The sequence below is a fragment of the Bombina bombina genome, chromosome 8, assembly GCF_027579735.1.
Source record: "Bombina bombina isolate aBomBom1 chromosome 8, aBomBom1.pri, whole genome shotgun sequence".
NCBI classification, from domain to species: Eukaryota; Metazoa; Chordata; class Amphibia; order Anura; family Bombinatoridae; genus Bombina; species Bombina bombina.
Window position 1 is genome coordinate 133,952,781 of NC_069506.1, and position 144,179 is coordinate 134,096,959.

The 144,179-nt window shown below is 39.2% G+C and overlaps 1 protein-coding gene across 1 annotated transcript; it reads left to right on the forward strand.

Annotated features, from left to right (window-relative positions):
• Nucleotides 1-33,490: 33,490 nt before the first annotated feature.
• Nucleotides 33,491-98,477, forward strand: THAP7 (THAP domain containing 7). The gene is made up of 7 exons (XM_053690581.1): nt 33,491-33,606; nt 38,426-38,532; nt 39,009-39,213; nt 39,554-39,633; nt 39,741-39,896; nt 82,787-82,921; nt 97,443-98,477. The coding sequence occupies exons 2-7, from the start codon at nt 38,453-38,455 to the stop codon at nt 98,116-98,118; spliced, it is 1,332 nt and encodes a 443-aa protein (XP_053546556.1). The 5' UTR covers nt 33,491-33,606; nt 38,426-38,452; the 3' UTR covers nt 98,119-98,477.
• The last annotated feature ends 45,702 nt before the right edge of the window (nt 98,478-144,179 follow it).

Sequence of the window (144,179 nt, forward strand, 5' to 3'; positions counted from 1 at the left end):
CACCCTATGTCAGTATGAAGGGATTGTGGATACCTATAAAGAGCAGGTACAGAAAACTCGTAAAGAAGCTGATGAGATTTTGAAGGACTGTTTAGCCCTAGTCTGGGCACTGAGGAAGTTGAACCCTTATTTGTATGGACAGGAATTCTCTCTCATAACGGGAATACAAACGGATTGTCCCAGCAAACTGACATGCCTACCACCCCTTAGTCCGGTCATCCCCAGGTTGACCCGCAAAAGGGTCAAGCCGGGTCTGCCGGAGTGTTCCACAAGGGGGGAGCTATGTGACAGACCCTTCTGTCAGGACTGAAAGAGTTAACTGTGTTTAGCTTTAAGAATCTAATTTCTAAAGACAGGTTTTCTGGCCTCAGCTATTGTGTGCTATAATTACATTTAAGTAATAAACAGGCCATTGTTTAATCACCCTCAGAGAGCAGACGCTAGGTGATAAGACAAGCCAAATGTGTTTAAGTTGTTATCTGCCTAAGTAAAGTATTTAAGTAATGTAATTCTACTGTTTCATAAAAGGGCGTCTTCCCCTTTTTATCTAAATGTACAAGAGTCTTCCAACCCCCCCATCTGGGGTCAAACCTGTATAAATACTAGGCATCTAGCCTTTAATAAATGTCATTCTGTTTAAACCTGAAAACTGGCTGGTTTGTGAATTGCTGATTTCCTATGCAGGACATTGTTCATCTGGGGTTAACCCTTGGTACACTGTTGGTACCGTAACAATCTGCCTTACTTGATCTGCCCCAGTCACATGTAAGTGCTATTATTATGAGGTGGTAGCATCTATGAGCAACAACAGCCCAGCCACAAAGTGGTAGACAATGCAAACTCACAGAGTGGGGATGGCAAGTACTGAAGCGAGTTGTGCATGAAATCCACTTATCATCTGTTGCATCACTCACTACAGAATTCCAAACTGCCTCTGGATTCAACATCAGCACAAGAAATGTACGTCAGGAGCATCATGAGATGGGTTTCCATAGTTGAGGAGCTGTGCACAAGCCTCACATCAATATATGTAATACCAAGTAAAGGCTGGAGTGATGTAAAGCATACCGCAACTGTAATCTGTAGCAGTGGAAGTGTGTTCTCTGGAGTGATTGATTATGCTTCACTATCTGGCAATCTGATGGAAGAATCTGGGTGTGGCAGGTGCCAGAACAACACTATCTACAAGAATGCAATGCATAGTGCCTACTAGGGTTGCCACCTGTCCGGGAATGACCCTGATAGCTCATTTTCATCTGTGTGTCCTGGTTTGATGCTGAGTCAGGTCCTAAAATGCAAATGTCTGGGTTTAGTAGGAAACAGCCACAGCCAGAAAGTTGACATTGTGCAACATACTACACATGCCTACAGTTATTTCTGTCCTGCGTGTGTGTCTTAGTGTGGGAGTGTGTCTGTGTGGGTCTCTGTGTGTCTTAGTGTTTTTGTATATGAGGGCAGTGGCGTAACTATAGGGTTGCTGGGGTCGCACTTGGGACTGAGGCCAGCCTTCTGGGGGCCTTCAATACAGGTTGTCAGAAGGAGGATGTGTAAGGAATTGTGTTGTGAAGATGTTGCTTTGTATATTATTATTATTATTCCAACAGATTCCACAGCACTGCCCATGGGTACAAGTATAACAGTACAATGGAGAAACAATACGACAACATTTTACAGAAAAAAAAAACAAAAAAAAAACAGAGGGAATTGAGGGCCCTATTCCCGTGGAAACTTACAATCTAGATGGGTAGGATGGGAAACAGGAGGTGGGGACTGCAAAGGTGAGAATGATATTAGCGAAGAGATAGAGGGCAGCTGTTAGTTAAGTGAAGTTAGTATGTTAATAAGTCGGGTGATAAGCTTCCCTGAACAGAAAGGTCTTTAGGGAACGTTTAAAGGAGGAGAGGTTAGGGGCAAGTCTGACAGCATGAGGAAGTGCGTTCCAGAGGGTTGGTGCCGCCCGAGAGAAGTCCTGTAGTCTAGCATGAGAGGAGGTGATGGTAGAGGACGCAAGAAGCAGGTCATTGTTGGATCTTAGGGGGCGGGCAGGAGTGTATTTGTTGACAAGTGAGGACAGGTAGGGTGGGGCAGCATTGGTGAGGGCTTTGTAGGTCAGGGTGAGAATTTTGAATTTAACTCTGTTGTGAATGGGGTGCCAGTGAAGGGACTCACAGAGAGGTGCAGCAGAAACAGAGCGTCGAGAGAGGTGGATTAGTCTGGCAGATGCATTAAGGATGGATTGGAGGGGAGAGAGGCAGGAGAGAGGGAGGCCAGTTAGTAAGTTGTTACAGTAGTCAAGTCGGGAAATTACCAGGGAGTGGATTAGCTGTTTAGTAGTTTCAGCACTTAGAACCGGACGAATTTTGGAGATATTGCATAGGTGGTTGCGGCAGGATGAAGAGAGCAATTGGATGTGGGAAATGAAGGACAGATTTGAGTCAAGCGTGACTCCAAGGCAGCGGACTTGGGGTGATGGGGAGATAGTGGTGCCGCCAACAGTGATGGAAAAATTAGAAACTGGAGTAGAGTTAGAGGGGAGAATTAGAAGTAGTTCGGTCTTGGACATGTTTATACTTAGGTGGTGAGAGGCCATCCAGGAGGAAATGCCAGATAAGCAGTCGCTGATGTGAGAATTGACAGAAGGAGAGAGTGCAGGGGTGGAAAGGTAGATCTGGGTATCGTCAGCATAGAGATGATAGCTGAAGCCATAGCTGTTGATAAGTTTACCCAGGGAAGAAGTGTAAATAGAGAAGAGTAGAGGACCCAGGACAGAGCCTTGAGGTACTCCAACAGACAGAGGCAAAAGAGAGGACGAGTCACCAGCAGAAGAGACAGAGAAGGATCTGTTAGAGAGATAAGAGTGAATCCAGGAGAGGGCAGTGTCACAAACCCCAAGAGAGCTGAGAGTCTGTAGGAGAAGGGGATGGTCAACAGTGTCAAAAGCAGCAGAGAGGTCCAGTAAGATGAGTATAGAGTAGTAGCCTTTGTTTTTAGCAGAAAGGAGATCGTTAATAACCTTGATGAAGGCAGTCACAGTTGAGTGTTGGGAACGGAAGCCAGATTGCAGGGGGTCGAGCAATGAGTTGGAGGACAGGAATTGGGTTAGGTGATTGAAAACTAGTTTTTCAAGTAATTTTGAAGCTAGCGGGAGAAGTGATATGGGGTAGTTTGCAGGGAAGTTAGGGCTAAGGGAGGGTTTTTTGAGGATGGGGGTGACCCTTGCATGTTTGAAGGAGGCAGGGAATGAGCTGGTAGAAAGGGATAGGTTGAATATGTGAGTAAGAGCCGGAGTGAGGGTGGAAGACAGAGGGGGAATTAGATGTGAAGGAATAGGGTCAATTGGGCAGGTAGTGAGGTGAGAGGAAGACAAAAGGGAAGCCACTTCTCTCTCAGTGGTTGGGAAAAGTGCAGAGGGGGTGACTGGGAGTGAAGTTAGGAGATTGCAGGTTTGTGTTGGGATGTTTCTTCGGATGGCAAGTGTTTTATTAAAAAAAAAGTCAGCAAGGTCTTGAGCACTGAATGCAGATGAGGGGGGTGGTGCAGGTGGTTAGAGGAGAGAGTTGAAGATGGAGAAGAGTCTTTTAGGGTTTGAAGATTGAGTGGATATAAGAGAAGAGAAGTATGTTTGCTTAGCTAAGCGAAGGGCAGAGGTGTAAGAGTAAAGAGTGAACTTATAGTGCAGGAAATCAGGTTCAGAGCGGGATTTCCTCCAGGCACGTTCAGCAGTGCGTGAGCATTTTTTGTAGGTAGCATGTTTGTTGGGAGTGCCAGGGCTGGAGTTGACGATGTGGGGCTTTGCGAAGTTGAGGCGGAGTGAGAGTGTCAAGTGCAGCGGAGAGAGTATTGTTATAGTGGGTTATAGCAAGGTCAGGGCAGGATATCGTGGAAGTGTGGGAGAGGGGTATATGAATAAGATTGGAGAGTTGGGGAGGGTCCACAGTGTGCTGATTTCTACTGGTGCGGGGGCGAGAGGGGGAAGTAGGTTTAGTATCTATATTGGGATTAAAGGTGAGCAGATGGTGGTCAGAGATGGGAAATGGTCGACAGGCAACAGAGAGAGAGCAGAGATAGGAGAATACCAGATCAATAGAGTGTCCATCACAGTGGGTATTTAATAGGGTGGATTGTGAGAGGACGAAGGAGTTAGTGAGTGAGATAAGTTTAGAGGCAGTAGGGGCAGATGGGTTGTCAATAGGGATGTTGAAGTCCCCCAGAATTAGGGTAGGTGTATTTGTAGAGAGAAAGTGAGGAAGCCAGGCAGCAAAGTTGTCAAGGAATTGGGAGGTTGGTCCAGGGGGGCGATAGATAACTGCCACTCTGAGAGAGAGAGGGGAGAACAGGCGGATGCAGTGGACTTCAAAGGAAGAAAAGGAGAGAGATGGAAATGGAGATAGGTACTGATAGGAGCAGGAGGGGGAGAGTAAGATGCCAACACTGCCACCATGTCTCTCACCTGGCCTAGGTGTATGGCTAAAGTGAAGACCACCATGAGTGAGAGCAGCAATCGAAGCAGTGTCAGAAGAAGATAGCCAGGTTTCAGTAATTGCTAAAAGGTTAAAAGCGTTGGAAACAAACAGGTCGTGAACAGTTGTAAGTTTGTTGCAGACAGACCGAGCATTCTAGAGGGCACAAGAAAAGAGAGGGGAAAGGTGCTGTGGGTTAATGGAGATGAGATTGTTGGTATTGCGTGACCTTTAATTTTTGCTGTGGGAGACAGAGCGAGAGTATAAAAGTGTGGTGATTGCTGCAAGGCCAGGGTTAGGAGAGACATCACCAGCAGCAAGCAGTAGTAGCAGTGAGAGTGACAGAAGGTGAGAGTGAGATTTGTAGGAGCGCGTATGACTAGACACAGGAGAGTTAGAGGGGGAAGTGTTTCTAAGGAAGCAGAGTAGTTCATGAGAGGACAGCATAGGGGATGAGAGAAGGGAGGGTGAGATATGGATAGTGTGGGGGTTGTTGTTATAGGGACATGCAGTGATTTTTAGGAGAAGGGCAGACAGAAAGAGCAGAAAAGACATGGAGAGCATTGTGTATATGTATAGGTATTAAGTTTACCTGTTAGTTGTTCTGCAGTTTCTAACTCCAGTGATTAACTCCGCCACTTTTAATCAAAAAGCCACTTTAGACTCAGAGAACCAAGGCTCAAAAATGAGCTTGTGGCTTGCAATATAAAGAAATGAGTGTGATGGAATAATTATGTGCAGCTGATTAAAAGTAGTTGGGTTAGCCAGGAATTACACACTTGCAAATTAGAGGGGGGGGAAGGGTGGCAGGATTCATTACAATTATACAAAGTATATGATAAAATGATTACAGGTAGACAAGATGGAGACAGAGCAAATGATTACCAGAGATTCAAACAGGAATTAAAGGGACATTTAACAGCAGCCAGGTAAACAGAGGCAGAAGACTTTACCAGAGATTCAAACAGGAATTAAAGGGACATTTAACAGCAGCCAGGTAAACAGAGGCAGAAGACATTACCAGAGATTCAAACAGGAATTAAAGGGACATTTAACAGCAGTCAGGTATGCAGAGGCAGAAGACTTTACCAGAGATTCAAACAGGAATTAAAGGGACATTTAACAGCAGCCATGCAAACAGAGGCAGAAGACATTACAAGAGATTCAGTGATATCCAAAAATTTGTGGAAACAGCACACCTGTTTTTTTCTTTTTCCAGTGAGTCTCCTCAATATCCAGAAAATTCAAAAGACTCCAGCCTCCACAATCAATTAAAGACCTTTATTTCTTTACATATAGGGTCCCAGCAACATATACAACGTTTCAAGCCTGCAATAGGCTCTTAGCCATGTACACTTTCATTATACAGGTTCCTGCCTTTTATACCTGCACCTGTTGTCCATTAACCCATTCCATGAAAACACAACTATTGCTACAGCAGCACCTTGTGGATGCAAATCATATTGCATTAGAATTTATTTCTTTATTTTTTGTATTTTCCAAATGGAATAGGTAAGTGACATCTATATGGAATAAATGTTATCAAAACAAAAAACCCCCAAAAAAAAAAAAAAAAAAAAAAAAAAAAAGGAGTGAATAAATATACGTGGTGCCACTCACGTATAATCAACCTAAATAAATAAAGTTCATATAAGGATATGTGTACTTTTCCCGGCACTCTTCAATCTTCTGTGTGGTCTCTCTTGATCCTCATAAAAAAGAAGAAATATGCCACATAGCGTAATTCTGTAATATTGTTGCAATAAGAAACTTGTGTCTGTGCAAATGGTTACTCACATGCGGTAGAGCTATAGCCTAGCTCAGGTAGAAGCGCACACCCTCTTTTATACTGTTGGGTAAAACAGATTCTTGTTCTTGTCGTTCAGATAAATGAATTTATTAAAACATCATAAAATATATATATAAAATAGCGTCACCAGACCTGCTAACAACACCTTCTATAATAAGTATAGGCAATACAGTGTAGTAATTGCTCAATATGAGCTTAACAGAGTACTAGAAACCGTGGTAAGGAGTGTAGAAACTGAACCACACAACCTCCCCCAGAAAAACCAGTAACTGTTGCTCTCCTTATTGGTGTGCAGGTATTTAGGAAGGCGCCAAGGAATAAACAGTCCAACGTACGTTTCGCATTAAGCTTTATCAAGGATGGTCATGCGCACACCATCCTTGATAAAGCTTAATGCGAAACGTACGTTGGACTGTTTATTCCTTGGCGCCTTCCTAAATACCTGCACACCAATAAGGAGAGCAACAGTTACTGGTTTTTCTGGGGGAGGTTGTGTGGTTCAGTTTCTACACTCCTTACCACGGTTTCTAGTACTCTGTTAAGCTCATATTGAGCAATTACTACACTGTATTGCCTATACTTATTATAGAAGGTGTTGTTAGCAGGTCTGGTGACGCTATTTTATATATATATTTTATGATGTTTTAATAAATTCATTTATCTGAACGACAAGAACAAGAATCTGTTTTACCCAACAGTATAAAAGAGGGTGTGCGCTTCTACCTGAGCTAGGCTATAGCTCTACCGCATGTGAGTAACCATTTGCACAGACACAAGTTTCTTATTGCAACAATATTACAGAATTACGCTATGTGGCATATTTCTTCTTTTTTATGAGGATCAAGAGAGACCACACAGAAGATTGAAGAGTGCCGGGAAAAGTACACATATCCTTATATGAACTTTATTTATTTAGGTTGATTATACGTGAGTGGCACCACGTATATTTATTCACTCCTTTTTTTTTTTTTTTTTTTTTTTGGGGCTTTTTTCTTTTGATCACATTTATTCCATTCATTTTCCTTTTGTGATACTTTGGTATTTGTTATCAAGTGACATCTATATAAAAATTTAAAAACAACATAAAAACCTGTATATACAATTAAAAGAGGAGCAAGAGAAATGACCAACTGAAATAATCCACAATATTAGGGGATAGTATGCAGAATACATATTAAACATGACACATACTTTAAAGTCTAATTAAGTCCTTGTTAAGGCTTTTGGGGATTAGAAAGTCTAATTTATGTATCCAAAACATCTCTCTAATCTTTAGGAGATGTTCTCTATCCCCACCCCTCCTTGGTTTGACTACCTGATCTATAACTTGGAATCTAAGTTGACTAATGTTATGACCTGCAGAGAGGACACTGGAGCTTCTTTGTTCCTAAATCTTATGTTTGATTTATGTTCTGTTATCCTCTCCCTTACCTCCCTGCAGGTCTCGCCAATGTAAACAAGTCCACACGGACACTTAATCATATAAACAGCAAAAGTTGTTCTACATGTCAAGTATCTATTTATTTCAAACTTTCTTCCACTGATTGGATGATAAAAGCTTTTTCCTTTTATCATAGAGCTGCAGTTACTGCAGCTCAAACATGGATAACATCCATTGCTACTGCTGCCTATTGTTAACTGTACATTTTTCTTATCACTACCTATATCAGTGTAGACAAGTCAGTCCTTAATACTCTTATTTCTTTTGTATGCAACCATAGGATTTTTTGCAAATTCTTTAACTTGTGGATTACATTCCCTCATTATATGCCAGTGCTTTTTTAAGACACCTGTAATTTTTTTACTTAATCTGTTATATTGTGTTACAAATATTACACTATTTTTTCCTTTTTTTACATCTTGGTTTTTGAATTTGTCTAGACTCATCAGGTGCAGTTGTAAGTTGTTCTGCTATCAATTTTGGAGGGTATTTTCTGGCAATGAATTTGTTAGCCATCTCTTTTAATCTTTGTTTACATTTTATAAGTGAGGCATTAGCAATAGAATTATACAAGAATTGAACAAGGATTGGGCAAGGGGCAAGAAAAAGGCAGGTACTTTTGTAATATTATGTTTGATATACCTTACTGTTTTCTTATGTAATTGCTACTGTAATACTGTGCCTTATGTGTTTAACTGGTTTCCTCTTTTGTAAAAATGCCTAATATCTTCTTATTCCTTTTTGCTGCCTTCTGTCTCTATAACAAACTACATTATTCAATTACTCCTTCTCCCTCTCCACCTGCACCGTTCATTAGCCCATCTCTCTTAAACTCACCTTACTTTTGTACTCATGGACTTTACCTATTCCTAAACACTCTCTCTCCCCCCTGCACCTTGTCTCAAAAGCAGTCTCACTACTGCAAATCTGTATCTCATCTATCATGTCACTCTCCCTCTTGCTTTTACTAACTGCTGGTGACATCTCCCCTAATCCTGGTCCCCAACAACTGCCTAGCCGTGCACATCCATGTATACCGTCCCACAGACTCAAAAAAACAAAACTCTGACAACCTTACTCACATTCCTCTTGCATCAAAAGCCACTTCCCCTTTCACTTGTGCACTTTGGATCTCTCGCTCTGTTTGCAACAAACTCACTTCTATACATGACCTCTTTATCTCCCACTCCCTCAACCTTCTGGCCCTAACAGAAACCTGGCTCTCTCCCCTAGACACAGCATCCACTGCTGCTCTGTCACATGGGGGTCTCCACTTCAGCCACACTCCCAGGTCTTGTAATAGACAAGGAATTAGTGTAGGTATTTTAATTTCCTCTCATTGCACCTTTCAACAAATACATCCCATCTCTTCCCTCACATTTTCCTCATTTGAAAACCCACATGATTTGCTTATTCTCTCCTCTTTCTATACGTGTTGCAGTCATATACCGTCCTCCTGGCTCCTCAACTCAATTTCTAGATCACTTGGCTGCCTGGCTACCTTATTTCCTTTCCTCAGACACCCCTTCCCTCATTCTTGGTGACTTCAACATCCCTCTTGACAATCCCACTGCCTCCTCTGCAAAACAACTTCTGCAACTCACTTCCTCTTTCAGTTTGTCACAATGGACTGATTCTACCACTCACAAAGACGGTCACTCCGTTGACCTGATCTTTAGCTATCGATGCACCCTCTCAAACTTCACAAACTCCCCCTTTCCTCTTTCTGACCACCATCTCCTTACTTGCAACATATCATCCCTCCCTACAACTCTCCCTCCTTCTGCTCCTCACACCAAACTTCACAGAAGCATTATGTCATTAGATAAACAACAGCTTTCTAATTCCCTCAAACCTCTCCTCTCATCCTTCTCCTCCTTTTCATGCCCCGACCAATCTATCTGCCACTATAATTCCACCCTTACTTCCGTCCTTGACAATCTCGCCCCTCTTACCATAGCTCGGAAATCAAACACTCATCCTCAGCCCTGGCATACTCCTCTCACACGATACCTACGCAGATGTTCCCGTACTGCTGAGCGGCACTGGAGAAAATCTAGGAGTTCAGCTGATTTTCAACATTACAAATTTATCTTGAACACATACTACTCTGCCCTTAATTTCCATAAGCAACACTATTTCTCTACTCTTATCTCTAATCTTTCTTCAAACCCAAAAAGTTTGTTCTCCACTTTCAATACTCTTCTCCGCCTTCCCCACCTCCTAATACAACTTCTCTCTCAGCTCAAGACTTTGCCAACCACTTCAATAACAAAATCGACTCCATCAGAAGTGAAATCAGCTCTCAACATAATTCCATTCTCTCACCCCCTCAAATGCTCTCAATCAACCACAACCCACATAACCTTAAACTTAGCTCATTCTCCCCTGTTACTGAGGAAGAAGTTTTGGCACTTATACTCCAATATCACCTCACTACCTGTCCCCTTGACCCTATCCCCTCACAGCTACTCCCCTCCCTCTCTGCCACCCTTACACCTATACTCACACACACTTTCAACCTCTCCCTCAGCACCGGTATATTTCCCTCATCGCTGAAACATGCACTGGTCACACCTATCCTCAAAAAACCTTCCCTTGATCCTACCTCCCCATCCAACTTCCGCCCTATTTCCCTCCTCCCTCTTGCATCAAAGCTTCTCGAAAAACTAGCTTATGCAAGCCTATCCCATTTCCTTACAATAAACTCCTTCCTTGACCCATTGCAATCTGGATTTCGTCCCCATCACTCCACAGAGACAGCAATTGTTAAGGTTACCAACGACCTACTTACAGCAAAATCAAAAGGACACTTCTCTCTGCTTATCCTCCTCGATCAGTCCACAGTCTTTGACACTGTTGACCACCCTCTCTTGCTCCAAACCCTCCAATCCTTCAGCATATGTGACATAGCCCGCTCGTGGCTCTCTTCCTACCTGTCAAACCGTACCTTTAGTGTAGCCTTCTCTGGGGCCTCCTCTGCCCCGTCACCACTTTCTGTTGGAGTACCTCAAGGCTTTGTCCTCGGTCCCCTTCTCTTCTCAATCTACACGTCATTACTAGGTTCCCTAATAAAGTCCCACGGTTTACAATATCATTTGTATGCCGATGACACCCAAATATACTTCTCTGCACCAGACCTTTCTCCTTCCTTGCTAACCCATGTCACTAATTGTCTTTCTCACATCTCCAACTGGATGTCCTCAAGCTAAATCTCTCCAAAACTGAGCTCCTTATTTTCCCCCGTTCTTCTAAACTCTCCACCCCCAATCTCTCTATAACTGTCGACAACTCCATCATTACCCCTACCCCGCATGCCCGATGTCTCGGGGTCACATTTGACTCTGATTTTTCTTTCACTCCTCACATTCAGTCATTGGCTAAAGCCTGCCGCTTCCACCTTAAAAACATCTCTAAAATTAGACACTTCCTTACACAAGACACAACTAAGATTTTAATCCACTCTCTCATTCTCTCCCGCCTCGATTACTGCAACTCTGTCCTCTCTGGTCTCCCCACCTACCGCCTAGCTCCTTTACAATCCATAATGAATGCCTCTGCGAGACTCATCTTCCTTGCACGTCGCTCTTCATCTGCTGCACCTCTCTGCCATTCTCTTCACTGGCTTCCTCTTGCCTCTAGGATCAAACACAAAATTCTCACTCTGACATACAAAGCCCTCAACTGCACTGCTCCCCCTTATATCTCAGACCTTGTCTCCAGATACTCTCCCTCCCGTCCCCTTCGCTCTGATCACGACCTCCTACTCTCCTCCTCTCTTGTCACCTCATCAAACTCCCGTTTACAGGACTTCTCCAGACTGGCTCCCATCTTGTGGAACTCTCTGCCTCACTCCACAAGACTCTCTTCTAGTTTTAAAAGCTTCAAGTGCTCCCTAAAGACTCTACTGTTCAGGGATGCATACAACCTACGCTAACCTTTCTTTATACCAGTTCCTCTCCTCCATTGCTATCCCCTGAACCCCCTTAGCATGTAAGCCTAAAAGTCCAGCTGTTTGTTGATCACCTTCTTAAGAGCTGACTACAACAGTGCAACTCTTAGCAGGGCCCTCTACCCATTTGATCCCTATAATTGTTTTGTTGTACTTCGCCTTTGTTAATAGCGCTGCGGAATCTGTTGGTGCTCTACAAATAACTGATAATTATAATAATAATAAATAGCCATCTCTTCTAATCTTTGTTTACATTTGTCACTGTCTGAAACAATCCTTTTTACTCTTGTAAATTGGCTCTTTGGTATTGCCTTGAAAATATTATTTGGATGACAGCTACCATATTGCAATAGATTGTTTTTTCATTTTTTTTGTGTATAAATCTGTTTCCAAGAAACCGCATTTGTTGTAAACATATGTATCTAAGTATTCTATCCTTACTTCACTCATATTTAGACTGAACTTAAGCCCCCTTACAGAGCAGTTCAAATCCTGTACAAATAATAAAAGGCTCCCAATGTCACCCTCCCACACGCCAAACACATCGTCTATGTACCTCCACCAGGAGGCGCCATAGAGTTTGAACAAAGCATTGGGGTACACAAAGTGTTCCTCAAAACTGTTCATAAAAATGTTGGCGTATGTGAGGGCGACGTTGGAGCCCATCGCCGTCCCCTGTTTCTGAAGATAATAAGAATCCCTAAACAGAAAATAATTTTGATGTAATATTATAGTAAGCAAGTCTATCAGAAACCTAACTTCTTTATCAGTATAGTTGCTGTCAGTTCTCAAGATGTTTTCTACTGCTGCAATCCCACTTGTGTGCCTTATAGAGGTGTACAGACTAGAGACATCTAAAGTGAAGAGTATGCATTTGTTGCCAACATGTCCCAGGTCTTTAAGTTTAGATAAAAAATCATTGGTATCTTTTACATAAGAAGTTGTTTTTTGTATTAAGGGCTGCAATACTTTGTCTAAAAAAACAGAAATGTTTGAAAATACAGAACCTAGTCCAGCCACAATTGGACGCCCAGGTGGTTTATTTGTGGCTTTGTGGATTTTTGGTAGAACAGACTATATAGAAGAAATTGAGCGTCAATTAGCAGACAATCAGGTATATGAAAAATTACCTAGGGATCATACTTGTCAGATCAATAAAGAAATAGAGAACATACTTCAATTAGCAGTTAAGAGGGACATCATTACAGAAAAAATTAGGGATGCTTTAATTGAAAAAAATCCTGTTAGACCAGTAATTTATGTTTTACCAAAAATCCACAAAGCCACAAATAAACCACCTGGGCGTCCAATTTTGGCAGGAATAGGTTCTGTATTTTCAAACATTTCTGTTTTTTTAGACTTGTATGTGCCCTTTTTAATATTTATTCTGCATACTATCCCCTAATGCTGTGGATTATTTCAGTTGGTCATTTGTCTTGCTCCTCTTTTAATTGTATATACAGGTTTTTATGTTGTTTTTAAATTTTTATATAGATGTCACTTACCTATTCCATTTGGAAAATACAAAAAAATAAAGAAATAAATTCTGATGCAATATGATTTGCATCCACAAGGTGCTGCTGTTGCAATAGTTGTGTTTTCATGGAATGGGTTAATGGACAACAGGTGCAGGTATAAAAGGCAGGAACCTGTATAATTAAAGTGTACATGACTAAGAGCCTATCACAGGCTTGAAACTTTGTATATATTACCAGAGATTCAAACAGGAATTAAAGGGACATTTAACAGCAGCCAGGTAAACAGAGGCAGAAGACTTTACCAGAGATTCAAACAGGAATTAAAGGGACATTTAACAGCAGCCAGGTAAACAGAGGCAGAAGACATTACCAGAGATTCAAACAGGAATTAAAGGGACATTTAACAGCAGCCAGGTAAACAGAGGCAGAAGACATTACCAGAGATTCAAACAGGAATTAAAGGGGCATTTAACAGCAGCCAGGTAAACAGAGGCAGAAGACATTACCTGTAGAGAGATGAGATGAAATAGTATTCGAAGCAGTGTGGATGTAGATGAACTCCAGTGATTAACTCCGCCACTTTTAATCAAAGAGCCACTTTAGACTCAGAGAGCCAAGGCTCAAAAATGAGCTTGTGACTTGCAATATAAAGAAATGACACCGGAGGAGAGGACTCACAGAGAGGGCAGATGAGCTGTCAGAACCTGTCCCCAGTACAACGGTAGACTTCTTTTTTTCCCCTGGTCTTGGGCATATGCAGCATATTTATGGAATGGGGGGAAATATCCTGTGTGGTGGCTCAAAGAGGTGCAAGAGTTATTGCAGCACTTCTCCCAGTTTAGCCCTGTTAGCTTGTAATTAAAATCTCCCCAACCTGTCATTGAAGGGTAGCGGGGGCTGGGCTTCCAATTCCAGTTCAGCTACACAAGGAGAGGTCTGCTTTGCATCAGACTGCTGGTTTATTCCTCCTTTTCTCTTGCATATATGTTAGTTTATTTTCTTTGACCTCTGTGTCTTTGTATGTGACAGGCACCCAGTATATTGTCTACCCCTTCTGTATAAGATGTTATTAGACTGTTGGCCACAGTAGTACAGCATATATATCTCAAATTTATTTTCTTTCAAGCATGCCGAGTCATATTCATTAAATGTTTTAATGTTATGTACGTTTTCTTTCTTGTCAAATTCTCACAGTGCTAAAAAAGTATATTAAAATATAGGGCCAGATTACAAGTGGAGGGCTAATTAACGCTCCCACTTGAGCTTTAATTTGAGTGCTGAAACCCCTGTCTTTTTTAAGAGGATACATAAGTGTATTCTCTTCTTTCTCTTTCTTCTCTATAATAAAAAATGTGTTTTTCAGGGTCTGTACCACATAAAATTTACTACATTTACTTTTTGTTCCTCTTCCCATCCCATAGTTTATTTATATATATTCATATATATACATCATTATATATAGATATATATACAGATATATATATGTGTGTGTGTAAAAAAGACCACATTTTTAAGTGCCCATCTATTTATTTGTGTGACTTTTCAGAGAGAATATCCCCTGGAGCATTCATTAAATAGTCTGGCACTTAAAAATTCCATTGAATGTGGTCTTCTTTACTTTTATGCATTACTATAACCAGCACACTGGTGGCCGATAATTATAGGTGAGAGTGTAGGACCACAGCTACATTTATTTTTTATGTGTATATATATATATATATATATATATATATATACTGTATATATATATATATATATATATATATATATATATATATATATATATATATATATATACAGTATATATATATGTAGTAATGATTGGTAACTAACGCCAGCCTAACACCGTACCTGTGCCCTTCATGGTTTCTTGCAACGGGGCCCAGGGGTTTCTAATAACACCTCTGTGTGAGAATGTGTATGTCTTTGTGTTTGTCAGTGTATTTCTGTGTGTTTGAGAGAGAGAGAGTGTGTGTTAGAGTGTGATAGAGTGTGTTAGTGTCTGAGAGTGTGCGTCAGAGAGAAAGAGCGTGTGTGAGAGTGTAAGCATGTATGAGGGGGGTGTGTGAGATAGAGAGTGTGTGAGAGTGTGACGTGTTCGGGTTTGGCCTGAACTAAAGGAGGCACACTAGTGCCTACTGTAAAGTTGGTGGTGAGATCCTAAACTCTATTTTTTCTCTTGAATTTCCTAGGTTGCTGATTGGAAAAATGTATATGTGTAATATATGTGCATGCATAGTGTGTGTACGTGATTTTGTATGTGTGTGTGTGAGACTTCCACTTATAAACTGCTCCAAGTACTCATTGCCCTACATGATACAACTCCATGCAGAACACAATATGGGTCTACAACTACAAATCCCAGAAAGCTGCTGCCAAATCGTTCAGCATGTCTTGATTTTTTTTTTTTTCAGTTGTTTGTTTCTATAATATAAGGTCATTTTAAACCTTTGTAGTCCAATTAATGAATTCATAAATAGAAACCTTGAAGGCAATAAATCTATCTGCCCGCCACAATTCACAAACATTAGTGCAGTGATTTTGGCTGTAGGGTAGCTTAATCTTTCCCCTATATTTTTACATATTTTAAACCCAATAACTCCAGGACTGTTCAACCAGTTAACTTCAGTAATTTCCACATTTTGAGGTCAGGGTGGATGCTTACATTTTTAAAGAAATGTGTTCAAACTTTTGAAAGTCACACCTGAAACACTACATTTAATGTTGAATGTTCCTGTGAACATAAACTCTCTCCTCTCTCTCAATTTAAAGTTAAAGTGATGGTAAACTCTCCCCTTTATAAAAACAGATCTGGAATGTTAGTGATATTGTAGATATAGTTTAATTCATCAATTGTAATGAAGATGTGCTATAACTTATTTTTTAATATATGAAATTAAAATTCACTGTGCTCCGCCACCCACTTCAAAACTAAATTTTTCTGTGAGCTAAAGGTTTGAACTGTTCTCCAATCAGCGCTCTCCCATTTGGGTGCCTTTTATTGTACCTAGAGTGCTGATTGGACAACAATTATGTTAAAGGGACAGTCCTAGTCTACTTTTTCAAGATGCAGTTGCAATGCAAAATATGTTGGGGGAAAAAAGGATGATTTAGCTGGGTTTTTTTTTTTGTTTTTTCAATGCTGTGATAAGCCCAATATGAACACACAGGTTACCAATATCTGAGTTTACCCAGGCATTCATTGGCAGGTATACCATAATTAATAGAATTACCCAGGGTGCAACATGCTAAACAAGCCTATTATTGGCCCCCTAAGGGATACGTTATATTTGCATTCTTCTGTCGGCTTTAGGGAAGCTACCACACATACATGGCAGTACTTGGGAACAAGCGATATTGAAAAACTGTTGGTACAGGTGGTTGTTTTGTGGTTGACTGAACTACCCACTGATGATTCAGATTAAAAAAGGTTAAAAAAAAGCTGGGGCATTTATACATTTCAAGAAAAACTCTTATTATACATGGGAATGTCTTATTTAATTTTACAGTTTTACTGCCCCTTTATTATAAATATTTAAATATATTATTTACTTTTTAAACATAGCAGTACAGCCCTCTTCTGCTTTTTTAAGTGTCCTGAATCATTTATACAACCTTTGGATGCATCCCTTAGAATTTGATCCTGAGGAATGAGCCTCCTTAGGAATATGTTTATCTTGTTTATGGTCGCAGGTTTTAATGCTTATGTCTGACAGAATATTTTTTCCCAAAATGTTGTTTAAAATTAGTTGCTCTATCTGAATTATGACAGAAAATGTTGGGTTTAATGTCTCTTTATCCCCTTAAGCCATCTGAATGTAGCTACGTCACAGGGTACTTTGAAAACCGTAGCTTTATCCAACCTTCTCCCTCATGTTGTGGTCCCGGCTGTCAGCACTGACAGCTAAGACCGCAGCCAGAGAGAGAAGGCATCTGCCTTCATATGGTAAGGGAACACTGATCGTGTGTCACTATTTGCATCTGATTGTGGTGGTGTCCTGGGTGGTGTGGGAGTGTCAGGAGGGAGTTGGACGTCCCATCGCTGGAGGGGGAGGGAGTTGCGGGATTGCTACATTGCAGAAAATGTTTTACAGGTAGGGAGGAAGGGATCTGCTACACCAGGTGTGGGCAGACTTTTGTCTACCTCTAATTTTATTCCAAGTGACGTGGTCACCTAACTGAAAAAAAAAACAGTCTTGATAATAATAATTACAATAATGTATTTTTGCTACAAATAGGACCTGCTAGGTGCAAAAATATTTTTGCTACAAATATGACCTGTTAGCTGCAAATTGCATTTTTGCTACAAATAGGACCTGCTGGCTGCAAATTGTATTTTTAACACAAATAGGACCTGCAAGCTGAAAATTGTATTTTTGACACAAATAGGACCTGCTGGCTGAAAATTTTATTTTTGCCACAAATAGGACCTGCTGGCTGAAAATTGTATTTTTGACACAAATAGGACCTGCTGGCTAAAAATTGTATTTTTGACACAATTAGGACCTGCTGGCTGAAAATAGTATTTTTGCCACAAATAGGACCTGCTGGCTGAAAATTGTATTTTTGACACAAATAGGACCTGCTGGCTGAAAAATTTATTTTTTACACAAATAGAACCTGCTGGCTGAAAATTGTATTTTTGACACAAATAGGACCTGCTGGCTGAAAATTGTATTTTTGACACAATTAGGACCTGCTGGCTGAAAATTGTATTTTTGACACAATTAGGACCTGCTGGCTGAAAATTGTATTTTTGACACAAATAACACTGCTTTAAAAATCAGCTGTGCTCTTTAAAAATACAGCTGCACCCTGTCTTACTGCAAGAGCTCTCTCTTTACATCATGCTGGGACCGTCAAGCAACCCTATCTGTGTACCACGCCTGCGTATGATAAGTAGTCTCACAATCAAGACAGCTCGAGACTCATTGTACAAAGTAATTTTATTGGCTGGACACCATGTCAGGTTGATTAGGGGGCAGGTCCTGTAACCAAAGTTGGGGCAGCGAGCTCAGTTACAGCCGCATCACGCATGCTGAAGTACAGTGCCCATACCACCGTCATGGACTCAGAGTCATAGTCGATTTCAAAAGTCTGCATAAGAGAAAGATTTCTCACACATCTACAGTGGTGAGGCTCTTCACTCAGAATCTAGATTCTATTTAGAATTCTTGAATCTGAGTGAGGAGCCTCGCCGCCGTAGATGTGTGAGAAATCTTTCTCTTATTATGCAGACTTTTGAACTCTTACAGGCGGTCACCTCAAAATTCACTTGCAGTCCATTGGTAGACTGTGATCTATGTCTTGCCCACTCCTGTGCTACACTATAGAAAATGGGTCATGAGAAGGAAGAGGGATGCCCTACAATATGATTGCTTGGAGTGGGGAGGTGGGAAGGGTGATGGGGGCTGCTAAACTACAGAAAGCTTTAATTAATAAATTAACAAAGAATAAATTAAAGATATGTATAAACTGGGTACAAGGCAGATAGCTGCCAGTACCTAAGAAGGCTGAAACCATTAGAAGGGTAGAAGGTTAGAGAGCTGTTTGGGAGAGATTAGGGAGGTGGGAGGGTAAGGAGGGATCCTACACTGCAGAAAATGATAAAAAAAATATATTATTATTTTAAAAAAAGAATTGCCCCAAACCTTCATACTGGCAGTCTGTCTGCCAGTACTGGTGGTGAGGAGAGTTGGTGGGGAGTGCTGTTTAGGAGCGATCACATACAGTGCGGCAAAAAAGTATTTAGTAAGCCACCAATTGAGCAAGTTCTCCCACTTAAGAAGATGAGAGAGGCCTGTAATTGTCATCATAGGTATACCTCAACTATGAGAGACAAAATGTGGAAACAAATCCAGACAATCACATTGTCTGATTTGGAAAGAATGTATTTGCAAATTATGGTTGAAAATAAGTATTTGGTCAATATCAAAAGTTCATCTCAATACTTTGTTATATATCCTTTGTTGGCAATGACAGAGGTCAAACGTTTTCTGTAAGTCTTCACAAGGTTGTCACACGCTGTTGTTGGTATGTTGGCCCATTCCTGCATGCAGATCTCCTCGAGAGCAGTGATGTTTTGGGGCTTCCGCTGGGCAACACAGACTTTCAACTCCCTCCAAAGGTTTTCTATGGGGTTGAGATCTGGAGACTGGCTAGGCCACTCCAGGACATTGAAATGCTTCTTACGAAGCCACTCCTTCGTTGCCTGGGCGGTGTGTTTGGGATCATTGTCATGCTGAAAGACCCAGACACGTTTCATCTTCAATGCCCTTGCTGATGGAAGGAGGTTTGCACTCAAAATCTCACGATACATGGTCCTATTCATTCTTTTATGTACATGGATCAGTCGTCATGTTCCCTTTGCAGAGAAACAGCCCAAAAGCATGATGTTGCCACCCCCATGCTTCACAGTAGGTATGGTGTTCTTTGGCTGCAACTCAGCATTCTCTCTCCTCCAAACACGACGAGTTGTGTTTCTACCAAACAGTTCTACTTTGGTTTCATCTGACCATATGACATTCTCCCAATCCGCTTCTGGATCATCCAAATGCTCTCTAGCATACTTAAGACGGGCCCGGACATGTACTGGCTTAAGCAGGGGGACACGTCTGGCACTGCAGGATCTGAGTCACTGGCGGCGTAGTGTGTTACTGATGGTAGCCTTTGTTACGTTGACCCCAGTTCTCTGCAGGTCATTCACTAGGTCCCCCCGTGTGGTTCTGGGATGTTTGCTCACCGTTCTTGTGATCATTTTGACCCCACAGGGTGAGATCTTGCGTGGAGCCCCAGATCAAGGGAGATTATCAGTGGTCTTGTATGTCTTCCATTTTCTAATTATTGCTCCCACAGTTGATTTCTTCACACCAAGCTGCTTGCCTATTGCAGATTCAGTCTTCCCAGCCTGGTGCAGGTCTACAATTTTGTTTCTGGTGTCCTTCAACAGCTCTTTGGTCTTCACCATAGTGGAGTTTGGAGTGTGACTGTTTGAGGTTGTGGACAGGTGTCTTTTATACTGATAAGTTCAAACAGGTGCCATTAATACAGGTAATGAGTGGAGGACAGAGAAGCCTCTTCAAGAAGAAGATACAGGTCTGTGAGAGCCAGAAATCTTGCTTGTTTGTAGGTGACCAAATACTTATTTTCCACCATAATATGCAAATAAATTATTTCCAAACCAGACAATGTGATTGTCTGGATTTGCTTCCACATTTTGTCTCTCATAGTTGAGGTATACCTATGATGAAAATTACAGGCCTCTCTCATCTTCTTAAGTGGCAGAACTTGCACAATTGGTGGCTGACTAAATACTTTTTTGCCCCACTGTAGGTATCATGGAGGTGGAAGGTGGGAGTGTAATCTCTACACTACATCTAAACTTAAAGGGACACGAAACCCTATTTTTTTCTTTTATGATTTAGAAAGAGCATGCAATTTTAAACATCTTTGCAATTTACTTCTGTTATCCAATTTGCTTCATTCTCTTGATTTCCTTTGCTGAAAAGCATATCAAAATAGGCTCAGTAGCTGCTGATTGGTGGCTTCATATAGATGGCTTGTGTGATTGGCTCACCCGTGTACATTGCTATTTCTTCAACAAATAATATCTAAAGAATGCAGCAAATTAGCTAATAGAGGTAAATTGGAATGTTGTTTAAAATTGTATTCTCTATCTGAATCATGAAAGATAAATTTTGTGCTTGATGTACCTTTAACAAGCTACCTGATTAACCCCTTCACTGCCTGGAATTTCAGAATTGTGGTGCACAGCTGCAATTAGTGGCCTTATGATTACCAAAAAGCAATGGCAAAGCCATGCATATTTGCTATTTCTGAACAAAGAGGATCCCAGAGAACATTTTACAACCATTTGTGTTATAACTGCATACATAGGCCTCGCTTCCATTGAGTCGTTAAAAATGGAGCCGTAAACTACCGAAGCGGCCGACAGCTAAAAGTAATTTACGGCTGCATTTTAGTACCAGGTTTCCATTGAAAAGATAAGCGTGTTGCGCGCAGTCGCTCTTTTCGTGTAGCTGTAAATTAACGTTGTGTTAACGCTTCCATCTGACGTCGGATTTCTTGAAAATCAATTAGTTGCTAAGGTAACCCGACCTTACGCTATAGAATTTACGTTTAACGTCCGTGCTTCTTACCTGTGATCGCCTCTCAAGAAAAATAAAAAAACACTTATCCATATTTTTAATAAACAAATACTATTTTCTAATATAATTATATTTAACACTTCATAAATATAAGTAATATTTATTGCTGCCCTAGGCATAGGTCTAGTTTGCATTCTGTAGATATGTTCTTGCATATATTATTATATTTAAATATATACTGATATTTCTATTAGAATATAAGTTCAACTATTTCTATACATGAGACAACAATAAATATTACTTATAACAATTTATTTCTACATTAAAACACTTGCATTATTTGCAAGTTTTATAATTTCAATAGAAAATAGGTCTCAAAAAGCACAATATTCCTCTTTTACACCTAGTTGAGCTGGGGGTAATATTTCTCAATGTATCGACAGCCTCCGACAATGTATTAACGGTTAGCGCTTTCATTGGAAACCTGGTATAATTTATCGATTAACGGCTTCTATTACTTTCTATGGGACGCGAAAATCTTTTCGGCAGCCGAAGTCCGGAAGCCGATATAGAGGTATAACGCGCCATTGGAAACAGTCGTTAAACGCTATTGCTTTCGACAGCATATTTAACGGTTTGCGAGTGCACGCAAACTGAATTACGACTCAATGGAAGCGAGGCCATAGTATGTAAATATTTTTCGTGAGAATCCCAAAGATTGTGAAAAAGTTAACAATATTTTTAATATCATTGCATTTGGAGATGAAACAGTGGCATGAAATAAACCAAAATGGGCCTAGATCAATACCTTGTCTTGTCTACTGAAAAAAAAATATAGTTTTGATAGGTAAATCAGAAATAAACAAGGCTCTATTTCTGTTTAAAGGGACACTGAACCCAAAGATTTTCTTTCGTGATTCAGATAGAGCATGCAATTTTAAGCAACTTTCTAATTTACTCCTATTATCAATTTTTCTTCATTCTCTTGCTATCTTTATATAAAAAAACCTAGGTTGTTCACCAAAAATGGGCCAGCATCTAAAGTTACATTCTTGCATTTCAAATAAAGATTCAAACAGAATGAAGAAAATTTGATAATAGGAGTAAATTAGAAAGTTGCTTAAAATGTCATGCTCTATCTGAATCACAAAATAAATAAATTTGAGGAGGGAATGATTTTTTATCTAAGGAATCTGGGAGGGGGGTTGGTTATTGAGGGGGGGCAGCTACACTACATAAAAATATGTAAAAATAATGAAAACTTTTTTTATGGCAAACTGGCACACAAAAGATGGTACACAATAAGGTAGAGGGGGGGTTAGAGAGCTGCTTTGGGGGGATCAGGGAGATTGGGGGCTAAGGGGGGATCCTACACAGCAGAATATGTTTGTTTTGTTTTTTTTTAAATACTTTTTATTTTAGTACTGGCAGGCTTTCTGCCAGTACTTAAAGTGAAGGTAAACTCTGATGAAGGAAAGCCAGTTTTTTTTAAAATACTATTAAAAACAGGGGCACTTTCATTCATTAAAGTTTAGAAAGCAGCCGTTTTGATTAAAAACTTACCTTTGTTTTTTTCACAGCCAGAGCAACTTCCCCCACCCGGAGATCCTCTCTTCACACGTCATCAATGACTAATCCAGCTCCCTCCAATCATGGCTTTCTCCCCAGGGGAGTCATTGCCTGAGGCCATGCCGTGATTGGAAGAAGCCGGATTAGTTCTATCAGTCAATCGGAATTAAGGTAGAAAAAATCCTACTGGCTGATGCAATCAGCCAATAGGATTGAAGTTCAATCCTATTGGCTGATCCAATCAGCCAATAAGATTGAGCTGGCATTCTATTGGCTGATTGGATCAGCCAATAGAATGCAAGCTCAATCCTATTGGCTGATTGCATCAGCCAATAGGATTTTTTCTACCTTAATTCCGATTGGCTGATAGAATTCTATCAGCCAATCATAATTGAAGGGACACCATCTTGGATGACATCATTTAAAGGAACCTTCATTCTTCAGTCGGTCGTCGTTTGAAGAGGATGCTCCGCGTCGGATGTCTTGAAGATGGACCCGCTACGCGCAGGATGGATGAAGATAGAAGATGCCGCCTGGATGAAGACTTCTGCCAGTCTGGAGGACCACTTCTGCTGGCTTCATGGAGGACTTCGGCCCGGTTGGGTGAAGACTTCTCAAGGTAGGGTGATCTTCAAGGGGTTAGTGTTAGGTTTTTTAAGGGGGGATTGGGTGGGTTTTAGAGTAGGGTTGGTTGTGTCGGTGGTGGGTTTTAATGTTGTAGGGGTATTTGTACTTTTTTTTTTACAGAGCTGATTACTTTGGGGCAATGCCCCGCAAAAGGTCCTTTTAAGGGCTATTTGTAATTTAGTGTAGGGTAGGGCTTTTTTTTTATTTTAGGGGGCTTTTTTTATTTTGTTAGGGGGATTAGAGTAGGTGTAATTAGTTTAAAATTCTTGTAATTATTTTATTATTTTCTGTAATTTAGTGGGGGGTTTTCGTACTTTAGATAATTTATTTAAATTGTAATTAATTGTATTTAGTTTAGGTAATTAATTTCATTATAGTGTAGTGTTAGGTGTAATTGTAACATAGGTTAGGTTTTATTTTACAGGTAAATTTGTCTTTATTTTAACTAGGTAGTTATTAAATAGTTAATAACTATTTAATAACTATTGTACTTAGTTAAAATAAATACAGTTGCCTGTAAAATAAAAATAAACCCTAAGATAGATACAATGTAACTATTAGAAAAAAGTGGAAGAACCAGGCGCCAACTAACGAAGGCTTGGTGAAAAAATGAGAGTAAAATAACAGAAGTTTTAATGCTAAATTAATAACATATATAAATACAATGAATATAATAAAATTTCAATAAAATTCCTAGTCTGTGGATCCAAGACTTCTTACAGTATAAAAATGCAATAATCAATATAATTGAACATATAAGTAAAATTCAACGTTAAAAGAATCCTGGTAGAAGAGATAGAAGAGTTTTCTCAAAAGATATATATGTGTGTATTCTACTGTACTTTTAAATACAACCTTGCTGCAATCAAAGGTTATACAAAATAGTCCATAAGTTGATGTTCAGTATAATGGGTATTGGTGTTGGTTTCTAAAAATAAACGATATTCAAATGTTAAGTGTTCAATTTCAGTTCCTGAATTGTGTCCTAATGTGATAATCCAAAAAATACAATCCAAAAGATAACTTGAAAGCCAAAAAATTGCTAGTGAAATCCAATAGAAATTCAATAAAAATAATAAAGTCAAATGTCAAATTCCAGAAAAATAATTAGTGCCAAAAAATCCAATGTTACAAAAGAAAAATTATGCCTAAGTACTTGGCAAAGTGAAGAAATTCTGTAAACCTAGGTGTGAAAAAAAGTCTTGCTGTTTCAACACCAGAAACAAAACAAATAAACCTCAAAAAAAGTTGTGATTCCAATGCAAAATAAATGTGCGTGAAGTTTATGCAAAACAATACAAAAAATAATGATGTGGCGCAATGTGCTAATTTACAACACCAAAAAATAATGTGCTATTTCAACACCGAAAAACAATAAGTCATAAGTTGTAGATCCTGGGGTAAAAGATGGGTATTGTCTTGATAAAGGCCTGATGAGAGGCCGAAACGCATAGACCTTGTACTGGTAAGTTTAATTCTACTGGAGCACCTTGTGAAAAACCTGCTACACATTGTACCCATTTCTTTTCTCCACAGGTATTTTTCACCAGCATTTTTATTTTTATTTTACTTTTTTCATGTGTTTGCCATTTTTGCTTTAACACTTCTACCATCTACTATGGATTACTCTCCCTTTGTATGAATTGACCCTCTGTGTTTAAAGGTTTGGAACAATACCCATCTTTTACCCCAGGATCTACAACTTATGACTTATTGTTTTTCGGTGTTGAAATAGCACATTATTTTTTGGTGTTGTAAATTAGCACATTGCGCCACATCATTATTTTTTGTATTGTTTTGCATAAACTTCACGCACATTTATTTTGCATTGGAATCACAACTTTTTTTGAGGTTTATTTGTTTTGTTTCTGGTGTTGAAACAGCAAGAATTTTTTTCACACCTAGGTTTACAGAATTTCTTCACTTTGCCAAGTACTTAGGCATAATTTTTCTTTTGTAACATTGGATTTTTTGGCACTAATTATTTTTCTGGAATTTGACATTTGACTCTATTATTTTTATTGAATTTCTATTGGATTTCACTAGCAATTTTTTGGCTTTCAGGTTATCTTTTGGATTGTATTTTTTGGATTATCACATTAGGACACAATTCAGGAACTGAAATTGAACACTTAACATTTGAATATCGTTTATTTTTAGAAACCAACACCAATACCCATTATACTGAACATCAACTTATGGACTATTTTGTATAACCTTTGATTGCAGCAAGGTTGTATTTAAAAGTACAGTAGAATACACACATATATATCTTTTGAGAAAACTCTTCTATCTCTTCTACCAGGATTCTTTTAACGTTGAATTTTACTTATATGTTCAATTATATTGATTATTGCATTTTTATACTGTAAGAAGTCTTGGATCCACAGACTAGGAATTTTATTGAAATTTTATTATATTCATTGTATTTATATATGTTATTAATTTAGCATTAAAACTTCTGTTATTTTACTCTCATTTTTTCACCAAGCCTTCGTTAGTTGGCGCCTGGTTCTTCCACTTTTTTCTGATTCATTTATCACTGGTGACAGCTAGGGATTCACCATTTTCCGGGCAGAGTGGTGTCAGTTGGCGCTTATGTAGAGATTCTTTCTATACAATGTAACTATTAGTTATATTGTAGCTATCTTACGGTTTATTTTACAGGTAAGTATTTCGTTTTTAAATAGGAATAAATTAGTTAATGGTAGTAATTTTATTTAGATTTATTAAAATTATATTTCAGTTGGGGGGGGTTAGGTTTAGGGTTAGACTTAGGTTTAGGGGTTAATACATTTAATATAGTGGCGGCGACGTTGGGGGCGGCATATTAAGGGTTAATAAATGTAGTTAGGTTGCAGTGACATTGGGGGTGGCAGATTAGGGGTTAATAAATATAATGTAGGGTTCGGCGATGTTGGGGGCATCAGACTAGGGGTTCATAAGTATAATGTAGGTGGTGGCGGTGTCCGGAGCGGCAGATTAGGGGTTAATATTATAATGTAGGTGTCGGCGATGTCAGGGGCGGCAGATTAGGGGTTAATGAGTGTAAGATTAGGGGTGTTTAGACTGGGGGTTCATGTTAGGGTGTTAGGTGTAGACATAAAATGTATTTCACCATAGGAATCAATGGGGCTGCGTTAGAAGCTTTACGCTGCTTTTTTGCAGGTGTTAGGTTTTTTTTTCAGCCGGCTCTCCCCCATTGATTCCTATGGGGAAATCGTGCATGAGCACGTTTTACCTGCTCACCGCTACCGTAAGCAGCGTTGGTATTGAGGTGAGATGTGGAGCTAAATTTTGCTCTTCGCTCACTTTTTTGCAGTTAACGCCAGGTTTGTAAAAATCCGTAATACCAGCGTTGTCTGCAAGTGAGCAGTGAGGGAAAACTGTTTGTTAGCACCGCACCCCTCCTAACGCAAAACTCGTAATCTAGGTGTCTATATTTTCGTTTGATAAAAAAGTATATAAGCAGGTTCGAGGAACAGCAATGAGAGCATTTTGTGCTCCAACTTATGCATGTCTCCACTTAGGAGCATGGGAAAATCAGATAGTTCTAGAACAATTGAGCTACTATACAGATAATTTTGTACAAATTTGGTTGCGGTATGTGGATGATATACTCCTATTGTGGAATGGCACTGAAGAAACTTTATTAGAATTTATAGATAAATTAAACCACAATGGGAGTAATATCATCCTGACATACCAATATGATTTAAAAGAAATAATTTTTTTGGACATCAAAATTAAAAAAGAAAGATGCATTTTGGTAACTGAAAATTATAGAAAACTGACAGCTACAAACAGCTTGCTACAAGCTAAATGTCCCCATCCCGAAAGCTTCAAGAGAGGAATTCTAGTAGGACAGTTCCTCCGTATTAGGAGGAACTGTTCTACTCAATCAATTTTTGAAAATCATGCAGATGAAATGAAAAATAGATTTACTGAAAGAGGATATTTAGCAAATTGTATACAAAAAGCATACATTAAAGGGACATTAAACACTAAATACATGCTAGATAGAATGATGCATTCAAAGAAAAGATCAGTCCATTAGTAACATGTAGATGTATTTTTTAAAGTTTCATTAGTTGTTTAAAAAGTGACAAAATAAGTGCAAAGGTTTAGTGTCTATAAAACACTGGGAGCTGCCATGTTGTAACTTGTGTTACCTTCTCTGCTGTGGCCAATTAGGGACCATTATAAATAGGTCACTAGAGTGTGCAGCCAATGGTTGTGCTGGATTTAACAGTGTTCTGCACTTCCATTTCTAACAGGAACTGAAAAGCTCACAATTTCAGAATGGAATTACAGGCAAAGAGGACAAAATAAATAATGAAAGTATATAGCAGAGCTGTTTTATATATACAATTTATCATTTTATATTACCATCTCAAAGTGTTTAATGTCCCTTTAAAGGGACACTCAAGTTAAATTAAATTTTCATGATTCAGATACAGCATGTAATTTTAAACAACTTTCCAATTTACTTCCATTAAAAAAAATGTGCACACTTTTTTATATTTACAATTTTTGAGTCACCAGATCCTACTGAGCATGTGCAAGAATTCACAGACTATACGTATATGCATTTGTGATTGGCTGATTGCTATCACATGGTACAAGGGGAGTGGAAATATACATAACTTTGAAATTTGTTATAAAAAAATCTACTTCTCATTTGAAGTTCAGACTAAGTGCTATTGCATTGTCTTGTTATCTTGCATTTGTTGATTATGCAAATCTAATGTGTTGACTGGTCCTTTAAGGCTAGAAAACACAATAGAGAGGATTTACTGTATAACAGAAAAGTAAAGAAAAGAGACAATAGCCCTAGACTTGCAACTAGATACAACTGTCTTTGGAATACCCTGAAAGATATTGTAAATGAAAATTAGAGATTCCTCCTAGCAGATGAAAATTTAGCAGAAGATTTAGGAGATAGACCACTACTAACTGCAAGAAGAGCCCCAAATCTCAAGGATAAACTAATACACAGTAACTTGTGGCATCACCAACTAATTGACTTTCAAGTGTAAAAGTGAGAGGAAATTTTCCTTGTGGAAAATGTGTCACTTGTGACTACATGGATAAAACTAGACGATTTTCTACAAATCAGAGGAATTCATTTGATATAAGATATTTTTTCAACTGTAATAGTGAAGGTCTAATACATCTCCTATCTTGTTCTTGTCCAAAATTCTATGTAGGGAAAACAAAAAGAAAGTTCAAAGATCGAATTAGAGAACATAGAGATGATGTTAAAAATAAAGAACTTGATAGTATTATAGTATTTTATGGAATTCCATCAGAGTGACCCAGAGTCATTGAAGTTTATAGGTATAGACAAAGGTATTGTAAATGGAAGAGGAGGAGATCAGGATAGATGCTTATTAAGAAAGAATCTAGATGGATCCATAGACTCCAAACCCTAGCTCCAAATAGGCTTAATGAAAAGATAGACTATTCTTGCTTTCTAGGTTAAATCTTTTACTTATAAGATGTAAATTAAAACTAAGATAACTGTTCGTAGGTGATAAGACTAAGTATCCATATTTCTTTAACTTTTGAAAATTAATCACCATGTATTAATTGCAAACTCTGTTTTCTAGTAAATCCATTAAATTATAGACACTAGATACTAAGGTTACCTATAGTTTTGATTGATAACCATAAAACTAATATGGACATTATAAACTAATACTGTCCAAATATAATTTTTGGTTCTAACTATTGATGTTTGTTAAAGATACTAAACAGACTATAAAATTACTAATAGTATAAGGTACATTTCATTATATATATGTATTTTTTGTAAGCCTGTGAACGCCGTGGGCTCTCCACACACATTTTTGACGTATTTACTAGTAATGCTGGTGTTTTTATGTAATCCAATTATATTTCACCATTTGTCAAGAGGCCGGTCCAAAAGAAGTGAATAAATTAAGAGTCTTCAAATGACGTAATAACGCCCTGACGAAGCCCTGCTGTTTAGCCAATGGGAGTGAAACGTACGTAGGTGTTGGCTAGGCACTCTGGTAACCGGTGTTTGGCTTGTAAATACTCCATGTGCTTATATGAAACGGAGACTCTGCAGCTCGCCACAGCAAATAGGCATATTAAGAAATGGTTTGCAGCACTGACCTTCTACTATGGAAACAAACACGCAAAGGAGAGGTATCATTTGGTTGTAACAGACACGGAACCGCTTATGTGGAGCTGGCTTGATTTTGCTTGCTGTCCGGATTGCTTATTCTAATATTCTGCTGACAACTGACCTCCTGCTATTTTATACCAACTTTTCTGCATGCCATGACTTACATCTTAGCTGCCTACTTGCTTACATATCTATATGCATTATGCTTGCTTGACTGTCTACTTTAAACACCAAATTATGGAAATGTTGGTGTTTTATTGAATATGAGTCTGCAGTAAAGACACTTTGTGAAGAGCAAATCTGTCTATTTTTTAACTATTTTTTATACCAAGCACAATTGGGCCATTACTTCATTATTCTATATTTTCTATACATGCATAGATCCCCATGACAACCTGCCCAGACCCAGCCTGTCAGTATACAGGGTTTGGTGCAGCAGGGTGTTGCATGTAACAAGTCAATATGTCTGGGATGCCAGATCTGCCTTTTATAAATTATTTATGATGTTATATATATTTGCACTTTAGATGTCACTCATTTGCACTTTATTTTAGATATATATGTGTGTGTCTTTTATGCCATGATAGCGGAGAATGCCTATCAATGGATGTATATGAAAAAATAAAAAAAAATTGTGATTACTAAAAGAGTGATGAATTCCCATTCTTTATATGCAAGGTATATTATATCCTTGATATCTATCTCTTTAGCCTAAATAAAAATAACCCTACAAGCTCCCTACATGCTCCCTAATTAACTCCACTGCTGGGCATAATACACGTGTGGTGCACAGCGGCATTTAGCGGCCTTCTAATTACCAAAAAGCAACGCCAAAGCCATATAAGTCTGCTATTTCTGAGCAAAGGGGATCCCAGAGAAGCATTTACAACCATCTGTGCCATAATTGCACAAGCTGTTTGTAAATAATTTCAGTGAGAAACCTAAAGTTCGTGAAAAAGTGAACGATTTTTTATATTTGATCGCATTTGGCGGTGAAATGGTGGCATGAAATATACCAAAATGGGCCTACATCAATACTTTGGGTTGTCCACTAAAAAGAAATATATACATGTGAAGGGTTATTCAGGGATTCCTGACAGATATCAGTGTTCCAATGTAACTAGCGCTAATTTTGCTACTTGTACTTATTGCCCTATAACTTGCAAAAAAAAAGCAAAAATCATGTAAAGATTGGGTATTTCTAAACTCAGGACAAAATTTAGAAACTATTTAGCATGGGGGTTTTTGGTGGTTGTAGATGTGTAACAGATTTTGGGGGTCAAAGTTAGAAAAAGTGTGTTTTTTCATTTTTTCCTCATGTTTTATACAAAAAATTCTAGTAAATTATAAGATATGATGAAAATAATGGTATCTTTAGAAAGTCCATTTAATGGCAAGAAAATGGTATATAATATGTGTGGGTACAGTAAATAAGAGGAAAATTACAGCTAAACACAAACACCGCAGAAATGTAAAAATAGCCCTGGTCCCAAACGGTCAGAAAATGGAAAAGTGCTGTGGTCCTTAGGGGTTTCTAATAGGATTTGAAAAGCTCACAATTTCCAGAATTAATTAACCCCTTAATGACCAAGGACGTACGCCACACGTCCTCAAAAAAAATACAGTTAATGACCGAGGACGTGTGGCGTACGTCCTTGGTCTGGAAAGCAGCTGGAAGCGATCCTGCTCGCTTCCAGTTGCTTTCCGGTTATTGCAGTGATGCCTCGATATTGAGGCATCCTGCAATAACCTTTTTTAGCAATCTGGTGCAGAGAGAGCCACTCTGTGGCCCTCTCTGCACCGGACATCACCGGCTAAATTCGTTGGTGGGTGGGAGCCGGTTCGGGAGGCGGGTGGCGGCCATCGATGGCCTTGATGATGTGTAGGGGGGCGGGATCGTGGGCGGGAGTGATCGGAGGCGCCCACGGGCGCGCGCGTGCACGGGAGGGCGGGGGCGGGCGCGTGCACTGGGAGGGAGTGGGTGGGAACCGCTACACTACAGAAAAAAAGGTTGCATTAAAAGTTAAAAAGTTAATAAAAAAATAGTATTTATATATATAAAATACATTAATCAGGGGGTGGGGGATTGGTCTGTGGGGGGGGGAAGCTACACTACAGAAAAATAACATAATAATTAAAAAAAAAAACATTTTTCTTGCAAACTGGGTACTGGCAGACAGCTGCCAGTACTCAAGATGGCCCCCAATAAGGCAGAGGGGGGGGGTTAGAGAGCTGTTTTGGGGGGATCAGGGAGGTTGGGGGCTAAGGGGGGATCCTACAAAGTAGCATATGTAAATATGCTAAAAATGTATTTTTTTTTTTAAAAAAAAACACTTTTATTTTAGTACTGGCAGACTTTCTGCCAGTACTTAAGATGGCGGGGACAATTGTGGGGTGGGGGAGGGAAGGGAGCTGTTTGGGAGGGATCAGGGGGTCTGATGTGTCAGGTGTCAGTCTGATCTCTACACTAAAGCTAAAATTAACCCTGCAAGCTCCCTACAAACTACCTAATTAACCCCTTCACTGCTAGCCATAATACGTGTGTGATGCGCAGCAGCACTTAGCGGCCTTCTAATTACCAAAAAGCAATGCCAAAGTCATATATGTCTGTTATTTCTGAACAAAGGGGATCCCAGAGAACCATTTACAACCATTTGTGCCATAATTGCACAAGCTGTTTGTAAATAATTTCAGTGAGAAACCTAAAATTGTGAAAAATTTAGCGTTTTTTTTAATTTGATTGCATTTGGCGGTGAAATGGTGGCATGAAATATACCAAAATGGGCCTAGATCAATACTTTGGGATGTCTTCTAAAAAAAAATATATACATGTCAAGGGATATTCAGGGATTCCTGAAAGATATCAGTGTTCCAATGTAACTAGCGCTAATTCTGAAAAAAAGGGGTTTGGAAATAGCAAAGTGCTACTTGTATTTATTGCCCTATAACTTGCAAAAAAAGCAAAGAACATGTAAACATTGGGTATTTCTAAACTCAGGACAAAATTTAGAAACTATTTAGCATGGGAGTTTTTTTTGGTGGTTGTAGATGTGTAACAGATTTTGGGGGTCAAAGTTAGAAAAAGTGTGTTTTTTTCCTTTTTTTCCTCATATTTTATAATTTTTTTATAGTAAATTATAAGATATGATGAAAATAATGGTATCTTTAGAAAGTCCATTTAATGGCGAGAAAAACGGTATATAATATGTGTGGGTACAGTAAATGAGTAAGGGGAAAATTACAGCTAAACACAAACACCTCAAAAATGTAAAAATAGCCTTGGTCCCAAACGGACAGAAAATGGAAAAGTGCTGTGGTCATTAAGGGGTTAAAGGAAAAGGAGCACAATAAATGCTGAAAGTATATAGCAAAGTTTGTATACTTCATATAAGCATACATTTTATTACAGTATAAACTTAAATGGACAGTACATTTATAAATAAATGTTACATAGTTTAATTGCAAGACAGGATGCTCTTATTTTGCTTTACTGAATTCTCTCCAGCAGTATAAATGTACAAAGTAAAAGAAACAAAGAAACAATCTCTAACCAATTCATACTCTCTTGGCACTGTAGTTTTTTTGTTTGTTTTGGGTTTTTTAATCACACCTTGGGCTGGTAAAGTAAGTCAACTTTTGGGGGCTATCCTTATGATACATAATTATACACACAGTGTAGAATTGTGTAATTCCTACGTTTACTCTCCCTTTATATAATGTCCCTTTTTCTGCCACCTTGCAGTAGTTATCTTTGCAAGATTATTGCGCTTTTATCACTGACATGGAGTATAAACGCTTTATAATGAGCAATGCACGTTTTCCTTTTACTCCTCCTTTCCCATAGGTGGCAGTGCAGCTCGGTGTGTGTGTGAATATTGGCACGGGTATCCTCTATTGCTGAAGAGAAGTTTGCAGAGTGAGGAAGTGATGATGGGGATTGTTGACGAGAGGTGAAGCTGGTCCTGTGGTTTAGGGCGCTTTGCCTGTGATAATCCCTGGTCCAGGTAGGCTGCGCGTGTGTCACCTTCCGCTAAGTCATTTTAAGAGCTTCGTATGCTTCTAGTAATGGCGGACGTTATTAAGTTTTTTTTCTGGGTATAATAAAGCGTTTACAGTTACACATTTGGTTGCCAAACAAGTCTGCTGGGAGCCAAGCAATTTTCATTATGAATGTTATGAAAGAACGATCACAGGCGGACAGGATATCATAGCAATAATAAGGCTGCATCTGTATATGTATATAGCTGTGTCTTACATGTATGGTGTTGGTGTATCCAAAATAACCAATCTACATATGCATGTAATAATTATCTTGCTAGACGTGGTGACATAACATTAAAGATTGCTATAAACATATTTCTGCATTACTAAAGAGATTCATTATAATGATTACTAATTCTGATGGCAATTAAAACTTAAAATGTTCTTTTCATTCACTTTGCACCAAAACTTCAAATCCCCTGCTCAGTACTATTATCTATCTATCCAGTAAATAATTGTAATATTTTTATGATACATCTAAACACATATGACTTATTAGTGTACAGTATTCTTTGTTGCTGGAGACTGGAGTTAAAGGGACAGATGAAGTCTGTTTCAGAATATTCTTTGTTGTTATGTGTTTAGTTAATGTTGCTTCTAAAAGAACACACACCACATAGTGTTGGTACTTATGAATCTGGAGTCCGTTATTCAGTATTGCCTTTTACTATTGCAAATATCAACAGCAAAGCCTTTTTTTTTTTGCTAGAAACTCCTGTTTATTAAAACAGGTTGTTTTAACCAAGTCTAAAAACACTTTTACTAGTCTACACAATAGGTGATTTGTTTCTGATCTAAATAGACCTCCCTAAATAAAAGGACATTTTTGGGTATCCAGTATGCACATTGTGTTTTTTTAGTACAAGCAAATAAATACATAAAAATCTAGGTGCTAAGTTAGACTAGCCGACAAAAACAAACATGATATATTTTGATACACAATGTTCCAATATGTCAAGATATATATATATATGTGTGAAAAAAGAGAACAAAAGCTAGAAATAACTTCCATGCCTGTTCATTTATGTTGCAACTCAGGGTGCGCGTTCTTTTTGCACACTATGTCCCTTCACAGAGAAAAAATATCCTGTAGCATATCAGTCTGATCCTGCCCAATGACAGTCCAGCACCGAAATACCAGGCGATTCTTCTCTGAACAAGAGAAACAACAACCCCAGACGATCGTTTCGGCCTTCTGTGGCTCCACGTCTGGATTACCCATTACTCTTAGGGAGACCCAAGAGCAATTTACATAAATGTGAAAAAAGAGAACAAAAGCTACAATAACTTCCATGCCTGTTCATTTAAATTGCAACTCGGGGTGCGAGTGGGCAGGATCAGACTGATATGCTACATGATATTTTTTCTTTGTGGAAAGGCATCGTGTGCTAAAAGAATGTGCACCCCGAGTTGCAATTGAAATGAACAGGCTTGGAAGTTCTTCTAGCTTTTGTTCTCTCTCTTTTCTGATACTTATGCAAATTACTCTTGGGTCTCCCTAAGAGTAATGGGGGAAACCAGACGTGGAGCCCGTGCACACATGCCCTTAAAGAGATACAACTGCACCTCACTGATGAGCCCACAGAAGGCCGAAACGATTGTCTGGGGTTGTTGTTTCTCTTGTTCAGAGAAGAATTGCCTGGTATTTCGGCGCTGGACTGTCATTGGGCAGGGTCAGACTGATATGCTACAGGATATTTTTTCTCTGTGGAAAGGCATCAACGTGTGCTAAAAGAACGCGCACCCTGAGTTGCAATTTTTAATGAACAGGCATGGAAGTTATTCTAGCTTTTGTTGTATCTCAGGAGTGTTGTTCTTTCTCTTTTCTGATATATATATATATATATATATATATATATATATATATATATATATATATATATATAATGTGTGTGTGTGTGCGCCTTTCAGCATTTGTTCACTAAACAAAAGCTGACAGTGGCTGCAGTTTGTGGCATTTGTGTGCAAATTCATAATTTTTGTAGCCAATGGTAGAATTATAGGAACCAGAGTAACCCAAATCAATTTTTTTATCCTCTATCAATAGATCAACTTAATTTTTTAAAAACATTTAATTAAAAGCCATTAAATCTTAAAATTAAGATTAGCAGTAAATATATGTCCATGCTCAATTGGTGGTGCTATATTAATAGGATCAGTTCCTTCTACTGTATTGACTGAGACTCCATAGACGTGGCTAAGAAGTTGGTTATTCTGCCCAGGATCATACTTTCTCCCCCCCCCCCCCCCAAACCCCCCAAAAAAAAACAAGCCCTAGTATATTTTGACATTTTTTCTTTTAGTCTAAACAAATAAAAAACGGAGTACAGTATCCAATTAAGCTTTTTTGTTAAGTTTAATTTTCAAAGTATATCTAATCAGTAATATAGTTATCACAAGATATTAGTTTCATTTTCTAAACTACATTTTTATGTTATCTGCCTACCGGCTATTTCTCATTATAGTTTAGTCAAATAGATTACAGCATTTGTCAAGGAGTAAAAATAAGCAAAGTCATTTTGTTGTAGTAGTTGATACATTTTGGAAAATTATTTGAATTGATACCTCCGTTAGAAACAGCAGTGATAAAATGTTCAGAAGTTTTTATAAACAGTATCAAAATGTTTGCATCACACTAATTTTACTATTATTTTCTGTTATTGAATCACATTAAATTGCATATTTTATATTATGCAATGCTATGTCAAGCCATTAGTTGCAATATTGACAGTTTTTTATATTGTGGGAAATCATGGGACAGGAGCAAAAGTGTTTAGAGTAACTTAAAGCGATGGTAAAGTTTTCAATTGCTTTAATCAGAATAGAAACTGTATTTTAGATCAACTTAAATTCATCCATTCTAATTAAAGGGATATTAAACCCCATTTTTTTTTTCATGATTCAGATGGAGCATGTGATTGTAAACAACTTTCTAATTTACTCCTATTATACATTTTTCTTTGTTTTCTTAATATTTTTATTTGAAAATTTGGGAATGTAAGCTAAGGAGCCGGTCAATTTTTGGTTCAGAACGCTGGCTTGCACTTGCCAATTGGTGGCTACATTTAGCCACCAATCAGCAAGTACAACCCAGATTCTGAACCAAAAATGAGCTGGCTTACATTCCTACTTTTTCAAATAAAGATACCAAGAGAACGAAGAAAAATTGATAATAGGAGTAAATTAGAAAGTTGCTTAAAATTGCATACTATATCTAAATCATGAAAGTTTAAAGGGACATTGAACCCAAATTTTTTTCTTTCATGATTCAGAGAGAGCATGCAATTTTAAGCAACTTTCTAATTTACTCCTAGTATCAATTTTTCTTGCTATCTTTATTTGAAAAAGAAGGCATCTAAGCTTCTTTGGTTTAGACCTCTGGACAGAACTTTTTATTGGTGGAAGAATTTATCCACCAATCAGCAAGGACAACCTAGGTTGTTCACCAAAAATGGGCCAGCATCTAAAGTTACATTCTTGCATTTCAAATAAAGATTCAAACAATCCTTTTAAGGATTCAGATAGAGCACTGGTTTTCAAACCAGGCCTCCCTAACAGGTCACATTTTGAGGATATCTGAACTGGAGCACAGGTTAAATAAAAAGCTGATTAGTAACCATGATTATTTTACCTTCTCTCATCCAAAGTAATCCTGAAAACCTGACCTGTTGGGGAGGCCTGAGGACAGGTTTGAAAACCAGTGAGAGAGAGCATTTGGTATCAGCAAGCGCTACCCAGGGTTCTGAACCAAAAATGGGCCAGCTCCTAAGCTTACATTCCTGCTTTTTCAAATAAAGATACAAAGAGAATGTTATAATAGGAGTAAATTATTAAGTTTCTTAAAATTGCATGCTCTATCTGAATCATTAAAGAAAAAAAATATGCATTTCATATCCCTTTTTAAGAAGAGCTATAACTTACTTTTTAATATAGTGATGAAATTCTAATACCGCACGCTCCAGCCGCCCACTTCAAAAGTATTTTTTTTGTGAGCTAACAGTTTAAACTGTTTTCTAATCGTCGCTCTAGCCATACGGCACTCACAAGACTTTTTGTTTGTTTTGTATCTACAGCGCTAATTGGAGAACAGTTCAAACTGTTAGTTCACAAAAAAAAAAAAATACTTTTGAAGTGGGAGCGTGGAGTATTATAATTTCATTGCTATATTAAAAAGTTATAGTGTATCTTTATTAGAATGGATGTTTTAAAGTCCATCTAAAATATTGTTTCTATTCCGGATCTGATTATACCAATTAGAAAATTTACTTTAACTTTAATAAACTGGTTTTCACACATGTCCTCGGGCATCCCCAACAGGCCAGGTTTTCAGGATTACCTTGGATGAGAGCATGTAAAATAACCATGGTTACTAATCAGCTGATTACTTCACCTGTGCTCTAGTTCAGATATCCTCAAAATGTGACCTGTTCGGAAAGCCTGAGAACAGGTTTGAAAATCATTGCTTTAATATATAGAGAAATAAAAAAAAATCTCACACTGAATTCAGTAAGCAAACCAGATTTTGAGATGCAGTACTTTTTTCTTTTTAAATTCTTCAATAGCAGGGATGCTTTCTTATGCTATAGGTACTCCTTACTAGATACCAATCCATCATATTTTAGGGCATGCTTTTATAGTAATCTAGTTTGTTTAAAAAGTATTGTGGGTCCTATGTGTAGATACCAGTTCATGTCTGCCATGAAAACCAATCATTTAACAGAGATAAAAATGTGAATTCCCTTCTTATGCATTACAAACTTCCTCTCAATTTTGTCACCTCAGGTGGGCTTCACATGTGAAAAGAACGAAATGGTGCGATCATGTTCAGCTGCTAATTGTGTTAATCGTCAGACAGCACTGAGCAAAAACAGAGGGATTACTTTCCATAGGTATGTATGGTTCATCGATTTGCACTGCTAGTAAAATATACTTCTTCCTAAAGAGACATGTAACTCTAAATAAATGCCTAATGTGATGTATTCAAATCCAAAATTAGCCTTAGAACAAGGGTCGACAAATCTGTGTAAAATTTAGGAGCCAGAAAAGCTTTTGGAGCCAGGCAGTGGTATTTCTATACAGATATATGATTTTTTTTTTTTTTTTTTTACATATTTAAGAAATAAGTGTAAGATTTTGGTCTCCGTTAAGTAATGTGTTGTAGGGATTGCCTTAACTTATCACCTCTGCTGGGACCAGTTAGGGACAATTACTAGAGTGAACAAACAATGGTTTAGTATAATATAGTAATTGTGAAGTTTGGAGTCTGCATTTTTAATTCTCGAGGAAACTAGGGAAACCCCCCCCCCACAGTTTTCCTATTTGAACTTGTGGCTTTCCCATTGTCTGATTTTTATTTATTTGTTAGGTTTCCAAAGGAAGAAGCTCGGAGGCAGCTGTGGGTGACTGCGGTTTCTTGCTCCCATGCAGCGGCAGGGAGTGAATGGACTCCATCCATTCACAGCTCCCTTTGCTCTCAGCACTTCACTAATCAACAGTTTGACCGGACTGGACAAACAGTTCGTCTGAGGGACAGTGCTGTGCCTGACATATTTTCTGTAGGCCGTACAAAGGTAGGCTATTTATTTTATATAGTGTACGTATTTTGATATTAGTGGTTGAATTGGTAATCACTACAAAATATAACATTTTTAAATAAGTTGGTTCAGACATTTTTATTTTTAATCTCTACATTTTAGGCGAAAAAAGCCTTTTTCACTCCATATGGCACTATGATGATTTAGTAAAAGCCTACAGAAAACACTAAATAAATTTGTCTGAAATTTGTTTTGGATATAGTTATTGTTACTAATGTTTTCCTGTTGCCCTAGTGTGTTAAACAATGATTTCATGTTTTTCTCTGCGGTAGTTTATACTTTAATAATTGTTGCCTTCTGCTTTCTCTGACTGTAGATGCCTCGACACTGCTCAGCACTTGGCTGCACTACACGAGATTCCAGACAAACTCGTTGCAACAATATCTCATTCCACAGGTTTAGTTAATAACATTTTATTAAATGTTCTCTCACTCTCTCACACTCTCACTCTCTCATCCTTGCAAAATATGTTAAAATAAGGAAATATTTTTCTTTCCTTAAAGACTTCCAAAGAAAGATGACCCCCGGAGAATTATCTGGATAGCCAATTGTCGACGTACTGATCCCAGTGGTTTAGGGTTGTGGGATCCTTCCTCAGACTATGTGTACTTCTGTTCGAAACACTTTGAAAAAAATTGCTTTGAAGTCGTTGGTGTAAGGTAGGTGATTATCTAGTTATTCTGACATCTAGCACAAAATTCTTGAATAATTTGTCGAGATTGGAAACATCCTCTGTGCAATGACATTAGCAACTGTGAGGGCCCCAGAGCACTGTTTTTTGTTGTTTGTTATATTTTAGGTGAACATTTAACCCCTTTTCTACTAGAATTTAAGAGAAAAGGATTCTCAAAGTATCAGAGAATTCTTAGCATATATAATTTAAATGGATAACAATTTCAAAGTATCTATTTATTCACAGAATTAGACATTATTGTAAAATTACCAGAAAAAGGTAAAAATAAAAAATATGTAAGGATTATCACATTCCAAAAAATGCTGTAGCTTTCTAACTGTAGGAAAAAAAATCACAAAATGTGTTCATTGGCATCCTCTGATTCTACTAAGACCAATTCTTATAATTGGCCCTCAAAACAACATACTGTATCATATATTTTTTTTTAACGCAAACATTTTTTTATTGAGAAAAAGATAACAAATTCCATGACATATTTAGCATATATAGAAGTGTGACATGACAATTCTTGTTTTACAGAGAATGCGGTACAATCATGATGAACCATTTCACTCATACAGGTCCACCATTACGCACATAGTAGATCATATTATTGCCATAGTATTATTCGTCATGGTTGGGGGAAGACCCCGTATATTTCTATTTAAGAAAACAAAAATTGCAAAACATTTTCTCTTATTTGTGTTCCCTTATAGTAAGATTTTAAGAGTGAAACAGAAAAAGGATAACAAAGAGTAGAAAAAAGAAGGGGAAAAGAATCTCCCATTCAATAGGGAGAGGAGTGAAAGGTCAAGAACATGTGTCGCTAGTGGGCATCAACCCGTCTCGCCACTCTCTCTGTCTGTGTAGCCTCCGTTACCTGTATGCTGCGTCTATTCTTCACTCGTTGTGTATCTATCCAAATTATCCAATCTTCCCAAATCTGGAGGAACTCTATTCTAGTATCAAGTAAGGTGGAGGAAATGTCTGCCATTTGATAATAATACTTAATTTTATTTATTATGAGGTTGAAGCTAGGTACTGAAGACTTCCAGAACCTTGCAATTGTGGTCTTGACAGCTGTGCAGATCATTCCCACCAACTTTGAATTAGCTTTGGTAAGGCCCTCAATCGGGAAGTGCAGCAGAGCCTGTTCCCTATTTAGAGTAATTTGTCTATTTAGTATCTCAGTCAGGAGATTGTTGGTTTGTGACCAAATCCTCTGCACCTCCGTACAAGACCACCACATATGTGTGTAGGAGCCGACATCTCCACAGCCTCTATAGCAATGCTTGGGGGTTTTATCTGTCCATTGTGTTCTGCTGGGATGTAGGTACCACCTATATGCCACTTTAATATAGCTTTCTTTCAAATTGGCGCTGATAGAACATGCCTGACCTTTTTTAGAATTTCAGACCATTCTAGAGGCTCTTTTACAAACTGTCCCTCCTCTTCCCATTTTTCTATAAAATTTAATTTGTCTCCTGTGCTATTAGTATTTAGTAAGCTGTATAGAATCGATATAGCTCCCTTAGTTCTGTTTGCTGATAGGCATAGCTTTTCGAAGGGGGTAAGTTCAGTGTGTGAAGGTGGTCTACCTATCTCCCTGATCCTAGATTTCAGCTGCATATAGTGTAGCCAGGAGCCCGGTATTATCGGTTGGATAGAATTATATTTCTCAAAAGAAATGGTATTAGAATTTATCAAAATATCAGCTATTCGGTAAAGTCCCTTGTTAGCCCAAATACTGCTTATTGCTTTTGGAATCTGAACAGACGGCAAGGTTAGCGGCGTAGCTATAGATCTAGCTGTATGTAGTTTGAATCGTCCCTGCAGAGTATCCCATATCTTAATAGTATGTGCTATGGAAAGGTAAGTGGACCAATTCAATGGTCTATCTCGTTTGGGTGTCCACAGAATCTGATAAATTGGATATAGTCGTACCATATAGCTCTCTAATTTTACCCACATTATGTCATCCTCTCTAATATTCCAGAGCGAGGTTTGTGCTAACCTAGCTGCCCAAAAATACTTTTGTAGGTCGGGCACTCCCAATCCTCCTCGTTCCCTACTTTGTAACAATGTTTTTCTGTTAATACTAGCCTTTTTATTGGCCCAAACAAACCTTGTCACACACCTTTGCATATCATTTATATCCTCTTGAGAGACGTTAATAGGTAATGCTCTAAACAGATAGAGTAGCTTAGGCAATATTATCATTTTTGTAATTACTATTTTGCCATAAAAAGATACTTTATAAGTGGACCAAGTTGCCATTTCCCTTTTAAGATGTGCAAACATTTCTCCAACATTGGTGTGTCCGGTCCACGGCGTCATCCTTACTTGTGGGATATTCTCTTCCCCAACAGGAAATGGCAAAGAGTCCCAGCAAAGCTGGTCACATGATCCCTCCTAGGCTCCGGCCACCCCAGTCATTCTCTTTGCCGTTGCACAGGCAACATCTCCACGGAGATGGTTAAGAGTTTTTTGGTTTAAATGTAGTTTTTATTCTTCTATCAAGTGTTTGTTATTTTAAAATAGTGCTGGTATGTACTATTTACTCTGAAACAGAAAAAGGATGAAGATTTCTGTTTGTAAGAGGAAGATGATTTTAGCAGAAGTTACTAAAATCGATTGCTGTTTCCACACAGGACTGTTGAGATGAAGTAACTTCAGTTGGGGGAAACAGTTAGCAGACTTTTCTGCTTAAGGTATGACTAGCCATATTTCTAACAAGACCATGTAATGCTGGAAGGCTGTCATTTCCCCTCATGGGGACCGGTAAGCCATTTTCTTAGTTAAACATAAAAGAATAAAGGGCTTCAAAAGGGCTTAAAAAACTGGTAGACATTTTTCTGGGCTAAAACGATTGCTTTACTAGACATATTATGCAGATTCTAACTATTAATGGTTATTATAATCTTGGGGATTGTTTAGAAAAACGGCAGGCACTGTGTTGGACACCTTTTTCAGATGGGGGCCTTTTCTAGTTATAGACAGAGCCTCATTTTCGCGCCACTAATGCGCAGTTGTTTTTGGAGAGCAAGGCATGCAGATGCATGTGTGAGGAGCTAAGAATCACTGAAAAAGCTTATAGAAGGCATCATTTGGTATCGTATTCCCCTCTGGGCTTGGTTGGGTCTCAGCAAAGCATATAGCTGGGACTGTATAGGGGTTAAATGTAAAAACGGCTCCGGTTCCGTTATTTTAAGGATTAAAGCTCTGAAATTTGGTGTGCAATACTTTTAATGCTTTAAGACACTGTGGTGAAATTTTGGTGAATTTTGAACAATTCCTTCATACTTTTTCACATATTCAGTAATAAAGTGTTTTCAGTTTGAAATTTAAAGTGACAGTAACGGTTTTATTTTAAAACGTTTTTTGTGCTTTGTTGACAAGTTTAAGCCTGTTTAACATGTCTGTACCATCAAATAAGCTATGTTCTATGTGTATGAAAGCCAATGTGTCTCCCCATTTAAATTTATGTGATAATTGTGCCATAGCGTCCAAACAAAGTAAGGACAGTAATGCCACAGATAATGATTTTGCCCAAGATGATTCCTCAAATGAGGGGAGTAAACATGATACTACATCATCCCCTTCTGTGTCTACACCAGTTTTGCCCACACAGGAGGCCCCTAGTACATCTAGTGCGCCAATACTTATTACCATGCAACAATTAACGGCTGTAATGGATAACTCTATAGCAAATATTTTATCCAAAATGCCTACTTATCAGAGAAAGCGCGATTGCTCTGTTTTAAACACTGAAGAGCAAGAGGACTCTGATGATAATTGTTCTGTCATACCCTCACACCAATCTGAAGGGGCCATGAGGGAGGTTTTGTCTGAGGGAGAAATTTCAGATTCAGGAAAGATTTCTCATCAAGCTGAACCTGATGTTGTGACATTTAAATTTAAATTAGAACATCTCCGCGCACTGCTTAAGGAGGTATTATCTACTCTGGATGATTGTGACAATTTGGTCATTCCAGAGAAGTTAAGTAAGATGGACAAGTTCCTAGAGGTTCCGGTGCCCCCCGACGCTTTTCCTATACCCAAGCGGGTGGCGGACATAGTAAATAAAGAGTGGGAAAGGCCCGGCATACCTTTCCCCCCCCCCCCCTATATTTAAGAAATTATTTCCTATAGTCGACCCCAGTAAGGACTTATGGCAGACAGTCCCCAAGGTCGAGGGGGCGGTTTCTACTCTAAACAAACGCACTACTATTCCTATCGAAGATAGTTGTGCTTTCAAAGATCCTATGGATAAAAAATTAGAGGGTTTGCTTAAAAAGATTTTTGTTCAGCAAGGTTACCTTCTACAACCAATTTCATGCATTGTTCCTGTCACTACGGCAGCGTGTTTCTGGTTCGAGGAACTAGAAAAGTCGCTCAATAAAGAATCTTCGTATGAGGAGGTTATGGACAGAGTTCAAGCACTTAAATTGGCTAACTCTTTTATTTTAGATGCCGCTTTGCAATTAGCTAGATTAGCGGCGTAAAATTCAGGGTTTGCTATCGTGGCGCGCAGAGCGCTTTGGCTAAAGTCTTGGTCAGCGGATGTGTCTTCCAAGACAAAATTGCTTAACATTCCTTTCAAGGGTAAAACATTATTTGGACCTGATTTGAAAGAGATTATTTCAGACATCACTGGGGGAAAGGGCCACGCCCTCCCACAGGATAGGTCTTTTAAGGCTAAAAATAAGCCTAATTTTCGTCACTTTCGCAGAAACGGACCAGCCTCTAATTCTACATCCTCTAAGCAAGAGGGTAATACTGCACAACCCAAACCAGCCTGGAGACCAATGCAAGGCTGGAACAAGGGTAAGCAGGCCAAGAAGCCTACCACTGCTACCAAAACAGCATGAAGGGATGGCCCCCGATCCGGGACCGGATCTGGTGGGGGGCAGACTTTCTCTCTTTGCTCAGGCTTGGGCAAGAGATGTTCAGGATCCTTGGGCGCTAGAAATAGTTTCTCAAGGTTATCTCCTGGAATTCAAGGAACTACCCCCAAGGGGAAGGTTCCACAGGTCTCAATTATCTTCAAACCAAATAAAAAGACAGGCATTCTTACATTGTGTAGAAGACCTGTTAAAGATGGGAGTGATTCATCCAGTTCCAATAAGAGAACAAGGGATGGGTTTTTATTCCAACCTGTTCATAGTTCCCAAAAAAGAGGGAACATTCAGACCAATTTTGGATCTCAAGATCCTAAACAAATTTCTCAAGGTTCCATCGTTCAAAATGGAAACTATTCGAACGATCCTACCCACTATCCAGGAAAATCAATTTATGACTACCGTGGATTTAAAGGATGCGTACCTACATATTCCTATCCACAAGGAACATCATCAGTTCCTAAGGTTCACTTTTCTGGACAAGCATTACCAGTTTGTGGCACTTCCATTCGGATTAGCCACTGCTCCAAGGATTTTCACAATGGTACTAGGGTCCCTTCTAGCGGTTCTAAGACCAAGGGGCATTGCAGTAGTACCTTACTTAGACGACATCCTGATTCAAGCGTCGTCTCTGTCAAAAGCAAAGGCTCATACGGACATCGTCCTAGCCTTTCTCAGATCTCACGGATGGAAGGTGAACAAAGAAAAAAGTTCTCTGTCCCCGTCAACAAGAGTTCCCTTCTTGGGAACAATAATAGATTCCTTAGAAATGAGGATTTTTCTGACAGAGGTCAGAAAATCAAAAATTCTAAGCTCTTGTCAAGTACTTCATTCTGTTCTTCGTCCTTCCATAGCGCAGTGCATGGAAGTAATAGGATTGATGGTTGCAGCAATGGACATAGTTCCTTTTGCACGAATTCATCTAAGACCATTACAACTGTGCATGCTCAGACAGTGGAATGGGGATTATACAGACTTGTCTCCGACGATTCAAGTAGATCAAAAGACCAGAGATTCACTCCGTTGGTGGCTGACCCTGGACAATCTGTCACAGGGAATGAGCTTCCGCAGACCAGAGTGGGTCATTGTCACGACCGACGCCAGCCTGGTGGGCTGGGGCGCGGTCTGGGAACCCTTGAAAGCTCAGGGTCTATGGTCTCGGGAAGAATCTCTTCTCCCGATAAACATTCTGGAACTGAGAGCGATATTCAATGCTCTCAAAGCTTGGCCTCAACTAGCAAGGGCCAAATTCATAAGGTTTCAATCAGACAACATGACGACTGTTGCATATATCAATCATCAGGGGGGGAACAAGGAGTTCCCTGGCGATGAAAGAAGTGACCAAAATAATTCAATGGGCGGAGGATCACTCCTGCCACTTGTCTGCGATCCACATCCCAGGAGTGGAAAATTGGGAAGCGGATTTTCTGAGTCGTCAGACATTCCATCCAGGGGAGTGGGAACTCCATCCGGAAATCTTTGCCCAAATAATTCAATTATGGGGCATTCCAGACATGGATCTGATGGCGTCTCGTCAGAACTTCAAGGTTCCTTGCTACGGGTCCAGATCCAGGGATCCCAAGGCGACTCTAGTAGATGCACTAGTAGCACCTTGGACCTTCAACCTAGCTTATGTATTCCCACCGTTTCCTCTCATTCCCAGGCTGGTAGCCAGGATCAATCAGGAGAGGGCTTCGGTGATCTTGATAGCTCCTGCGTGGCCACGCAGGACTTGGTATGCAGACCTGGTGAATAAGTCATCGGCTCCACCATGGAAGCTACCTTTGAGACAGGACCTTCTTGTTCAAGGTCCATTCGAACATCCGAATCTGGTTTCCCTCCAGCTGACGGCTTGGAGATTGAACGCTTGATTTTATCAAAGCGTGGGTTTTCAGATTCTGTAATAGATACTCTGATTCAGGCTAGAAAGCCTGTAACTAGAAAAATTTACCATAAAATATGGAAAAAATATATCTGTTGGTGTGAATCCAAAGGATTGCCATGGAACAAGATAAAGATTCCTAAGATTCTATCCTTTCTACAAGAAGGTTTGGAGAAAGGATTATCTGCAAGTTCTCTAAAGGGACAGATTTCTGCTTTATCTGTCTTACTACACAAATGACTGGCAGCTATGCCAGATGTTCAAGCATTTGTTCAGGCTCTGGTTAGGATCAAGGCTGTTTACAGACCTTTGACTCCTCCCTGGAGTTTAAATCTAGTTCTTTCAGTTCTTCAAGGGGTTCCGTTTGAACCCTTACATTCCGTAGATATTAAGTTACTATCTTGGAAAGTTTTGTTTTTGGTTGCAATCTCTTCTGCTAGAAGAGTTTCAGAGTTATCTGCTCTGCAGTGTTCTCCTCCTTATCTGGTGTTCCATGCAGATAAGGTGGTTTTGCGTACTAAACCTGGTTTTCTTCCTAAAGTTGTTTTTAACAAAAATATTAACCAGGAGATAGTTGTACCTTCTTTGTGTCCGAATCCAGTTTCAAAGAAGGAGCGTTTATTACACAATGTGGACGTTGTCCGTGCTCTAAAATTCTATTTAGAGGCTACTAAAGATTTCAGACAAACATCATCCTTGTTTGTTGTTTATTCTGGTAAAAGGAGAGGTCAAAAAGCGACTTCTACCTCTCTTTCCTTTTGGCTTAAAAGCATTATCCGTTTGGCTTATGAGACTGCCGGACGGCAGCCTCCTGAACGAATCACAGCTCACTCCACTAGGGCTGTGGCTTCCACATGGGCCTTCAAGAACGAGGCTTCTGTTGACCAGATATGTAAGGCAGCGACTTGGTCTTCACTGCACACTTTTGCCAAATTTTACAAATTTGATACTTTTGCTTCTTCGGAGGCTATTTTTGGGAGAAAGGTTTTGCAAGCTGTGGTGCCTTCCGTTTAGGTGACCTGATTTGCTCCCTCCCTTCATCCGTGTCCTAAAGCTTTGGTATTGGTTCCCACAAGTAAGGATGACGCCGTGGACCGGACACACCTATGTTGGAGAAAACAGAATTTATGCTTACCTGATAAATTACTTTCTCCAACGGTGTGTCCGGTCCACGGCCCGCCCTGGTTTTTTTAATCAGGTCTGATGAATTATTTTCTCTAACTACAGTCACCATGGTATCATATGATTTCTCCTATATATATTTCCTCCTGTCCGTCGGTCGAATGACTGGGGTGGGCGGAGCCTAGGAGGGATCATGTGACCAGCTTTGCTGGGACTCTTTGCCATTTCCTGTTGGGGAAGAGAATATCCCACAAGTAAGGATGACGCCGTGGACCGGACACAACGTTGGAGAAAGTAATTTATCAGGTAAGCATAAATTCTGTTTTTTTTTATAATTTAGTTTATATAAGTGGTCTAGGTTATTTGGTATGGCAATGCCTAGGTATGTAATGCTAGAGGAAGCCCATTTAAAATCAAAATTTATCGCAAGTAGTTTTTTTGTTACATCTGGAAGATGAGTCTCTAGTGCCTCGCATTTGTCATTGTTTATCCTATATCCAGATAGTCTCCCAAAGTCTGACAGTAATTTATAAAGTGGGGGAAGGGACAACATAGGTTTAGTGATAGTCAATATTACATCATCAGCGAATAATGCAAGATTGTGTACCGTGTCGCCAATTTGAATTCCTGTGATGTCTTTTTTATTTCTAATGGTCGCTGCTAACGGCTCTATACAAAGGGCAAAAAGTAATGGGGAGAGGGGACACCCCTGTTGTGTTCCATTTCGAATCTTGATTGATTTGGATTGGTAACCCGATAGTCTGATAAAAGCTGACGGGGTCGTATATAATGCTTGAATTGCCTTTAAGAAGTTTCCATTTATCCCAAACTGCTGCAATATTAAAAACATGTAGTCCCAAAGGATCCTATCGAACGCCTTCTCTGCGTCCAACGACAGGAACAGAGAAGGCGTTCTCTCTTTATTTGCATAGTCAAATAAGTCAATTATCTTCCTAACATTATCGGGGGCCTCCCTCCCTCTTATGAAGCCGACTTGATTGGGGTTAACCAGACTGGTCAGCAACGGGTTTAACCTATTGGCCAGTATTTTAGTGAAAAGCTTGAGGTCTAGGTTTATTAAAGAGATAGGCCTATAGTTTTTTGAATGAAATTTGTCTTTACCCGGTTTAGGCACCACACAGATTCTTGCCGATAAAAGGTCTGGCGGGACAAAACCTCCCTGTAGTATATAGTTAAAGGATTCAACTAAATGTGGGACTAAGTCTATGGAAAACTTCTTATAGAATCCCCCCGAATACCCATCTGGACCTGGAGCTTTGTTACTTTTAATTTGTTTGATTGCAATCATAACTTCCCTAGGCGAAATTGGGGCGTCTAATTGGCTTGCGTGGTCCTCGTCTAGCTGAGGAATATTACTTTCCGCTAAAAAGGTTTTAATTTGTGTGACTCTAGTTTTAGACTCATCTGTCTGAAGATTATATAAGTATTGGTAAAAATCAGCAAAGGCGTTGGCTATTTGTGGAGGATCGTTAAGGAGATGCCCCTCTTGAGTTTGCAGTTGGGGAACAGAGGAGGTACGAGTTATATTTCTAATTTTCCTAACTAACATTCGATCAGGCTTGTTTGCGTATATGAAGTATTGCGCATCTATTATTCTCAAAGAAGATAAAGCCTCCTCATTTAATATAGCGTCTATTTCAGCTTTTTTTAGCTATGATTGCTTTAGCACCTGCTTCTGTTCTATTATGTATGTGGGTCTTCTGAAGTTTATCTATTTCTATTTTTTTCTGTCGGAGGATATCTTTTTTCTTATTGGTTAAAAGGGCCTTTTCTCTAATAAGTATACCCCTGAGGTACGATTTGAAAGCCCCCCAAGCATATAATGGATTTTCTGTGGAACTCTTATTTATTTGCCAGTATTCTTTTATAGATCTGATCAATTTTTGGGAGATAACTTCGTCCTTTTAATAAATGCATATCTAGCGTCCAATTTCTTTGTCTTGAGGGGTCAAAGAACCCCCTCAAAGAGACCTCAACAATAGAGTGGTCCGACCAGGATGTTTGTGATATATTTGTGTCTATCAATAAAGGGCATAGAATTTGGCTAATAAAGATATAATCAATCCTAGAGTATGATTGGTGTGCAGCTGAATAATAGGTAAAACCTCTCATTGATCCATTACATATACGCCATACATCTATTAAGTTATGGTCTAAAATTAAGTCGCTTAAAGTTTTTGAGGAGGTTTTGTGCGGTGCTGGGGACCTATCTACTTGATCGTTTATTGTGAGGTTAAAATCCCCTCTGAGGACTATCTTGTATTTCTTCCATGAGGTTAGTATTTTGCTAATCTTGGCTATAAACCTTCCCTGATCCTCATTGGGAGCATAAATGTTACCTAAGATTATAGGGCTACCTTGAATCCTACCTTTCAAGATGAGAAATCTCCCCCCCCCCCCCCGGGTCCCTGATCACTTCCTCCTCCTGAAATCCCAGGGTGGCTCGTATTAAGATAGAAACCCCTCCTTTCTTTTTAGCTCCTACTGCATGGTATTGAGTTGGGAAAGCTGCATCCCAATATTTTGGGGTAGTAACACTAGTAAAGTGTGTTTCTTGAAGCATAATCACCTGCGCGTTTAACGCCTTGTACTCTGCTATAGCTTTTTTCCTTTTTATATGTGAGTGGAGACCCCTCACATTGTGTGATATTATTTTAAAAGACATTGTTTAATTTGTATGTAGACTAATGTTATATAGCGTACTTAACTGTGTTCCTCTGCTGGTGTCGACCATATTCTTACCCGTTTTAGCGTGGATGCTAACCTTTGTGTCTCTGTCAGTAATCTCAAGCCAGGATAACCCACCAGTGACGATGGGAGAAGAGAGACGGAAAGAGAAAAGAAGAGAAGTAAAAGTAAAGAAAGAGAAAAAAACAATCAATTGTATCTGTAAGTGATACATAACCAACATTAATTTAGAACAGCTCTCCCGTATCGGGGGTGCACTTCCTTATACAATACATTCACATGAGTAATTAAACAAGTAAATCTTATCCTAACCATACAGTACATCTAATCTGTCTCATAGCCTTTTGATATTCTAACATTCAAATGACAGTAGTAATATTGTCGAGCTCCGCTCCGTATTAGATGTTAAACACCTTTTTTGTAATTGAAGTCATTGTTATTTTATCCACTATAATGTCCATAACTTTTCTAAATAATTTTGTGGAGCTGCAGCTAGCCAACGGGTAATGATTTCTTACTTTTTTTCTTAATAACATTAAACACAACCTTAACTTTTCATTTCACTGTAATATTTCTTTAGGTCTCTGATATCCCAAAAGGTTCAGTTTGGGTGTATCAACATAGAACTTCCCTTAATCAGGCATACCCTGTCGGGGGGAGCTCTGCAAGTATTGATCAGCTGAGTTCTTTAATCATATTTAACCAGGATCAACATTTTCAGCTAGCTGAGATCGCTTTCTTGGAGTTTGTGGTCTTGTTTCCCTCTCCCAGATCTGCTGAGTTCTTTTCTTGGGAGCTCTTTGAGGTAATGGTAGGGCTGTTTCTTCCATTGGTATTTTCATTTGCTTCACCATTTTTATACCTTCCTCTAGGTTAATACAGGAGTATGAGGTATTATGATGTGTACAGCTAAGTCGGAAGGGAAATGACCATCTATATTTCACCTTGGCTTTCTGCAGGGCCTCAACCACTGGCTTTAGATCTCTGCGCTTCTTTAAAGTAGTTGGTGATAGATCCGAATAGAACTAGCTTGTGACCTTCAAATTCAAATAGTGGAAGCTTTCTTGAGGCTTGTACTATTTTCTCTTTAGTCGAGAAGTAGTGAAACTTGATTATGACGTCTCTGGATGCATTAGGGTTTTGGGGCCTATTTAAGGCTCTGTGAGCTCTGTCCATCAATAAGAGATTCTCCTCTATGTCAGGTAGCATTTTCCTGAAAATAGTAGGTAACACTTCTTGAAGGTTATCAAATGTTTCTGGTAGATTACGGATCCTAATATTAGATCTTCGAGACCTATTCTCCAGGTCTTCAATTTGGGACTCTAACGTTGAGATCTGTTTTTCCTGTTCTGCCATAGTGGAGTGAACTTCCGTCAGGTCTTCTATCAGTTTATCTACTTTGTCCTCTATTACTGAGGTTCTGTTGCCAATACTCAGAATGTCTGATTTTAATTCTGCTATTGCTGATCTCAATTCCTTCTGGAATACCTCTCTTATTTGCCCTACCAGGGTAGTAGAGGGAATACCCATTTGATCTACTGAGGAGTCGTCTGACATGTTATCCTGATCCACAGCTGAGGACATGGCCACCTGGTTTGTAGCTTTACAATTCTTCTTGGCTTGGGCCCTTGATAAGCAGTCTTTGACTGTTTGATGTTTTCCTTCCATAGTATTTCGGATTCTGGCTCAGGAACAAGTCGTAACAAACTCTACAGTATGCTTGTTTTATATGGTTTCTTATTGATATCCTAACTATCATATGAGCATATTTTAGTATGCCAGCTCTATTTTAGTTGCTCTTTTTTGTTCTTGGTATTTACTTGTTAGCAAACATTTTGCACCTCCCCTGACAGGAGTAGCTATTCAAAAATCATTTTTCTTAAATTATTGGTTAAGAAAAGCAACAGGGTTCTCTCTTTCCAGAACACTTTTCCACTTTTATGCCTCAATCCCTAAGCTACTGTTGCTATGTGAGATTAAGAAAGGGCTCATGTTCCAGACAAATATTTATGTGAGAGTACTGTTGCTAGAAAAAAATGAAACATTCACATCATATCATAGCAAATATGTAATTCAATCCAATAAATGCCCTAAAAAGGAGAGAAGTATTTGCATCCTGTCACCTCCACTCTCAACAATCTGCCTCTTAGCTCGGGGAAAGGGGATACGACACTGAGGAAGGGAAAAAGGGAAGTGGGAGTGACCAACCCAGATTGACTGGGCCGGAAAGGGAGAGCCCTGAGGTGTTGTCACTATACTAAGCACTTATATAGGTTACTACTGAGATACTGTTTATGACAATGACCTGTGAGAAGTGAATAGTTAGAAAAGCAACTAAAGCATTAAATCAGATCAGCACTTCACTTATAAACAAATACTTCAATGCACATATGTTGTGACAGCAGCACAAATATAGAAAGGGGGGTAAAGAGCCTGAGAGGGGAAAAATGCAAGTTAACCCACAAAGAAGAAAAAAAAAAGAACAAGAAAAAAGAAACACTACACCCTGAGTGCAGAGTCAGGGACAATCTGAGCTGTCGCAGCAGCCTTGTTTAGATATAGTGAACTCCTGGGGATTCAGTTAGGAGATTTAAAAATGAAGGGTATATGATTTTTAGCTATCAGCAGGATATTGCAGACTGTTAATCTCCACTATGGATTTACAGTTCTGGACAGTCTAGCATTTTTCCCAAGAAAATGAAGTTAGAGTGGATTTTGGTTTATGTAAGTTCCTGGGATAAAGGTCTCAGAGGGAAACAAAGCCCCCCAAAAAATAAGCACAGCAAGCTCCTGCAGGTCCCTCCGTGACACAGAGGGAATGGGCTTTATAGAGTCCTTAATTTGGCTAGGACCCACTTTTTCCTCTTCCTTCTCCCCCACCCTGTATTTATCTTGTTTTGCTTTTCCCCTGTTTCCTTTGTGCAACTTTAGCAAGCAGAGTTCCTTTTTGTGCTTTTATTCCCCTCAGTCTTAATATGTTTGTCTGCGTCTGAATAAAATGGCCGTTTTTCGCGCCAAATCAGTTCTCTGTTAATAATAGAGTTTTTACAGCTCCTTTTTTTGTGCCCCTGGCCCCTTTTTATGATGGCCTGTTAGGTAATGTCTTATGTTAAGGGCAAAGCACACTCTCCGTCAGCCTTTGCTCTCTTTATGTGTCCTTGTGAAATAGGCCGCAGCCCTTACCTCCAGCGCCGCGCTCCGATGGTAACTCAAGCTGCGCCTCTCACGATCACCCACTTCAGATGCTGCCTCCACGTCCGGAGCGGAGCCCCGACCCTCCGGACCTGAACACAGGAGCGCTGTCGGCAAGGCGGGTGTAGGTGGTGATGATCGCTGCTCCGTAAGTCAAAGATGGCTACTGCCGCTCCTATCACCGGCAGCAGGTTGCAACATCCCCTGATATTCTCTCCGGGTACTTATGAATGACCCTAAGAGTCTCTCCAGAGGCTGCCCTTCTCCACTACCACGGTCAGTGGAAAGTTTGCTCCTTAGAAACAAGGTTAATTATTGGGTATATTAAGACCAGTCTCAGAGCTCAGGAAAGATGCGTCCGTTCAGCTCTGGAGTTAGCTCCGCCTCCCATACTGTATCATTTTTAAAGTAAACAATCCAAGTTATTGATATAGGCCAATTTTGGTATATTTTAGGCCACTATATTTGGCTGCCAAATATGATTTTATGAAAAAAATGGTTAACTTTCTTTTTTATGTTTAATTGGTGTGTGGTGATATAAGTGCAGGACTCAACTGGACTACCCCTAATTCTGATATGCTCCCAGTATCAGAAAATATAGAAATCAAAAGCAAATGGGGGAGGGGTGCGCTCAAAGAACAGAGCAGTGAGTAGGACTACCTATAAATGCTAAAAAGGCTGGGAAAAGTAAAATCCAATCTGTGAGGGAATACTATCACACTGTGTGTGTATATGGGTAAAAATAATATAATAAAATTATTATCTAGTGTCCGTGGAGTGTACTAAAAGCTCTTTAAAAAATGACAGACCTATGTTTAACCTATATTCGGTATGACACTATCAAGTGAGTTGTTTTCCGTGATTATGTGGTGGTTTATATATTGTGACGGTTATTATACTTGTGGGTCCTCAATAGGTAAAGTACAATATAGATGCAATGTGTTATCCAATATAGATGTGATACAAATGGTATATAAATACAATATAAATGTGATCCAAGAAAGCAATATTCAAAGTGTGGAAAAAAAGCTGGTGCAAATAATGAGTAAAATATTTTACTATGAAAGATTAGTAAATCTGTTATACAGATATATGTATATAGGTAAATACATCCAGGTTATTTAAAACAAATACGCAATTATTATGAAAGTAGACACATAGCAATACATATGCAAATAAAATGATACACTGTGTCGATAAAAATAGCTCTGTGAGCAAAGACAGTAAAAGCGCTAAGAATAGCTGGAATATTTAAAAGGACACTCTTGTCCGTATGAATAAGTCCTTGATCAAAAATATCACAATTGCAGTTCAGCGTGAAGTGTAAGAGGTTAATAGTTGTGGCCACAACTATTTGTATGGGATCCAAGGAGCTAACTTCCAATATATGTAGCTTGTTATATCCCGCAATTAAAATTGAGTAATACAAAGTTATTTTGGTTGCTCACCCCTACCGGACTACCGATATCCCTTACCTCCTATTCAAATTTTGTGGGTTATGGGAAGGTTGTAACTGTCCCGGGATGGTGTCTCTGTTCGGCGTGTCAACTGTGGTGGTTTGTTATAGTCGGCGTCTCACCTTTGAATTTCCCGGTCAGTCCTTCCTACCCTGACGTGTACACAGAGTAATCACGTGGTCCTCGGAGGTCCAATCGGATAGCCGGGTCGTTGGGGGAGTGGTGCAATAGCGGTTCTGTGAGGTTTTCTTGCTGGAGCCAAATTCGGTCACACTAGATTGTCAAAATCTACGCGTTTCAGCGCTGGATATGCGCCTTTATCAAGACCCACGAAATTTGAAGAGGAGGTAAGGGATATCGGTAGACCGGTAGGGGTGAGCAACCAAAATAACTTTGTATTACTCAATTTTAATTGCAGGATATAACAAGCTACATATATTGGAAGTTAGCTCCTTGGATCCCATACAAATAGTTGTGGCCACAACTTTTAACCTCTTACACTTCACGCTGAACTGCAATTGTGATATTTTTGATCAAGGACTTATTCATACGGACAAGAGTGTCCTTTTAAATATTCCAGCTATTCTTAGCGCTTTTACTGTCTATGCTCACAGAGCTATTTTTATCGACACAGTGTATCATTTTATTTGCATATGTATTGCTATGTGTCTACTTTCATAATAATTGCGTATTTGTTTTAAATAACCTGGCTGTATTTACCTATATACATATATCTGTATAACAGATTTACTAATCTTTCATAGTAAAATATTTTACTCATTATTTGCACCAGCTTTTTTTCCACACTTTGAATATTGCTTTCTTGGATCACATTTATATTGTATTTATATACCATTTGTATCACATCTATATTGGATAACACATTGCATCTATATTGTACTTTACCTATTGAGGACCCACAAGTATAATAACAGTCACAATATATAAACCACCACATAATCACGGCAAACAACTCACTTGATAGTGTCATACCGAATATAGGTTAAACATAGGTCTGTCATTTTTTAAAGAGCTTTTTGTACACTCCACGGACACTAGATAATAATTTTATTATATTATTTTTACCCATATACACACACAGTGTGATAGTATTCCCTCACAAATTGGATTTTACTTTTTCCAGCCTTTTTAGCATTTATAGGTAGTCCTACTCACTGCTCTGTTCTTTGAGCGCACCCCTCCCCCATTAACTTTCTTTTTTATGACACGATGAGTCCACGGATCATCTTAATTACTAATGGGATATTTACCTTCTGGTCAGCAGGAGGTGGCAAAGAGCACCACAGCAAAGCTGTTAAATAGCTCCTCCCTTCCCTCCCACCCCAGTCATTCTCTTTGCCTACGTTAGTGATAGGAAGTGGTAAAGTGAGGTGTTAGAATAGATTCTTCTTGAAGAGTTTATTTTTTTTAAAGTAGTACAAGATTATGCTGCTTTGTCTTAGGGTGTAGCCTGTAGTCCATATCAGTCTCTTCAGTAGAGCAGTGGTGGCTTTAGAGCAATGGGATCTTGTGGGACATAATTCTCACTGTGCCTCCCATACATTTATGCTGCCCTAATCCTGATAGCCTAAGCAAGATTACTCAGGCTTTATCCTTTTTCCACAGGGCTATGTGAGGGAGAGGACCTCTCAAACCTGCTGAGCTTCCCTGCTGTCGGGCAGATTTTAAAGGTAAAGTGCTGACTTTTTATTCCGGGTCTGGGAAAGGATCTCGGAGGAAGTGGAGCACTTATTTTCCAAAGGGGACATAACTCCTATTTCTATAGTGAGGGGACCCTGTGACAGCAAGTTGTAAGCGGCACTGGGCTAAGGGCTTAATCTCTATAGCTGAGTATAGAAGGACTCAATAGGAGGGGATTGTGTTTTGTGACATTTTCAGTTAGTTTTACATATTTAGGCTAAGATGCTACCTATCAAGCGGTAGCACTATTTTCACTCAGGTTTGAGCTAGATCCTCAGTTACTCCCGGTGGCTATTTTTAAACCGTAATGATAATGGCTACCGGGAGATCGATAGTGGTGACGCCCACAATGGGCAGAGTTTGTTTAGCGCTGATTTGAGAGCGCACACTACTGTTTTATGTAGTACTGTTATACTGTTAGTGGCGACTGGCAGAGTAATTGTTATCATGCCGACGGGGGACGGAGCTATGTTTGGAGCCGTTTTGGACTGCGCACTTCCTATTTTACTTCCAATTTCGGAAAGGAAAGTCTTTGTAGCACAGTCGTTAGTGTTGTGACTTATGTGGGACCGGACAGCGCCACTGCTGCGTTCCGGATCCTTTTATTAATAAAGATAAAAACCAGTATCTTTTCCCTATTACTAGTAACGTTTTTAAATAAAGTTTGGGATTTTCTGGGTTCCCCAAAGACAGATGGGCACCTCAGCAAGAATAAGCTGAGGTGTAGATAGGTTCTACTATATTTATGTATTAATTTATCTTTCTGCTGCTCACAAAAATATAAAGTTTCATTTTAAGTTTTAAAGAGACAGTAACGTTTTTTTATGTGTTAACTTTCATTCAAAAATTAACATGTTTATTTGTTTAACTCAACCCTGGTGACTCAGGAGGGACCAAGAGGTCCTGTTGGGTGTCTCTTGGTTTTATAATGCATGCTGTTTAGGAGTTATTGACAAAAATCAAGATATGCCATAAATTTTCTCCTAATGTGTCCCAAGGAATTTATAGCCCACATGCAGTGCCCTGCGCTTCTACTCCACCTGGAGTTTCCTTGCATTTCATGCATTGTCTGATTTTTCCACACTGTAGGGAAAAATACAAAAAGAACATGTATCTTGGAAGAGGAGGATACTTGGGTAGTATCTGAGAGGCAATTCTCAGACTCAGGGTAATACCTCATCTGATACTGAGGTTGTTTTCCTTCAGTTTTTGCTTGAATACCTCCAATTATAACTTGTAGAGGTTTTAGCTTCCTTGGACGATCCTAGAGATTACAATAAATTATACTAAAGGGGCCCTTCATGGTAAAAGTATTTCCTGTACCAAATAGGGTTATACAGATATTTGCTCAGGAATAGGAGACCGGGTATCCCTTTTTCTCTCCTTCCCTATATTTCAGAGGATGTTTTCTATAGCAAACTCTATCAAGAAGCCTTTACTGAAGGGAGATACTACTCCCATAGAGGATAGTAGTTCCTTTTGGATGCTATGCAGGATAAGGACCCTATGATTGGAAGTTAGAGGGTTTACATTGCCATCCTGCGGTTGGTATGGCTTCTATCGCCAGTGCGGTGTTGTATTGCTTTGATGCGTTGTCTGTTTCTGTTGGACAGACATCCCTCTCGTAGGAATAGAATAGTTGCCCTTAAGTTAGTAAACTCCTTTAACTCCGAGTTTCCTTAAGCTGGGAGCTTTTATTCAGGCTTTGCCATATTGGCCGCAGAGCAGTATGGTTAAAATCTTGGTCTGCGGATGTTTCATCTACAGGATAAGAGATATAAGCGAAAGGACGTCGGAGAGAATTTTAGGTTCTTTCGAGATTTTAGGGAAATCCTTTCCCTCCTTCTACCAAGCAGGAGCAGTCTAAGCCTTCATAGAGAACCCAATAAGGCTTAGAATAGGGGAAGTCAGTCCAAGAAGCCTGCCATTGAATCAATGAGATCTCGTAGGGGGTTGACTTTCCTTCTTCACTCAGGCTTGGGTTCGAGATGTTCGGGATCCATGGGCAGTAGACATAGTGCCCCAGGTATACAAACTGGAGTTCAAAGGTTTTTCTCACAGAGGCAGGTTCTACTTTCAAGATTATCTGCAGACCCGACAAAAAGAGAGGCGTTTTCACACTGTGTAAAAGACCTCTCAGACCTGGTTGTGATTGTTCCAGTACAGGAACATGGTCAGGGGTTTTTATTCCAATCTCTTTGTGGTTCCCAAAAAAGAGGGAATTTTCAGACCAATTTTAGACCTCAAGAGTCTAAACAAACAGTGTATTTAAAGAATGCGTACCTGCACGTTCCTATTCACAAGAATCATCACAAGTTCCTATGGTTTGCCTTTCTGGACAAACACTTCTAGTTTGTGGCTCTCCCTTTTGGTCTAGCCACTGCTCCCAGAATTTTCACAAAGGTTCTGGGATCGCTGTTGGCGGTGCTTTGGTTACGGGGCATTACAATGGCGCCCTATCTGGACGATATTCTATTCCAGGCCCCACCATTTCAACAAGCAAGATCTCACGTGGACATGGTACTATCCTTCCTGCGATCTCACAGGTGGAAGGTAAATTAGGAGTCCCAAATACAAGGGTAACTTTCTTGGGAACCATAATAGATTCCCAATTAATGAAGATTTTTCTGACAGAGGTCAGGAAATCAAAGATTATCGATAATTCTTTAGTACTTCAGTCCACACCTCGACCATCAGTGGCTCAGTGCATGGAGGTAATCGGGTTGATGGTAGCGGAAATGGATATGATCCCGTTTGCTCGGTTCCATCTCAGACCTCTGCAGTTAAACATGCTCAGGCAATGGAACTGAGATTATGCCGACTTGTCTCTTCGAATACTTCTGGAGCGGGAGACAATGGATTCTCTTCAATGGTGGTTGTCTCTGGATCATTTTTCCCAGGAAACCTGCTTTCGCAGACCATCTTGGGTGATTGTGACAACGGACACCAGCCTTCTAGGGAAGGGAGCAGTCTGGGGTTCCCTAAAGGCTCAGGGAGTTTGGACTCCATTAGAGTCGGTTCTTGCTATATGCATCCTGGAAGTGAGAGCGATCCTCAATGCTCTTCTGGCCTCAGTTAGCTTAGGTCCAGTTTATCAGGTTCCAGTCGGGCAACATAACTTCAGTGGCTTACATCAATCATCTGGGAGGAACGAGGAGTTCCTTAGTGATGACAGAGGTAACCAAGATAATTCAGTGGGCGGAGGCCCATTCTTGCTACCTTTCGGCGATCCACATCCCAGGGGTGGTCAACTGGGAGGCAGATTTCCTAAGCAGGCAGACCTTTCATCCGGGGGAGTGGGAACTCCATCCAGAAGTGTTCTCCAACCTGATTCTCAAGTAGGGTCAGCCGGAATTAGATCTCATGGCATCTCGACAGAATGCCAAGCTCCCGAGATACGGGTCGAGGTCCAGGGACCCCCAGGCGGAAATGATAGATGCTCTGGTGGTTCCTTGGACCTTCAGTCTAGCATACCTGTTTCCTCCGTTTGCGCTTCTCCCTAGGGTCATTGCTCGAATCAAGAAGGAGAGGGCGCCCCAGGTGGAACTGATAGATTCTCTGGGGGTTCCTTGGACCTTCAGTTTAGCATAATCGTTTCCTCCGTTTGTGCTTCTCCCTAGGGTCATTGCTTGAATCAAGCAGGAGAGGACATCGGTGATCCTCATTGTTCCTGCTTGGCCTTGCAGGATTTGGTATGCAGATCTGGTGGACATGTCATTTCTGCCACCTTGGAGACTTCCGTTGAGGAAGGACCTTCTAATTCAAGGGTCCTTTCTTCACCCAAATCTAGTTTTTCTGAAGCTGACTGCTTGGAGTTTGAACGCTTAATTTATCCAAGCGTGGGTTTTCTGACTTGGTCATAGAGACCATGATTCAGGCTCATAAGCCTGTAACTAGAATTATTTACCATAAGATTTGGCATAAATATCTCTATTGGTGTTAATCTAAGGGCTATTTATGTAGTAGAGTTAGGATTCCTAGAATTTTGTCTATTCTCCAAGAAGGTTTGGAGAAAGGTTTATCGACAAGTTCCCTAAAGGGTCAAATCTTGGCCTTATCTATTTTGTTACACAAACGTCTGGCGGATGTCCCAGATGTACAATCATTTTGTCAGGCCTTGGTCAGGATCAGGCCTGTGTTCAAACCAGTTACTCCTCCATGGAGTCTTGATTTAGTTCTCAAAGTTCTTCAAGGGGCTCAGTTTGAGCCTATGCATTCCTTAGATATTAAGTTGTTATCTTGGAAAGTTTTATTTCTTGTTCCTATTTCTTCTGCTCGTAGAGTGTCAGAGCTCTCGGCATTGCAGTATGAGTCTCCTTACCTTATTTTCCATTCAGATAAGGTAGTTTTACGTACTAAATTAGGATTTCTTCCTAAGGTTGTTTCTTATCTGAACATTTATCAGGAGATTGTTGTTCCTTCTTTGTGTCCTAATCCTTCTTCTCAGAAAGAACGACTTCTGCACAATTTGGACGTGGTCCGTGCTTTAAAATTTTACCTGCAGGTGACTAAGTACTTTCGACAGTCTTCTTCTTTGTTTGTGATTTTCTCAGGAAAACGTAAGGGACAGAAAGCTACGGCTACTTATCTTTCTTTTTGGCTGAAGAGTATCATACGTTTTGCATACGAGTCTGCTGGACAGCAGTCTCCAGAGAGAGTTACGGCTCATTCCACGAGGGCTGTTGCTTCCTCATGGGCATTCAAAAATGAAGCTTCTGTGGAACAGATTTGCAGGGCTGCAACTTGGTCCTCTCTTCACACTTTTTCAAAGTTCTACAAATTTGACTATTTTGCCTCGGCTGAGATCGCTTTTGGGAGAAAGGTTATTCAAGCAGTGGTGCCTTCTGTTTAGGTTCCCTGTCTTGTCCCTCCCGTATCATCTGTGTACTCTAGCTTGGGTATTGAATCCCATTAGTAATTAAGATGATCCGTGGACTCATCGTGTCATAAAAAAGAAAAGAAAATTTATGCTTACCTGATAAATTTATTTCTTTTTTGACACAATGAGTCCACGGCCCACCCTGTCCTTATAAGACAGGTTGTTGGTTCTTATAAACTTCAGACACCTCTGCACCTTGGTTTTTCCTTTCTTTCCTTAACTTCGGTCGAATGACTGGAGTGGGAGGGAAGGGAGTAGCTATTTAACAGCTTTGCTGTGGTGTTCTTTGCCGCCTCCTGCTGACCAGGAGGTGAATATCCCATTAGTAATTAAGATGATCCGTGGACTCATCGTGTCAAAAAAGAAATACATTTATTAGGTAAGCATAAATTTTCTTTTTTTTTTCTTCACAACTTTGGACTAGATTACAAGTGGTTCGCTAGCTTTGTTTTTTGTTTTTTTTTTCCTGCTTTTTGACCGCATCAGGAATAGCATGCGTATTACAAGTTAAAAGTAAGTGAGTGTGTGTGTGTGTATATGTGTGTGTGTGTGTGTGTATATGTATGTATATATGTGTATGTATATATGTATATATATATATATATATATATATATATATATATATATATATATATATATATATATATATATATATACACACATATATACATGTGTGTGTCAAAAAAGAGAGAACAGCACTCCTGAGAGAGAATAACTTCCATGCCTGTTCATTTCTATTGCAACTCAGGGTGAGCGTTCTTTTAGCACACTATGCCCCTTCACAGAGAAAAAATATCCTGTAGCATATCAGTCTGACCCTGCCCAATGACAGTCCAGCGCCGAAATACCAGACGTGGACTCCTTGCACGCATGCCCTTAGAGAGATACAACTGCACCTCACTGACAAGGCCCACAGAAGGCCGAAACGATCGTCTGGGGTTGTTCCTTCCCTTGTTCAGAGAAGAATTGCCTGGTATTTCGGCGCTGGACTGTCATTGGGCAGGGTCAGACTGATATACTACAGGATATTTTTTCTCTGCGAAAGGGCATAGTGTGCTAAAAGAAAGGGCACCCTTAGTTGCAATATAAATGAACAGGCATGGAAGTTATTCTAGCTTTTGTTCTGTATCAGGAGTGCTGTTCTATCTTTTTTGACACACATATATATATAATGTATAAATAATCCATCCAAAGAAAAGGCACTCGATGGGCTCTCCTTTTGCGTCCAATGTGACTGACTTCCCCCAGTTTTGCTTTTAAACATTACTGTGAATTTGCTGGCGAGTGCCAGGTTTTCGTTGTGTTGATAATGTTTGTAATGCTTCCCTGAGAGCCTGTCACCCAGGCTGTTTTGGGGGTTAACTGCCTGGGTTGCTGGGAACTTTGCAGCTGTCTGTCAGTGTTCAGGGCTGTGGAGTTTGCTGTGGTTTAAGATGTGTACCCAGTCCAGTCTGTCAATGGACTTATATAAAAAATCCAAAATTTATTAAACAATCATTAAAAGTGACATAACGTTTCGGTGCTCTCAGGCGCCTTTGTCAAATGTCAGCAAAATAGGTTTTAAGACCTAAACCTAAAAACAATTGGCAAGTTAGCATATAATTACCCCTTATATACCAGCAGCCTACCGGTTCTGACACTGGTTATCTCGCGCCCATGAAACCACGTGTGCATGATGTCACTCGCGACCGCCGTCGCATACAGCGTTACTCGTCTTGTTTATGCGTTGCCATGGCAACGCCTATTGCACATCAATATCGAAGCCAGAATTATAGACTGCAGCGATCGGGCTATGAGATATAGGACCAGGGTCATAGTCCTGCATAAAAAGAGCATATAGCTCGTTACATTGTAGGGAAAATATATAGTATGCTGAGTGAGCGGTTGCAACCGATGACCGTCCGGTCATGACACTGTGAAAATATGTCAGCACTCCACATCTCACCATTTCCTGTTCATACACACACTACAACGGAACCTACACAGACAACATAGTCACACTATAAAGGTGACTCCTTATTAACACAAAGATGGAATATACCTAAAAAGAGATATTAAATGAAAAGGAATAGTTAATACAATCCTTAAATTGAGTATATATTAAAGTGATATCAGCTTATAAGGGTACCTATGTCAGAACTTAAACAAAATGGTCTTCAGAACCACTGGGAGTATTGGTAGAAACATAATAAACAGTGAGTGCCCATTAAAGCTGGAATATCAATAAAGCTCAATCAGTAGAAGGGACTGTAGTCCAGAGAGGTGTTAAGGCCCCTTGGGACCAGAGTGTCCATTCTGTGAATCCATCTACTCTCTAATTGGAGCAGCCTTTTCGCCCTGTTGCCACCCCTACTCAAGGGGGGCACATGATCGATCAACATAGATCGCAGACTTGAAACACTATGTTTAAAGTTGGTGAAGTGGCGTGCCACCGGTTGATCAGACTCACCCTTGGATAATGCTTCACGGATAGCACATCAATGGTTAGCCAAAGGTAGTGACCGTTTTTCCTAAATAAACCAATGAGCATGGACATATCAACATATATACCACATAAGTACTTGTACAGGTCAGCCTGTGACGTATGGTATAAGGCAGGTACTAACATGGGTTCAAACATGGCACCCACCTATGCTAACCGGCTATATGGCTTAGTATGAGCGTGAGCTCATGAAGCCATTTGTGCACTCTGAAGTTCAATACTACACCCGTTTCATTGATGATGTGTTTTTGGTGTGGAAGGGTAGCACTGTTGAACTGCAGGAGTGGGTGTCATGTTTGAACTCCATGGAGAGTCCTATTAGATTTAAATTTGAGTTTGATTTACAGACTGTGTGCATTTTTTGGATTTGAATGTATTCAAGATTGATGCCTGTAGTGGATGTCGGTTTGGTACGTCGTTATATACTAAGCCGACGGACCGTAACTTCTTGTTGGATGCTAGAAGCTTTAATCCCATGCACCAAAAAAACAAGAATTATCACCTCGCATCTCACCAGGGTAATCGGGAATAACAGTGAAGTGCCCATTATGGAAGAACAACTTACGGAGATGGTGGAGAAATTGGTCTGTAGAGGATATGTCAGAGAGGAGATTGGATCCATCAAAGAGAAGTTGTTGAATTCCAATATGGAAGTGGTAACCAGAAGGATTTATATTACAAGCACCACAAATCAACTGAATTTTGTGACCACCTATGGACCAGCATGTGATACCCTGGCAAAATTAGTACGACAACACTGGCCAGTGGTTAAAACGGATACTACATTACCATTTCAAAAGATGACAGCCCCCAGGATGGTGTACTGCAGAGCTAGTAACCTACGGGACTTATTGGTTAAAATGGATCCAGTGGACCACTATATGAAGGAAACCTGGCTGAAAACAGCAAAGAAAGGATGTTTCCCTTGCAGCAACTGTATTACCTACAATAGTATGCTTAGGGGGTCATCATTTCAGCATCCACACAATCAGCATTATACCATACGTCACAGGCTGACCTGTACAAGTACTTATGTTGTATATATGTTGATATGTCCATGCTCATTGGTTTATTTAGGAAAAATGGTCACTACCTTTCGAGAGAGGATGATTAACCATTGATGTGCTATCCGTGAAGCATTATCCAAGGGTGAGTCTGATCAACCGGTGGCACGCCACTTCACCAACTTTAAACATAGTGTTTCAAGTCTGCGATCTATGTTGATTGATCATGTGCCCCCCTTGAGTAGGGGTGGCAACAGGGCGAAAAGGCTGCTCCAATTAGAGAGTAGATGGATTCACAGATTGGACACTCTGGTCCCAAGGGGCCTTAACACCTCTCTGGACTACAGTCCCTTCTACTGATTGAGCTCCATTGATATTCCAGCTTTAATGGGCACTCACTGTTTATTATGTTTCTACCAATACTCCCAGTGGTTCTGAAGATAATTTTAAGTTCTGACATAGGTACCCTTATAGGCTGATGCCACTTTAATATATACTCAATTTAAGGATTGTATTAACTATTCCTTTTCATTTAATATCTCTTTTTAGGTATATTCCATCTTTGTGTTAATAAGGAGTCACCTTTATAGTGTGACTATGTTGTCTGTGTAGGTTCCGTTGTAGTGTGTGTATGAACAGGAAATGGTGAGATGTGGAGTGCTGACATATTTTCACAGTGTCATGACCGGATGGTCATCGGTTGCGAACGCTCACTCAGCATACCATACATTTTCACTGCAATGTAACAAGCTATATGCTCTTTTTATGCAGGAATATGACCCTGTCTTCGATATTGATGTGCAATAGGCATTGCCATGGCAACGCATAAACAAGACGGCGGTTGCGAGCGACGTCATGCACATGGGGTTTCATGGGCATGAGATGACCAGTGTCAGAACCAGTAGGCTGCTGGTATATAAGGGGTAATTGTATGCTAACTTGCCAATTGTTTTTAGGTTTTGGTCTTAAAACCTATTTTGCTGACATTTGACAAAGGCGCTGAAACGTTATGTCACTTTTAATGATTGTTTAATAAATTTTGGATTTTTTATATAAGCCCATCGAGTGCCTTTTCTTTGCTCAGAACACCACTTTTTTTGAGTAATACCATAAAATTATATATCAATGGAAAGATAATTTAATCAAGAATGTAATGCATTAAAGTTTTTGAAGCGGTATAAGGAGACTCGGTCACTACAAAACCAGACTGGTAAACACAGTCAAAGGTGCATAACAGCAAGTGATGATAGAAGAATTGAGAGACTGTGCCTATGTGACAGAAGAAAATCATCTGGGTGTATACAAGATGAAATGGCGCAATGCAATGTTGAGAGCAAGGACTGCTCGGTGCAGACTGCAGGGATTTGGTCTAAATGCTAGAATTCCACGAAAAAAAGCAATTTTTATCTCTCAAACAAAGGTTGAAAAGATTAAACTTGGCTAAAACCCATGTTAACTGGACAGCGGAACAATGGGACAGTTATTTGGAGTGATGAGACCAAAATCTCCCTCTTTGGTAGTAATGGCATAAAATACGTAAGGAGAAGAATCAGAGATTTGCATCCTGATTGCATTACACGTACTATGAAACACCCAGTTAGTGTAATGATCTGGGGTTGTACCTTCTGTACGTGATCTTTTCCAAGATAATAAAGCATTTATATTTTAACAGGATTTTGCTGCTGTGTGCAAAAAGTGGTTTAAAGATAATCATATTCCACTGCTGGAATGGGCTGGGAATAGCCCAGACCTTAAAGGGACACTGTACCCAAAAAATGTCTTTCATGATTCAGATTGAGCATGAAATTTTAAGCAACTTTCTAATTTACTCCTATTATCAAATTTTCTTCATTCTCTTGGTATCTTTATTTAAAATACAAGAATGTAAGTTTAGATGCCTGCCCATTTTTGGTAAACAACCTGGGTTGTCCTTGCTGATTGGTGGATAAATTCATCCACCAATAAAAAATTGCTGTCCAGAGTACTGAACCCAAAAAAAGCATAGATGCCTTCTTTTTCAAATAAAGGTAGCAAGAGAATAAAGAATAATTAATAATAGGAGTAAATTAGAAAGTTGCTTAAAATTGCATGCTCTTTCTGAATTACAAAACAACATTTTTGGGTACAGTGTCCTTTTAACCCAATCGAAAATCTATGGAGCCGACTAAAGAGGCTTGTTAGTCAGAACCACCCCTGCAATAAAACCCAATTAATTGTATGCTAGTATCTGAATTCGTCAAATTATGTGACGTTTACAGTTTTTGGATCTCAACTAGATAATTTCAGATCACCTTTGACAGAGTTAGAGAAAATGAGATGAAGAGCCAACAGGCTTTTATCTTGTTATTATGTTACAGGAGAGAGCTTTTGCAGCAACCTGTAGTTTTGTGACGTATTAGATGATGCCTCTTTGGGGCGTGGCTTATTCTGGCTTGAGGTCTTGGAGGTTCGGAAGATAAATATATATACAGTACTTCAGATGCTACTTGCAAGGTATTGTCATGTGCGAGGCCTTGTTAGACTGTACCTGATAATAGTGCCTGTGCAAGGTGAGTGAATAGGAGAACAAGAGACACAGTCCAAAAGTCCGTAGAATATCCGTAATAGATTGTGTAGACCAGAGCTTTCCAAACTTTTCATGTTGGTGATACACTTTTTAGACCTACATAATTTCACGACACAGTAATTCAGTTGTACTAGCAAACAGGAGGTTAAACTAACTTGTTTTAAGAGATACAGACAAATATATAAATTATATAAGAACGAAATGTATTTACAAGCAACAGTATGTATGTGCAAGAATAAAAAAAAAACTCCAATAGCTACTTACTATTTTAATGGGATGTATGAGGTTGATGGGATGAACACAGTTTCTGAATATTTGGTGGAATATTAGATAAAGACACTCGAATTTCATAATCAAGCATTTTTAAGCTTCCATTTCCTATCCATATAGCAAGCGCAGGAGCAGCAATGCACTACTGGGAGCTAGCTGCAAAAAAACAGCACTTTGACTTCAGCTCAGTGTTTAAGCTGCCACCCTCAAAGCTCTGCGAGTCTGACTTACTACTGCCCGGGCTGCAAACACACTGCTGTCCCACTCACTGACTATACATGTAGTCACAAGAGGATACTAGACGTGCAGTCAGGAGTCAATGTGCCGCCAATGGGAATAGTGGAATAGTTTCAGTTCCCGTTGAGCTGCGCCAATAGGTTATTAAGGGACAGTCTACACCAGCATTTTTATTGTTTTAAAAGATAGATAATCCCTTTAACCCATTCCCCAGTTTTGCATAACCAACACAGTTATATTAATATACTTTTAACCTCTGTGATTATCTTGTATCTAAGCCTCTGCAAACTGCCCCTTTATTTCAGTTCTTTTGACAGACTTGCAGTTTAGCCAATCAGTTTCTGCTCCCAGATAACTTCACGTGCACGAGCACAGTGTTATCTATATGAAATACGTGAACTAACACCCTCTAGTGGTGAAAAACTGTTAAAATGCATTCTGAAAAGAGGTGGCCTTCAAGGTCTAAGAAATTAGCATATAACCTTCCTAGGGTATTCAACTAAGAATACCAAGAGAACAAAGCAAAATTGGTGATGAATGTAAATTGGAAAATTGTTTAAAATTACATGCTCTATCTGAATCACGAAAGTTTATTTTGGCCTAGACTGTCCCTTTAAGATGATCTGTAATCCACTAGGTATCAATCACGTGTCAACCACGTGATATGCGTAGCGTGCAGGCGGAAAGTCGGAAACCAAAAAAAAATTTTTTTTTCTTAAATTCAAAAAAATTTGTGCTGAATCAGGGACACACCTACACACTGCCGCCGACACACTGTCACGACACACAGTTTGGAAAGCACTGGTGTAGACAGTGACGTAGCAGAAGGGGCATTACCGCCCAACAGTTCGTGGAATATCCGTAATGGAAAGTTTAAGTCCCTCTTTAATAATATGAATAATGTGGTTAACAACCTCAGTCTGTGGAAGATCCGATTGGAAATTACTTGAAATTTATACTGCTATGAGCGGAGACGATCTTTAGATGATCCGCAGTGGTATAGTAGCTTAGTTAGTACGGAATAGATGTTAGTGTTTGTCCTCAGAGAGAACAATGCTGCAGTCTTTGTAATCAGACTATCTCTCGTGAGAATGGAAAGACTTCAATAAAGTCTTTTGTAGAGAAGGGTAGTAAAAACCCTAGATGAGTGTCATCGATGTGAAGCTGTATCCCATACAGCAAATGTAGGTTGAAAGTGGAAACTTGGTTTCTAGGAATATTTGTAGCCGGATACTGCAACAGCAGTTAGTTCAGACATGCAGCTATGCTACACACATAAACATTAATTGGCGAGTGGTGAAGGGTATCATGGGAGTTTATAGGGCGAGATTTAAAGGTATATACAAGCACTTCTAGAAAACACGACATTAATAGAAGCAATAATGTAATCTTGGTTTCACATTATAACAGCTGCAGAACTAAAAAAACCTTGGTTCACTCCATGGGAAGTCGTTGTAAGGCGGTAATTAACGCTAATGGGTACCCAACTAAGTATTAACTGACATGTTGAGAATTTTTGTACATATAATTTTTTCTATGTGTTTCACTTTTATTCTTTATAACTGCTGTTCTAATAAAAAAAATCCTTCATAAAAGTTATTGCGTTACATTCTTGATTAAATTATCTTTCCATTGATATATAATTTTATAATATTACTCAAAAAAAAAAAGTGGTGTTATGAGCCATCAAACCTTAAAAATACACTTTTTCCAAAAGGTTTCCACAATTTTGGCCACTACTGTGTGTGTGTGTGTGTGTGTGCCAAACATGGCACTCATCTGGTCAGCATTATGAGACTAGAAAGGAGTTGTATAATCCAGAGGAACCAACTACTGACAACAGATTCAGCCCTTCAAGCTCTACACCATTCAACCAACATAATAATGGTAATGATGGAAACTGTACTTCCAATCTGAAGAATCTGAAGCCATGATTTTCATGGCATACCAACTTTGCATGAAATAATTTTGACTTTGTTTAATTTTGGATGGTGCAGCTATTTTTATTTATTTTTTTTATTTTAATTATTTAGAAACTGTATTCATGCCTGCTGCCCAAACAGTTCAAGAAATTGTTGTGATAATTTTGTAATTTAATTAATTGCCTCTAATGCCTTCCACAATGACTCCTACCTATTTATATACAAATCTTTAGTTAAAACCTGGATTAGATTTTGTTTATAAAAATATTCAACCTTTTATTTCAGCATTTCTTCATTCAAATCCATCTTTTATTTGAAGCTGGCAAATTTATTGACAAACCGTTACTAGAATCTATCTCTTATTTCTATGTACTGTTGTGGTAAGCGTTACAGTTAACTAACTCACCAAACAGATAGGGCAGAGATAGGAACATCTTCCCTCAGTAACATACAGGCTTATATTTTTTACAAACAAAGTTGTACAACAGTCATGTCTACCTGCCAGTGCCACTGTGCCAAATAACCTTTTGAAAAGTGGGAGAAAATGAAGGTTAATAGGGCCTGGCTGCTTCACATTTTCATGCACAGCACAGAGCACATTGTGAGTTAAGTCAGGTCAGTGTTGAGTGTTACTTGCAGTGCACAAAAAAAATTAAACATTTTGGTCATCACTATTCACTAACCTGATTAAGAAGTTGAACACTACTAGAGAACAGAAGAGTCACAACTAGACACCACCACTGATGGTCACGACACCCCACAAGCTCCTTTGAAGAAGGCAGCCACTGACTTGAACTTCACTTTTGACAGTGACAGTCACAGTCTATCCACTGAGCTGACTGGCTACTGGTACTGGCTAGCGCTAGCCTGCTTCTCTGAGTCTCACTCAGAGGACCGGAGAGGAGTTGAATGGATTGGATGGAGAAGATGCCGGCACTCAGTTACTCACTCGGCACTAGCTAGCTCTGAGCTCTCACTTGACCTGGCTGATCCTCTCTCAATCGCACACACGTGACATCTCTCACTCTGCGCTTCGCATTCCAGCCCGCCAGTAGTCAGTCCCAGAGTCAGATATGCTCCGGTGGGAGCGGTATGGGCATTAGCGATTAGAGATGAGCATTAGCTTATTTGCCACTGGGTGGCAGTCTCTAGCAGCCCATACAAAAAAATACATTCATATTGCGCAACGGAAGGGTATCTGAACGGCTAACAGCCTCTACTTCCTTGCGCAATATGAATGTGTGTATTACTGCTATGTTTTTTGTTTATTACACTAACTTATCTCCATCTGGATTTGGGGGTGGGGGATAGGGGGGGGGGTCACCTTTTGATAACCAAAAAAATATTGAATTATTCTTAAAGAGTGTAATTACACACATTGGACAGGGGAGGCGCTGCCTCACCTGCCTCCTATGAATGTACGTCACTGGGATTGTGCTGTTTTAGTGTCAGGTGTAATCTCTTCATATTCAAACAGAATCCTTGCTGCATCCACATCAGTCAGGGTAAGCGTTTCAGCACCCTCTACATCAAGTGGTACAGATAGAGCAGGGCCTTGTGCTTGGGTCATAGGTATATGTGTCTCAATTGATATCTCCCAACACCACTTTATCCCACAAATTCACCACGTGAAGTGTAGCTGAAGAGGAGGTATGCACAGGTACAGTGGGTGCTGCAAAATATAGATACTAATAGGTGAACAGCACACTCCCACTCGCTAGTAAGACGAATACCAGGGTGCAAAAATATCACAGTATACACAATCCAACAAATGCACTCTCTGGATTTAAACTTTATTGTGTGACGTTTCGGAGCATTCACCCCTTCCTCAGACAACCATAAAGTGAACAAAACAGTGCTTATATATTCAAATAGGCTCCTTCCACTTCCTCTACAACCAATCATAAAGGTATCATAATTGATACTTATTACATATAGGTGATAATATATACAAAGCATCATGTGAATGCAAATACAGCAATGTCAGGCTATGTGCCATATATTATTAGTGCATAACAATTGGTCATATTTTTTATATATATATATATATATATATATATCTCAAAAGTGGAAATAGTGCATATCTTTAGTGACAAAATATTCTAAACTATCAAACACTAACATTTGAAATTAAAAACTTAAACCTGGAGACTGATTGCTATTCCCTAGAGCAATCATAATGCACCCAGCTATATAATCACAAGAACTCACTTCATAGATGAAGAATCGAATTTGTAGGGTTTTGTAAAATACACTTCATACACCACCATTAGCAAACATTTACAGCATGGTGGATTGTACCCAAAGCTGAGTGAGAAAGAGGGCGTGTATCACATCATCATACCATGTGTTTTGCATGTCAGCCAATCAAGAGGCCTCACCATGATCCAGGATACACACACCCCCTGACAAAGCAGAGACTCAATTACGTGCGCATCACTATTATATCATAATAGGGGCCAAAAGGTGAATATATCACCATCACCAAAACTTTGTTTTAGCCACCTTTTTATACATTCAGTGTGTACATCGTAATGCCTTTCCGTCCAATGATGTCATCGACGCCCCCAGAATAGGCCAATCATCAGGAACACAATGCAATCAGATGTCAGACCGCATACACACTCAATACACTGATCCATATTCTTCACCCACGCACTGCATCAAACAGTATATATAGCGATAAATATACGAAGTGGAAAAACCTACAAAGTAGAAAATGGGCAGCAATGAGAGCCTTACATGTCATAACATAGCTAAATAATAACTCTGCAAACGGGACAGAAACATCTGTTCTTTTTTCATAAATACTAGGCTAAGCAAGACCTGTAATATTATTAGCTATACCTTACCGTCCCATGTCTTCATAGAGTATGGTAGAAAGCTTCCCATATCGTCATGTATTACTGGAAACCGTGCCAATCCACACTAGTACTCAGGCCCCCTGGATGTACAGTCCCCAGGGTAAAAATCCTTTGTGTCTCCAGCTGTAGCAGCGTCTTCTTCCTGTCCCCACCTCATATCCCGGGGGGGGGGGGTACATGATCGATTTAGTATGAATCGTAGATCCTTCACTGTGTGGTTCATCTCCATAAAGTTCCTCGCCACCGGTTGGTCTGTTTTCCTTTTCTCCAAAGCCATTTGATTACACTATGATGATTTATCCATTCTTTTCTTGATATCATCGTCCGTTTTACCCACATAGTATTTCCCACAAATACAGTTAAGTAAATACACCACATATTTAGTTGAACAGGTTAAGTGGCATTTGATCTTATACCTCTGATTAGAATGTCGATGATGAAACGAACTGCTTTGGATCATTGAATTGCAAGTGATACAGCTGATGCACTTGAAATATCCCAGCTTCTGTTGTTGGATTGTGTGTGTGTATATATGTGTGTATGTGTATATGTATATGTGTATATATATATATATATATATATATACATACATACATACATACATACATACATACATACATACATACATACATACATGTCGCACACCACAAAGGCCGGCCCTGTATATATATATATATATATATTATAAGTTCAAAGCAGGGACTGCACTCACTGGGTTTAGATAAATGTGTTATTTATTCCGTGGTAACGTTTTGGGGTTCACAGACCCCTTCCTCAGACCAGACAGTGAATGAGTTATATCAGTGCAACTTAAATATGCTAAGTCCCACCACCAATTAGTTCAAAAATTTCGCCAAAACTGTGTCACCATGGCAACCCAACAAGTTGCCTGGTTACTAGTGTATACAAAATACAGAAGAATGTATTCTTAAACATATAGTGCTGTGTGCATACATAAATTAACTTAACTTCAACATATCATTATCGGCAATTGTCATCAGCATATGTCGCATATGATTACCATCATGTATCATTTGCCAGTGTTTATAAACAGCAGGTTACATTCCCCAGTAAGTTTAACCGTTACGGACATTTAATAGTGTTTAACAAAGTCTAAACTGGAAAATACGGCTAGTATCATAGACAGAGTAGCTAGAATGCACATATCTGGTAAAAACGGCATCTACACAATCTAATTAAACGTATTCACCTTAATACAAATATACTGGTGTAGGAAATATTATTTAGGCATATAGCGCTTACCCCATATAGATTACCAAGGATTGTGGCGGTTTTCATGTCAGAAGTGTTAGTCTGTGGGTAGAGCATAAGTCTTTTTGATGCTAGGCAACATATAATTTCCGTATTGGGATTCACTGTCAGACCTGTGAGCCTTTTACGTCTTGTACTCGAGTTGCGTATTAGTGTAGCGTGTGTGCCATTTTGGCCCGCCCCTCTTAATGTTGTACACATGGCTAATTAGCATATGTGTGACCTGTGAGTATATGGCTGGTATTGTTACTTGTGGGAGTCAATAGAATAGCCTGCTAGTATCTGCATATATGGTCAGTTCAAATATAGATGTGTGAGAGGTCGAAGAGTCTACATAATACATCTTGAAGTTAGTTTGCTAGCAATTGATCCCAAGTTAAAGAACGAATGTGCCACTCAAATAAGAGGTATAGATCCCAATTGGATATGTGCCAATATATTAATGTCATGATTATACACCTGGTCCTACATGTCTAAATTGACTGGCTTCTCTATAGGGGCAATATGTATGCGAGTGGTTTGCATCCTATACCCAGCACAGTAGTGTGTGTGTGTGTGTGTATATATAATATACTGTATGTGTGTGTGTGTATATATGTGTATATATATATATATATGTGTGTGTGTAGAGATATGTTTATATATAAACTTTGTTTCTTGTGCACTGTGTTTGGTCTGAGGAAGGGGTTTGCGTACCCCGAAACGTCACCATTGAATAAATAAGGTATTATTTGAACTGAATCCAGCGAGTGCAGTCCCTACTTGTTGAGATATATATATATATATATATATATATATATATATATATATATATATATATATATATATACACATAAATACACATATATATACAATGCATAGAAAACAAGTTCAAATTCATTTTTAAACAACAAAATACTAATGTTTTAACTTAGCAAGAGTAAAAAAATATTCACGCAATAGGTGGGCGTATCTTGATGGCCATATTTTAAAAGTTTAATGTACTTCTTACAAGCTTATAGATGTGGGACCAGTTGCATGATGCTTCTCTGGTATGTAGCAATAAGTAATCAAAATGTATTTTTTGGGTCTAGACTGTCCCTTTTAATTTTGACTTTCGTGAAACTATAGTTGGGGAGCCAATCATAAGCAGGCATGCATTGATTTGCTCCAGTTACTATCCATATCCTTATCTGGAGCAGAATGGGAGTGCAACTTTCACTATTTGCTGTACCCTTTTGAGGGAGTTAAACACATAAGAAAATAAATTAATTGTCCCTTTAGGAACTTTTTTATAAAGGGGACATGAAACTCATTTTTTTCATATATAATTATTAAGAGTACACAGTTTTTAAAAGCAATCTTTCCAATTTACTTAAGTTATGAACTTTACTTTCTTCTTTTGGTATCCATCATTGAAACGCAGGTACATAGGCTTTGGAGAGTGTGTGGTAGCAGTTTTCCAAGAATACTTTTAACAGTGGAATGCATTGGCAGCAGTGTTTGCTGTAATAGTGCTCCAGATATCTACTCTACCTACGTATGCTGTTCAACAAAGTATACTGCAAAGTGCTTTTAAACTTGTATGCAATTTCTTAATCAGGAAAGGAAATATTTGTTTCATATCCCTTTAACATAAAAGATATATATATATTTGTTTATAATTGAAAGTCCATTTGAACATAACCTCTTCACTGCTTAACTATTTCTTACTGTATTTAAGCCATTTTATACGTTTAAACATGCTTTATTTTACATTAATTCTAGTGAACAAACCGGGCCGGATTGGGCCGCCGGGATAACTCCCGGTGGGCCGGCAGCTGCACTTAGTGTGTGGTGCGGAGAGCTGAGCAAGTAGTGAGCACAGGCAGCGCCACAGCACAGTGTGAAGGAGCGCAGTGGCCGTTACTTTGCCCCAAAATTTTATTTATTGTTGTGACATGATCTAGTTTTAATACGCATCACCATATTAAAACTACATCATTTCATCACAATAAATAAAACCGGCCGCCGGTTAGCCATTACCGCCCAGTGTGACATCATCATGGGCAGCAGGTCAGGTGGAGAAGTGGCCGATGTGCTGTTTAGTACAGCCCCTCCCCCCGATTTGACACTCTCTGAGCCTCCGCTGTTCTAGCAGATAAGATTCTAGCACTGGGCTGCCCTGTGCTGTGGGACAAGGTAATGGCACCTACTAAAGCTGGGAGGGAAAGAAAATAGAGCAGCCCAATTAATTTAATTGGCAAAAATAGTGGAAACTTGCGCGGTTAGTGGCTTAATACATTTTTTTAGTAAACATTATGGTTATTTATTTAGATTTGTGTTTGTGTATATATATGTGTGTGTGTGTGTGTGTGTGTGTGTGTGTATATATATATATATATATATATATATATATATATATATATATATATATATATATATATATATATATATTGTGATGTGTATCCCATATTGTTACTGCTATAGTGTAGCTGCTGTGGTGTGTAATCAAGTGGTAGTACTTGACTTCAAGACACAAGTAAAAGTTTAAGATCCCAATCAATCACAGAGAATCAGAAGCGGTGTCAGTGCAGGTCTTTTGTATTAAACTGCTGGAGAAGCCAAAAAAATGTTGAATTAAAAGCAGTTCAGCGGTAATTAATATTTTTCCTTAAACTGGGGGTGTGTGGTACATCGCATAAAACAATATACATTTTGTAAGTAATCATTTTATATATGGGTATGTTGTTGAGGGGGCGGGCGGGGCCGGGGTGGTCTAGACACATTTTCAGGGCCGGTCTGATTTCCCAGTCCGGCCCTGTGAACAAAGCAGATTGTTCATTTTCATAAAACACTTTGCCTCTATTCTAAATATCTTCTTTTTTTTTAATGGTGTAGCCACTACCTACGCTAAAAAAAATATTTTTGTTTTCATTTTCTAAAACCTTCATGGTAAAATACAAGTATTATACAAGTTATTTTGTGTTCTCCTTTATCAAATCACGTTACCAAAACACCAAGAAAGTGCATATTTGATTTAAGCACAACTTTTCCTATTCTGTACTTGGTTTAATGGCAGATGAGACATTATATCATTGTCCAGTAGGTGGACGCAGGAACATCCATTTTCAACTATAAAACACTTCAAGATGCCTTTTTGATGCAAAAAAGGGAACAACTGTGATACTAACAAGACACCATTAGAGGGCACTGCTTCATTAGAGCAGACATTTAAAACCAAGAAAGGGATATTACAGACATTAAACAAAATACTAAACCCAATTTTTTTCTTTAATGATTCAGATAGAGAAGGCAATTTTAAAGGGACACTGGACCCAAATTTTTTTCTTTTGTGATTCAAATAGAGCATGCAATTTTAAGCAACTTTCTAATTGATTCCTATTATCAAATTTTCTTCCTTCTCTTGGTATCTTTATTTGAAAAGCAAGAATGTAAGTTTAGATGCCGGCCCATTTTTAGTGAACAATCTGGGTTGTTCTTGCTGATTGGTGGATAAGTTCACCCACCAATAATACTTGTATTTTACCATGAAGATTTTAGAAAATGAAAACAAAAATATTTTTTTAGCGTAGGTAGTGGCTGAACCAAAAAATAGCTTAGATGCCTTCTTTTTTAAAGAAAGATAGCAAGAGAACGAAGAAAAATTGATAATAGGAGTAAATTAGAAACTTGCTTAAAATTGCATGCTCTATCTGAATCACTATAGAAAAAAATTGGGTTCAGTGTCCCTTTAAGTATCTTTCTAATTTACTCCTATTATCAACATTTCTTCGTTCTCTTGCAATCTTTATTTAAAATGCAGGAATGAAATGCTTAGGAGCCGGCCCATTTTTTATTCAGAACCTGGGTTATGCTTGCTTATTAGTTAGCCAAATGTAGCCACCAATAAGCGAGCGCTATCCAGGGTGCTGGACCTAAAATGGGCTGGCTCCTAAGCTTTACATTTCTATCTGTATTTAAAATGCAACAAGAGAATTAGAAAGTTGCTTAAAATTGCATGCTTTATCTGAATCACGAAAGAAAAAAAATGGGTTTAGTATTCCTTAAAGGGGCATATTTATCATTATGCAGATGGGCAAGGTTCACATGTAGTGAACCTGTCAACCCGAGATCACTAATTGCCGGGCACATTCAGTCTCTGTGGAGGGGTTTTTGCACGAGCTTCCGCTCGTGCAGTTTGCCCACTTTCACAAGAGTAGGGCTTGATAATCCCCCTGCTTAGATCAGTCCTTGGTGATTTTCATCTGCCAACTAAAAGTTTGCTAAGAGGGTTTAGGAAGCAGTGGTTTAGAACATTGCTTTATAAATATCAGTTGCAGACTCAAAAAAGCAAAGCCTGCAACCTATAGGGGCATTCACCTCTTCCTATACCTCCTTCTATATATAATCGTAAGGTTATTATCTGCCGTGTTGACATTTAGCTTTCACTGCATTCCAGTGCTCATGTGTTGGCACATGTGCATAAACTCTCCTTCAGATAGATACCTTCAGTGTAACGTAAGTTCCAATATAACAGCGCCCATAATTACAGGGGGTGCATTAGTTTGTAATGTCCTTTTTAACTAGTCTTCTAAATACATTCTTATATATCTTACACCTGCAATGCCAATTTGAGCGACTCCCTTAACCAAAACAATATATACATTTTAGAGGTAAAGGAGCCCCCTACAGCAGAATACACACATAGCACTCAAGAGTCACTTGTGAATATATATCCAGAAGGAGAGGGAGGGTGGAGATTAATTTGTTTAAAATATAACTTTTAATAAGTGTGATAGCATTAAAATAGAAGGGAAGAAAATTAAAAACACACACAAATAACTGGTTGTATTCCAATCACAGTATCAAAAAGCACTAAGATGGTGTGTAGTGGTAATGAGTAAGAATATCTCAATATAGGTCTGGAGCAAAGTTTAAAAACTGTGGCCTGATTGGTTCCGGTTACTGCAGTGCTTTCCAAATGGTGTGTCGTGACACACTAGTGTGTCTGCAGCAGTGAGTAGGTGTGTCCCTGCTACAGCACATATTTTTTTTAACTCAATTTTTTTTTTTTGGTTTCCGACTTTCCGTCTGCCTGCTATGCATATCACGTGGTTGACACCTAGTGGGTCACAGATTATCTTAACCTATTGGTGCTGCTCAGCAGGAACTGAAACTATTCCCATTGGCGGCACATTGGCTCCTGATTTTTGGAGCTAGCTCCCAGTAGTGAATTGCTGCTCCTGCTCTTTATATATGGATAGGAAGGGGAAGCTTAAAAATGCTTAATGGGAAATGCGAGGGTCTTTATCTAAGATTCCACCAGATATTCAGAAACTGTGTTCATCCCATCAACCTCATACAGCCCATTAAAATAGTAAGTAGCTATTGGTGATATTAAACTTTTTTTTAATTCTTGCACATACTTACAATACTGTTACTTGTAAATACATTTTGTTATTATATCATTTAAGTATGTATCCTTATCGCTTAAAAAAGTTAGTTTAACCTCCTGTTTGCTAGTTAATCTGAATTACTGTGTCGTGAAATGATGTTGGTCTAAAAAGTGTGTCGCCAACATGGAAAGTTTGGAAAGCTCTGTGTTACTGCCTAATATTGAGCAGATATGAATGAGTGAGATACACTCTGGTGTTGTTCTTTGCAACAATGTATCAGGTTAATGTATATGGGGTCTCAGATTGAATGTGAGTGCCTTATAAAGGTTTTATAAGATCCTCATTAGATCCACAGTGAAAGAAGGAGTTAGAGATAATATAGTGTTCAAGGTCAAATAAAGAGTATTATTACTGCCTGCAACAGCTGTCTGTGTTCACGATAACACTAATATCTAATATATATTTGTATGCTGAGAATTCAGATAACCCATAGTTGATGTGAGTTAACTGATCTCATGGTTAAGTGGTAACACATATATTATGTCAGAGAAACATATAAATGCAGGTAATTTGTTGTATTGTAACATTATATTATGAGGCATATTCTTAGTAAACCGGGGGACTTGGTGAGGAGTCAATGGGAACTCCTGTGTTTTAAATTGCCACTTTAGCTGTTTATTAATATCACTACTTGATTACTTTATTTACTTGGCGTGCAGCTATAATCTTGGATGAGAACTGATTCACCACTATTGATATTGGTAGCGGTAGCAATCAATTGTAGGTTTATTGGAGTAACTGACTATTTGATTATGTGAATACCCGAATGCGAGTTGATTGATCACAATGTGAATTTACACATATAATAATCCTATTCGCAATCGAGTTACACAACAAAGGTTAGCCAAAACAGGTTATCGAGTCTTACTATATGTGAAAGCGCACCTATTTTTATTAAAAAATCTATCAGATCCACAGCTGTTGGTTACGTTGCATCAATTATTGTAACAGTTAGTTGCTAGCTGATATTATTCAACTTAGTATTTATCGGATACACCAATCTGCTTTATCTAATAGCTAATTTAATGTGTATATAACTATAAATACATAAATATGTTCAAACTATTTAGGCACAGGTTGGTGGTTCACTAAGAATATGACTTTATAATTTAAAGTTACAATACATTGAATCGCCTGCATTTATATGTTAATCTGACATAATATATATGTTACTACTCAACCATGAGATCAGTTAACTCACATCAACTATGGGTTATTATCTGAATTCTCAGCATACAAATATATTTTAGATATTAGTGTTATTGTGAACACAGACAGTAACATTGTTACCTGTTTCAGGTATTAATACTATATATATTATTTGACCTTGAACACTATATTATCTCAAACTCCTTTCACTGTGGATCTAATGAGGATCTTATAAATCCTTTATAAGGCACTCACATTCAATCTGAGACCCCATATACATTAACCTGATACATTGTTGCAAAGAACAATACCAGAGTCTATTTCACTCATTTATAGCTGCTCAATATTAGGCAGTAACCGGAACCAATCAGGCCAAAGTTTTTCAACTTTGCTCCAGACCTACATTGTGATATCATTCTTACTCATTACCACTACACGCCATCTTAGTGCTTTTTGATACTGTGATCAGAATAGAACCAGTTATTTTGTGTGTGTTTTGAATTCTCTTCCCTTTTTTATTTTAACGTTATCCCACTTATGAAAAGTTATATTTTAAACAAATTAATCTCCACCCTCTCTCTTCTTCTGAGATTTGGTACCAGTATTACCTGTCCACACCTATTATTATATTCTTTTGATATATATTCACAAGTGACTCTTGATTGTTATATATGTATTCCATTGTAGGTGACTCCATTACCTCCAAAGTGTTTTCTAATTAAATCCAATACACAGCACCACTTTTGCTCAGTACTTTCTCTTCTATACATTGAAGTAATTCAGATATTTGAGCTACTAAGAGTAGTGCCATTGGTCTTTTTCCTTTTTCAAAATATATACATTTTATTATATATCTTACACCTGCTATACCAATTTGAGCCACTCCCTTTAACAAAACAAGAGATCAGTTGTGGAATGATTGTGCAAAAAAAAGAATAAACTCAACTAGTAATTTATATTGTGCATGTATTAATTAATACAGCTTCTGCCTGTCATGTTTCTGAGGCTGTAAAGCCCAACATGAGGAAAAGAGTGAATGCAATGTGCTTTAGCAATTGCAGAGATGTAGCAGACGTTGGTATGGGGCAGGTCAGTTACAAGCTTGTAAGTCTGACAGATTGTGTGTTCTAGATCCTACAACCTTTTATATTTATTAATATATATTTAGAAGGCCGGACATTTCTGTCCAAACAAATTTATCAAGCATGGGATTAGGCCGTCAGTAATAACCTAAGAGGTGTCTCTGGACTCTCCAACCTCTAATTCTCATGTAATTATTTGGATCTGATTCAGATAATTGATTTGAATGATCTTTAATGAAACAGATGCATAACAAACCATATAAACTGTGAAGCTGGAGAGAGCTTTTAATGAATTTAACAGAGAGAAAATATATTTTCATGAATAAAAAGTAACTTACTCACTTGGAGACTTAATATATGCCCTTAACTTATCCCTTTATTAACCCTTTCATTACTGGGTTATAAAGTCTACATTGGAAAAACGTTCCGATGTAGACAAATAGAAATCACGCGATCGTGCACACTATCGCGATATTTCAATTATGGGATCGGGTCTGGGGGCGTCAATATGAAGCTAGGAGCGCCCTCCAGACCACAATCAAATCCTGCAAGCACAGTAGGCTTCAGGACAGCCGTTGGCTATGACGTTGTATTCTGTCATAACGGCTTTAAAGCCCAGCACCGTTGTGACAGAATACAACAGCATAACGGCGGGAAAAGGTTAATGTCTGATTATGCTTATTCTATATACAAGACTAATATATTTCTTAATAAAGTATAAATGCTATTGCTATGAATATGCGATTAACCTGCCCCCTTCCCCCATAGTGGATACCATCGTCTTAAAGAAGATGCTATTCCAACAATATTTCTGCCTGCAGAAATGCTTCAAAGGACATCAAAAACGAAGACCCAAAAAAAGAAAAATACCAAGAACATGAAAACAAAGCTGAAAAGGAAAAGGTGAGTTTTTAAAGCTTCTGGTTTGAGAAGTAATGAGCCATTCTCTCTTATAGGTATTTCTCAAAGTTCTTAATTTTAAATTGGGATTTGCTGGGAACTATGGTGCTGTGACTGTTGTGGGAACTTACTGTATTAAACGTCAGCTTCATTGCTTTTTGTACAATGTATCCTATCATGTAACCAGTAAATGAGGTTGAATGAAGACCAAAAAAAATAAGCCAAACTAGAGCTGCAACAACTAATCGTCAAAATCAATAATAATCGATTATAAAAATAGTTGTCAACGAATCTCATAATCGATTAGTTCGTTTGCAATTAGTTGGTCTGTGCACAACACCAGCTTCTTCACTCCACTGAGCTTCTGCACATGGTATTGTGTTTTATGGTTATGTCCTTAGCCTAAAGGACGTCTACAGACGTCTACTTTTCACTTTTTCAGAACAGTATAAGTACCCCTGGCTTATGTGCAACTCAGATGATATAGTCATCATTTGGATTGTTTATATTAAATCAGGTGATTTGGAACTATGCTTTGCATGATATAGTACTGAGCTTGTAATTTATACCTAGCCCCTAGATTGATGGGAGTTGCTATTTGAATTGATGTGCACTTTTATCTGTTTGCACATTTATTAGCGGATTGCTTGCTATTGCTGATTATATGTACTGTATAAATCAATGTTTAAGGCTTTGTCCTGTTATTGATATAAAGTCCTTAGTGCTTTTGATTTTTTTTTTTTATATTTGTAATCAATTGTGATATGTTCCAGATTCAAACTTTATAAGTATAAATTTGTTATTTTTAGAGCGGGCTAGATATTTTTCTCTAACCTTATAGCTGGTTATTTACCATTGCATATAGATATTCAAGATATTTTTTATGTTAGAATGAAGTCAAGGGTTACTTTATTGAGAGGCCCCTTGCCAAGGTGGAAGTTCTACCTCTTTTCAAACAGTTTTTGGTTTTGTTTAATTATAAAACTGTGCTCTGCTGTTTTAAAATTGGACAAACAGTTGTGTTAATGTAAAGTTTTAGTCTGAAGTTTATATTTGTAACACTCAGTATGTGGATTCTATTAAAAATATACAAAACAATTATTCATAATTTTTTTATCCGATTAGTCGATTAATCGAAAAAATAATCGGCCGATTAATCGATTATGAAAATAATAGTTAGTTGCAGCCCCAAGCCAAACAAATTTAAACCTTTTATAGATCCTCTTTGATCCATGTTGTATGGTTTTTTTGGTTCCTTTTTTTCATCACAATAAAATATGCCGTTTGCTTGTGGATATCCCTTAATAAAATTGTAATGGATTATAGAAATCTTTCAAGTAAAATCGGCAATTTAATATCATTATTACATTCATAAAGAGATCCTGCATGGTTCTGCCAAAAACAAATACCCCTGTTACTCCTAATTAGTAGCAAACACACATATATATATATATATATATATATATATATATATATATATATATATATATATATATATATATATATATATAATTTTTTTTAATTATTTTTTTTTCCCGAATTCAGGATTCCAAAATCCAAACTTTTTCAGTAATATTTTTTAATAAATACATTTATCAAAAATTACTATTTCTTTCCTATGGCATGGAGAGTCCACAATTTCATTCCAATTACTGGTGGGATATTCGACTCCTGGCCAGCAGGAGGAGGCAAAGAGCACCCAGAGCTGTTAAGTGTCACTTCAGTTACCCATAATCCCCAGTCATTCTCTTTGCCTCTGTCAAGGAAGGATGTGCGAAGATGGTGTCTAAAGATAGTTAATCTTTTAAAGGGTACTTTTCCCTGCAAGCAAGGATTGGGGCTATCCTATGTCCATGTCAATCTCTTTAGTAAGAGTAATGGTGGCTTTTAGCAGAAGACAGCAAGGTGGTCTTTGCTTAATTATTATTATTATCGGTTATTTGTAGAGCGCCAACAGATTCCGCAGCGCTATAAACAAAGGGGGAGTACAACAAAACAATTATAGGGTAGAGGGCCCTGCCAATAGTTGCACTGTTGTAGTCAGCTCTTAAGAAGGTGATCTACAAACAGCTGGTACTATTAGGCTTACATGCTAAGAGGGTTCAGGGGATTGCAGTGGAGGAGAGGAACTGGTATTAGGAAAGGTTAGCGTAGGTTGTATGCGTCCCTGAACAGTAGAGTCTTTAGGGAGCACTTGAAGCTTTTAAAACTAGAAGAGAGTCTTGTGGAGCAAGGCAGAGAGTTCCATAAGATGGGAGCCAGTCTAGAGAAGTCCTGTAAACGGGAGTGTGATGAGGTGACAAGAGAGGAGGAGAGTAGGAGGTCATGAGCAGAGCGAAGGGGACGGGAGGGAGAGTATCTGGAGACAAGGTCTAAGATGTAGGGGGGAGCAGTGCAGTTGAGGGCTTTGTATGTCAGAGTGAGAGTTTTGTGTTTGATCCTAGAGGCAAGAGGAAGCCAGTGAAGGGATTGGCAGAGAAGCGCAGCAGATGAAGAGCGACGTGTAAGGAAGATGAGTCTGGCAGAGGCATTCATTATGGATTGTAAAGGAGCTAGGCAGAGAGTTCCATAAGATGGGAGCCAGTCTAGAGAAGTCCTGTAAACGGGAGTGTGATGAGGTGACAAGAGAGGAGGAGAGTAGGAGGTCATGAGCAGAGCGAAGGGGACGGGAGGGAGAGTATCTGGAGACAAGGTCTAAGATGTAGGGGGGAGCAGTGCAGTTGAGGGCTTTGTATGTCAGAGTGAGAGTTTTGTGTTTGATCCTAGAGGCAAGAGGAAGCCAGTGAAGGGATTGGCAGAGAAGCGCAGCAGATGAAGAGCGACGTGTAAGGAAGATGAGTCTGGCAGAGGCATTCATTATGGATTGTAAAGGAGCTAGGCGGCAGGTGGGGAGACCAGAGAGGACAGAGTTGCAGTAATCAAGGCGGGAAAGAATGAGAGAGTGGATTAAAATCTTAGTTGTGTCTAATTTTAGAGATGTTTTTAAGGTGGAAGCGGCAGGCTTTAGCCAATGACTGAATGTGAGGAGTGAAGGAAAGATCTGAGTCGAATGTGACCCCGAGACATCGGGCGTGCGGGGTAGGGGTAATGATGGAGTTGTCGACAGTTATATAGAGCTATTGGGGGTGGAGATTTTGGAAGAAGGGGGGAAAATGAGGAGCTCAGTTTTGGAGAGATTTAGCTTGAGGTAGTGAGAGGACATCCAGGAAGAGATGTGAGAAAGACAGTTAGTGACACGGGTTAGCAAGGAAGGAGATAGTTCTGGTGCAGAGAAGTAGATTTGGGTGTCATCGGCATACAAATGATATTGTAAACCGTGGGACTTAATTAGGGAACCTAGTGATGATGTATAGATTGAGAAGGGGACCGAGGACAGAGCCTTACGGTACTCCGACAGAAAGTGGTGACGGGGCGGAGGAGGCCCCAGAGAAGGCTACACTGAAGGTACGGTTTGACAGATAGGAAGAGAGCCACAAAAGGGCTGTGTCACAGATGCCGAAGGATTGGAGGGTTTGGAGCAGAAGAGGGTGGTCGACAGTGTCAAAGGCTGCGGACAGATCAAGGAGGATAAGCAGAGAGAAGTGGCCTTTTGATTTAGCTGTAAGTAGGTCGTTGGTGACCTTAACAATAGCTGTCTCTGTGGAGTGTTAGGGACCAAATCCAGATTGCAGCGGGTCAAGAAGGGAGTTTAACGTAAGGAAATGGGATAGGCGTGCATATACTAGTTTTTCGAGAAGCTTAGAAGCAAGAGGGAGGAGGGAAATTGGGCGGTAGTTGGATGGGGAGGTAGGATCAAGGGAAGGTTTTTTGAGGATAGGTGTGACCAGCGCATGTTTCATCGATGAGGGAAATGTGCCAGTGCTGAGGGAGAGGTTGAAAGTTTGTGTTAGTATAGGGGTAAGGGTAGCAGAGAGAGAGGGGAGCAGCTGTGAGGGGATAGGGTCAAGGGGACAGGTAGTGAGGTGAGAGCGTAGTATAAGTGCTGAAACTTCGTCCTCAGTAACAGGGGAGAATGAACCAAGTTTCAGGTTATGAGGGTTGTGGGTGAGTGGGAGTATTTGAGAGGGGGAGAGAATGGAATTGTGTTGAGAGCTGACTTCATGTCTGACGGAGTCAATTTTGTTAATGAAGTGACTGGCAAAGTCTTGGGCTGACAGAGAAGTTGTATTAGGAAGTGGGGGAGGGCGGAGGAGAGTATTGAAAGTGGAGAACAGACGTTTTGGGTTTGAAGAAAGATTAGAGATAAGAGTAGAGAAGTAGTGTTGCTTGTGGAGATTAAGGGCAGAGTAGTAGGAGTTCAAGATGAATTTGTAATGAAGAAAATCAGCTGAACTCCGTGATTTTCTCCAATGCCGTTCAGCAGTACGGGAACATCTACGTGGGTACCGTGTCAGAGGAGTATGCCAGGGCTGGGGATGAGTGTGTGATTTCCTAGCAGTGGTAAGGGGGGCGAGATTGTCAAGGACGGATATAAGGGTGGAATTATAGTGGCAGATAGATTGTTCAGGGCAGGAAAAGGTGGAGAAGGATGAGAGGAGCGGTTGAAGGGAATTAGCAAGTTGTTGCTGATCTAAAGACCTAATGCTTCTGTGAAGTTTGGTGTGAGGAGTAGAAGGTGGGAGAGTTGTAGGAAGGGATGATATGTTGCAGGTAAGGAGATGGTGGTCAGAAAGAGGAAAAGGGGAGTTTGAGAAGTTTGAGAGAGTGCATTATAGCTAAAGATCAGGTCAAGGGAGTGACCATCTTTGTGAGTGGGAGAATCAGACCATTGCGACAGACCGAAAGAGGAAGTGAGTTGCAGAAGTTGTTTAGCAGATGAGGCAGTGGGATTGTTAAGGGGGATGTGGAAGTCGCCAAGAATGAGGGCAGGGGTGTCTTAGGAAAGGAAGTAGGGTAGCCAGGCAGCCAAGTGATCTAGATATTGAGTTGTGGAGCCAGGGGGTCGGTATATGACTGCAACACGTACAGAGAGAGGGGAGAATAAGTGAATCATGTGGTTTTCGAATGAGGGAAAAGTGAGCGAAGAGATAGGGTGTATTTGTTGAAAGGTGCAACGAGAGGAAAGTAAAATGCTTAACTTCTAACATTAATGCTACCCCATTATAGAAAGCCAGGGTTGGTTACCCTGTTTTTTATTTCTCTTCAGGTCCCTGTCAGCAGTCAGCTGAGGCTGGCAGACCTGAAGCTGCTGTGACTGCTCCACAGCTGAAGTCCCTGGAGGGTAAGCCCTTTCATATTTATTCAAGAAGGATTCTGGGACCTACTCCCTTCAGAAGGGGTCTACCTTTTATTATTTATATGTCTGTTAATTTTGAGACATTTTGCGGTTGAGCAGATACCTGGTTTTGACAGGGAACTTGCCGCCTCCATTGCCAGGAAATTTTACTAAGAGAAAGACTTTATGGTGTGTGAGGACTGGATATCAGGGAGATACTATCACTCCTCACACTTTGTATTCCCTGGATGGTCAGTTTTTATGGGTAGTATGTGCTTATTTATTAGTATAGGCACTATATTTATTGATAGCTGTGTTATGTTAGTTCATATGCCCTCTTTTGTATGAGGGATAGGACCCCCAATGTCGCATCATTTCACGCGCTTAAGGTGTTGCGCAGCACGGCTGTAAAACATTTTCACTTGAGTCTGTCATAGCTTTTATTCCTACCTTCCCAATACTGATCATAATCGCGGCAGTGAGACCACTTCTCATGCTAGGGGGTAGTTGGACATAGTGACTCTCCATGTGGTTGTTTGGAGCCTGGACTTATCTAAATATCCGTCATTGTGGGCGGTTCCTATAGCGCTTCTATGTTTATTTTGGGCTAATATGATTTGATGCAATCAATAGCTGACAGTACGATTTTAGAATCTCTTACATAGAGATTGTATGGGGGTTTTCAATATTAGAGCCGTTAGGACTGCGTTTTCCCCTGCCTTACTTTTGTATGTACATGCGGCTTCTCTATTTAGCGTAGGTATCTGCAGACTTCAGATAGCTCTGACATCTCTATTTGAATTGACTGAATCAGTTCATGTTTAATTTACACGGGTAGAGGGACCCGATTTATATTCAATTGACCCTACTAAACGCAGGGTTAATTGCGACTGTTGTAATTTTAAATACATTATGACTCAGCACCTTTATTGCAAGACGTTTTTATATTGAGGAGTGTGTTCCCTTAGTATTTACTGCCAGCTTGTAGCAGTCCTCTGTAAATACATGCTCTTTTTTATATTATCATGTATAAGATGTCTCCCTCATCTGAGGAGTACATGTGTTTATATTCTTATATTTTTAAGGATTTCTAAATGGATCAAAAGTGCAAAATCACTGAGATGATACATGAGTCCAGAGTACCAGACCTCATGGGGGCATGTCATATCTCCTATAGAAGAATGGAAATACCTTTCCGTCATTTTCACTGGAATAAAGTGACTGTGACATTTCTGATGCCCTGTTTTAAAACAGGGCTTCTTTTATGTTTCTTCATATTGAAGGCGATATTTGTTAAATGTCTTGTTCGATGATTGCGTAGTGGTAAACTTTGCTGCCTTCAGAGCTGAGGTCAACTTCAGTTGTGACTAGGTGTTCCTCTCAGTGAGTGATTTTTTTCTGATGGATTACAAATAGCCTCGTCTAAATCATTATTTGCAGGCCACCATATCTACGTTTTTGCTTCTTTAGGAGTGGAGAACATATCTCCAATATATTTATTTCTATTTTTTTTTTTATAGGAATACACTATTAGAATAATTCACCAATTTGAGGTAATATATTTTCTAATGCCTATGTCTTTCATTGTTTTTAATCTCCTAATAGGTTTGATTTGGGTAGCGTGACCAAGCGGTCTAAGGCGTTGGATTAGCCTACAGTCTCTTTGGAGGCGTGGGTTCGGATCCCATCACTACCAGAGTCCAGTTCACCTATGGTGAATGAAAATTGTTTGTTTTTTCCCCTATTGAGGATGGCTTGTCTGAGGATGGCATCTATAGGGTTGTTGGTTCATGTTCCAACTTCTGGGACTAGATGTCCCTTTTAGGGTCTGGGTCATTTTAGGACCTTAGGGCTCTAAGATGATTTTTTTTTTTTTTTTAAATCTTCATTCCTTTTATCACGACTGGCTCTCATCCTCTTCTTCCAATCCTTCATAGAGGTTCAACAGCCTTGGAATAAGGTTATGCAATCCAAGTAATCTTCTTCTGAGAGTATTCAGCATGAAGATCCGCCCCTGATTCAGTCTTGGATCAAGTGGGGGCAGGTTTCCTTCTTTCAGCAGGATTGGATTTGCAATGTCTTATATCATTGGTCACTGGAAGTAGTTTTATAGGGATACAGGATAGGATCATGTCTTATCCTCCCAGAGGATGATTTCTCAAGTCAAGTTTTCTGTGAACCAAAAATAGTGTTAAGGATCTCACTTCCTTTGGAGTAATTGTCTGAGGACTTTATGACCCATATTGGCACTCAAGTGTCTCAACAAATTTCTAAAGGTTCCGTCCATCAAAATGGAGACGATTCGTTCCATTCTACCCTTGGTTCAAGAGGGTTAGTTCATGACTGCCGTAGACCTGAAGGACAAATATCTTCATATTCCCATTCTTTGGGAACATCTCCTTTTCCTGCAGTTTGCCTTTTTAGAAAAACACTTCCAATTTGATGCCCTTCCCTTTGGCCTGGCTACGGCTCCTTGAATCTTTACAAAGGTTCTAGGGAGCTTTTTGATGGTGGTCAGGTCTCAGGGAATAGCGGTAGCGCCATACCTGAACAACATCTTGGTTCAGGTGCCTTTCGTCTCCGCAAGATCTCCTACAGAGATGTGGTTGTTTATTCTCATTTCCATGGGTGGAAAGTAAACCTGGAAGAAGAGATGTCTGGCATCATACACCAGAGGGTGTTTCTTGGGAATTATAGTATCTCTGTCCTTTAAGATTTTTCTGATGAATGTCAGAAAATCCAAACTTCTTGTTTCCTTTCTTTTTCTTCAATCCTCTATCTGTCCATCAGTGGCACAATGTATGGGAGTATTGGTCTAATGGTTGTTTCCATGGATGTTGCTTTGCTCGTTTCCATCTGAGACCTCTACAATAGTGCATGCTGAGCCTATAAAATGGAAACCTCTTGGATCTATCGCTGAGGATAGCTCTTGACTCCTAGCTAGAGACTTTTAAACTTGGTGGCTTTTACAGGACCTTCTATATCAGGGTACCTGCTTTCTGAAACCATTCTAGGTGATTGTGATCACAGTTTAAGACAGCAATTTTTTTTGGCGCCTACCTGTCGTGTTGGGAAGCAGTTTTGTTTTTCCTTGAAGACTCAGGGTCTTTGGACTCGAGAGGAGTCTTCTCTTCCCATAAACATTCTAGAGTTGAGAGCATTTTTCCATTCTCTAACAGCCTAACTTCAACTAAGTTTGGTTCGGTCTATTAGATTCCAATCGGACAACTTCTCCTCGGTGGTATACATCAACCACCAGGGAGGAACTCAGAGTTTTCGTTAGCTATGAAGGAGGTGACACTCCTTCTCCTGTGGGCGAGGTCTCACGATTCTCCCCTCTCTGCCTTCCACATCCCAGGGGTGGTCATCTGAGCATTGGTTTTTCTGAGCAGGCAGATTTTTCATCCCGGGGAGTGGGTTTTTTCCACCCGAAAGTATTTGCAATGATAATCTTCAGGTGGGAGGTTCTGGAATGCCAAGCTTCCAAGGTTTGGTTCAAGATTAAGAGATCCTCAAGCCGCTCTGATCATCTTTGGCGGTGCCTTGGATCTTCTGTATTGCATTCCTTTTTTTTCTCCTTGTTTGCTCTCCTTCCTCTGGCCTTTGATCGGGTCAAGCAGGAGAGGGTGTCAGTGTTTCTAATAGTTCCTGACTCGCATGATCTGATTTGCGGATCTGGGGTAGATGTCATCTCTTCCTCCTTGAGATTTGCCTTTGAGGAAGAACATTCTACTTCAGGACCTCTTGCTACTCCCAGATCTAGATTCTCTGAAGCTGATTGCTTGGAGATTGCATGTCTAGTCTTGCTAGGCGTGGTTTTTCTAAGTAGGTAATTGTTACCTTGCTTCTAGCTCATAAATTTGTTTCTTGCAGATTTCCCTTAAGGTATGGCGTAAATACCTTTATTGGTGTGAATCGAAGGGTCTCTCTTGGAGTACCACAAATTTTGTCTTTTCTTCAGTATGGCCTGGAGATAGGTTTATCAGTCAGCACTGTATGATCAGTTTCTGCACTGTCTATTCTTTACTCTAACGTCTGGCAGATCTGCCAGATGTTTAATCTTTTGTGCTGGCCTTGGTCAGAATCAGGCCTGTATTTAATCCTGTTGCTACTTCTTGGAGCCTTAATCTTATTCTTAAAGTTTCTGCAGCCAGCTCAGTTTGAGTTTATGCATGCAGTTGATTTTATCTTGGAAAGTTTTGTTTTTCCTTGCTGTTTCTTTTTTTTTTTTTGCAGAGTTTCCGAGTTTTCGGCTCTGCTGTGTGTTACTTCTTTCCTTCTTTTCAGGCAGATAGAACGTTTTTTTGTCCTATGGTGGGATTTCTTCCCAGGGTAGTATTGGATCATTATATCAATCAGGAAATTGTTGTGAGGTTTCCTTTGGGAGATAAGTTCTTCAAGTGGTGGTGCCCTCTGTTTAGGTCTGCCGGCCTTGTTCTCCCTCCCTTTCATTCTGAGTCCTCTGGCTTGGGTATTGGTTCCCACTAGTAATTGGAATGAAATTGTGGACTCTCCATGCCATAGGAAAGAAAACTAAATTTATGCTTACCTGATTAATTTATTTATTTCCAGGCATGGTGAGTCCACGGCCCCCCTTATTTACATTAAAGACGGCGATTTATATATATATATATATATATATATATATATATATATATATATATATATATATATATATATATATATCTCAGGCACCTCTATACCTTTTGTGTTATCTTCTTTTTCCTTTGGCCGAATAACTGGGGATTATGGGTAAGGGAAAGGACATTTAACAGCTCTGCTGGGATGCTCTTTGACTCCTGCTGGCCAGGGGTTGAATATCCCACTAGTAGTTGGAATTAAATTGTGGACTCTCCATGCCCGGAAAGAAAGAAATTTATCAGATAAGCATAAATTTAGTTTTTTCCCTCCCTGTAAGTCACAATGGTATTTAAAAAATTATATAAAACGACCTTTAGTTATATGTATAAGCTGTACAATGAAATGTAAATATTGTTTAAATTACATAAGACACTGTTGTTTACACTTGGTTTTATGCCCTCTCCTAGCTGTACCTATTCCAAAATCCAATTAATTTCAAAATCCAAACTTTTTCCGGTCCCAAACAGTTTGGATAAAGGGTTTTCTACCTTAACATATAATGAATGCTAGATAACAGCTTCTGATGCATGTAAGATGTTAGCATGTATACAATCTCTGGTAAGTTTTTGGCAGCAATTATTAAAAGGGCATTGCAGTGCTAGATATAGTTCAGATAAGCACTACAAAAATAAATAAGAATTGCATACTCTGGTCTTAAAAAAATAATAATGTATTACTTACTCGTATGAAGGTAAAGGGATCCGCACAAGCACAACCAATTAGTTTTCAAATGTCAATCATAATTATCCGGTTTAACACCTAGGAGACCACCCTTCTTAGGCCTCAGGATACAATGTAGAAAGAAAAAGGTGGCACACGGTATACAGGCTATACCTTTATTAGGAAGAGCAACGTTTCGGGCACCTGCCCCTTTCTCAAGCTAGTTACAAATACAAAAAACACACACTTTATACATACAATAATAAAACAGGTGACCAATCAGCACACATGGGAGTGGTTTAAGAAAATTTACATAATCCTAAATCATTTCATTAAATACAAAATTTTAACCCTTAACTCCCTATGGATGGACTGGGAACCTGATTAAAAACAAGTTCCTGTGCAAAATTAAATTAAAGGGAGAAGGTCAAATTCCCTATTTAATCCCTTAGGGAATATGGTGTTAAGTTTCCAGATCCATTTGGCTTCTCTATTAAGCAGGTCCCTTGCTATATTTCCCCCTCTTAGGTTTTTTTTGGGAGCACTATCGACAATCATGTAATCATTGGTCCAAATATTAAGGAGTTCCAGGCATTTCCAAGATCCTCATACCAAAGAGGCAACACAATAGGCAGAAAGTTGGTCCGTGCCATGTCCACCAAGAAACCTGATAATGCCCAATGCCAGTTTTTTTGCACTCCAAAACCGGTAAGGTATCATTTCCCATCCTCATACTGGGAAACAATATTGTATAAAAGATTTTTATACCTGTAATTTGACTTATGTTGTCTATGCACTAAAATGCCCATCTGGGCTATTATACGTTGACGAGACAACCCAAAAGATAAGAGATCGCATTTGTCAAAATAAGTCAACTATTCGTAATGAGAAAATGTCACATCTGCCTGTTCCAGCACATTTTGCACAAATGGGCAATCAGGCCAATCAGCTAAGGTACATGATTGTCGATAGTGCTCCCAAAAAAACAAGAGGGGGCAATAGAGCAAGGGACCTGCTTAATAGAGTAGCCAATTGGATCTGGAAACTTAACACCATGTTCCCTAAGGGATTAAATAGAAAATTTGACCTTCTACCTTTTTAATTTAATTTTGCACAGGCCACTTTTTCACACTTAGCTCTATAATGAGGGTTAAAAATTGAAGACTACAATTCAAATCCTATTTTTTTGCATTGATATAGGTTATGTGTTAATATATAATTGTTGGTAACTTGCTGCACTTGTTTTTAATCAGGTTCCCAGTCCCATCCATAGGGAGTTAAGGGTTAACATTTTGTATTTAATGAAATGATTTAGGATGGTGTCAATTTTCTTAAACCACTCCCATGTGCTGATTGGTCACCTGTTTATTATTGTATGTATAAAGTGTGTGTTTTGTATTTGTAACTAGCTTGAGAAAGGGGCAGATGCCCGAAACGTTGCTCTTCCTAATAATGGTATAGCCTGTATACTCTGTGCCACCCTTTTTGTTCTGCAATGTATTACTGACATTTTATATATAGAACAGCATAGTGCAAGTATTCTATATAACTTCTACAGACATCAATTGCACTGAAGAGCAATAAATTAAAACATTGGGAGCCTCACAGGGACGGAACTTCAGGGGGTGCAGTGGTCGCAACTGCGACTGGGCCCCTGACGTTGGGGGCCCAGCTTCAAAAAAACATTTTTTTTTTATTTTATTTTTTATTTATTTTTTCCAATAAATAACGTTGACCTGCCACTGCCTGCACTGATATCATGTGAGTGTGACATGATGCTTCACTAGTGTCTCTGACTACAGGGGTTAGTGTTTCTGTTTTACCCATTGGTGTTTGTGTATGTGTGTGTATGTGTGTGTGTTTGTGTGTGTATTTATGCATGTGTGTGTGTGTGTGTGTATGTATGTGTCTGTGGGTGTATTTATGCGTGTGTGTGTATGTATGTTTCTGTGTGTGTATTTATGCGTGTGTGTGTGTGTGTGTGTATGTGTCTGTGTGTGTGTGTATTTATGTGTGTGTGTGTATGTATGTATGTATTTATGTGTGTGTGTATTTATGCGTGTGTGTATGTATGTATGTGTCTGTGTGTGTATTTATGCGTGTGTGTGTATGTTTGTATGTGTCTGTGTGTGTGTATTTATGCGTGTGTATGTATGTGTCTGTGTGTGTATTTAAGCGTGTGTGTATGTATGTATGTGTCTGTGTGTATTTATGCGTGTGTATGTATGTATGTGTCTCTGTGTGTGTGTATGTATGTATGTGTCTGTGTGTGTATTTATGCATGTATGTGTATGTATGTTTGTGGAACCAGCAAACTACAGACCTTGTTACTACAGCATGGGGGGTAAACAGTGTCACTATACAGTACCACTATATACAGTACGGGGGGGCTGGACCATGTCACTGACTACTGTGGTCACTTTATAAAGTACTGGAGCGGGTAGGGTCAGGCCAGCCATCTTACCGGCAGATTACAGACTGTGTCACTGACTCACTATATACAGTACTGGTGGGTTAAACAGTGTCACTATATAAAGTAATAGGGGGTCAGACCATCTCACAGACTTGTGGGCACAGGGTACCTCCTTTTGCAGACAGGTAATCTGATTCACATTTTTTTTTCTGTGTTAAATGTAAAATAAAAACATAAAAAAAAGTTATGTATCAAATTCACCTTTTTTTTTGGGGGGGGGGGCCCTAATTAGATTCTTGCACCTGGGCCCTGTGGTTTCTAGTTACTCCTCTGGAGCCTCAACTGAGATTAACAAACACAGAGCAGCCCCACCAGACATAACATTCTGCTATTAGTCACAACATGCATAGAAAAAAATATGATTTACTATAATTGAAGACATTTTAGGCAGATTTGTTTTTCAATCCAAATGAGCATTTAACCCTGATATCTCATGTAGGGCCTTATGATCAAAAACTCCCTATCATGGAGAGAAATCACGGAAGACCACACCTTTTGGGAATGTATGCATCTCTCATTCACATCCAGAATCCTGCATAACTGGATGTCTCAAGCTAAAATTTGCCTTTCTAAAAAGCACTGAGACCTTGCAGAGCTGACCAGACTTATTAGATAATCTTGCCAGAGCTGAGATCATCAGGCCCTTAGACTATAATGCCAAATGGCCCTGAATACCTCTGTTTCCATGTGGAAACGGAGTTAAGAAGCAGCGGTCTTAAGACCGCTGCTCCTTAACTCGTCCGCCGCCTCTGAGGCTGCGGACATCAATCCGCCCGATCAAATACAATCGGGTTGATTGACACCCCTGCTAGCGGCCGATTGGCCGCAAATCTGCAGGGGGCGGCATTGCACAAGCAGTTCACCAGAAATGTTTAGCATGCTGTCAGCATTTATCGGTGTCTGGCAGACATGATTGCTACAGCGGTTCATGTCCGCCAGACATTTGATAAATCGGCCCCATTAACTTCACTACACAACAGCCACATGTTAACCTCAAATTTAGTTTGACATCTTTTCCTTATTTAAATTTTTGAGATTTAAAGGGACTGTAACTGCAATAGACACTGCTATAAATAATAATATGCACGGATGTTGATCTAAAAATCCAGTATAAAACCTTTTAAAAACTTACTTAGAAGCTCCCAGTTTTGCACGTTTAATTAGGTTGACTGGGACACCCACAGAAAGCAGACACTCCCCCTTCCTCTGCATATGAAAAGACCCTTTAAACAAACAGAAGCAAGCTGGAGTAGGTATACATCAGTATTCTCCTAAAACTTTGTGACTTGGTTAAGAGTCTGAAAATCAGCACAATGTTATTTAAAAATAAGCAAAACTATACATTTTACAAAGAAAAAAACCTGTATGAGCTGTATAAATGGATCATTTACAAAACATTTATGCAAAGAAAAATCTAGTGTATAATGTTCCTTTAAGCTTGCTCATTTTTTTAAACAATATTATTTTCTAATATTCCAAATACAGTTTTAATACACTGGCAGCTGTTTCACTTTTTACTTTACTTTCACTTGTAGGAATCTTCCAGTAATTATTTATCCAGATCTCCCAGATGGAGCAGAACCTTCTGATACTCCATGCTTTGATAGCAGACGTTATGACAATGTACCCGTGCCAGATATGGTAAACTTCCATGGACTCTGCCCTGAGAACATTGATATTCCAGCTGATGCTGCTCCAGCTGAAGGAGCCATTGCCACTACTGTTGACCACCAGATGCATCCCGAGACCATGCTTGAAGATATGGATGTTTCCACAGTTATCAGTGGTGCAGTCACAGACTGTAGCATCGAATCTCCGCATGCCAATGGTAAGGAAGCTTTAGAAGCCCCTCAGGGCTCTGAACCAGTGGATTCCAGAGAAGTGCCGACTGAACCTTCTCGCCCAATATCTCCATCTGCATATATGATTCGCCTCCCACAGCCTCCAGGTGCTTACATCCAAAGTGAGCACAGCTACCATGTTGGGAATGCTCTCCTCTGGAAAAGAAGGGCAGAATCTGCATTAGAGGCTCTGGGCAAGGTTCAAAGACAGCTGGAGGCTTGTAGGCGTCGGGAACAGCGTCTGCGGCTTAGAATCTCTGCTTTGCAGCAAGAACACATGCGGGAGAGGCGGGTGTCTTATGATGTCCGAGAAAAACTTAAAGAACATCTTCAGGTGTTTGAACTGCAGCTCATCAATGACTTTGTGTGAAACTCCAATCTTCCTTCCAGTTGTCCATATAGAGCTATCATGGATACTAATTTCCCAGAAAATGCCTTTCTTGCATATCAACATATTTACTTGCAGTACCTTATATTTTAGACTCCATAATTCTTAACACAATACTAAGGTTGCAAGTAAAGTGGTAGTTACATCTCAGCTGAGTTGATATATGGAGAGTTTGTAGTATGTGGAATTACTGCAAATAGGAATATACTTATCAAGATATTCTTATCCCTATCAAGATTATTGAGTTGTTCTTTAATAAAGTGTTTTGTTGTTTTGTTTGTTTTTGTTTTTTTGTGGGGGGCTGTAATATTCATGTCATCACTAAAAGACTTTAAACTGAATATTTTAGTTGTTGTTTTATTGTATTACCCCTATCCATCTCCTCTCCTTAAGACCACAAACAGGCCAGAATTTTAGGCTTTTTCTATTTACAATGACTGAACTAAATTAACTTCCCTGTGTCTTACTAAGAGATCCTGCAATATTAGCATCATTTGTTGTCCTACAGGACAGGAGGTTTAGCACCTCTGATTTTCACTGCAGCATTTATGCCAAAAATGTGTTATAGGGACATGAAACCCGCATTTTTGTTTCATGATTCAGATAGATTTACTTCTATTAAATTTGCTTCATTCTCTTGTTATCCTTTGAAGGAGCAGCAATGTGCTACTTGGAGCTAGCTGAAAACATTGTGTGAGACAATGAAAAGAGGAATATATGTGCTGCCACTAATCAGCAGCTATCTCCCAGTAGCGCATTGCTGCTCCCTTTCTTACCTATGTATGGTTTTCAACAAAGGATACCAAGAGAACAAAGCAAACTTGATCAAAGAAGTAAATTGGAAAGGGGATTTAAATTTACATGATCTATATGAATCATTTAAAGTTCAAATTTGAATTTTCTGTCCCTTTAAATACACTTAACGTTTCTGTCTTGTTGGTGTAATTTGTGTGGATCCAAATATTTCTCATATGTATTGAAAACCACATGCTCCAACTGCACAGACTGACTCAATTCCGGATTTGCTATTGAGGTCCTGTGTGTTAACGTCACCTTTGAGTAATGGTTTATTGTAATTTTTTTAGTATTTACAAAACTCCTTTTTAATTAAAAAAAAATGTACTATTTGAAGAATGCTTATTTAAATGCATAGTTTATTTAAATGCAAAGTCTTCTCACAAAACCACTGTTTAACCATAGGAATGGTGTTGTGCGTAAGGTCCTTGTCTATAGTAAACAAAGGATAGAAGCTTAAAGGAAGAAAATTTGATCATAGGAGTAAATTATAAATGTGCTTAAAATGATATGCTCTATCTGAATCATGAAAGTCTAATTTTGACTAGACTGTCCCTTTAAATCTAAAAAAGGAGAACCTATAAAAACAGAGTAGATGCGTGGTTCAGTTATTTCATTCTACATTTTTCAAATTATTCAAGACAGGGATATTAAATAGTGCTCCTCTTGTAAAAAGAAATATGTGCAATCAAAGTAAACCTAAAAAGAAACAGATTGTGTAATAAACAGCAAACAACTGCTTTCTTTGTAAATGTGCACTTAGACATTCTCAGTGTAGCCCTGCCCAAAGCTAGATATGGCGGCCACCACTACAGTGTTAAACAGTCTCTTTCACTGTTATAATTAAAAAGCATTTGCTTATACTTAATAGAAATCATTCCAATATATATTATTCAGGTATTTCAATGGATTTTATCTTTTATTTACAGTATTTAATTATTTTTACACTACATTTGTGCTTCCTGTCACTGCCCTACGTGGAGGTGGCCTTTGCAGGAAGTTTTATCTTAGCCTGATGTCATGAAACTTCTCAGCTAGTGAATAGTCTAGATAACAGGAAGTCAGATTCCTCATGCCCAGAACTGACAGAATAAAAACTTTTAGGTTTTGAAAATCCTCTGCTCTTAAAACACAGGGGGCAAAGGGCTACACTTAGAATCTCGTGGTAATTTTAGAAGAAAACCAATTATTTTTATATTTACTTTGATTTAACTTTTTATTTATTTATTTTTTTTTACCAAAGAAGCACTGTTTAATATCCCTTTAAAGGGATATTCTGGTCAAAATTTAAATGCACATCGATGAATTATATCTATGAATAGAAACATATTTGCAATATACATATTTTCTCAAAAGTGCTTCTAGTTAAAGTTATCCCTGTTTTGTGAAGGATAGCAGTATATTCTCAGTGTACTACCAACATTGTTAAATTAATATACTTTATAACATTTAAACCTCTAAATGTCTGCCTGTTTCTAAGGCCTCTTATCACATGATTCTTAGTTGCTTTTGTCAGAGAAATGTTGTTTCTCACAGCGCTAGATTAAGTGACCTATTGCTCCTTCCTATGATGGGTCCCCAACTACCCACAGAAAAAGAAATATACTGTCTATGGTATAGATAGGAGCGCCAAAAAAGGCAAAGTCTGGTATGTGTGGTCGTTATGTTGTGATATATTGTGGGAATACCTATGTAAGTGCTGTGTAGGTACTTAGGTATATCCTCAAAATCTCCGGGAACTTATCAACAATAATATAGAATAAAATATAAAATACAATTTATTACAATATTAATAAACATGGATCCATGGTACATAAAAACAGAAAATATAAATTCGGTACAATAAAATGTTAGTATAAAATGTGTGCCAAAAATGAGATAGAAAGCCAAGAAAAAGGGTGGGACCCTGCCGAAGGGGGGACCCAATTGTTGGCCAATCTAACAAGTCTCTTTAAAACAAGTAGCTTAAAAACAAATACAGACAAAATAAAAGTGAGGGTCGGTTATTGGCACTACCGTACACCTCCGAGTTATTGTCTTATGTGCCCTTGTGAGGGTGTAGGCTCAATGGTTAAATACAATAAGAAGAGTACTGATAAATGCAATGTACAAATAATATCACAGAGAGGGGCCAAAGAAAGTATGATAGAAGTAAAAAAAAGTGGGTCAAAAATAACTAGTGTATACACAAACTGGTGCTGTGCCAAAGGGTGACAATATAAATACAATTGAAATATACTTAAAATACAATACAATTGAAATACACTTAAAAATATGCCGTTCAAGTCGATAGTAGTGTTTACAAAAATATAAAATTAGTGAGGATAATGAAAAAAGGATGCAAAAATTGTGATCACATAGCAAAAATAAAACAAAAATAAAACAAAACAAAAATGTTATCCTGATTGTATCCCAAATCTGTGCAGAAAAAAATTCAAATAAATCCAAGATAATGTTCATAAAAATTCAAATAAATCCAAGATAATGTTCATAAAAACAGGTGATGCCCTTATGATAATCCAATCAAAGTTTAAGTTAATGTCCAGCAATAAGAACCATTGTGTCCATAAATACCAGGTGGTGAAATAAAGACAAAAATTAGAAACAAAAACCAAAAAATATATTGGTTATTAAAAATAAAAAAATAAAAATTACAGTAGAAAGCTGGGAAATCCTAAAAACCTGAAAACGAAAAATAATAAAATAGTATAGTACTGTTAAGATACTAGATAAATCAAGGAATATAGCTCACCATATAATTGCCAACACGTTTCGGCCCACAACTGGGGCCTTTTTCAAGACTAGTATATGGTAGGGTGAGCAGGGGCTTTTAGATCTATGTATTGCCAATCAAATTGTGTTCCCATTGGCGCCAAAAATACTTAATACCGGAAGTACTTGGCCGGAAGTGTCAATCATGTCCCGGATCTAGTTGTTCCGGTCATGAAAAAAGAAATATATCATATAAAATTAAAAAAGTTTTTATTTCCTTTAAACAACCAGATGCCTTATCTTAGTGTCACTTGTTACTCACTTTAGTAGTTTGTCCCCCAAGAGGTGTGTGTTAGCCAGCCTTATATCGTATCACTGGATGTAAACTGTTTGCGTTAAACCGGATGTTGTTACAGCCCCTATTTCCGGTTTCGGATTGATACGCTAAACCGGAAGTATGTTTACGCCAAACCGGAAGTATGCTTTGCTTGTGTCGGCATTACGCAAGTGTTGTCTGCCGGTGGGGCTTGAATTAAATCTTATGTGCTCCATATAGGGCACTGTTTTATTGTGTAGGCATGGTTAAGTGAATGGGTATGTCAGTTATATAATTGCTTATATAAGAAGTCACCATTAATAAGGTTATAAAATTGTAAATTGGAAGTGTGTAGATTGTTTTCCTATACAATGTCATTGTATGCCCAATTGTATAAATGCTAAGTCCCGATTGGAAAGAATACATATTTCTTCCTTATATTATATGTCTGATAACATAAAATGTATACATAGGAGAGGATATGTGTGTCTCACGTTAAGCTCAAGAGAGGCTCTGTTGTTGCTATATACAGATACCCATACATGTGGGATAGAGGTTTGGCTTAAGCCATACAATATTTCCCACTTACTCTCTGTAGTTAGTGGGTGGGATTAAATTACCATGAACTCATGGTTTTGGTATACAAAGTTGTAGAATATATAATGAACCTACAACTAATTCATGGTGTATGTTATGGATCTAAAACTCTAAAAGTTTTATAGGAAAACAATCTACACACTTCCAATTTACAATTTTATAACCTTATTAATGGTGACTTCTTATATAAGCAATTATATAACTGACATACCCATTCACTTAACCATGCCTACACAATAAAACAGTGCCCTATATGGAGCACATATGATTTAATTCAAGCCCCACCGGCAGACAACACTTGCGTAATGCCGACACAAGCAAAGCATACTTCCGGTTTGGCGTAAACATACTTCCGGTTTAGCGTATCAATCCGAAACCGGAAATAGGGGCTGTAACAACATCCGGTTTAACGCAAACAGTTTACATCCAGTGATACGATATAAGGCTGGCTAACACACACCTCTTGGGGGACAAACTACTAAAGTGAGTAACAAGTGACACTAAGATAAGGCATCTGGTTGTTTAAAGGAAATAAAAACTTTTTAATTTTATATGATATATTTCTTTTTTCATGACCGGAACAACTAGATCCGGGACATGATTGACACTTCCGGCCAAGTACTTCCGGTATTAAGTATTTTTGGCGCCAATGGGAACACAATTTGATTGGCAATACATAGATATAAAAGCCCCTGCTCATCCTACCATATACTAGTCTTGAAAAAGGCCCCAGTTGTGGGCCGAAACGCGTTGGCAATTATATGGTGAGCTATATTCCTTGATTTATCTAGTATCTTAACAGTACTATACTATGTTATTATTTTTCGTTTTCAGGTTTTTAGGATTTCCCAACTTTCTACTGTAATTTTTATTTTTTTATTTTTAATAACCAATATATTTTTTGGTTTTTGTTTCTATTTTTTGTCTTTATTTCACCACCTGGTATTTATGGACACAATGGTTCTTATTGCTGGACATTAACTTAAACTTTGATTGGATTATCATAAGGGCATCACCTGTTTTTATGAACATTATCTTGGATTTATTTGAATTTTTATGAACATTATCTTGGATTTATTTGAAATTTTTTCTGCACAGATTTGGGATACAATCAGGATAACATTTTTGTTTTGTTTTATTTTTGTTTTATTTTTGCTATGTGATCACAATTTTTGCATCCTTTTTTCATGATCCTCACTAATTTTATATTTTTGTAAACACTACTATCGACTTGAACGGCATATTTTTAAGTGTATTTCAATTGTATTGTATTTTAAGTATATTTCAATTGTATTTATATTGTCACCCTTTGGCACAGCACCAGTTTGTGTATACACTAGTTATTTTTGACCCACTTTTTTGACTTCTATCATACTTTCTTTGGCCCCTCTCTGTGATATTATTTGTACATTACATTTATCAGTACTCTTCTTATTGTATTTAACCATTGAGCCTACACCCTCACAAGGGCACATAAGACAATAACTCGGAGGTGTACGGTAGTGCCAATAACCGACCCTCACTTTTATTTTGTCTGTATTTGTTTTTAAGCTACTTGTTTTAAAGAGACTTGTTAGATTGGCCAACAATTGGGTCCCCCCTTCGGCAGGGTCCCACCCTTTTTCTTGGCTTTCTATCTCATTTTTGGCACACATTTTATACTAACATTTTATTGTACCGAATTTATATTTTCTGTTTTTATGTACCATGGATCCATGTTTATTAATATTGTAATAAATTGTATTTTATATTTTATTCTATATTATTGTTCATAAGTTCCCGGAGATTTTGAGGATATACCTAAGTACCTACACAGCACTTACATAGGTATTCCCACAATATATCACAACATAACGACCACACATACCAGACTTTGCCTTTTTTGGCGCTCCTATCTACACCGTAGACAGTATCTTAGTTGCTTTTCACAACAGTGGAAAGCTAGTTCATGTTGGCCATACAGATAACGTTGTGATCACACCCGTTGGTTGTGGCAGACACTGCATTAATTGGCTAAAATGCAAGTCAATAGGTAATAAGTAAAAGTCATGTGATTAGGGGCTATCAGAAGATGCTTAGATACAAGATAATCACAGAGGGAAAAATTAATATAACTTTGTTGGTTATGCAAAACTGGGGAATGGGTAATAAAGGATTTATCTATCTATTAAAACAATACAACTTCTTGTGTAGACTGTCCCTTTAACAAATTAATTACCAGATGATGCAAGCACCTTAGGCTCTCTGAGCAAGTGCTGTGATTAAAATGCTGGTGCACGGTGCATACTTAAATACACATTAGAAGCAGCTATAGCTTTTCTTAGAGGCATTTTTGCTAATACATGTATATTACAAAAAATGCTTCTTTCAAAACTGAAATGCATCCATGTGGCTTCCTGTTTTGGCTGGAATATCCCTTTAAGTTTTGAGGTCATGTGATTTTTGTTTCAAAAGTCCTATACTGAGCATGGGCAATAAACTAACTACAGCTAGCAGAGAGGTGTCTCCTAGCATAACCTCAAAAGAGTAACTGCTTTCCTGCAGAGCCCCCCCTCCTCCTTGCAGGGCTGTGAGGGAAAGAAAAGAACACTGCACAAATTAAGTTAAAAAAAAAAAAAGTAATAAAAGATAAAATTATTTTAAAGTGATGACTAATACATATTGCTATGATGTATATTAAGCATAACACACTGCTTATTGTTTTTTATTGTATTAAAACAATGAAACAGACTGTTTAATATCCCTTTAACCTCTTGGATGCCAGTGAGGACCCTATGTGTAGCAGCTCTTTATGGCAGCCAAGTGGTTAAATGATTGCTTCTTGAATCATGCTTAAAGGGACAGTCAACACCAGAATTTTTGTTGTTCGAAAAAGAAAGATAATCCCTTTATTACCCATTCCCCAGTTTTGAATAACTAACAATGTTATATTAATACACTTTTTACCTCTGTGATTACCTTGTATCTATACCTCTGCAAGCTGCCCCCTTATTTCAGTTCTTTTGACAGACTTGCATTTTAGCTAATCAGTGCTATCTCCAAAGTAACTTCACGTGCATAAGCTCAATGTTATCTATTTGAAACACATGAACTAATGCAATCTAGTGATCAAAATGCATTCAGATTAGAGGCAGTCTTCAAGGTCTAAGAAATTAGCATATGAGCCTCCTAGGTTTAGCTTTTCAACTAAGAATACCATGAGAACAAAGCAAAATTTGTGATAAAAATAAATTAGAAATTTGTTTAAAATGAAAGTTTTTTTTGGACTTGACTGTCCCTTTAACTCAGTTGTTGGAACGCAGCACACACCTATGCACTGTGGCACGGAACCCTGGGTTAGCCACTTCCAAACTGCTTCTTGAATCATGTAATATTGTTTTGTAGTTTAGTTCAAGGTCAATCCATTCTTTATTTTAGAGGGTCACAGTTGTACAAACAGTTATATAGATTGATGATAATTCATATTTTCATTGTCTGTATTTGTAAATCTTTTATTGGGCCATCCCGGTTTCTGATGACTAATGAGCTGCCTGCTTCCTTCCTTTCATTTATTTATTAATTTTCTTATTTACTCAGAAAATGTAAATGAAAAATTAATCGAGGCTACATATGAAACATGCTCTACTTTTTGTCAAATTTTATTTAAAATGATTATGTTCAGGTAAGTGTCAACGATGCCTTGGAGTCATCCATTAACTTTATATATATATATATATATATGTCAAGCAGAAAAGTATCTAAGTATAACCGGGACACTAAAGATTATGACCTCAATATAGTTTATTCTTGGCAGCAACATACAGGGAGTGCAGAATTATTAGGCAAATGAGTATTTTGACCACATCATCCTCTTTATGCATGTTGTCTTACTCCAAGCTGTATAGGCTTGAAAGCCTACTACCAATTAAGCATATTAGGTGATGTGCATCTCTGTAATGAGAAGGGGTGTGGTCTAATGACATCAACACCCTATATCAGGTGTGCATAATTATTAGGCAACTTCCTTTCCTTTGGCAAAATGGGTCAAAAGAAGGACTTGACAGGCTCAGAAAAGTAAAAAATAGTGAGATATCTTGCAGAGGGATGCAGCACTCTTAAAATTGCAAAGCTTCTGAAGCGTGATCATCGAACAATCAAGCGTTTCATTCAAAATAGTCAACAGGGTCGCAAGAAGCGTGTGGAAAAACCAAGGCGCAAAATAACTGCCCATGAACTGAGAAAAGTCAAGCGTGCAGCTGCCAAGATGCCACTTGCCACCAGTTTGGCCATATTTCAGAGCTGCAACATCACTGGAGTGCCCAAAAGCACAAGGTGTGCAATACTCAGAGACATGGCCAAGGTAAGAAAGGCTGAAAGACGACCACCACTGAACAAGACACACAAGCTGAAACGTCAAGACTGGGCCAAGAAATATCTCAAGACTGATTTTTCTAAGGTTTTATGGACTGATGAAATGAGAGTGAGTCTTGATGGGCCAGATGGATGGGCCCGTGGCTGGATTGGTAAAGGGCAGAGAGCTCCAGTCCGACTCAGACGCCAGCAAGGTGGAGGTGGAGTACTGGTTTGGGCTGGTATCATCAAAGATGAGCTTGTGGGGCCTTTTCGGGTTGAGGATGGAGTCAAGCTCAACTCCCAGTCCTACTGCCAGTTTCTGGAAGACACCTTCTTCAAGCAGTGGTACAGGAAGAAGTCTGCATCCTTCAAGAAAAACATGATTTTCATGCAGGACAATGCTCCATCACACGCGTCCAAGTACTCCACAGCGTGGCTGGCAAGAAAGGGTATAAAAGAAGAAAATCTAATGACATGGCCTCCTTGTTCACCTGATCTGAACCCCATTGAGAACCTGTGGTCCATCATCAAATGTGAGATTTACAAGGAGGGAAAACAGTACACCTCTCTGAGCAGTGTCTGGGAGGCTGTGGTTGCTGCTGCACGTAATGTTGATGGTGAACAGATCAAAACACTGACAGAATCCATGGATGGCAGGCTTTTGAGTGTCCTTGCTAAGAAAGGTGGCTATATTGGTCACTGATTTGTTTTTGTTTTGTTTTTGAATGTCAGAAATGTATATTTGTGAATATTGAGATGTTATATTGGTTTCACTAGTAAAAATAAATAATTGAAATGGGTATATATTTGTTTTTTGTTAAGTTGCCTAATAATTATGCACAGTAATAGTCACCTGCACACACAGATATCCCCCTAAAATAGCTAAAACTAAAAACAAACTAAAAACTACTTCCAAAAATATTCAGCTTTGATATTAATGAGTTTTTTGGGTTCATTGAGAACATGATTATTGTTCAATAATAAAATTAATCCTCAAAAATACAACTTGCCTAATAATTCTGCACTCCCTGTAGACCCGCTAGGGGCAAGGGAAACCCTAATTCTTCTAAAACCAAACACAATAAACGTAGAACACATTCTAATAAGAAAGTCACTTTCTCAAGTATAGAAACAGTAGATTCTGAGAGCTCTTTCCCTCAATCAGCAAGTTCCTCAACTACTGAACTGGCAGAACCACCCAGAGATTCAGACATAGGCACTACAGCCTCACCAGGCACCACTGCCTCACCCAGAACCACACTAGCAGCCCTGGTAAAGACCCCCAACCAAACCAGCACTCCTAAAAGCACTAGTCAACCACATAGATACCCCAGCAGGACAGCCTCAAAAAACAAAAAGAAATAGGCAATGTTATAAATCTGTCTAGCACTCAATTATCACCTGCACAAATATCTATTCTGAATAAAGGTCTCACCTTTGCACTTTCCACTAACTTTGACGTTTTTTCTACAGTGATAGATGTAAATAGGTTGGTTCGTAAGCTTACCTTAAGAAAGCACTTTACTGGAATTGATACTGACCCTTCTTTCACTCTCTCCACTTTACCCACACAAAAAGAAAACACTCACACAGGCCTGCTATACAAAGACCAGTGTGATTTTATCACTTTGTTAACTCTACAGCATACCACTCCAGGGAACACTACCCCTACACATAATTTCAATCATAAGGATAGGTCCTACTTTTATCCAGTCCAGGCTAGAAGCACCAGCATAGAATTATACCAGGAAACAGTACTGAGAGACATTCTTGCACTAAATGACTCCTTGAAAGGGACAAACACATCGAAACATAACATCACACTACAAGAAAAGAATGCACTTGCAGAATTAGAAGAAAACCCTAATATAGTAGTGACCCAGGCGGACAAGGGAGGGGCGGTGGTTATTTTAAACACCTCAGACTATGTGGAAGAATTAAAAATACATCTTGACAATTCTAACACCTACACTAAACTCAGCCATGACCCCACACTAATGTTCAGCCAGGAACTACTTTCATTTTTGGACACGGCACTGGAAGAGGGGCATATCTCTCAGGAGGTAAAGGAATATCTGTCCATTAAAGACCCTCTAGTCCCCACTTTCAGGGTCGTGCCCAAAATTCACAAAACCCTCACAAAACCCCCTGGGAGGCCCATTGTATCCAGCATAGGGTCCCTGTGTGAGCGACTTGGAGCCTGGCTGGATTCTGTACTCCAGCCTATTGTAATGGCCCTTCCTGGCTACATTAGAGATAGTGCCCACTTACTCCTCCAACTGGAGAAAATACATTGGCAACCCACTTTCCAATGGCTGACCATCGACGTGACAGCTTTATACTCGAGCATACCCCACCAAAAAGGCTTGGAGGCCTTGGGAAATATGCTAAGACGGTACACTGACTTCACTGACAACTTTATAGAATTTGTAGTGTCTACAGCCAATTTTTTACTGACCCACAACTACTTTGTCTCTGGGGGGGAATTCTACTTACAAAACTGCGGCACAGCCATGGGGGCCAAATTCGCCCCGGCCTATGCTAACCTATACATGGGTTGGCTGGAAATTAACACCATTTATGCCGATGACTTCCCCCTCAGAGACAATGTAGTAGTATATGGCCGTTTCATCGACGACCTAATAATTGTCTGGAACCCCATTAATCAAAGAGAAGCCCAACATTTAGTTGACTTACTAAACACCAACCCCTTTAACTTAAGCTTTACATATAATGTCCACCCTAGATCTATTGCTTATCTAGACTTACAGTTGACCATAGATACTAATAACAACATTGTATCCTCTATCTACAGGAAGGCACTAGCACGTAACACAATACTGAGGGCAGATTCATGCCATGTAAAACATACTATAAGAGGCATACCGAAGGGCCAATATATAAGAGCCCGGAGGAATTGCTCTAATTCTTTACAGTACCAAGAACAAGCTGATCAAATTACTGCCCGGCTTGTGGAGAGAGGATACAATAAGACCACTTTGACAAAAACAGCAAAAGAGGTTGGAAAATTAGACAGACGTACACTATTTGTCAACACAAATAGGAAAAATAAAAACAAATGCACTAGTGATAGACAGAACACACCGACTAGAGAAATTGTCTTTTCCACCCAGTATAGCAGACAGTATGATGAAATTTGCAAAATAATACATAAATATTTGCCCATTCTACAAAGTGACCACAAACTTAAAGACATAACTAGACAGCAAATAAAATGTGTAGCCAAAAGAGCTCCCACAGTAGGAGATAAAGTAAGAAAAAGCTTTACTTCAAAACCTCAACACAATACAAACTGGTTAACTTCACATCCAGGCTTTTTCAAGTGTGGACGCATATGTAAAAGCTGTAATTATACCCAGAAGAAAGACCAGTTTATATCCTCAAATACAGGCAGGACTTTCCCAATCAAACAAAGAATAGATTGTACTAGTCAATTTGTAATTTATTTAATTACATGCCAACAGTGTCTCCTACAATATGTAGGCCTTACCACACGTCCCCTTAAGGACCGCATTAGACAACATCTATTATCACTTGATGAGGAAGTCCCCAGAACACCTGTAGCCAAGCATTTTCGAACACATGGCGTACACATCAAACATTTATTCTCATTCTTAGGTATTGATCACATAGGAAAGGACATTAGAGGAGGTGACAGAATCAGTAAACTGCAGAGGAAAGAAGCCTTTTGGATCTTTACCTTGCAGACAAAAAGCCCAAAAGGTATGAATATGAGGCAAGACCTGGATCTATTCATAGATTAATTTGCAAGTCCTTCGCCAACTGCTACAAAAGCAATATTATCTGCACAGAGCATTTTATCCTCTCACTACATAGTATTGTAGGCAAATTCCATTGCCCCTTGGCACATATAAAAATGAAATAATAAACAACAACCAATGAGTGTTCATCGGTTTTATATATAAAAAAATATAATGTGTTTTATTGTAAAGATTTTTATAGATATATAGGTTTATTCTAGGCTACATCACTCATTAAAATGATTTTATCATTTTATTATTATCAGTTCACTAAATCTTTTATAACATCATTGCACTTCTTTGAGACTCCCTTCCCCAATAGCAACTATTCTTGTATATAAATTCCAAATTATATATATTGGACCTATAGGATGTCACCACCATCATAGGCCCAACAGGTGTGTGAAACACATATTTGGGTAACCACCTGGGTGCCATACAGATAGGATCACCTAGGATTGAGTTCAACAGGCAATTTACAAGTATTCACTATATATATGCCAAACGAATGTTGTCCCCAATAAACACTTACCCACATCATACACCCTTTCACATTTATTTATGCCATCTCGCTATCACCTAGGAATTCAACTTCCAACTAGATACTTTTGTACAGGAGAGTTGAAACCAGTAGCAATTACTTTGCTACCTAGGATAGCAGGAACACTATATCTCACATTTCCTGAATTACCACACAACACCTACCATGTCCAGCAATGCAGCCACCATGTCAAATTTTCAATTAAATTGTAATTAACAACCAGCACATATAGGTGGCAAATAAACGAAGAAACAAACAAATAAATACTTACCACAAACCTAAAACATATAATAACAACTGCTTGGCCATGGATAGTGTGAAATATTAGGCATTAGTAAGAAAAGCCCTGTAGTTCCCAAACAATAGAGTTGCTATATTTACCCTTTTCAATCTGCATCTTTATCCTTATTTTTACTTTTACTCTTATCTTTTGTGCTCAACTACAAGTTTTCTATATATAATGTGAGTTTTTGACAATAGTTCTTTTTCCTATACCCCTAGAGTATAATCCTGTCTATCACCGTGGTGATTGTTGAACTCAGTTGTGCTTACATCTTTATGCATAGCATAACTACTAAAAAGTTAAACTTTAGCACTTAGTTCCTAGTAATATGTCACCATTCCCTAACCTAATTACAATAAACACACAACCACGTTATTTTTTGATTACATGCACAGCCTACCAAATCACTGTTTAATAACACTTTTTCCTTTTGAGAGTTTCACATTTAAGATTTTCTTTTCTTTTCTTTGCACCAAACACCTGCACACTATGTCTTATTCACACAATATCAATTAGGCTTTGCTTACACACTATTGGCTAACACCAATATTTAACCTGATAGTAGGTGAACACCACTAGATCTCTGATGAAGCGCATGTGAGCATGCGGGAAACGCGTCAGATCCAGCCCTGCACACTGTGACTGTGTATTTCACTTGACTGTTCATTAAACTAACCACTTTGGAAATAGAGTCTGCAGTTCCTCGTTTTTCTTTCTTCTAATACTATATATATATATATATATATATATATATATATTTTTTTTTTTTTTTTTTTTAATTTTATTTAAACTTTATAGTTTATGGCAGCACATTCATAAGTGATCTGTGCCTAGGAAGAAAAACACTGAGTCTGTGTTTCCCCAAGGCAACACACACACACTTAGGAGGGTATCCATCTAGATTGTAAGTTCCCACGGGAATAGGGCCCTCAATTCCCTCCGTATTTGTCTTATCGTGTTGTTTCTCCCTTGTACTGTTATCCTTGTTCCCATAGGCAGCGCTGCGGAATCTGTCGGCGCTTTATAAATAAAGAATAATAATAATAATATTGCCACTAGCCTTGTGCATGGCCGAAAAATTTGGTTCGGTTCGTATCGATTCGGATGTTTTCGAATTTCGGTTCGGATCGATTCGCATTCAGAAAAATTTGAATGTATTCGTTTCGGATTCAAATAAATTCGGCTGGATTCGGTTCGGAATTTCGGAAAATGTGTTAGGGGGGATGTGCTGTGTATTAGACTAGTATTATGTACTGTATATTAGGTGTAACCCATAGCAGAGTGATATAACCTAATATACTGTACAATACTAGTGTAATCCATGGCCATCCGAATATAACGAATAAATCCGAACTAATTCGGATTTATTCGGTACTATCGTAATTCAGAAATCCGAATCGATCCGAATTTAAGAAATTCGTCCGAATTTCGATTAGTTCCGAATTCGAAACGCACATGTCTAATTGCCACTGAGAAAATGGTTGGGTTAACACAGATGATGATTTGCTGTAGTGCCCAGAGCCTGTGTTTGGGGACTGGCTGAAGGCTGCATGAATATGGTGTTTACTTTAAAAGATGCACAACTGAAACATATAGTAAGTGCTTTCTTATACTGCAGTCCTCCTAGACTAGTTTTTGTCTTTATTATGTGTACAGGTTTGACTGTGCAAATTGTTATCAGTGATTACTTTTAGGTATACAGTATACACAAACATTAACTTGCTATCCTTATAATAAAACAACCTTTAGTTATGTTGCCCACATTTCTTTTGTAGATGAAGACTACATTTATTTGTTTCATGCCGTTTCCAGCCAGCTGCTGAGTAATTTATTGGAGTTGATTACAGGTTATATTTCAGTTTTGTTCTCCAGTTTCATTGAGTTTTCCACTTTAAATTCATTTAAGGGACATAAAACAAGTTGGGATAGAGATAAAATATAATACTAGTCCTAAAGCCGGCGTACATGGACCAAAATCCCCATTCGCCCTCCTCCCCTGCAGCTCTCAACATTTTTTTTTCTGCAGTGCAGCTGTCCTGCCCGTTCCCGCCCACCCCCCCTTTACTGTCTGATCCTTACAGCCTTTTGAAGTCTTGAGCAGTCTCATGCGCGGTCACTGACTGATCCTCCCTTATGGCCAGGTATGTTTGTCTTGTGCTGCAGTCTCTACTGCGCATGACTGCATCGGACAAACATACCTGACTTTTTATAATATAGAATGTACTTTAATTTCTTTACCAGCAAATTTATAATGCAGTGCCTCACCATTAACCCTTTCTTTTAAGTTTTTGAATTGTACAGCTCAAACTCCCCCCACACATTTCCTTCTATGGCTGTATCTATATCTACCATTGCTTTGGTAGAATACAGAAGTACACAGTGATTACCAGCTGGAGCATGCCTAGAAGCAAATAAGCTGCTGTGAAATGCAAGGCCTGTGTTTCTGATGCTAAACACTGATAAGGAGGGGGTGGATCAGACTACACCAGACAGCATAGCTATGTAAGTAATTTTGCTTATTTATGAAAATTATTTTAAAATACTTGCCAACAATTTTTTTTTTGCAAACTGTTTTTACTTAAAGGGACAGTCTACTCCAGAATTGCTATTGTTTAAAAATATAGATAATCACTTTATTACCCATTCCCCTGTTTTGCATAACCAACACGGTTATATTAATATCTGTTTTACCTCTGTGATTACCTTGTATCTAAGCCTCTGCAGACAGCTCCCTTATCTCAGTTTTTTTGAATAACTTGCATTAAGCCAATCAGTGCCCTCTCATTTGTAACTCCACGGGTGTGGTCACAATGTAGTGCACACATGAACTAACGCCCTCTAGCTGCCAAATGCATTGAAATAAGGGGCGGCCTTTAAGGGCTTAGAAATTAGCATATGAGCCATCCTAGGTTTAGCTTTAGACAAAGTATACCAAGAGAACAAACCAATGTTGATGATAAAAGTGAATTGGAAAGTTGGAAAATTGGAAATAATTACATATAAGTACAGCCTAGAGTAGGGGGGGGTAAAGAGTGATGCGTCTGAGCACAAAAAAAATGGTTAGATAAGAAAAATGAGATGAACACAGTGGTTAAAATGTAGCTTTTATTATTACTAGTAAAAATGACAGCAGACAGTGAAAAACAAATGCACTGTTTACTGCCCAGCACAGAAATGTTAAAAACACTACACTGCTGGTGCTGATTAAAGGGCTTAATTTTAGTCGTAGTTAGTGATGTTGTGAACTTAAAATTTTCCGTTCGCAAACACGAACGTCCGCAAATGTTCGCGGAAGGGGCGAACCGGGTGAACCGCCATTGACTTCAATAGGCAGGCGAACTTTAAAACCCACAGGGACTCTTTCTGGCCACAATAGTGATGGAAAAGTTGATTCAAGGGTACTAACACCTGGACTGTGGCATGCCGGAGGGGGATCCATGGCAAAACTCCCAAGGAAAATTACATAGTTGATGCAGAGTCTGGCTTTAATCCATAAATGGCAGAAATCACCTAACATTCCTAAATTGTTTGGAATAACGTGCTTTAAAACATCAGGTATGATGTATCGATCAGGTAGTGTAAGGGTTACGCCCGCTTCACAGTGACAGACCAAACTCCCCGTTTAATGCACCACAAACAGTCCATTTGCACAACCGCAAACTCCCCATTTGCACAAGGTTGGATACCAAGCTAGCCATGTCCCGTTCCTTGTCCTCACTGATGTCATTGAAGGTCTCTTCCGCCACCCAGCCACGTACAACACCAAAGGTCCCCGAAAGGTGACAACAAGCCCCCTGGGACGCCTGCTGTGTTTGGACTTCCACCTCAAAGCCACCTTCCTCCTCTGACTCCTCTTCTTCAGACTCCTCTCTCTGCGTTGCCTCTCTCTGTGTTATTATAAGGTGTGTTAAGTAGTACTATTCCTATCAGTTTAATCCCTGTTACGTCCCCTATCAGGGGACGTGTATATGGCATCGATTTTAGGAACCGGGAGATGGAAAAAGATGCTTGGTCGGTCCTCCTACTTCAGATTTGGGGCACTGCGCGTGCAATCGTGGCCGGACTTTTAGCCGACAGACATTTGGCAGACGGACATTTGGCCGACTGACATTTGGACGAAACACAAGTGGATGTCAGATAACAGTCCGGCCACGAGATAGATAGATTTGATAGATAGATCCATAGATGCGATAGATAGATCAATAGATGCAATAGATACATTTGATAGATACGATAGATAGATTTGATAGATAAATAGATAGATTTGATAGATAGATAATTTCCCAGACAGAGAATTACAAGATGTGCGGCCTGGGACCCATGGTAAGGTTCCCAGAGGCAGTTGCGGTGCCAGGGGACGTGTATATGGCATGGATTTTAGGAACCGGGAGATGGAAAAAGATGCTTGGTCGGTCCTCCTACTTCAAATTTGGGGCACTGCGTGTGCAATCTACTGTGCCACCAGATATGAGTGGTGTGTTAAGTAGTACTATTCTGATCAGTTTAATCCCTGTTACGTCCTCTATCAGTGGACGTGTATATGTCATGGATTTTAGGAACCGGGAGATGGAAAAAGATGCTTGGTCGGTCCGGCCACGAGATAGATAGATTTGATAGATAGATACATAGATTAGATAGATAGATAGATAGATAGATCAATAGATACAATAGATATATTTGATAGATACGATAGATAGATTTGATAGATAAATAGATAGATTTGATAGATAGATAGATAATTTCCCAGACAGAGAATTACAAGATGTGCGGTCTGGGACGCATGGTAAGGTTACTTCCTTTTGCACAATCGAGTACAGGTTGGGGATTGCCTTTTGTGCATTGAAATTTCGGCCGGGTACCTTCCACTGCGGTGTCCCCTATCAGGTGATGTGTATATGGCATGGATTTTAGGAACCGGGAGATGGAAAAAGATGCTTGGTCGGTCCTTCTACTTCAAATTTGGGGCACTGCGCGTGCAATCTACTGTGCCACCAGATATGAGTGGTGTGTTAAGTAGTACTATTCTTATCAGTTTAATCCCTGTTACATCCCCTATCAGGGGACGTGTATATGGCATCGATTTTAGGAACCGGGATATGGAAAAAGATGCTTGGTCGGTCCGGCCACGAGATAGATAGATTTGATAGATAGATACATAGATTAGATAGATAGATCAATAGATGCAATAGATACATTTGATAGATAGATAGATAGATAGATAGATTTGATAGATAAATAGATAGATTTGATAGATAGATCATTTCCCAGACAGAGAATTACAAGACGTGCATTCTGGGACCCATGGTAAGGTTCCTAGAGGCAGTTGCGGCGCCAGGGGACGTGTATATGGCATGGATTTTAGGAACCGGGAGATGGAAAAAGATGCTTGGTCGGTCCTTCTACTTTAAATTTGGGGCACTGCGCGTGCAATCTAATGTGCACCAGATAGGAGTGGTGTGTTAAGTAGTACTATTCCTATCAGTTTAATTCCTGTTACGTGCCTTTTTTTTGGTTTGGTTTTTGAAGCCACAGTGCAGCACCAGAGGCCAGAAAAATTTGGCATGTACACATGCCTGAAAAATTAGGTATTGTTGCAGTCGCTGCTGTAGCAGCGGCCAGAAAAATTGATGTTTGTTTCCCAGGCAGAAAGTGCCCTAAAACATTGCGGCTTGAACCCTAGTTGGTGGCGGATAAGTCACGCAAGTCATCCGGCATTCGAAGATAAAATACAGCACCGTGTGGACCATTTTTAGCCCAATGCAGCTCATCTCATCAGGCCTTTTTTACTCGAATGTATCGCCCAATGTCAGTCCCTTCGGGATCCATCCCTCATTCATCTTAATAAAGGTGAGGTAATCTAGATTTTTTTGACCTAGGCGACTTCTCTTCTCAGTGACAATACCTCCTGCTGCACTGAAGGTCCTTTCTGACAGGACACTTGAAGCGGGGCAGGCCAGTTCTATTGCAAATTGGGATAGCTCAGGCCACAGGTCAAGCCTGCACACCCAGTAGTCAAGGGGTTCATCGCTCCTCAGAGTGTCAAGATCTGCCGTTAAGGCGAGGTAGTCTGCTACCTGTCGGTCGAGTCGTTCTCTGAGGGTGGACCCCGAAGGGCTGTGGCGATGCATAGGAGTTAAAAAGCTCCGCATGTCCTCCATCAACAACACATCTGTAAAGCGTCCTGTCCTTGTCGGCGTGGTTGTGGGAGGAGGAGGATTACTTTCACCTCTTCCCCTGTTAGATTCCCATTGTGCTGTGACATCGCCCTTATACGCTGCGTAAAGCATACTTTTTAATTTGTTTTGGAACTGCTGCATCCTTTCTGACTTGTGGTAATTCGGTAACATTTCAGGCACTTTATGCTTATACCGGGGGTCTAGTAGCGTGGAAACCCAGTACAGGTCGTTCTCCTTCAGCTTTTTTATACGAGGGGCACTCAACAGGCACGACAGCATGAAAGACCCCATTTGCACAATGTTGGATGCCGAGCTACTCATGTCCCGTTCCTCGTCCTCAGTGATCTCACTGAAGGTATCTTCTCCCCCCCGCCACGTACAACACCACGGGTACCAGATAGGTGACAACGAGCACCATGGGATGCCTGTTGTGGTTGGTCTTCCTCCTCAAAGCCACATTCCTCCTCTGACTCCTCTTCCTCACAATCCTCTTCCAGTGCTGCCACTGGTCCAGCAAGCAATGCTGATAAGGCTGTTTCTGGTGGTGATGGTGACCACAACTCTTCCTCTTCACGCTCATCTACGGCCTGATCCAGCACTCTTTGCAGGGCACGCTCCAGGAAGAAAACAAATGTTATGATGTTGCTGATGGTGCCTTCGGTGCGACTGACTAGGTTTGTCACCTCAAAAGGACGCATGAGCCTACAGGCATTGTGCATGAGCGTCCAGTAACGTGGCAAAACATTTCCCAGCTCCGCAGAGGCTGTCCTAGCACCCCGGTCATACAAATACTCGTTAACGGCTTTTTCTTGTTGGAGCAGGCGGTCGAACATTAGGAGTGTTGAATTCCAACGTGTCGGGCTGTCGCAAATCAAGCGCCTCACTGGCATGTTGTTTCGCCGCTGGATATCGGAAAAGTGCGCCATGGCCGTGTAGGAATGCCTCAAATGGCCACACACCTTCCTGGCCTGCTTCAGGACGTCCTGTATGCCTGGGTACTTATGCACAAAGCGTTGTACGATCAGATTACAACTCTTAACCATTTTGTGCACTTATCTATCATGGACAAACTAATTATCAGTTCATTCATACATACCACACATACACCTGGACCATTCCTACACACAATACATACTTCTATCATTATAGTTTACACACATTCATAAAGATAAGATATAGGTCCAAAAACTCTTTTTGGGAGACACATATCTTTTTTCAACATTTGCATACACATCATCTGTTCCCACAACACTAAGGTTCAGTCATCATCTATGTCAACCACATACCAAATACATATTCCCCACATCACCTTTTCAATATAATTTAAAAAATTAGAAATCTGCACAAACAATCTGAAGTGTGCTTTAATAATTATGATATAGCACTAGAATACTACCATAAGTCAAATATAAATATAAATAAAAAAACGGTTACAATCATAAACCTTTCCGTTCAACCATGTGAATGTCACTTCACATGTTTTTAGGTCATAACTGACAATACACCAAATCAATAGATTAGATCAATACACCAAATCAATAGATTAGATCAAAAGGTATCTTACTTACACCTAATATAGTTTAAAGCGATACGACACGCAAGAATACATCACAGTTTTCTCTATAACAGACAGTTCATAAAAATAGACAAGTTTCAGATACATGTATTATAATAAATAGTAATAAATAAAAGATGTTCATGGGGCACATCGTTCAGCATCTATTGAAAGATGCCTATGGGTCACTTTGTTAACCTCTTCCTCGTATTAATTAACACACAAATTTTAGTTAGATTAGTTTTTACATATTTGTATTATTCATATACAAGCCTACATTCAATATTATTATCTTCAACTTAAGTTTACAAAGCGCTGATATACACCTTATGTAATGTTTGTTGCAAATGATTCTTTAATATGCAACTCAGATTTTAAGTTTATTCTTTTTACAACACTATCATCCTGAACTTAAGTTCATAAAGTGCTGACACACGTTTTCTACATTGCATGTTGCGAATGTCCTTGAAATATGCAACACAGCATTTAGGTTTACCAATTTTTCACAATCTATTATACAATGACATCTATATTATATATATTGTGTGCAATTTTTTGGTATATTATTTTTCACAACATTTCATGTCTAGTACAATTATTTTAAACCGAAACCTTCAAAATTGTGATTATAAAAAACGCTGATATACATTTTATGTATTGTTTGTTGCAAATGATATTTTAATATGCAACATAACATTTAAGCTTATCTTTTTTATAACACTATTGTCCTGAATTCAAGTTTATATTGCTTGTTGCAAACGTCCCTTTAATAAGCAAAACAGAGCATTTAGGCTTACCATTTTTTATAATTTATTATACAACAGCATCCACATTATATATATTGTGTGCATTTTTTGGTATATTTTTCTAAACATTTCATGTCTACTGTAATTATTTCAAATTTAAATTGTGATTATACTTTTTTCTTTTTAAACATGTGATGTTGTTAAATTGAAGATCTCACACTTTTTTTAGCCAAAGTTTACAGCTGTTTTAATTCCAAAATAATCACGACCATTCAATGCTGTTCAAATTCACACTAATTGTAACACCTGTCAAGCCCTCCATCCGGCTTTCTCAGTTGAATCATGTAATGTTTTCTATTGGTTTGTAACTTTTGTGACAACTTCCTTTTTAATCAAACAAATGTGTATAAATTGTTAAAATGTGTAACATTTTTTATTCGCTTTGATATCTGAAGAAACGACCCTTGGCGGTTGAGAAACGCGTTATAATAAAGCCTTTTAAATAATTCTTTTAAACCTGGAAGTTGTGCATTTCTTAAGAGTTCAAACCTAATTGAATAATACAGGGAAGCTGCTGACCCAAAAAAACGCTCACAGCACGATTCCCTAACCCAAGGATAAGCTCCGGGAAGGATCACATCCAACAGTGTACTAGCCACTGATTAAAGTGCTAGCAGGCGAGATAGTACTGGTCACAGCACAGTACCACAATTATTGGTAAGCATATTACCTCTCTGTCTTGTGTTATTTTTCCTTTTTTGAAACAATATTACGCTATGTGGCGCCCTCTTTATCTTCATTTCTAAACAGTTACACCCTTGCTCTCTGGGAACAAGAGGAGCTGCCTACACAGAAACACAGAAGAATACCGTACACATACGGACTGTCAACATTATTTGTTCAAAGCAGTGGACTGAGCAAGAACACTTGACGAAGACAAAAACGGAGTAACTATTTGTGGGAACATTACACGTTCTGGGATCACAGATCCAATTTCTATGCTTGTCTTATCTGTTTAAAAATAGCGCGCCTTTTGATCTCCCTGTGAGATACCATACACACATGTGCCATGCACGGCACATGTGTCAACTTGCCCAATTTCAATGCCGCCACCAAATTACTTCCGTTGTCAGAAACCACTTTGCTGATCTCCAGTTGGTGCGGAGTCAGCCACTGATCCACCTGTGAGTTCAGGGTGGACAGGAGTGCTGGTCTCTGCTTTCAGGCAAGTCAACCCCAAGACGGCGTGACACTGCCATATCCGGGATGTGGAATAGTACCTGCGGAGCTGGGGGGGTGCCGTTGATGTGGAGCAAGAAGCAGCAGCAGAAGAGGACTCAGCCGAGGAGGTTATGGAAGAGGATGGAGTAGGAGGAATAGAGGAGGTGGCAGCAGGCCTGCCTGCAAGTCGTGGCGGTGTCACCAACTCCTCCTCTGCAGAGCCACACATTCCATGCTTGGCAGCCGTCAGCAGGTTTACCCAATGCGCAGTGTAGGTGATATACCTGCCCTGACCATGCTTTGCAGACCAGCTATCAGTGGTCAGATGGACCCTTGCTCCAACACTGTGCCAGACATGCCATTACTTCCTTTCGCACAATCGAGTACAGGTTGGGGATTGCCTTTTGTGAAAAGAAATTTCGGCCGGGTACTTTCCACTGCTGTGTCCCAATAGCTACAAATTTTTTGAACGCCTCAGACTCCACCAGCTTGTATGGTAAAATCTGGCGGGCTAAGAGTTCAGACAAGCCAGCTGTCAGACGCCAGGCAAGGGGGTGACTTTGTGACATTGGCTTCTTACACTCAAAAATGTCCTTGACTTGACTTGAACTGGCCTGCCCCGCTTCAAGTGTCCTGTCAGAAAGGACCTCCAGATGAGCAGGAACTGCTCCGGAAGAGAGACGGAGTGGTGGATGGTTGAGAGGGGGCAAGGAGGACAGCAGTGGTTGACGTGGCTGAAGATGCTGGACCAGGAGGAGGATGGCGGCTTTGAGTTTGTGTGCTGCTTCTACTCATGTGTTGATCCCATAGGCGTTTGTGATGTGCGATCATGTGCCTTCGCAAAGCAGTTGTACCTAGGTGGGTGTTGGACTTCCCACAACTCAGTTTCTTTTGGCACAGGTTGCAAATGGCATCACTGTTGTCAGGGGCAGACACACACAAAAAATGCCACACTGCTGAGCTCTGCGATGATGGCATTCTGGTGGTGGCAACAGCATGCGTTGATTGGCGTGCTGTCTGGCTGACCCCGGGTGCCGATGCATGCTGTCTGACTGTGCCACTAGCTCCTTGCGATGACCTCCCCCTGCTTCCAACTTGTCTCCTCCTCCTCCTCTCTGTCTCCCCATCTGAACTTTCCCCCTGTTCTTCTTCTCTTCTAGCGGGCACCCACATGACATCCACGGACGCATCGTCATCATCAACCGCTTCACTTGTATCTGACAAATCAACAAAGGAAGCAGCAGCGGGTACAACATCATCATCTTCATCACACTGTACGTCCATGTCTGTAATGCTGCCTGACTGAGACATATCACTGTTATCTATATCCTCTGTCAATGATGGGTGCGCATCACTCATTTCTTCCAACTGATGTGTAAAAAACTCCTCTGACAGATCAAGTGAAGCGGCTGTGGTGCTAGTGTTGGTGGTGGTGGCAGGCGGGCGAGTGGTAACTTGAGAGGTGCCCGAAGATAAGCTGGAGGAGGATGGTGCGTCAAGGTTCGGAGTGGAAGCTATAGAAGATTGGGTGTCCTGTGTTATAAAATCAACTATTTCCTCAGAACTTTTTGAGTTCATGGGACGTGGCCTCTGAACACTGGGCATTATTCTAGGGCCAAAGGGAATCACAGCACCACGACCACAACGGCACCTGCCGGTTGGCCTGCCTCTGCCTGTCATTTTTTTTTAAAATGTACACTTACACTACTATTAAACAAGATATGAGTGGTGGCACTGGGCAAGTGGGCACAGTATATGCTGTGAGCCTGACACAAAAAAAGCAGACTGCTGTTTCACAGTCCAAAAAGATTTTTTTTTTTTAAATGTACACTTACACTACTATTAAACAAGAAATGAGTGGTGGCACTGGGCAAGTGGGCACAGTATACGCTGTGAGCCTGACACAAAAAAGCAGACTGATGTTTCACAGTCCAAAAAGTTTTTATTTTTTTAAATGTACACTTACACTACTATTAAACAAGATATGAGTGGTGGCACTGGGCAAGTGGGCACAGTATACGCTGTGAGCCTGACACAAAAAAGCAGACTGATGTTTCACAGTCCAAAAAGTTTTTATTTTTTTAAATGTACACTTACGCTACTATTAAACAAGATATGAGTGGTGGCACTGGGCAAGTGGGCACAGTATACGCTGTGAGCCTGACACAGAAAAGCAGACTGATGTTTCACAGTCCAAAAAGTTTTTATTTTTTTAAATGTACACTTACACTACTATTAAACAAGATATGAGTGGTGGCACTGGGCAAGTGGGCCCAGTATAAGCTGTGGGCCTGAAACAAAAAAGCAGACTGATGTTTCACAGTCCAAAAAGTTTTTTTTGTTTTTAAATGTACACTTACACTACTATTAATCAAGATATGAGTGGTGGCACTGGGCAAGTGGGCACAGTATCCGCTGTGAGCCTGACACAAAAAAGCAGACTGATGTTTCACAGTCCAAAAAGTTTTTTTTGTTTTTAAATGTAAACTTACACTACTATTAAACAAGATATGAGTGGTGGCACTGGGCAAGTGGGCACAGTATACGCTGTGAGCCTGACACAAGAAAGCAGACTGATGTTTCACAGTCCAAAAAGTTTTTATTTTTTAAATGTACACTTACACTACTATTAAACAAGATATGAGTGGTGGCACTGGGCAAATGGGCCCAGTATAAGCTGTGAGCCTGAAACAAAAAAGCAGACTGATGTTTCACAGTCCAAAAAGTTTTTTTTTGTTTTTAAATGTACACTTACACTACTATTAAACAAGATATGAGTGGTGGAACTGGGCAAGTGGGCCCAGTATAAGCTGTGAGCCTAAAACAAAAAAGCAGACTGATGTTTCACAGTCCAAAAATTTTTTTTGTTTTTAAATTTACACTTACACTACTATTAAACAAGATATTAGTGGTGGCACTGGGCAAGTGGGCCCAGTATAAGCTGTGATCCTAAAACAAAAAAGCAGACTGATGTTTCACAGTCCAAAAAGTTTTTTTTGTTTTTAAATGTACACTTACACTACTATTAAACAAGATATGAGTGGTGGCACTGGGCAAGTGGGCAGAGTATACGCTGTGAGCCTGACACAAAAAAGCAGACTGATGATTCACAGTCCAAAAAGTTTTTTGTTTTTAAATTTGCACTACTGTTACACCAGATATGAGTGGTGGCACTGGGCAAGTGGGCACAGTATACGCTGTGAGCCTGGCACACACACTGGCAGGCAGGCAACTGCATTTAGATTACACAAGCAGACTGATGTTTCACAGTCCAAAAAGTTTTTTTTTTTTAAATTTACACTACTGTTACACCAGATATGAGTGGGGGCACTGGGCAAGTGGGCACAGTATACGCTGTGAGCCTGGCACACATGCTGGCAGGCAGGCAACTGCAATTAGATTACACTAGCAGACTGATGTTTCACAGTCGAAAAAGTTTTTTTTTTTTAAATTTACACTACTGTTACACCAGATATGAGTGGTGGCACTGGGCAAGTGGGCCTGGCACACACGCTGGCAGGCAGGCAACTGCAATTAGATTACACTAGCAGACTGATGTTTCACAGTCAAAACATTTTTTTTTTTAAACTTACACTACTGTTACACCAGATATGAGTGGTGGCACTGGGCAAGTGGGCCTGGCACACACGCTGGCAGGCAGGCAACTGCAATTAGATTACACAAGCAGACTGATGTTTCACAGTCAAAAAAGTTTTTTTTTTTAATTTACACTACTGTTACACCAGATATGAGTGGGGGCACTGGGCAAGTGGGCTTGGCACACACGCTGGCAGGCAGGCAACTGCAATTAGATTACACTAGCAGACTGATGTTTCACAGTCAAAAAAAGTTTTTTTTTTTTTAAATCTACACTACTGTTACACCAGATATGAGTGGTGTGGCACTGGGCAAGTGGGCCTGGCACACATGCTGGCAGGCAGGCAACTGCAATTAGATTACACTAGCAGACTGATGTTTCACAGTCAAAAAAGTTGTTTTTTTTTAATTTACTACTGTTACACCAGATATGAGTGGTGTGGCACTGGGTAAGTGGGCCTGGCGCACACGCTGGCAGGCAGGCAACTGCAATTAGATTACACTAGCAGACTGATGTTTCACAGTCAAAAAAGTTTTTTGTTTTTTTTAATTTACACTACTGTTACACCAGATATGAGTGGTGGCACTGGGCAAGTGGCTTGGCAGGCAGGCAACTGCATTTAGATTACACAGGGAAAAATAAATTATGTTCTAGCCCTAAAAAGGGCTTTTTGGGGTGCTGTGCTTACAGCAGAGATCAGATGAGTCCTTCAGGACTGTAGTGGACACTGAATACACTAGCCTAGCTATCAATTTCCCTATTAAATCACCAGCAGCTACACTGTCCCTCCTCTCACTAACAATGCAGCTTCCGAATGAATCTAAAATGGCTGCTGTTCAGGAGCTGGGAGGGTCTGGGAGGGAGGGTCTGCTGCTGATTGGCTGGAATGTGTCTGCAGACTGTGAGATACAGGGTCAAAGTTTACTCAATGATGACGAATAGGGGGCGGATCGAACATCGCATATGTTCACCCGCCGCGGCGAACGCGAACATGCTATGTTCGCCGGGAACTATTCGCCGGCGAACTATTCGCGACATCACTAGTCGTAGTATGGAGTACAGTTGTGTGTCTGTGATATAACGTTGTAGTAAAGGAGTATATGGAGTCACACATTCAAATGTGGTATAAGTTTACACTGATACTGGGTTGTATATAAAGGGAAAAACCAGGTGGACACCTGGATACACCAGGACTCTGTTACACTTGTTACACACACTACCAATATATGTCAGCTAATAACATAAATGAAGAGAAATGATTTAGCCTACTGAGTAGCTGTAGTTTGCTAATAAACACTCTGATAGTGCAGCAGGAATCAGTATCTTGGATTATTAGCCGTTTTGGAAAATCTGGCAAGTGTGTGAATAATACATATGAGTATTTGTGCTGTCCACTCCTATGTACTTCTACCACAGTATTAGGTGACTAAAACTGGGCACAATTGTGCCTTTCTATTAGGTGGCTGAATAGGTTATCTCCTCAAAAGTAGCTTTACTTAGTATCGTTTACATTGGTAATCAGATTGTTAAATGTTACGCGCTACCCAGGCTATTTTGCAGGAATGTAGCGATTAAGCTAAGGTAAGTATATAAAAAGTCTATATTGCACAATGAACTGAGGTACATAGCATATACACTATCTACTAGTAATTAGCACTATTCCGTATTCCATACATTTAAATATTGTTTTACAACTGATAGATACGCTACACATGGCTGTCTTGCCAGGAATGTATCAATTAAACTATGGAGGATATATAAACAAAATCTATATTGTATTTTACACCAGCAGAGAGCAAGTTAAAAATCAACAAAGAGCCCCTAACGTGGTCGCGTTTCAATAGTGAATCCTATTTACGGTATTAAGGCATCCCTCTTGATTCTGATTGGCTGGAGATTTTTACGTGACATGTAACGTTATTGGTTAAAACGTTATTGTGTGGAATCACGTGGACATCAAATATCCATCCGTCAATAGTTGATATGTTGCTATGGCTACCTCAATCGTGTGTGTTTATGTACAATGTTTTGATCGCTGAGTAATCACTTCTGTATTTCATCATAGCGATTAGGAGATATATATTATGAAAAACGGTCAGTTTTTATCCTTTCACTCAGAAGCGTCCTATTGCATGTTAGATACGAATGGAAATAACTCAGAGGTGTTTCATATCGGATGATATTCAAGGACAATAAAATACATAAGATGCAGAGTTAAAAATTGTAAGCTGAAACTGCATTTTTCTGGGGTATTTCCTATATTTTGATTGGTGTTAAAATATGAGCTAGAATTCAATATATAAGAATCTAGTGGATATTGTGAAAGAGTATATCTGGTGGTCTGAGGTGGCCGGAAAGGGAGGAGCTAGCAACAACGTGGGACGCTAGCACCGAGCTCAGGGAGTTGGGCTCTATCGAACTACCCCATCTGCGTTATTCCTTGGCCGGTAAAAGATACATACTGGCCCGGATATTTCTTAGCAGATGCCGGCAATCTCAAGCAGATAGACTCAGGTGCAGAGTCAAGACGCCAAGGGCGTTCTAAATACAACTAATCCACATACCAAAAAGATAGCAACTTCTTTTACAACTGCCTGCTTAATGGTACCTGGGCTACTGGTGTTCAGTGGCGTTCAGTGACGGAGTGGAGTCAGCGGACCCGACTGAGTTGACCCGTGTTGTAAGCCTGGAGGTGCCTGGGATCTACGACCTCTTTGTTCACTGAGAGCTCCAGGACGGCAGCTGGATCCACTGCTGATTTGTGTGACACTGATAGGGGAGCGTTATAGGAGCAGGCGGAGGTGGAAGCCGCAGTCGCAGAGGTGTTTGGGATCGGCGGCCTTTTGCATACACTGTTCCTGGATGACCCCCCTTTTTGCAACTCGACACCGCAACATCCCCGGTAACACGCTATAGGAATTGGCTGAAGGGGACCGGGTCTAATTGATGCGGCGCTGAACTTCGCAGAAATAGGAAGAAGCAGGTACCATGGGTTCACTATCTGTCTCTGTTTATCTGCTTTTACTGTAAGGACTGTAAACCCATAACCTCATAAATCTGGGACTCCCTGGAAACTAGATCTGGACACTGAGCTGGGAATTAAGGCTAAAAGTGGTCCGGGTTAAAGGGAAAGACTGACTTTTACCTTCACTGTTATTATCCCTCAGGAAATTACTCCCAAAACCCCCCCATAGACTTTACATTACAGGATATCTGACTAAGCGAATCCTTACTGGGGGAAGCTGAGGTTAAAAATGAAACAAAGTGTTTAAAAGCTGTTACTCGTTATATTGTTCAAGCTGGTAACCCAGTTTTCAAGTATAATATTGATACAATCACAAAACCAAGCACAGTCTATGATTGCCTAAACAAGAGCAAAAGTATCATTTCCTTAAACCACTAAGAGGAGTGAGGGGGGAGAAAAGTGCTAGTTCCAGCAGGTACTGTCCCCCTGGGAGATAAGTCTTTCAGTTTATAGGAAAGACATGCTATTTGAACTGGGCTTGAATTAATACATCTGTCTATCTACCTTAGACTCCTGAACAAAGACTATATTGTATAAGTGTGAACTTATGCGCTTGATACCCTTAAGCTGAATGTGATATGGTTAACATAATAGAGATTTATTGTAACAGATTTTATTTGGGACTATATCCTCTAATAACAAAAATTGGTCATTGTCAGCTGTGTACTACTATGTATAATATGTCTGGTCTAGCTCTGTTGTAGGTATTCATCGATTAACTAAAGTTACCTGCCATTACAGATAAGATATAATTAACAGGCTAAGCTTTTCATGCAGTAAGGACCTGGTCCAGAGGTCTAAAGAGGGGGAAAGGAAGAGGAGGAGAGAGGAGGGGAGAAAGGAAAGGGGAAAAAGAGAGGAGAGAGGAGAAGGGAAAGAAAAATATTTTTTTCTGGCTGTTTGCTTTCTTTTCTTTCTCTTTTCTTATATTTATGATTACATTTTAGATAGCGGTCAAAACATTTCTTTTTTTGATAGTGTGGCGGAATACAAAGCCAATAATAGGAGGAATTATTAGATTACTTAAGCGGTAGACACATTTTTTTTTTTCACACTAAAACTGTCACATAAAAGTACTATTCTAATTAGTACGCTCACAATGTTAATCACTTATTGTTGAATATTACTACGTTTATGAGACGGGTTGGTACGTAGGGAAAAGTTTTCTTTTTTGTTTGCTGTTTGTTTTGTTTTTTCTGCACATAATTCCACTATCGATGAGTGGCTGGTTCTTTTTGTCACCAGCGTGTAAAAAGGTATTTTTTTTTGCGCTCTGCTGTATTTCTTTTTTTTATATATAAATTTTTTTTTTATTTTTTTTTTCATTTTTAGAGCACTTGTTACACGGCACTTGTTACTGGCACTACAAAATATATTCCTAAAGCAGAGAGGATAATAGTTAAACGAAGGAATTAGTTACCTTATTTGAAAGATTTGATTCCTATATGGAAAGATATATTTCACATTCTAAATCACTATCACCTAATATGCCGCCTAAAGCAAAGGATAAAAAACTTAAGCCCAATGAAAGTAGTGCAGAAATACACTTACAAAATGAAATGAGCTTAAGTGGTACAGATAACTCCTCCCTATTACAGCAAATTTCAGAGTTAGTCATGCCACAATTCGTGCTCTTAAGACAAGAAATGGCCGCGACTACAAATGAAATTAAACAATTTGCATCACGTATGAACGAGTTAGAAACTAGGGTTTCAGATATGGAAGATAGATCAATAGGTGAAGATCAGGCGGTTACTTTACATGATAGTAAACTTAACCTGCTACAATCTAAATTGGAGGAACTTGAAGACCGGTCCAGGCGCAACAACCTTAGGGTTGTTGGCCTGCCAGAAACAGCAGAATACCATGATTTGATAAATTTTGCATCTATCCAGCTGCCTAAACTGGTAGGGAGCACTGTTGATAATGTAAGGATCCCCATAGAAAGAGCCCACAGAATAGGAGCACCCAGAAGGAATCTAGACGGCCCAATTAAACCTAGGGTAGTGATTATTAAATTTTTGAATTTCCAGGATAAATTCCACATATTAAGATTGTATCGTAAAAATAATAATATCATGTTGGGACCTAATAAACTTTTACTGTTTCAGGACTTTTCATATGAGACTCAAAGTAAACGTAGGGAAATGGCCCCATTTTGTTCGCAGCTAATTAGAGCCAATCTTAGGGCTAGACTTGTATACCCAGCAAAGATTGTCCTGGATAAGGATGGGGAAACGCATACTTTTACTAAAATTGACCAAATTAAAGCATACTGTCAGAACCTAGGGATATTACAACATTGACTGGCTCCCTAGAAAAGGAGGGGTATGCATAGGTTGTGTGATTATGAGGTAAATAATATTATCTTCTTATACGTCCTTCTGCCTTGTTCTTTTAGTTTTTGGCGCAAGAATAAGACAAATAAAAAAAGGAAAAGCGATACGGGCCTGTGGGGGTCGGAGAGAGGAGAGGGAGGAGGTCCCCCACCCCTTTTTTTTTTTTTTTTTTCTCTCCTTTATAATATTTTAGATGGTTAAATTAAAATTTCTCTCCTGGAACATCGGAGGGGTTTCATCCCCGATCAAAAGGAAACTGCTGATTAGACACTTGGGGAAACAGCAACCTGATTTAGTATTTTTACAGGAGACCCACCTTAGGCCCAAGGAGGCCATAAAACTCAAAAGTAAATGGGTGGGGGAGGTAGTGTTTACCCCCTATGACAAGGCTAAAAGAGGCCTGGCGATTTTAATAAATAAACAGCTCAGTTATAATATTATTTCAGTCCTAAATGATACCAATGGGAGATTTTAAATTCTTGAGATAGAAATTAATAATTGCAACTTTGTTTTATGTAATGTGTATGGACCGAATTCGATAGATAAAGATTTCTGGGAGGATATTAGTTTAAGGTTATTCCTACATATTGGGAAGAATATTGTGGTTGCTGGCGATTTTAATATGGCTTTCTCTCACATCCTGGACAGATCTAAGTCTAGATTTGTTCCAAGAAAAGCCAGGGAAGCAGTTATTTTCCAAAAATTTTGCAAGAAACTGGCCCTGCAAGACATATGGCGGGTCCAAAACCCGGATCAACGGGAATACACTTGTGCGTCAAGCGTACACTCTTCTTTCTCTCGAATTGATTCTTTTTTAATTGCGAAACATATGTAAAAAATGAAAATTGAGACAGTAATTCAGGATATAGTGATTTCAGATCACGCAATTATCGGATTAGAGATCGGCTTGAGCGATAAATCCTCAATTGGGAACAATAGATTATTTTTTCCGCAATATCTGGTCAATAATGCGCACTTTAGAAATTGGACGCAGAGCTACCTAGATAGACCAGAAATATTCTGGGAGACAGCGAAAGCTGTTTTTCGAGGGGAGATTAAAGCGTATTTAGCAAGAGTCAAGGCGATCCGGGGCAAGAGAGAGGAGCAACTCTCTAACATATTAAGAAATAGCTATCGCAAATATCTGAACAGTCCCTCCATTGATTTATGGAACAAATATAAAAATAGCAAGTCAGTGTATGATCTCTATTTAAAACAACAGTCAATTTCAGAGGAACAAAAACTTAAGGCTCTTTATTCAGGGACGCAGGGCGTTTCGGCTAAATATGTTGCGAGAATCATTAAGATCAGACAGCAAAAAAATTATATCTCAACATTGAAAATTGGGAATAAGAGAGCTTCGGATCCTGCAGAGATAAGGGAAGCTTTTTTTCAGACCTTTCAGCATCTCTATGCATCAAAGCAGGTCAATATGTTAAATAAGGAGCAGTTCTGGCAAGGGTTAAGTGTACCGCAAATTGATATAGAAGACCTCCAGAGACTTAATGAACCTATATCTGAGGAAGAAATAATAAGTGCCATAAAAAAGTTAAAATTGGGAAAAGCCCCCGGACCAGATGCTCTGCCGGCCGAATTCTATAAAATACTATTGGCTCAATTACCCTCAGTCTTAGTTAAATTATTTAATGAATATTTTATAGATAATAAACCACAATCTTCATTATTCGCAGCATCTAACATAGTGCTGATACTTAAGAAAGGTAAGGATCCAGAACTTCCAGCCTCTTACAGGCCAATTTCACTTCTCAATCAAGATTATAAAATTCTTACGTATATCTTAGCTAATAGATTAAGATCCCCCTTAGGATCTTTGATACATCCCGACCAGACGGGTTTTATGACGGGTAGAAACCCAGTTAAGAACCTACGGAAAGTTCAATTAGTTTTGGACCACTATTGGAATAAGATGGACAAGAAAAAACAGCATGCCAAATCCGATCGGGCCATCCTTACAATAGACGCTGAAAAAGCGTTCGATTCCATCATATGGGATCACTTATTCACCTCACTAGAGAGATTCGGTATAACGGGCGTTTTTCAGCAATTTATCAGACAGCTCTATCGAGAACCAACCTCTTCAATTATAGTGAATGGGCGACCCACTAATAGGATAGTCCTCAGGCGCGGCACGCGTCAAGGGTGCCCACTATCACCATTTCTCTTCAATCTATCTATTGAGTCATTGGCAATCTATCTACGAAAGGTAATGCAGGGCATCCAGATCGGAAGACATAGACTGGTTCTCTCTTTATTTGCAGATGATTTTCTACTTTTTCTTAGTAATACAGCTGACTCTATCCCTCGGCTCATTGAGATATTTAATATGTTCAGTTCCTTTTCAGGTTACAAAATCAACTATGAGAAATCGGAGATTATGTGGATACGCAAACCCTGTGATCAGAGAAACTATCCTTTCACTGAAACAACACAGATCACATATCTAGGTATCACATTGAGCAAAGACCCCAATTTATGGTACAATCTTAATTTTAAGCCATGTATTAGAGGGCTGGACAGAAAGCTTCAGAGCTGGGGTAATTTACCATTGACAATTACAGCCCGAATCATGTTGATCAAGGTGGTCTTGTTTCCAAAACTTTTATATTTTCTACAGAATCTCCCTTTACTATTATATAAAAAAGATCTGACTTTTCTCCATAGGAGTTTCAACCAATTTATCTGGCAAGGAAAGAAACCACGTATTTCTATATTTAAACTAACATTACCGAAAGCTTATGGAGGGATGGCATGCCCTAATGTTAAATTTTATAACTATGCTGCTTTAGGTAAATTTGCGTTAGACTGGATCTCTGAGCGGGAATTGGTGTCCTTTTTTGAGATTGAATTGCTGATAATCAAGCCTTTTAATTTAAAGGCAATTTTACACCACCCTGCAAATAGACTTCCGGGAACAATATACCAATTGATTACATTTAAATTTATAATACAGGCTTGGCAAAAAACATGCAGTGAAATAGGAATTGACTATCGGAAGTCAGAGTTCTTACCTCTACGGGGTAACCCGGGCTTCCCACCCGGTTTAGACCCCTCAATATTCCAAGTTTGGACGGAACAAGGTGTGAACTATGTTGTCCAGTTATGCGAAGGCAATGACTTAAGGTTGCAATCATTCGAGAAACTATCTCAACAATTTAACCTTCCTAGGACCAGTTTTTTTGCTTACTTACAGGCAAGGCATTGGATTGAGAAATTGAAGCAGGATACAGGGCTGGAAATTGATACTAAGGAATTAAGAACAATAATTAGAGAATATCAGGAGGGGGTGAGCACTACCTCCCGCATTTATGATACCATTTTGAAAGTTTGGGGGAAGCATAATATTTCGGAAATAATGAATAAATGATCCAAAGACAAGATTATTTTAGATACTGCAACAATACTACAGAGCATAACATTGGTATCAGGGGCTACGATTATGCATAGTTGGAAAGAATCACATTTGAAATTAGTATATAGGGTGTATCTTACACCTGGCAGATTAGCTAAGTGGAATCAGGATAGGCAAAATTGTCCTAAATGCTGCTATGGAAATGCAGATTTGGTACATTGTTTTTGGACATGCCCAAAAATACATCAATTTTGGCAGAAAATAAATTTTTGGGGCATTAAGATAACAGGGATTAGACATAAGTTGACCCTATATCAGATCTTTTTCCTATGCAAATATACTCTTGCTATTACCAATAATAGATTTATCAATCTACTTATTTTGATTGGGAGGAATTTAATTCTTAAAAATTGGCAAGACCAAAAGACCCCTAGATTTAATGATTTTTTAAAAGAAGTACAGCATCAGATGGTATCTGAACAATATAACATAAAAGATATAAACTCTAAACAGTTACCTAGGTTCTTCAACAAATGGAAGAAATATATTAGTTCCCTTCCATTGGAAACACAGAGACAGGTGGTTTCCTATTGGAAAAAATCCACCTGGATACAACAACAAGTTGAAAAGGGGAATATCCCGAGGCTCTGGTTGTCAGAGTAATAGACATGAGAACTATAAGGAGAGGATATATATATATATATATATATATATATATATATATATATATATGTGTATATATATGTATATATATATATTTTTTTTTTTTTCTCTCCCTCCCTCTGCCCTCCACCCCTAGGGTTACCCTATAGAGCATCAGGCATCCTGTGCTAAAAGTCCAAGAGGACCAAGCCTCATGAGGAGCACTTTAGAAAGCTTATGACCATAAAAACTTCCTTAATAGATATAGATAGTGGTTCGGAATATTTGATATACATGAAGAAGTAGGTATGTTGACTCCAGATGTAGAGATTTTAGGTAGTTTAGTTTTTGGGGGCATTAGGGATACTTAACAAGAGGTTAGTCAGTGGGCCTATTCGGATCACTCAGATTATCAATGGGAATAAGACCTAATGAGAATTAGATGAAGAAGGAAACTTTTAGGTCTTGAATAAAAGTAGTGATGAAGGGAGTTAGAAGAGTTAGATGAGAATAATCTAATTCATGGAACCATTTAAATATAAATAAAAGGAAAGGAAGGGGGGGAGGGGTGTGTCTGTGCCTTGCTCTCCCTCCCGGGGAGGAGGCTCGGGTCACTTCCTGTAGGGGGTGACTCGGGCTCCCTTTTTGGGGGGGGGGGTGCAGATGTGTTTTTCCTTTTTTTTTTTTTCTTTCTTCTTTTCTTTGTCTCTCTCAATTGGTTAACTTAGAGGCACCTGATACTAGTTTAAGACCCCACAACTCCATAGGTGGTAATATTGATTGGTTGCCTTAGTGCATTTCTCTTATGATGCTGTTGATATATATATGACCTCTCGTTTTTTTTTTTTTTCTTTGTTATTATGCTTTGAATGTTAACTAGATATGGTATGGATATTACCCATATCTAGATGCTGTCAAATGAATGTATTATTTTTTTTCTCTGAATTAATAAAATATTTAAATATAAAAAAAATAAAAAAAAAGTGAAAGAGTATATCTTTAACCATTAGTTACTCCATTGTTATGACAGAATGCTTTTTAAAAAAAATGTGCATTGTCATGAGGGATGTCTTAGGTGTGAATTCTATGTAGGGAATCAGTGCTTATAGTGTAATTTGAAACATTAGAAAGATCCTATTGTCTTAGAATGATAATATGAATTAAAAGAAAGTGCTTGTGAAAACAAAATGAGAAAAATATCAAGAAAGAGATTTGAGGTGAAATTATCATGTGACACAGGCTTCGCTAAAAGAGGAGAAAGGTCCAAGATAAATTGAATAAGAAAAGAAAAGAAGGTTTATATTGAGAAAAGTAGAATAATATAGGGATTAACCCATGGTGATAGTGTGCTTAAAAGTAATGTTGAAATGCAAGGTTGAATTTCATTTACTTCCAAATGGTTGTAATGCAAGCATTAAGTAGTGAATGAATGAGTAACTGCAGGATTATTATTTTTAATTTTGATATAATTAATGAGTAAAAAAAGTGATAACAAATTAACGGCTAGATTTAGAGTTTTGTCGGTAACGACCCGCGTAGCTAACGCTGGCTTTTTTCTGGCCGCTCCTTTAAAATAACTCTGGTATTGAGAGTCCATATAATGTCAGCGTTAGGCTCCAAAAAAGGAGCGTAGAGCATATTTAACGCAAATGCAACTCTCGATACCAGAGTTGCTTACGGACGCGGCCAGCCTCAAAAACGTGCTCGTGCACGATTCCCCCATAGGAAACAATGGGGCTGTTTGAGCTGAAAAAAAACCTAACACCTGCAAAAAAGCCGCGTTCAGATCCTAACGCAGCCCCATTGTTTGCTATGGGGAAACACTTCCTACGTCTGCACCTAACACTCTAACATGTACCCTGAGTCTAAACACCCCTAACCTTACACTTATTAACCCCTAATCCGCCTCACTAACCCTATAATAAATAGTATTAACCCCTAATCTGCCCTCCCTAACATCGCCGACACCTTCAATTATTAACCCCTAATCTGCCGACTGGAGCTCACCGCTATTCTAATAAATGTATTAACCCCTAAAGCTAAGTCTAACCCTAACACTAACACCCCCCTAAGTTAAATATAATTTTAATCTAACAAAATTAATTATCTCTTATTAAATAAATTATTCCTATTTAAAGCTAAATACTTACCTGTAAAATAAATCCTAATATAGCTACAATATAAATTATAATTATATTATAGCTATTTTAGGATTAATATTTATTTTACAGGTAACTTTGTATTTATTTTAACCAGGTACAATAGCTATTAAATAGTTAAGAACTATTTAATAGCTAAAATAGCTAAAATAATTACAAAATTACCTGTAAAATAAATCCTAACCTAAGTTACAATTAAACCTAACACTATACTATCATTAAATTAATTAAATAAAATACCTACAATTACCTACAATTAAACCTAACACTACACTATCAATACATTAATTAAATACAATACCTACAAATAACTACAATGAAATAAACTAACTAAAGTACAAAAAATAAAAAAGAACTAAGTTACAAAAAATAAAAAAATATTTACAAACATAAGAAAAATCTTACAACAATTTTAAACTAATTACACCTACTCTAAGCCCCCTAATAAAATAACAAAGCCCCCCAAAATAAAAAATGCCCTACCCTATTCTAAATTACTAAAGTTCAAAGCTCTTTTACCTTACCAGCCCTGAACAGGGCCCTTTGCGGGGCATGCCCCAAAGAATTCAGCTCTTTTGCCTGTAAAAAAAACATACAATACACCCCCCCCAACATTACAACCCACCACCCACATACCCCTAATCTAACCCAAACCCCCCTTAAATAAACCTAATACTAAGCCCCTGAAGATCATCCTACCTTGTCTTCCGATCAGCCAATAGAATGCGAGCTCAATCTGATTGGCTGATTGGATCAGCCAATCGGATTGAACTTGATTCTGATTGGCTGATTCCATCAGCCAATCAGAATATTCCTACCTTAATTCCGATTGGCTGATAGAATCCTATCAGCCAATCGGAATTCGAGGGACGCCATCTTGGATGACGTCCCTTAAAGGAACCGTCATTCTTCAGTTGGACGTCGCCGGATGAAGATGGGTCCGCGGTGGAGGTCTTCAGGAAGGAGCCGGTCCTCATCGGATGAAGATAGAAGATGCCGCTTGGAAGATGATGGTTGCCGGTCCGGATCTACTCTTCTCCCCGGATAGGATGAAGACTTTGGAGCCTCTTCTGGACCTCTTCAGCCGCCGGATGATGGATCGCCAGCCCCCGCTTGGGTTGGATGAAGATTTTGGAGCCAGGACCGATCGGTGAACCTGGTATGGTGAAGACAAGGTAGGATGATCTTCAGGGGCTTAGTGTTAGGTTTATTTAAGGGGGTTTGGGTTAGATTAGGGGTATGTGGGTGGTGGGTTGTAATGTTGGGGGGGGGTGTATTGTATGTTTTTTTTTACAGGCAAAAGAGCTGAATTCTTTGGGGCATGCCCCGCAAAGGGCCCTGTTCAGGGCTGGTAAGGTAAAAGAGCTTTGAACTTTAGTAATTTAGAATAGGGTAGGGCATTTTTTATTTTGGGGGGCTTTGTTATTTTATTAGGGGGCTTAGAGTAGGTGTAATTAGTTTAAAATTGTTGTAAGATTTTTCTTATGTTTGTAAATATTTTTTTATTTTTTGTAACTTAGTTCTTTTTTATTTTTTGTACTTTAGTTAGTTTATTTCATTGTAGTTATTTGTAACTTAGGTTAGGATTTATTTTACAGGTAATTTTGTAATTATTTTAACTATTTTAGCTATTAAATAGTTCTTAACTATTTAATAGCTATTGTACCAGGTTAAAATAAATACAAATAATGTAAAATAAATATTAATCCTAAAATAGCTATAATATAATTATAATTTATATTGTAGCTATATTAGGATTTATTTTAAAGGTAAGTATTTAGCTTTAAATAGGAATAATTTATTTAATAAGAGTTAATTTATTTCGTTAGATTAAAATTATATTTAACTTAGGGGGGTGTTAGTGTTAGGGTTAGACTTAGCTTTAGGGGTTAATACATTTATTGGAATAGCGGTGAGCTCCAGTCGGCAGATTAGGGGTTAATGTTTGAAGTTAGGTGTCGGCGATGTTAGGGAGGGCAGATTAGGGGTTAATACTATTTATTATAGGGTTAGTGAGGCGGATTAGGGGTTAATAACTTTATTATGATAGCGGTGCGGTCCGCTCGGCAGATTAGGGGTTAATAAGTGTAGGCAGGTGGAGGCGACGTTGTGGGGGGCAAGTTAGGGGTTAATAAATATAATATAGGGGTCGGCGGTGTTAGGGGCAGCAGATTAGGGGTACATAAGGATAACGTAGGTGGCGGTCGGCAGATTAGGGGTTAATTATTGTAGGTAGCTGGCTGCGACGTTGTGGGGGGCAGGTTAGGGGTTAATAAATATAATATAGGGGTCGGCGGTGTTAGGGGCAGCAGATTAGGGGTACATAAGGATAACGTAGGTGGCGGTCAGCAGATTAGGGGTTAATTATTGTAGGTAGCTGGCTGCGACGTTGTGGGGGGCAGGTTAGGGGTTAATAAATATAATATAGGGGTCGGCGGTGTTAGGGGCAGCAGATTAGGGGTACATAAGGATAACGTAGGTGGCGGTCGGCAGATTAGGGGTTAAAAAAATTAAATCGAGTGGCGGCGATGTGGGGGGGCCTCGGTTTAGGGGTACATAGGTAGTTTATGGGTGTTAGTGTACTTTAGAGTACAGTAGTTAAGAGCTTTATGAACCGGCGTTAGCCCAGAAAGCTCTTAACTACTGACTTTTTTTTGCGGCTGGAGTTTTGTCGTTAGATTTCTAACGCTCACTTCAGACATGACTCTAAATACCGGAGTTAGAAAAATCCCATTGAAAAGATAGGATACGCAATTGACGTAAGGGGATCTGCGGTATGGAAAAGTCGCGGCTGAAAAGTGAGCGTTAGACCCTTTTTTGAGTGACTCCAAATACCGGAGGTAGCCTAAAACCAGCGTTAGGAGCCTCTAACGCTGGTTTTCACGGCTACCGCCAAACTCCAAATCTAGGCCTAAGTGTTGGTATAATTTCTACTGAATAAATTGTGTAAATTATGGTAAAAAATACTAGATATAGTTTAGATAAGCACTACAAAATAAAAAAGGGCAACAGAATTGCACACTCTGGTCTTATAAAAATAATAATGTATTACTTACTCGTATGAAGGTAATGGGATCCGCTCAAGCACAACCAATTAGTTTTCAAATGTCAATCATAACTATCCAGTGCAACACCTAGGAGACCACCCTTCTTAGGCCTCAGGATACAATATAGAAAGAAAAAGGTGGCACACGGTATAAGGCTATACCTTTATTAGGAAGAGCAACGTTTCGGGCACCTGCCCCTTTTTCAAGCTAGTTACGAATACAAAAAACACACACTTTATACATACAATAATAAACAGGTGACCAATCAGCACACATGGGAGTGGTTTAAGAAAATTGACATCATCCTAAATCATTTCATTAAATACAAAATTTTAACCCTTAACTCCCTATGGATGGACTGGGAACCTGATTAAAAACAAGTGCAGCAAGTTACCAACCATTATATATTAACACATATAGCCTATATCAATGCAAAAAAATAGGATTTGAATTGTAGTCTTCAATTTTTAACCCTCATTATAGAGCTAAGTGTGAAAAAAGTGGCCTGTGCAAAATTAAATTAAAGGGAGAAGGTCAAATTCCCTATTTACTCCCTTAGGGAACATGGTGTTAAGTTTCCAGATCCATTTGGCTTCTCTATTAAGCAGGTCCCTTGCTATATCGCCCCCTCTTGGGGTTTTTTGTTAGCAACATCAACAATCATGTACCTTAGCTGATGGGCCTGATGGCCCATTTGTACAAAATTTGCTGGAACACGGAGATGTGACATTTTCTCATTACGAATAGTCGACTTATGTTGACAAGTGCGATCTCTTATCTTTTGGGTCATCTCGCCAATAAATAATAGCCCACATGGGCATTTTAGCGCATAGACAACATAAGTCGAATTACAGGTATAAAAACCTTTTATACGATACTGATTCCCAGTGTAAGGATGGGAAATGATACCTCCCTTGATGACATTATATTGGGCACACCCCAAGCATGGGAAAGTTCCCTGTTTTGGAGTACCCAAAAACTGGCGTTGGGCATTATCAGGTTTCTTGGTAGACATAGCACGGACCAACTTTCTGCCTATTGTGTTCCTTCTTCGGTACAAGGCTCTTGGAATTGCCTGGTACTCCTTAATATCTGGACAGGCTTCCTTTTACAGAAACCAAATATTGGGTGAAAAATGGGTTTGTGTACAAATTCCTCTCTTCAATGGCATCCATAACCAAACAGGCATAGGATGAGGCCACATTGGACGCCATTGCTGTGCCTGTTTTCATCATGAAAAAATGATTGTCCAAAGAGAAAAAAATTATTAGTTAATACCAGGGTAAGCAACTGAATTAACCATTCTAATTGTGCCACATTGTAAAGATTACTTTTGGACAGTGCCTCTCTAACACATTTAACCCCCACAGAGTGGGGAATGACTGTGTACAGAGAGTTCACATCCCAGGTGGCCAATATCACATCATCATCTAGGTTTTGTATCTGTGTGATTTTCTCTATGAACTGCATTGTATCCCTGATATAGGATTTGCCTTGTATGACAAGAGGTGCTAGGATCTTATCTAGAAGCTGGGCTATAGGACTTAAGAGACTCTATGCTGGCAACTATTGGCCTACCTGATGGTACCTAATTCTGATTCTGAAAAATCCCCCTCTCAGAAGCAGGATATCTAATCCAACCAAATTTAGCTCTTATAATACCATGAGTAAAAATGTGTTTAACATCATCAAGAGAAATTGGTTTCTGTTAAAGGAAGCCTGTTCAAATATTAAGGAGTTCCAGGCAATTCCAAGAGCCTCGTACCAAAGAGGCAACACAATAGGCAGAAAGTTGGTCCATGCCATGTCCACCAAGATACCTGATAATGCCCAACGCCAGTTTTTTTGCACTCCAAAACAGGGAACTTTCCCATGCTTGGGGTGTGCCCAATGTAGTGATGTCATCAAGGGAGGTATCATTTTCCATCCTCACACTGGGAAACAATATTGTATAAAAGATTTTTATACCTGTAATTCGACTTATGTTGTCTATGCACTAAAATGCCCATCTGGACTATTATACGTTGGCGAGACGACCCAAAAGATAAGAGATCGCATTTGTCAAAATAAGTCAACTATTCATAATGAGAAAATGTCACATCTCCCTCTTCCAGTACATTTTGCACAAATGGGCCATCAGGTCAATCAGCTAAGGTACATGATTGTCGATAGTGCTCCCAAAAAACCAAGAGGGGGCGATAGAGCAAGGGACCTGCTTAACAGAGTAGCCAAATGGATCTGGAAACTTAACACCATGTTCCCTAAGGGATTAAATAAGAAATTCGACCTACCTTTTTAATTTAATTTTACACAGGCCACTTTTTCACACTTAGCTCTATAATGAGGGTTAAAAACTGAAGATTACAATTCAAATCCTATTTTTTGCATTGATATAGGCTATGTATTAATTTATAATGGTTGGTAACTTGCTGCACTTGATTTTAATCAGGTTCCCAGTCCATCCATAGGGAGTTAAGGGTTAAAATTTTGTATTTAATGAAATGATTTAGGATGATGTCAATTTTCTTAAACCACTCCCATGTGCTGATTGGTCACCTGTTTTATTATTGTATGTATAAAGTGTGTGTTTTTTATATTTGTAACTAGCTTGAGAAAGGGGTAGGTGCCCCGAAACGTTGCTCTTCCTAATAATGGTATAGCCTGTATACTATGTGCCACCTTTTTCTTTCTACAATGTATTACTAACATTTTATATATCGAACAGCATAGTGCAAGTATTCTATATAACTTATACAGACATCATTTGCACTGAAGAGCAATAAATTAAAACATTGGGAGCCTCACAGGGGCGGAACTTCAGGGGGTGCAGAGGTCGCAACTGCGACTGGGCCCCTGAGGGTGGGGTCCCAGCTTCAAAAAAATATATTTTTCTTTTTTTTCCAATAAAAAACGTTGACCTGCCACTGTCTGCACTGATATCATATGAGTGTGACATGATGCTTCATTAGTGTCTCTGACTACAGGGGTGCGCTGCGGAATCTGTTGGCGCTCTACAAATAACCAATAATAATAATAAGGGGTTAGTGTTTCTGTTTTACCCATTGGTGTTTGTGTGTGTATGTGTATGTATGTTTGTGGAACCAGCAAATTACAGACCTTACTACAGCATGGGGGGCAGAGGGTAAACAGTGTCACTATACAGTACCACTATATACAGTACGGGGGGGCTGGACCATGTCACAGACTACTGTGGTCACTGTATAAAGTACTGGGGTGGGTAGGGTCAGGCCAGCCATCTCACCGGCAGATTACAGACTGTGTCACTGACTCACTATATACAGTACTGGTGGGTTAAACAGTGTCACTATATACAGTAATAGGGGCTCAGACCATCTCACAGATTGTGGGCACAGGGTACCTCCTTTTGCAGACATGTAATCTGATTCACATTTTTGTTTTCTGTGTTAAATGTAAAATTAAAAAAAAAAAAAGTTATGTATCAAATTCACCATTTTTTTTTTTTTGGGGGGGGGGGCCTTCTTAGATTCTTGTACCTGGGCCCTGTGGTTTCTAGTTACTCCTCTGGAGCCTCAACTGAGATTAACAAACACAGAGCAGCCCCACCAGACATAACATTCTGCTATTAGTCACAACATGCATACAGGGAGTGCAGAATTATTAGGCAAGTTGTATTTTTGAGGATTAATTTTATTATTGAACAACAACCATGTTCTCAATGAACCCAAAAAACTCATTAATATCAAAGCTGAATAGTTTTGGAAGTAGTTTTTAGTTTGTTTTTAGTTATAGCTATTTTAGGGGGATATCTGTGTGTGCAGGTGACTATTACTGTGCATAATTATTAGGCAACTTAACAAAAAACAAATATATACCCATTTCAATTATTTATTTTTACCAGTGAAACCAATATAACATCTCAACATTCACAAATATACATTTCTGACATTCAAAAACAAAACAAAAACAAATCAGTGACCAATATAGCCACCTTTCTTTGCAAGGACACTCAAAAGCCTGCCATCCATGGATTCTGTCAGTGTTTTGATCTGTTCACCATCAACATTGCGTGCAGCAGCAACCACAGCCTCCTAGACACTGTTCAGAGAGGTGTACTGTTTTCCTTCCTTGTAAATCTCACATTTGATGATGGACCACAGGTTCTCAATGGGGTTCAGATCAGGTGAACAAGGAGGCCATGTCATTAGATTTTCTTCTTTTATACCCTTTCTTGCCAGTCACGCTGTGGAGTACTTGGACGCGTGTGATGGAGCATTGTCCTGCATGAAAATCATGTTTTTCTTGAAGGATGCAGACTTTTTCCTGTACCACTGCTTGAAGAAGGTGTCTTCCAGAAACTGGCAGCAGGACTGGGAGTTGAGCTTGACTCCATCCTCAACCCGAAAAGGCCCCACAAGCTCATCTTTGATGATACCAGCCCAAACCAGTACTCCACCTCCACCTTGCTGGCGTCTGAGTCGGACTGGAACTCTCTGCCCTTTACCAATCCAGCCACGGGCCCATCCATCTGGCCCATCAAGACTCACTCTCATTTCATCAGTCCATAAAACCTTAGAAAAATCAGTCTTGAGATATTTCTTGGCCCAGTCTTGACATTTCAGCTTGTGTGTCTTGTTCAGTGGTGGTCATCTTTCAGCCTTTCTTACCTTGGCCATGTCTCTGAGTATTGCACACCTTGTGCTTTTGGGCACTCCAGTGATGTTGCAGCTCTGAAATATGGCCAAACTGGTGGCAAGTGGCATCTTGGCAGCTGCACGCTTGACTTTTCTCAGTTCATGGGCAGTTATTTTGCACCTTGGTTTTTCCA

What these genes read in the sequence shown, in the direction of transcription:
- THAP7 (XM_053690581.1), top strand. Translation starts at nt 38,453, where the DNA reads ATGGTGCGATCATGTTCAGCTGCTAATTGTGTTAATCGTCAGACAGCA. An exon ending in AGAGGGATTACTTTCCATAG is followed by an intron (nt 38,533 to 39,008) that starts GTATGTATGGTT and finishes TTTATTTGTTAG; the next exon opens with GTTTCCAAAGGAAGAAGCTC. An exon ending in AACAATATCTCATTCCACAG is followed by an intron (nt 39,634 to 39,740) that starts GTTTAGTTAATA and finishes CTTTCCTTAAAG; the next exon opens with ACTTCCAAAGAAAGATGACC.